This window comes from Nuphar pumila, chromosome 8 (genome assembly GCF_984573655.1).
Source record: "Nuphar pumila chromosome 8, dmNupPumi1.hap1.1, whole genome shotgun sequence".
In the NCBI taxonomy this organism is placed as follows: domain Eukaryota; kingdom Viridiplantae; phylum Streptophyta; class Magnoliopsida; order Nymphaeales; family Nymphaeaceae; genus Nuphar; species Nuphar pumila.
Genome location: NC_143256.1, coordinates 117,521,273 through 117,665,451, shown reverse-complemented (window position 1 = coordinate 117,665,451; position 144,179 = coordinate 117,521,273). Strand labels below are relative to the sequence as shown.

The window sequence follows — 144,179 nt, the reverse complement described above, 5'->3', positions numbered from 1 at the left end:
TTACTCAATACAATACATCAAAACACAACAAAATATTTTTATTTGGCATTTGGTTACCAATCTTGGGCGGTTAGAGTTATTTTATCACATTGTGGGACTGGATCCTAATCTCTTGAACTTGGGTCCACATCCACTTTTGTAATTTGGATCTAATAAAAGAATCTGAATTCGAAACATATTATACGATCCATAATATTAATTCCAAACCATTCGTTTAATCAAACATATTGTCTAACTTCAAATTAAAATGACATAATCCTATTACATCAAATTAAAATAGATAGTGTTAAGGACTTAATTAAAAATTAAGTCGAGTTCTCAAGCTCCTAAAAGAAGGTATGGTTTTTGGCACTGCCATCGCATCCCGCCATTGATCGTACAACAACTATTAATCACCTGAATGATTTATAGGGTTTGACTAATTGACACAGATAAGTTCAATAATGTTGCATATTGCACATAACTAACCATATATAAAATCCTCATTCATACATGACATATACAATTTATCATGCCAAACATAATACATCAACTTGCATAACCATGATATACAAATATCAATTATATGCTTTCAACTTTTAAATTCAAACATAAGCATAATACAATAGTTTTAACTAAAACTAATCCATAATCCTACCAATGACATTCTTATCATTTTATATTGCCATTCCATATCCTGCAACCTTATGCAAAATTTTAATATTGAATGTTTGCATAACTTGGGCATATCTTCAGTTTAAAATGTGATTAAATATAAGGTATTTGTTTCTTTTGCTTAACAACCCCATCAAGTACAATGAGACACCCTAAGACAAAAGAGACCACAATGGATATTTCTTATGATGTATTTTTATTTTTCGCTCGATAAACCAAGCAAGCAATCTGTGACCAGGAGGAATCTCGCAATACATTCAACAATTAGGATGCACCCTGAGGTATAAATCTACAACTTAGGACACATTGTTAGCCTGGTCACCTATATCTCAAAGGACTGGAGACCAGGTGAGATGCCTTGCTCTCACAAAAATATCAAAAAGTTGTCACACTAGGGGTTGTACCACCCACCTTCACTAAGATAAGCTTGAAAATGAATGGGTCCTTGGGTTTTGTTCATTACTAGGGGTTAAATTTATTTTATTATATATGCTTTATCTTATTAGGCAATTCAGATAGCCCAAGTACCCCTATATAATAATGTTTAGTCACATATTTTCTTAGGTTTAATTTGACCTACGTATTCAACCCAAGTGGGCATTGGCTTTTGAAGGCGATAACCAAATTATGTGTGCATGTATATCTATTTTTCATCGCTTGATATATTTATCATACCCTTTGGGTCCACATCAACCCCTTATTCATTCTAGGGCAAAACAACTTACATGCATGCTTTTCCCATGTCTTACAGTACGATATAATCATATGCCACGCACATATGTGCAAATCTGTACCACATTGGTTTCTTAGAATCCAAGTTCATTCGCGAGCATAGTAAATGTATGCTTTTCTATGTCTGACAATACAATAAAGTTATATGTCATAAATACATATGTGTAATACTGTATCACATTGGTTCCTTTGAACTCTAGCTTATTTATGAGCACACTGGGAGGAGGAATCAAGGGATGTAGAAGAGGCCTTAAATCTAAAAATTGAAATACAAAACCTTGTTAACCGTATTGGAGAGTGGAGGGTGAATGAATGTATATGGTGGAAGCAAAGAGCTAAGGTCCATTGGCTCAAATCAAAATATATGAATACTCATTTTTTTTTCACATATGTGCCTCTATTAGGCAAAGGGTGAATAGCATCTCATCTTTGATGATTGATGGGATTAGAAGAGAGGGTCATCATATCTTGTCTAATGCCACTGAGTTCTTCAAATCACGTTTTTTCAAGGTAGTGGTCATGGAATATGACATCTCTAACATGGCCTTTAAATCCATAAGCAGAGATGGAAGTAGAGGCCTCACTTGCACGTACACCATAGAGGAGATAAAAAATGTTATATGGTCTCTTTCTAATGGTAAGACCTTGGGTATTGACGAGTTTTCAATTGAATTCTTCAAGCATACTTGGGACTTTGTTAAGGCCGACCTCCTATAAATGTTGATAGACTTTCACTTCAATGCCAAAATCTTTGGGTGTCTCTTCCCTCTTGGCTTTCGAGAAAAGCATTGTTGGGGGGAGGGGGTGGTTCCTGCTTTGGGGCTCTCTTGTAGGATGGTTGATTCTCTATGATGTGACAACACCGAATCTAAGCTCAAGCATTAGGGTTTTCATCTTGCTAGCTGATGCTCACTTTGCTTTTGTGAGGAGGAGTCAACATCTCACCTATTTTGGACTTGGATATTCTTTCGCACCTTGATACACCGAGCACGGAGTGACGTTTTCATGGATTGGGACAACATCTCCTTCCCAAGAGAGGTGTTGATTGCATTGCACATGAACTCAAAGGGTTACCGGTAAAATTTGTGTGGTATGTTTGGATCTTGACAGCTTGGCGGCTTATTTGGCTTGAAAGAAGTCAAAGTATCTTCGAGGGTAAGGCCGGTGATTTGGAAGGATTTCTATTCCAATTGAGGTGGGAGGTAAATGACCGAGTCCGCCGCAAATGGCCAAACTCTAGCATTGATTGGCTAGGGAACAAGAGGGCGGTGACATGAACTATGTCACGGAACTTGTTGGACCAGCACCTTGTAGGGCTTGGTTGCTATCGAGGGTCGACATGTTCTCTTTATGTAATCTAATTCACACAGATTTGGAATTTCTGTTTCTAACGGGGGCGTTATATCTCATCACACCCCATCTACCTGATATGAGCTGTACTCCTAACTTATTATGCTAATAATATTGTTTCTCTTCTCTCAAAATAAGTCAGGATGAAGAAAGTTGTCCAATATTTCTTTAGCTTCATGTAAGGCCAAAGAAAGTTCCCATCCTCTCACATCATATGTTAGAGGATCTACGTTGATCCTAACCATCCAACTGATGCACTTGATCAGTCAGGATTACTCTACATCCAGGTGAGAATGAGGACTAATTGTATGCAATGGTTGGATGTCTAGGATTGAATGTTGGATGTATCCGATTATATGTGAGATGATGGGATCTGTTCGCTGTGTAAAGGCAGTGGTAATTTTATAGAAGCTGCTAAACATTTCACTACTGGATTTCACCAACCCCTTGCACTCTACTCAAAAGATGATATTTGGTGAGCCTTGTGGACCTCATTGTGACAAGTCACCTACAAAGCTCTCTTGACCCCAATGACAGCAGGTTTGGGGAGAAGGTTCTCAGCGCTTCGTCTCAGGTTCGACTCTTACTGGATGTGCAGGTGCCTTTAACTGGTGGGCTCCATAAGATATTGGGTGAGGCAAGGGGCAGGCCCATTAAGTGACCCGGTTGTCCGCAAGGGTTCCTCATCATCAAAGCTCAATTGAAAATTTCCTATATATATGATGCTTTGTATGTGCCTTGCATTCACATTCTCTTCGTGTTTCCATTAATCCACTTTAGAGTGAGAGGGTGCTCTATCTCTCTCTCTCTCTCTAACAGTTTCAAGTCATAGTGGTGATCACTTTCGTGGAGAAGGTGAATTATAATCATCTCTCTCTCGCACGCGCGCACAGTCGCATGTCAAAATGACATATTTCATGTTTTTAAGTTGCAGAAATGTTGAAGAAGCGCCAACTCCAAGCCATCCACCAAGCACCTCTGCTGTTGACTGCCACCATATCTGTGCAACTGAGTGTGGAGGGGCTTCTCCCCAATCTTTACAGCTGTGGGCTTGATGTCACAGGAGATTTGCTTGGCAAGTCCATCCAAATTGAGCTTGTTAGCACCCAACTGGACCCTGGTGAGTGCTTAGCTCAACATACGCAGAGAGAGGGAGTTTTTCTTTCTTTCCTTTCTTGACCTTTAATAACAGGCTATCAGCAATTACAGCACCATCACCATTATGATAATACTGTGAAGGTACTAGATGAGATCAGATCAGGTGATATGTCAAAACACAGTTATTATTATTTTTTTTGTGTTTTGAAATCACCCCGGTCCAGTCACTGTGTAAACCGTGAGGCCCACTGAAATATGCTGATTTCATCGTTATACCAGGCTGCTCATAAGGGCTCCGCTCATCTGGTAGGGGTGACTTGTGAATATCACAGAGTTAACCGAACGTCACAAGTTCGAAACCCATGGGTGGCATCCTTTGCCGCACGATCGAAGCTGGGTGAAATCCCCAATGGAAAAGGGGGACCTCAAGGGTTTCACCAAGCGGTCGTGAAGAGGGGGGTTGGGGGGAGGAGGTTTCCCTTGGATTATCCATAAAAGAAAGGTGGATCGCTATGGACCGTGTTGATTCCAAAACAGGTTCCTACCAAAAAATTTATTAATATACAAGATTAGAAGCACTGTTGATAAAAATTACTCATAACTAAAAATTTAAGCAGCTCCGCAAGGAACTTGTACATCAAGGTGATTGGGATCCAGTCATCTCTAAACGCATACCTTATATCCTCGCACCAACCTTAAGATCTCGTTGTTGCAAGTTGTGTTGATCAAATCTGACCTGACAAATTCAATATGGTTTGTTTGATGAAAGCCGGCCGGCCCATGAATCATGCTCTTTGATAAGACAACATGAGCTTTTCAATCATAAATTTTAGTGTTTTTACAACCATATATTTATGAAATCTCTGTAGATTCGAGTGCACATAGATTGGTCCAGTCAATTTGCACACCAATCTTTCCTAAATAAATGGACCATGCAGATCACATCCAAGAGGTCAGATTTGATCAAAACAAACGATATCTAAAGGTGATGTGATGATAAGATGCGAGTTTAGGCAAGAATGAATCCCAATGGCAAGGGACCACACATCATCAGGAGCAGAGATCACCATTGCCACGGCCTTTTGGTTCTTGTCGTCATCGCCATTGTCATCGTTATCAAAGATTTACTGTTTGCGTGCTAATTGGCTAAATTATTTTTGTGATTACTTGGTGTTTATTGGAAGGAAATTGTACAAATGATTACTTGATGTTTTGGTGATAAAGGTGACGTTTCTTTAATGTACATATCAGGCACTGGGAAGGAGAAAGAAACCATAAAGGCATGGGCTCACCTAGGCCACAAAGAAGAAAACATACAAAAATATGAAGCAAAGTTGAAGGTGGATCCAGGTTTTGGTGAGGTGGGTGCAGTTTTGGTCACAAATGCCCACCAAAAGGAGATGTATTTCAAGGACATAGTGCTCAGTGGGTTCCCCAATGGAGACATACTTATAACGTGCAACGCCTGGGTTCATGCCCCAAAGGATAACCCTGAAAAGCGGGCCTTCTTCACCGACAAGGTAAAGAATATGTTTCCTCCAGCACATATATACTACCACCAACAAGCTGATATACTGCGTTTATCTTCTTTATTAATTGTCCTGCTTGCACATGCACTTTCATTATTGCAGTAAGTTTTGCAAAAATAACTATGTCAGGTTGTAGTTTATTTCACAGTCATACGCCATTTTGAGGGTGTGACATTAGGTAACAAAAAATTTGGCACACACTGATACTCTGACATGTATGATTTTTTTTTTTTTGAATTTTAAATATTATTTTGATCTTTTAATAATATTTTAATAAAAAGTCACTTTTTATTTATTAAAATATCAAAAATAGTTTTTATTAGTTAAAATAAAAAAATACCTTTTTACTGTGTCCTCTTAATTAAGCCCGAGTCATTAAAAACCATGAAAATTTAAAGATTTGAGAAATTTTCTTCCTCGATATTTCTTTTCAATCAACAAATGGCTTTTCTTTTGACAATTCTACCGCATAGTACATTTAGATTCCGTACACACCATCGCTATAGACACTAAAACTTATAAAATGATATTTTAATAGTTTTAATGTTTTATTTTAATAAAAAAATATTCTTTAACATTAAAGTATCAAAATTTTAATTTTTTATTAATTAAAAAAAAATCGTGCTCTCGTGTCCTATTCTCGAAAACAAAATTCGAACTTGCCAGTCGAACCCCCATGTCTTTGTGACATAGCATCCCTAATCACAAATCTTGCGGTTATTTTGAATTTCTCGCAACACGCACACAAGAAAATCATTAAAACGAGATATTAACGATAAAAACACGAGATATTCAATCTATTGCTTAGACTGAATATCATGCAATTTTTATTGCGTACTTAAGAGAAAAAAAAGCGCGAGAAATAACGCTTATCAATGACCATCGACTTTTGTGTGTACCGTTCCTTTTCTTTCCAAAAAAAAGTAAAAGATGCTGACTGAGTAAGAGCATGTGATTTGGCATCTCATAGCTTGGGACCTTCCAAAACATATATGAATGGGATACACATTACTTGCATGGGTCCCACTTTTTTCCCCATGATCCGGATGGATGATAATGAGTGGCTCATAATAAACCTCTCCACTCTCTTTGATAGATGCCGTTCATTTTTAAGATGAACGACATCCAAGGCGATTATGACGGTAATATCGTCTGAGCTGGCCTCAGACTTTATCCCTTCTCCTTATGTATGCTGAATCGACAACATTTAATGCAGCCGGTCAAGCCCACAGGCTTTTTAACGTTTTGCGAAGGGAGAGAACAGCCTTTCTTTTATAACATGCTGTCCAGTCTACCAGATATTGGACTATTTTTGCCAAAACGGGTCCATCATGCTTGGACAAGTCAGGAGAGTGGATAATCTTTATCATAAATAACACTGGACCAAGCCATCAGCAACTTTTGGGTGTATAGCAGAAGAAGAATTATCATGGACAAGGACAACCCAGTTGGGTGGTTGCATTGCCAAGTTTGACACAGTCAAACAGTTGGTAACCCGCCAAGGACTCATAAATGAAAGTTGTTGGCCCATGCCAACTTCAGCTTGTTAGTGTACAGTTGGAGCATTAATTTCTCAAGCTTTTAGACCAAAAGGGTTTGGCCTGGTGGCAGGGGCGGAGTTACATGCTGGTGCCCACCCTCACCTGAAAATCTCCAGTAAAGGGGTTTGGGTCTGGGTGGGTATAGTGACCACCCTACCTGGATATTGTGTCCTTCCCTCTCTCTCTCTCTCTCTCTCTCTCTCTCTCTCTCTCTCTCTCTCTCTATATATATATATATATATATATATATATATATATATATATATATATATATATATATATATATATATATATATATATATATATATATATATATATATATATATATATAACTGAACATATTCTTTTCTTGTTCTGCCCTATTAGACCTCATAGTTTGAAGTGTTTTATTATAGATTTGAACTGTTAAATGTGTTTAGCATGTTCGATTTAGTGAGAATAGACTCTTTGATCACATTTTTTTCAATGAAAAAATGTATTTTTGAGCTAAAAAACTTTGATGCTTTCGTAGCCATTGATTTTGGATCACCAGCTATACAGGTGTTTCACTAAACAAAACCTATAGATCACAACTATGGTCTTAGATGTGAGAAAAAATACCAAAAACTATGATTTTTGAAAGGGCCTAATGATGCAAACCGAGAAAATGGGGCAAAACGAGCACACGTAGAGGGATGGTACCTAAACCGTGACGGGCACTCTAGGTTCAAATCCCATGAGCGCCACCCCCTGAGTAAGCCTAAGCTTTTGTAGAATATAATATTTTTAACACATTTTCTTTACACCTTGTGTGTAGTCAATTGAATATATACCACTTGTAGCGATCAAGAAGGAAATTGTTCAAACAATTGTGCATCTTGTTTATCCATCCATCTACTGTTGTCCTTTGTCTGAAAATTATTTCAACCTTGCTTTTTGAGTTATCAACCACCTTTTTTCTTTGGATTAACTTTTGAAAATTAGTTTTTGAAAACTTTCATAGGGTTTATATTGTGTAGGGGCACCTTAGAGGGCAACACTCTTCAACTTTGAAATTTTGATTTGTATTTGAATTTGGATTTTACTTTGGCTTTGACTTCCGTTGGTTTCGATCTGACGGTTTGGCTCATTGTGTTGGGATGTTGCAAGCTCGATTCCCGTTGGTATCATTGTATAACTGGTAGGGTCTGCCTAACCCAGCTTGCCTTTCAAACAAATAAAAAACATCGGTTTGACCCTTCACATTCCAACATCCTTTTGCACATTGAGCTGGCGGATTAGCTGCTAACCATTTGATCGAGGTCTGTGTACCCCAAAGTGACAAAACAGGTTTCAAACAGTAAACATTGGTTGACAAAATATCATGCAATATTGAACATTTTTATATTTATCAGGTTTCAAACAGTAAACATTGGTTTTTTTTCTCTTGGATCAGGTTTGACCCGGGTCTGCTTTTGGATCAGGTTCGATCCAGACCCATTAAGGAACGGGTCGAACCCGGGTCTATCCCGTGTCCATGAAGGACCGGGTCGAACCCGGGTCCATGAAGGACCGGGTCGTACTCGGGTCCGGTTTGGACCAGGTCAAACCTGGGTCCATGAAGGACCGGGTCGTACCCGGGTCCGGTTTGGATCGGGTCATACCCGAGTCTGTTTTGGACCGGGTCCGACCCAGGTCTGTTTTGGACCGGGTCCGACCCGGGCCTGTTTCGGACCGGGTCTAACCCGGGTTTTGTTCGGGTCGGGTCAAACCCGGGTCCCATTTAAACCGGATCGGATCCATGTAATGCAGGATCCAAACACTATTAAGACTGAATCGGATCAGGAACCTAATCTGACCCCTTCCGGAACCGGTTTAGAGCCGTTTTTGACCGGTTCTTTTCAGTTTCTCACCGGTTCCGATATGCTGAGACCCTGTTTTCATAAATATAAAGAAATATAGGGATTTTGGCATACGATTATAGGGTTTTATAAACTTTTATTCATATTAAGTATGAGCTTATAAGGTTAAGAACCAGTTCGAACCCTTAGTTGACCGATTCGGGGCGGTTTCAGACCAGTTCAGAGTGTTTTTAGACCAGTTCCTACTTGTGGACCCTGGGTTTCACCCAAATGAGCATGCTTTTGTTATGTTTCTTGCTTTATAAAGTATTTATTTTGAATAATGCATGACTTATGCATGTTAATTCATGTATTTATTGTTGGTTAAGTTGTGCATGATAATTTTAAGTATGAATTTTAACTGAATTCATGAAAATTAGTTTATGCATATTTGTTGAAGTATGAACTGATATTATGTCATGAATATACATGCATTAAAATGTGTGCATGGACGTGCTCCATAATACAAATAGTTTTTTCGGTAAAAGATTTTGATTAACCGATTCATGTAATCACCAAAGTGATCTGAGTCGTGTTAATTAAGGATTCTTTGGACCGTATTAAGATTCGTAATTATGATTATGTGTGAATTTATGAAACATCGATTCTACCCAAAGGTAGGTCGTTGTGTTGCAAATTTACACAAGGTGTGATAGTAGATGTGCATTCCAGCCCATGAAGCATGTTCGTACCCAAAGGTACAATGCTGAATTGCCTCTGGATTCATGATCTACTAGTTTCACTAACTGAAGTCAATTCCTTGAGAATTGAAGAGACGGAGCAATTATGAGTATTGTCGTTTTCATCAAAGTGAAACGATAATGGCTCAACTATGCTTGTCTCAGAAAATGTGAAAATAAAGGGTCTCACTTTTATCTTTTCAACACGAGTATCGTCTGAGCAATAATAGTAATATCTTTCCGTTTTCGTTCCTTGATTTATCAGGTTCCTTCCATATCGACGGTTCAAGTAGTATCCCCATCTTAGACGAATCAATTTTTTCTGATTGGAAAGAAATCATGTTATTCACTTTGGGCTATATGGATTTAGATATGGCCCTTAGAATTGACTAACCTCCCGCTCTTACAGAACAAAGCACAACCGATCAGAAGGCTGCCTCTAAGAAGTGGGAGCGCTCAAACAGACTTAGCCTGTTGCTTTTGCAATCTCGGGTGGCTAAGAATATTCGAGGCATCATTCCTCATTGTAGGACTGTTAATGAATTTCTGGGAGCCATTGAGGCTCAATTCGTCACTTCTAATAAGGCAAGGACCAGTACCCTCATGTCCAAATTAGTATCTATGAAATATGCTGGTGACAGTCACATCCGACAGCACATTTTGGAAATGAGGAATATTGCGACTCAACTGAATGACATGAAGTTCGCCATCTCTGACTCCTTTTTAGTTTATCTGATCTTAACCTCGTTACCTACTGAGTATGAACCCTTTAAAATCTCGTACAACACACATAATGATGAGTGGTCTTTTAATGACCTCTTGAGTAAGTGTGTTGAGGAAGATGAGAGATTGAAGGGTGAGAGGGTGCCAAGTGCACATATGGCCTCTCATAAGGATAAACAGAGGTCGAGGCCAAAAAAAAGCTCCTTAAAAAAGAAGAATCAGAAGAGATCCACTGGGGAGAGTTCAAACTCTCAAGAGAAAGCCAAATCCCAGTTAGGTGGCCCTTCTATAAAGTGTTTCTTCTGCAAAAAGAAGGGGCATAAGAAGGTGGACTGTTTGAAGTTCAAGAAATGGCTCGAAAATAAAGGTAATAAGTCATTCGTTTCTCATGAGTGCAATCTAATTCATGTTCCATTGCATAGATGGTGGATTGATTCTGGTGTCACGGTGCACATTGCCAACTCTTTGCAGGCATTTCTGAACAAAAGGGAACCAATGAAGCATGAAAGAAGCATCTTCTCAAGAAATAAGATGCGTTCGCATGTCAAGAGCGTTGAGACCTGCAAAATTGTGTTGGAGTCGGGATTTATATTGGATTTGGTCGATACTTTTTATGTTCCATCTTATAGTCGGAACCTAATTTCAATTTCAAAACTTGATAAGTTTGACTTTGCTTTTAAATTTGAAAAATCTGAACTTATTGTTATGAAAAATTCAATGAATGTAGGTTCTGCATATATGTGTGATGGTTTGTATCGATTAAGAACCAAATTCCAAATTCAGGAATCTCACTCCATTGAGAGCACAATGATTGGCAATAAACGTGGCCTAAAGGATGATCAATCCTATTTGCTTTGGCATCGAAGGTTAGGACATATCTCGAAAGAGAGAGTCTAAAGACTCGTGAAAGAGGGAATCCTTGGATCCTTTGATTTTACGAATATAGAGTCATGTGTTGACTGCATAAAGGCTAAGCAGTCTAACACATATAAGAAAGATGCCAAACGCAGCAATGAAAAGTTAGAAATAGTGCATACGGATGTCTGCGACCCTTTTTCACCGTGTTATACGGGTGAAAAGTATTTTGTCACCTTTATAGACGATTACTCACGGTATATGTATCTCTACTTATTATCTGAAAAATCTGAAGTCTTTGAGGTTTTTAAGGACTTCAAGAAAGAAGTGAAGAAACAAACCAGTGAAGTTATTAAGGTTGTCAGGTCTGATAAAGGTGGCGAATATTATGATCGTTTCACTGAGATGTGACAAAAGGAAGGTCCATTAGCGCGATTTCTAAAAGAGAAAGGCAGTGTACCTTAGTATACCATGCTTGGTAGTGCTTACCAGAATGGTGTAGCTGAAAGGAGAAACCGTACGCTTAAAGAAATAGTTTGAGCAATGTTGAATCACTCAAACCTCCCTTTGACCTTGTGGGGTGAAGCTCTTAGGAAAACAGTGCATATTTTGAATAAGGTTCCTACGAAGGCTGTTCAAAAGACTCCTTACGAGTTATGGACAAGTAGAAAACCTTCTTTGTCATATATGCACATATGGGGATGTCCAGCAGAAGCTAAATTGTATAACCCACATATAAAAGCTTTTGATCCTAAAATAACTAGTGGTTTCTTTATTGGTTATCCAGAAAGATCGAAATGCTTTAGGTTTTATTGTCTATCTCATACACCACAGATAGTGAAAATAGATAAAGCAAGATTTATTGAAAATGGTTCTGTTGGGATAGATGCATCTCAAAATATTGATTTTGAGAAAATGCAAGATTCAGGTTCTACACCTGCTGAGGATAATGACCCGATTTTCTCTATCATTGTTCATTCGAGTAATATAAGAGAAAGTCCAGTCAATGAACATCAATCCCAACTAGATCCGGTTGTTGATGAGGATATACAACAACAACAGGATACATAGGCTCATTTTGAACCACCTGTAGCACATGTATGGAGGTCCACTAGAATTAGGAAATCTGCTATTCATCCGGACTATGTGGTGTATTTACAAGAGTCAAATGATTTCATAGACATTGATGGAGATCCCTTCACATTTGCAGAAGCCATTGAAAGTGAAAGATCAACACATTGGATCAATGCCATGAAAGAAGAGCTTGACTCTATGGCAAAGAACCAAGTATGGGATCTTGTACCTAGACCTGATTGAGTTAGACCTGTTGGTTGTAAATGAGTTTACAAAACCAAAACAGACTCTAAAGGTCATGTGGAGAGGTACAAGGCTAGGCTTGTTGCAAAAGGTTTCACACAGATAGATGGCATTGATTATAATGAAACTTTTTCTCCTGTCTCAACTAAAGAATCATTGAGAATAATCATAGCCCTTGTAGCTCATTTTGATTTAGAGTTGCATCATATGGATGTGAAAACTATCTTCCTGAATGGGGATCTGGATGAGGAGGTATACATGCGACAACCTCCTGGTTTCAGTATAGATGACTCGAATAACTTAGTTTGCAAATTGAATAAGTCAATTTATGGACTTAAACAGGCCTCCCGCCAGTGGTATAAGAAGTTCAATCAGGTAATAATGAACTTTGGATTCACCGAAAACATTATTGATCAGTGTATTTACATTAAGACTAGTGGGAGTAAGTTCATAATTTTGGTTTTATATGTTGACGATATTCTTCTTGCAACTAATGATTTGAGTCTTTTACATGAAACAAAAGACTTTCTTTCCTCTCTTTTCGATATGAAAAACATGGGTGAGGCCACTTATGTCCTTGGAATCGAGATCCGTCGTAACAGAACTAAGGGTGTCCTTGGCCTATCTCAGAAATCCTATATCCTTAAGGTTCTTAAAAGATATGGGATGGAGAATTGTTCTCCTAGTTCGGCACCTATAGTGAAAGGGGATAAATTGAGCTTAAAGGACTGTCCTAAGGATCATATTGCGAAGGCTCAGATGGATGATGGCCCATATGCCTCGGCAGTTGAGAGTTTACAGTACGCGCAGACTTGCACTCGACCTGATATAGCATTTGTTGTAGGAATGCTTGGTAGATATCAGTCAAATCTAGGCATTGCGCACTGGAAGGCAGCAAAGAAGGTCATGCGCTATTTACAAGGAACGAAAGACTATATGTTGACCTACAAGAAAGTGAACCACTTAGAGGTCGTTGAATACTCTTATGCGGACTTTGGAGGGTGTGTTGACAGTAGAAAATCCACTACTAGATACATTTTCCTTCTAGCGGGTGGTGGTGTCTCATGGAGAAGTGAAAAACAGTCTACCACTGCTGCTCATACCATAGAGGCAGAATTTATTGCTCTATACGAGACTACGTCACAGGCCATTTAGATAAGAAACTTCATTATGGGTCTTGGTATAGTGGACTCTATTGAGAGACCACTAAAGATCTTTTGTGATAATGAAGCAGCCGTATCCTTTTCAAATAACAACAAGAGCTCAACATCGTGTCGACACATGGAGTTAAAATATTTTGTTGTTAGAGAAAGGACTGAGAATCATCTGGTGCGTATTGATACAATTGGGACGAAGGAAATGACTGCGGATCCCCTTACTAAAGGGCTAGCACCGGGATTGTATTCCCAACATGTAAAGGGGATGAGTCTTCTTTATTCCTTCTGATGTATGACAATACATTATGTAATCACATTTGTGTTTATGTTTTGATTCTCTAAGGTTTTGAGTTATTGTTGATTTTGCATAAAGAATCTCTCATATGGGTTAGAGAGAATAGCATAATAACAATATTAAAGGACCAATAGAATAGATGTGAGACCAACCTATTCATAAAGGTAATTTCTTTACATGCCTAAGCACTAAAGGTGAATTGTAATGTAGTACAAGGAAATATGACATTTCATAAAGGGGTGTTCATATCCTTGACTCATACGATTCATCCTTGTGATAAAGGGTGGCATGTGAACCCATATGAAGAATTAAATCGAGATAACGATATATACCTCGATGAAGTACACTTTTGGTGTCAATGGGTCAAGTGGAAGAATGTTGGACATTTTGGGTTACGGGTCCAACCCACAGTCTGACCTGGTTTGACACCTAATAGTGAGTCACGTAAGTGGCCAAGTAAGTGGGGTTAGTGGGTGGGAGTTATGTGAATGTGGAAAGACCACATTCACGTAACTGCCTTATTTCCCCATTATATAAGGGGTTAGGGGCTACGAAAATGATGAGTATTCGTAACATTTCATTGCCAAAATATTGTTCTGCATTCAGACTCTGCGGAAAGGGTCCTGCTCACCATCGACATAAGGCCTGGGCTCATTGTGGGCGTCGACCGACTAAGGAGAACGCCGAACTACCTACATGGACAATGGTGAATCCATGTACGCTCCCTGTCATATTGTTTTTACAGGGTTTCGCCCAACATTCTGTACCATGGTGAACAGTTTTCGGCCCATAGGATGAGTTTTGCTACCATGCCAATTAAATTAGATAATAGCTTCTCAATTCTAGCATCACATAGTGAAGAATGAACATAAGAATTTGTTTCACTTATTATTTGTTGGCTATCCCAACATAAGAAATACTATTGCGAACATCATCATAGTTGTAACTGCTTAGTTTTAAGCATTTCACAGTTATTAAAGTAAGTCTCGACTTTTCGAATTCAAGCATTGCATCTTGTTTGTTGATCATCATTATTTGATTGTTCATAAGCTTGCCAATCAATTATGTTTGTTATTTTATCAAATAACATAACTCTCACGGCTGACAGTTGTGTACTAACTTTCAGAGGTGGGCATGGTGGTTGTGGGGTCTCACCGGGGGTTTTCTTCGCTTTGGCAGGGGTTCTTAGTCATAAAAACTCTCTCTCTAGATTACGTCTTTGGAGGAGTCGCTAAGAGCAGGCATTGGAAAAAACCACTGTACAGAACAACATTTTCAAACACTTAACATTTTTTTATTCGGATGTCCAATTAGGACACTTTCCTATATTTTTTGAAGGCTTGAAAATCAATGGTCTACAATTTTCATCAATATTCAAACCTCAAAAGTTATATTTATTCATCAAAAAATATGATTCAAATGTCAATTCCTAGCATACCAACCATGCCAAACACATTTGAATGGTTGGATTTGTGAAGAAACCTACACGAAATGCTTAATTAGTGACAAAGTTCGTACCGAGGTGGCCTGTACCAATTCTCCTACTCAATAGAAGTACTTTAATACCAAGAAGTACCACCTGAATTCTCTATAATCTGTTTTCTTTTCTTTTTCTGAATTTCTCAAAAAAGTTATAAATTGTATAGTGTAATGCCTAAAATGAAAATGCTACATGCAAAAACAGAGTTACTTGCCATCAATGACACCTGAAGGCCTTCGGAATATAAGGGCGAAGGAATTGGAAACACTTCGTGGAAATGGTGAAGGTGACAGAAAGACCTTTGAGAGGATCTATGACTATGACACATACAATGACTTGGGCAATCCAGATGAGAGTGATGACTTTAAGAGGCCAGTTCTAGGTGGCAAAGAACACCCGTACCCCAGGCGCTGTAGGACTGGCCGACCTCCATCAAAGAAAGGTACTTATATATACAAGGAGTTTTATTTTTTCAAGAAATTCATTGTTTTGGAATCTGACCTTATAGATGTGATCTACATGGTTTGATCAGTAAGAATCAGATATTCGACCATTCAATTACAGCATCTGAGCAAGTTTTTATAACACTTAAAAAATCAATGGCTCAAAATTTTTGTAATTTTCTTTTTTCTTTTTAAAGAAAGGCAATCACATGCATTATTACTAAGTAGAAAAAATTAGCACAATACAATCAGTGAAATTGTAAGTGGTGAGATGTCACCGAAAATCAGCAAGAAGCCAACCAAGTCAATAAGACCATCCCCATGTAAGTTGCTGATATCTAGATCAGACAACCAGCTGCATCCAAAGTAACTGCGGTACAAAATGTCGTCTCTCTCTCTCTCTCTCTATATATATATATATATATATATATATAGAGAGAGAGAGAGAGAGAGAGAGACTACTCACTAAAAAACATGCCAAACCTATCCACCACAGGTTTTATTGGATTTTTGGTATTTTTTCAGAATTTTGACCATACAAATGTGATCTATATGCTTGTTTTTATAGGAATCAGTTCTTGGAGCATTTGATTTCGATGCATGGATAGGTTATTATAAGTTTTAAAAATCAACCACATACAATTTTTATAAATTTTTGAGGCTCCAACTATCATTTTTTCTATCCAAAATTCATGATCCAAGTGTCGATTTCTAGTAAATCAATCATGCTGTTTAAAAAAAACACCTAAAATTTCCATTAGGTAGGTGTGACATATTTTTTAGTGGGTAGGTTTTCATTCCTCTCTCTCTCTATATATAAAGAGAGATAAATAGAGAGAAAGAGGAATGTGTTCATTAGAACCCATTTCCAGTGTGACCTTGCAACAGTTATACTTTGAAAAATTTTCCTTTTAGTACTCTGTAGAAAACTTGTATGAGATTAATAATTTTTCATACTCATGTGTGTTTCTTAAGGAGATAAAAAGATCTATGGCTTGTATGGCATTAAACTTGATAATAAAATATTCAACTCTTTTAGTTAAATCAATTCTATCCAAAGCATATTCCTTAGTAAATATACAATAATATACTGATTAAGTAGAGAACACCTGCACCTATGATTCTTTTTTCAGGGTTCTAGCTAGTGGAGGGTCATAATGAACGCATTCCTAAGATATATATACGTATGGAGCATAACGATGTAAAAACATATTATTGTTTTTTTTAAAGTCAATATCATAATAAAAAACATGAAACTTTGTAGAAAGAAAATATTTTAAAAGTATTGTGTTTATTGAGAATGTTTCGAACTATCACTGATATTTGTTGAAGTAGGTAATAACCCAAATGTTAGGCAGCTTCGTGTAAATAGCTGACAAGTTAGGTAGCCTTTTGCAAATTACTCTTTATTTGATATAGGGAAACAATTGTGGTGCTATTTTGTATATCAATCACAATTTTTTTTTTTTTTTGAAAGGCAAGCTGGGGTTAGGCAGACCCTTACCAGATATCTCTTAAGCCCCATGTGGCGGAGGGATTCGAACCTTAGGGATTCGAACCTGGGCCTTCAGCTTGGCACAGGACCCCGCTTACCATATGGGATACCACCTCGGTATATATCAATCACAATTTACAAGAAGTAATGTTTCAACTTTAATGCTAATCCTATTCTCATGATCCAGACCCACTGTCAGAGAGCAGACTTGGTGGTCTAGAGTCACCATATGTCCCAAGAGATGAGGCTTTCTCAGAAATCAAAGGGACGAGCTTCTCAGTGAAGACTCTCAAGTCTGTCCTCCACGGTTTGGTGCCAAATTTGTGCTCTCTTCTGCAGGAGGATGCATCAAGGTTCCCTTTCTTCACTGCCATTGATACCCTCTTCAACGAAGGGCTCAAGTTGAAGGAACCATGTGACCCAAATACCATGTTGCCAAGGCTAGTGAAGCCGGGTGATAAGAAGGGGGAAGAGCTGTTGCTCTTTGAAACACCAGAATTGCTAGAGAGTAAAGCTTCTTTTTTAATTTGTAGTTTGGTTTTTTACTTTCTTGCATCTCTTGCATAATCTCCATTTATGTTGGGACTTATCATGTTTGTTTCAGGGGACAAATTTTCTTGGTTTAGAGATGAAGAGTTTGCTCGCCAGACACTGGCAGGGCTCAACCCACTTAACATTGAATTGCTCAAGGTGCTGTTTGTTTTGAAATATTGGTCCTTAATTATATTGGCAGTATAAGTACTCTCTTTAGTTTTCTTTATTTTTTGAATTGTTTTCTTTTTGAGATTGCTAATTGATAAGGCTATTTTGCTCCTCATTTCTCTAAGCAAAACTAACAAGAACGTTGCCTTGAGGTGAGGGGAGCTAATCTTGTACCATAAGTTCACCTTGGACCCAGATTCTAATCATGTTAAGCAATGTTGTCAGTATCGGTATCGGCCCTGAATCGATTTTCAAAATGATTCTGGGAGTCGGCCGATTCTGATTCTGAACTGAATCGGCCGGTTCTCAACCAAGGGATGACACATGTCAGTAAAATATTAAAAGATAATTTTAATGATTTTTAAGCATTTTTGAAGAATCAGCCCTGTTTTGTAGGCCGATACGATACGAATCAGCCGTCGAATCGCAAGAGGCCACTCAATCTTTAAGATATGATTGTCTTTACAAGCTAAGCTGGCCATATCTCCCAATTCATCCTGGTCATTGCATATAATCTGCTTATTTAGAAGTGTCTAATCTAAACTGATGCATTTTGCAATGAGAAAAGAGACCATTGCAAAATGCCAAAAGCTAGTTCTTTTCATTATCTTCATCCAACATATTTTTTTCTTTGGTTCTTAATATTTCCTTGGTCCTTTTATATTCACGTTCTTACAAAATTTTATTTGGACTAACAAAATTTTCTTTGGTTAAGCAAGTCTAGTCACTTCACCCCACTTTTAAAAGATTAATTCTAACAATTAGGGGGGCGTCAACCGGTCGGGTTTGGTTCAGACCCAGGTTGAACCAGACCTGTCACTGATTTTCGGGTATGATATCGAGTCCGGACCCGAGTCTAATTGGGCCCACCATGAAAACCATACTCGGACCCGACAAGAACTTCACAAATCAGAACCAGATCATACCTGGTAAAACAAATTTTTTTTTTTTTATCATTTTTACATTGAAAATTTGTGGGTCTTAATCAGAACTCTGGTTGGGCCTGGGTCTGGTATAAAATTTCACAAACTATACCCGTGTCCATGTATTAATCAGACCTTCTAGTCCAGACTCAGGTCTTAATGGGGTCTTCTTATTTATCACCATACCAGGACCCTATAGGGTTTGGTTCCGGCTGAGTCCAGTGCGGTCAGGGTAAACCCGACCGGTTGACACTAACAATCATCACCTACAAAATTTTGAAAATTTTCCAAAAGAAAAAGCAACTTTTGTAAAAATCATCCAAGGTGTTCCAGAATCCCGAAGCCCTGCAAACACACCTTAATAGCATACTTTTACGTTTGTTCTTTGGGTGCATGAGGTTAGCCCTTTAGGATCATTCATGTAATATGGTTTTCAATCCCTAAGATGGCTAATTCTCAACTTGATATCTGCAGGAGTTTCCTATTGTCAGCAAACTTGATCCCAAGATCTATGGCCCTCCTGAATCAGCCATCACCAAAGAACACATTGATCAAGAAATCGGAGCTTTCATGACTGTTGAAGAGGTCCTCTCTCTCTCTCTCTCTCTCTCTCTCTCTAACGACCAATCTTGCTTTACTGTACCATGTATGCTAGGGCATCCCATCCAGAATCAACCATGTTGAAGACTCAACCAGGAGTGTCTGGGCTCTACCTACTTCACTAATTCAACCATACCTAAGGCTCCAATATAGATCAAGTCTCCAGTCCTTGACCCAACTCCCAATACATAATTAATATGATTTTTCAGTCTTAGATCTGATCTATGTTTCTATCTGTTTAATTTAATGGTCCATGTGCAAGACTTTTAAAGACACTTGACCAAAGTAGGTTGATAGTCATGAGTTAGTCTAGGCAAAATAAATTCGTCGCCATGAGTCGAGTCTAGGCAAAATAAGTTCATAGTCATGAGTCAAGTCTAGGCAAAATAAGTTCGTATAGTCACGAGTCTTCTTCTTTCTTGCTCTGATGAAATATGTGTGTGCTTGCATGCATGGTTGGCATCTGAGAGAAGGCTGTAGAGAAGAAGAGGCTGTTCATACTTGACTACCATGACTTGTTGCTTCCCTACGTGAACAAGGTGAGAGAGCTCCCCAACACAACATTGTATGGGTCCCGGACCCTGTTCTTCCTCACAGATGTGGGAACATTGTTCCCTGTTGCTATCGAGCTCACGCGCCCGCCTTCGTCGACCAAACCGCAATGGAAGCAAGTGTTCTCGCCCAGTTGCTATGACGCCACTGATGTATGGCTATGGAGGCTTGCCAAGGCACATGTGCTAGCCCATGACTCAGGCATTCACCAGCTAGTAAGCCACTGGTAAGAAACTAAACATGGGTTTGGGGAATAACTAGGTGGGAGAATGGCTCATGCAAATGTGCATCCAAGCATGCCACTCTTGATCAAGGATTCAACTATTCTGGGTTTAGGTTGAACTAAGCTCTTCTTGGTCCAACTGGATGACCACCATGGCCCTGTTACTGGATCCATGTCCTGACAGGCCTAGACTGATGTATCAATCAGATCCAATCGAGGCGGAACATTTTAGCATCTATAGGTTGGATCCATCTAACCTCCTAACTTGTGCCACAGTTGTAATGAAAAGATGAGTCAGATAGGGGTTCAGAAGTGGATCAAACTCGTGCTTCACTGAATTCAAAATGGACTCAATTGACCAGGTCCAGATCCAATGGTTTCTTTAATCAGGTCTATGATATTATCTCATATCCTTGGATATGGCTCTGGTCACTGTGGGTTAAGTCAGGTCGAAGTCTATATTTATGAGAGCAGATCAGGTCATATTGTATATAACCCATTCTTCAGTTATATTCTATCTCCACCAGACACGTCATTTGATGGAGATGTGTGGGCTCCAGTCTAGCAGTTCCCAAGAGAGAGATGCAATGGGGATTGAATATAACAATTGGTCCTGATCTCCTCTCCATACTTACAGTCTCACCAGATGGCACAGTCCAGTGTGGGTAATTCTTCATATATACAGGAGACTTTAGTGCTTTGCCTTGTATTTAGGGTGGTTTTAGCAAGCAAGACAAGCTTGATTAGGCCTTTTTTCTGGCCCAAACATGACTCACTTGCACCTTATATCTGAATGCCCAACTGGATGAGGACACAGATCAATATCATAGGAACAATTATCAAATCTTCACAAAAGATTCTGCACAAACTTAGTGCACAAAAATGCTAAACAAAAATGGATTGGATACGGATGCCTCTAGAAGGATCCAAGGACTATTCTATTATTGGTCTTAATTATACATGGATCCGTATCCATATCCGTGCATACCAAACTGAAGAGATCCATGTCCCACATCTTTTAAGCCTTTATGTTGATTGATTAATTTTACATCATTAGTCATGAACATTTCAGCTTTTGGTCCGTGCCATATATGCAGGCTAAGAACACACTGCTGCGCTGAGCCTTACATAATAGCTGCCAACAGGCAGCTGAGTGCCATGCACCCAATCTACAGGCTGCTGCACCCACACTTCCGCTACACAATGGAGATCAACGCGCTCGCGAGACAGTCCTTGATCAATGCTGATGGCATCATTGAGAAATGCTTCGCTCCCATGAAGTACTCGATCGAGATCAGCTCGGTCGCCTATACCCAGTTGTGGAGATTCGACCATGAGGCGCTGCCTGCAGATCTCATCCATAGGTAAGCCCAGCTTGGCCATATTCATTGAGTTCAATGCAGCTAACAACTATCATATTTGAAGAAGAAACATTTAAACAAGTAGGTATCAACCATTTGGGTTCCGACTCAACATAAGCTTGGCCTAGCAGCCAAGCAAGCCTCCGGATACTCTTGTAAAAACCGAACCAAGTTTTAGGAGCCTGATCTTTGACCAAATTGCTGAACCAGGTAAGGCTTGCGGTAGTCGATCAATGTTTTCATCTAAATGCCATAGTAGACATTGATAGACCTCTCAAAAAAACACACTTAATAGTTCTTTGGAGTTTCACAAAGTGGCACCTAAAAAACAAGCCTGATTTTAAGGTCATGCCACTTGTGAATTAGATAGACATCTCAATAGTTACTAGGGGTGTCAATGGGTCGGGTTTGGTTCAAACCTATTTAGAACCAAACCCAGACCTGATTTGAGATGATGGTACCAGGTTCAGACTCGGGTTCAATCAGACCCATCATAAGAGAAACCATACCTGGATTCTATAAGGATTACATGAACCAGACTCGCACCATACCCGATAAAATAATAAATTTTTTTTATCTTTTTTACATTGAAAAATTAGGGATCTTAGTCGGAAATTGGGTCGGGCTCAGGTCTTGTATCAAGCTAACTACATTTTTTGAAGAAACATTCACCTTGTCACTGCCGGGCATTTTCATTAACTGTGATAACTAAGTATGAATTATGTAAAACATCATCAAGAGTTTCATTGGTAATCTTTGTAACTTCATGATTTCCGATCTTGTAGGGGGATGGCCATAGAGGATCCAACGGCGGAGCATGGCCTAAGGCTTGCGATCAATGACTACCCTTTCGCAAATGATGGCCTCCTCATCTGGTCAGCGACCAAGCAGTGGGTCGACGACTATGTCGCACACTTTTATGCTGACTCTGAAACCGTGGTTTCGGACCCTGAGCTGCAGTCATGGTGGTCCGAGGTCCGAAACAAGGGCCATGCAGATAAGAAGGATGAACCATGGTGGCCAGTCTTGGATTCAAGGGAAAGCCTAGCACATGTGCTAACCACAATCATCTGGGTAGTTTCAGGCCACCATGCAGCTGTCAACTTTGGCCAGTACCCGTATGCTGGGTACTTTCCGAACCGGCCAACAATAGCCCGATCCAACCTTCCAACAGAGGATGAGTCCGAGGACAACTTCAATGACTTCCTCAAGAAGCCAGAAGCTTCATTGTTAGCCTGTTTCCCATCTCAACTGCAAGCAACACTGGTGATGTCAATACTTGATGTGTTGTCGACGCATTCGGTGGATGAGGAGTATCTGGGTTCGGAGCCTGAGCCAGCATGGAGTTCCGACCCGGCGATCAATGCAGCATTTGGGAGGTTCAGTGGCAGGTTGAAGCAGATTGAGGGCATCATAGATGCGAGGAACGCTAACCTTGAGCTTAGGAACAGGACAGGTGCAGGGGTAGTCCCATATCAGCTACTCAAGCCCTTCTCTCAACCTGGTGTGACAGGGCACGGAATCCCAAATAGTATTTCCATTTGAAATGGGAGCAAAAATGAAGGGATAGCACAAGGAAATCTTCATGTAGTTGCTACATCATGACATGCACAAGCTTTGCTGTGGGAGTGGTTATCAAGTTCCTGCCCTTTGGGATTAGGATTCAGTTTTAGCTTTTTCCATCCAAATCCAAACTTATGCAAAATCTGATTTTGCTTGGTTCAATAATTCATGGTTTTCAATCTAATCATTTGCATCACTACATAAAATATCATGGTTATATATATATATATAGCTATAGCTATGGTGGTACACTTGATTTACATAGATCTAAGCTCCGAATGTGGAATCTAACCTTTGAATAATGTTTAGCATATCCTATTTACTATTTTCATGTGTTAAAGTTGACTCAAATAGGAAGTTTTATATCACTTTTAAGCCGCCCCTATTTTCATGAATTGTGAGCCATTGATTTTTCACCATCTTAAAAATGAATCTGATGGTGTAGTAGGCACGATAAAACCATATTAAACACATTTGTACTGCTAGATTTATCATTTCCATACAATCAAGATTGTGTACCACCATAAGATATCGTGCTACACAACCACTATATATATATATACTCCCACCAAATGGTCCACCCCTTCGTTTTAACCTTCAAAAATTATATTTGAAAGTGTTTTACAACAAATTTGATTGTACAGTTATGACCTTCTGGTCAAAAACCTACAGACTAACTCATTGATCAAACTTTTTTGATACACAGGTAGGATTATATAATATAAGATAATTTCAGAAATTTCAGGATACATTATTTTTTAGATCCTTACAAAATTCTATACATACATCAAAAGGATTTGATTCAAGAGTTGATTTATGGGTTTTCAACCATGGAGATTGTTAATTGTTGCTGGATTCATTCCACTTATCATGGATGTTATCCCACTTATCGTGCAAATGTGATTCATCGTGGAGCAAATGTGATTCATTCTACTTATCGTGGATGGTTATCCCTATTATCATGCTGATGGCTCACTACAACAAAGCAGTGGATTAGCGACGACCTCATTCCGTTGCTATTCTGTCGCTAACCGGCTTAGCGACGGATAGCTTATGTCACAAAATTTTCGACGCTAACTGAAGACAGAATAAATCCGTCGCCAGTTCCGTCGTTAATTGCGATGGAATAACGAACGACAGATTCCGTCGCAAATTCGCCGTTACTAAACGGCGACCTAGGCTTGGCGACGGATTTACAACCATCACTAAATTATATGTATAGCGACGGATATATCCGTCGCTAATCTGTCGCAAACAAGAAAAAAAAATTATTTGAAAATTAAATATCGAGAACGCTACAATTTATATTTCTTGTACAATTTATATTTCTTGTAAACAAAAAACAAAGTACACATAAAATTTCATATAAAAGAAAACTAAAACAATTAATCATTCCACTTTAAAATTAACAAGTTTAATTATTTACAATTCAACAATTACATTTTCGAAAAAAAAAATAGAACAAATTCAACACATTAATCTAATCATCGCCAAGATTTTGTGCGTCTTTTTGTTCATTCCCTTGATCTGTCCCTTCAGCTCCGCTACGCTGATTATCGCTAGCAACCTACACAAGAAAAGAACAGTCAGTATTGATAAACAAAATATATTGAAATAAATTATACATTATATGTGATTCTAGCATGTGCTCATATGTGCTCTAAGGCAGGCAGAAAACTTTATATGTGATTCTATCATGCTCGTGTGCTCTAAGGCAGGCAAAAAACTCTACATGTGATTCTATCATGAATGATATGTGTTCTAAGGCAGTAAAAAAACTCTATATGTGATTATATCATGCTCATATGTGTTCTAAGGCAGCCAGAAAAACTATATATGTGATTCTACTATGCTCATATGTGCTCTAAGGCAAGCAAAAAACAATATATGTGATTCGATCATGCTCATATGTGCTCTAAGGCAGGCAAAAAGCTATATATGTGATTCAATCATGCTCATATGTGTTCTAAGGCAGTCAAAAAATTGAATATGTGATTATAGCATGCTCATATGTGTTCTAAGGCAGTCAGAAAAACTTTATATGTGATTCTATCATGTTCATATGTGCTCTAAGGCAGGCAAAGCAAAAAACTTTATATGTGATTCTATCATGAATGATATGTGCTCTAAGGCAGTAAAAAACTCTATATGTGATTCTAGCATGCTCATATATGTTTTAAGGCAGTCAAAAAACTGAATATGTGATTATAGCATGCTCATATGTGTTCTAAGGCAGTCAAAAAACTGAATATGTGATTATAGCATGCTTATATATGTTCTAAGGCAGTCAAAAAAACTTTATATGTGATTCTATCATGCTCATATGTGCTCTAAGGCAGGCAAAAAACTTTATATGTGATTATAGCATGCTCATATGTGTTCTAAGGCAGGCAAAAAACTCTATATGTGATTCTACTATGCTCATATGTGCTCTAAGGCAGACAAAAAGCTATACATGTGATTCGATCATGCTCATATGTGTTTTAAGGCAGTCAAAAAACTGAATATGTGATTATAGCATGCTCATATGTGTTCTAAGGCAGCTAGAAAAACTCTATATGTGATTCTACCATGCTCATATGTGCTCTAAGGTAGGCAAAAAGTTGTATATGTGATTCTAGCATGCTCATATGTGTTCTAAGAAAGTCAGAAAAACTCTATATGTGATTCTACCATGCTCATATGTGCTCTAAGGCCGTAAAAAAAACTGAATATGTTAAGGCAATCAAAGTTACATGAAATCTAACGACATGTAATATATTGCATGAAACTTTCATACCTGAGAGGGACCTGCAATCGAAGTTCCCCTGTTCATCAAAAAACTGTTGAACTCAGCTCGGAGAACGTCGGCGACAGTTTCATGGAAGTAGTCACGCATTGTGTCCTTAACGATCTGGCGTACATCATCACCGGAAAGAATAGGATGCTGCTTGGAGCTTATGTCGACGGAAGAAGTCTGTGAACCATAACTGGAAGAAGCAACAACAGGTGAAGTGTTCATATTACTCCCAAACCCGAACACACGACCCTTTTTGGGTTCACCTGTTGCAGTCACCCATGCTGCATGATCAAATGATGGATGCTGAGTAGCGTCATCGCCATATCGCTCTACCATTTGTTGCTCATATGCCTCCTACAAAATAATGTTTAAAGTATGCATTAATAATTAATGATAACATTATGATAACTTGCATATTGCAATGATTATTAATAGAATAAATACATATCGTTGTCATTCTCGCCCTCTTTGATACGAAGTCTCCCGTGGTCTTCCGTTTATGTGTTTCAACAAACACATCCTTATATGGTACAATGCCTCCTTTTTCTGCTTCCTGCGAAGTTAAATGATAAAAGATTTAGTAAACAAGTTTGCAACAATAATTATAAAATTAATATTATATATTGATGAGTTACCATTTTCTTCAGGTGGCTCACAAAAGTCTTAGATCCTTCTGTGTGTAGATGGGCTTCAGGCATTTTCGCTCGATTTTGTGCAGCCTTCGCAGGGCGATTTCGAAATGCATGCCCCGCTCACTTGTCGCACATTCCATCCTAATAATCTCTCTTGATAGTAATAGGGTCATGGTTGTTCCACTGTAGTGGATCATTTATTCCGTCAGATGCTTTTTTTGCTGCAGTCTTCATATTGTGCAACATGTCTGCAAATCGATTGACAGCCACCCTCTACCACACCTTCCTTGCATCATGTTCCTCCACCGTAGTCGCGAAGCGACGGCCTATATATATTTTCAAAAAGTTAGTAGACATGATTATAAAAAAAAATTAAATATGAAACAAATTAACTAAGACAAACAACTGTATATCGTGAATGAGGACCACAATCTGTCTATCACCTCTTTTGGATACTCTTTCCATTGAGCGACTGGTCCTGGTAGATATTGAAGAAGTGAATTCCTAATCTTGCGTACTACTTCTTGAGGCTCAAACCTCGTGTTGTATATGATTTGGTACACAGTAAATATCAATATAAAATATTTATAAGATATGCAATAATTGAAAATGAAATACTTACGGTTGATTATTGATATACACTATTCGAATTAGTATTTTTGTGCCAGACTGAGAAGACCCTGCATCCTGTGTTGGCTCCTGACTTGTGTGATCAACTGGTGAAGGTGGGTCGTGTACAAGCGAAACATCATCTGTAAAAAAATACGTTAGAAATTCTCAGAATGCGCATTTCAACTAATCAAGCATCCAATTAGTTAAATGACATACCTATCACAGGAGCCCATGAAGATGAAGGCTGGGCCTGGCTACTACTGGATGAACAACCACTGTAACCTCCGTGAACCATATTCTAACAAATAACAAATGTCATACAATACATTCAAATAATTCGCATTAAGTATTACAATGCATTCAAATCATTCACATCAAGTACAATACAACTCATTCATTCGCATCAAGTATTATAATACATTCAAGTCATTCACATCAAGTATTACAATACATTCAAGTCATTCATATCAAGTATTACAAAACATTCAAGTCATTCACATCAAGTATTGCAATGCATTCAAATCATTCGCATCAAGTATTACAATATATTCAAATAATTCAAATCATTCACATCAAGTATTACAATACATTCAAGTCATTCACATCAAGTATTACAATACATTCAAGTCATTCACATCAAGTATTGCAATGCATTAAAATCATTCGTATCAAGTATTACAATACATTCAAATAATTAAAATCATTCACATCAAGTATTGCAATACAATTCATTCATTTGCATCAAGTATTACAATACATTCAAATAATTCAAATCATTCACATCAAGTATTATAATACATTCAAGTCATTCACATCAAGTATTACAATACATTCAAGTCATTCACATCAAGTATTGCAATGCATTCAAATCATTCGTATCAAGTATTACAATATATTCAAATAATTCAAATCATTCACATCAAGTATTGCAATACAACTAATTCATTCACATCAAGTATTACAATACATTCAAATCATTCACATCAAGTATTGCAATGCATTCAAATAGAGGTTTGTATTACAAGATTTTGCTCACTAGCTTGAGAATTCTTCCTTGTCAATTGTTTGACTTTTATATTCTTCTTCTTCTTCTTCTTTTTCTTCTTCTTTTTCTTCTTTTTCTTCTTCATTGTTTACCCATCTACTTGGTATATCATTTGGATCACATTTTTCCATGCATGTGTCATCAGAAAATTGAGATATGACATGCATATCATGCGCAACATCGTGACCATAAGAGAAGTCATAGATATCATCTGATTGATAGTAATCACTGTCTTCAGCTAACTTGTCTTCCTGTAACTGATCATACTCAGGGTATAGTTTGGACTTCACCCTCCAAACTGCCCACCATTCATTTCTATCTGACTTTTTTATACTCGGATATGAAGTATAATAAACCTGTTGAGCTTGCGAGGCTAATATGAATGGTTCATATGTTCCAAACATTGATTTATGATTCATCTCCACAATGCCTGAAGCTTTGTCGAGTCTTGTTGCAGTTGGATCAAACCAATGACACTTGAATAAAGTTACTCTATTATTTATGCCTAAGTAAGTCAACTCCATTATTTCTTCTATAACACCGTAGTAATCATGTTCATTTTCACCGTAGCTGCTACCCTTGACACACACGCCACTATTCATCATTGATTTGTTTATACCGTAATCTTTTGTATGGAATCGATAACCATTTACGATGTACCCATTGTAGCATTGCACAACTTTGGTCGGACCATTTTCTAAATCACATATTCCTTGATCTTTAACATCACCATGGCGGACCTACGCACAGACATAAATAATGATTGTGATCACGACCAATTAAGTAACTAAGTGTTGTTTACAAGTACAAAATTTATGTTAGCATCCTTACCAACTGTTTCAACCACTTCACAAACTTAGTTTCACGTTCTTTTTGTACTTCTGCATCAGTGAGATGTGAAACTTCTCTTCGCAACTCCAGATCAAATCGTCTGCAAACCACAAATACTTATATTACCGAACCATGTATGCACGTATAGAACATAAAAGGATTTATAATTGTGTTGCGTCTACATATACTTACTCGATGTATGGGTCGATCGCTGAGCTATTAAAAAGAATATAGATGTGTGCTGCGTCTTGCTCTCGATCTGTCAAGAGCCTTGATCGGCAACTACCAAATGCATGGCCAAGTGGTTGAAATATCGACAGCTTGTCAGCTACAGTTACTTGTTCTCCATCATCGTTACGAGGCGGGCATGTGTAACGTGTTGGAATGTGAGGTTCAAAGTACATAGATGAAAAATTTGAAATCTCTTCTAAAGTGTACGCCTCACAAATAGAGCCTTCTACTCTTACTTTATTACGAACCTTTTTTTTGAGGTCAAACATGCATCTAGCAAAAATATACATTTCAAATTTAAAATATCTGTCATTAAAGAGACAAATATAAAAAATATATACCTTTCAAATGGGTACATCCATCGATATTGCACAGGGCCACCAACCCTTAGTTCATATGGCAAATGTATAATCAAATGTTCCATAACATCGAAAAATGATGGCGGAAAAATCTTTTCTAGCAGACAAACAGTGGTGATGACAGAGTCCTCGAGATTATTTACATCAGATACTACGACTTCCGATGCACACATTGTTCTAAAAAATCCACTCAACTCAGACAATGCCCCTCATATAGGTTTGTCTAACATATCATAGAATGCTAGGGGTATCAATCGTTGCATAATGACATGACAATCATGGCTCTTCAACCCATATAACTGTCCATCGTCAATCTTCACAGCCCGAGCAATGTTAGATACATATCCATCTGGAAATCTCAATTGTCTCAACCATTGACATACATGCTTTATTTGATCAGGTTCAGGCACATGCTTTGCCTTAGGTTTCAGTACTTTGCCATTATACTCTTTGAGTTCTAATTCTGGTCTTTTACATATTACTTTTAAATCCATACGGGCCTTCGGATTATCCTTCGTTTTCCCTTTAACATTCATTACTGTATTGAACACATTATCAAACACATTTTTCTCCATATGCATCACATCCAAATTATGTCGTATCAATAGAGTCGGCCAATATGCTAGTTCCCAAAAAATAGATTTCTTTGTCCAATTGTGATCCTTTCCAAATTCACGGAAGGGTGTTGGACTGCGGGCATCTGTTAATACATCTGAAAAGTATCGCAATCTCCTTAGAATATCTACGCCAGACAATCTTGTGGATGGACCTTCCATTTTAGTTGTGCATGCTCTAAACGCATTCTTTTGTTGTTGGAATGGATGGTCGCTGGGTAGAAATCGACGATGGCACTCAAACCAGCAAGGCTTCCTTCCATGCATCAATCTAAAAGCTTTGGAATCCTCCATGCAGTACGGACATGCCAACCTCCCATGTGTGCTCTAACCAGATAGCACACCATATGCAGGGAAGTCACTGATTGTCCATAGAACAACGACCTTCATATTGAAATTTTGTTTTTTGTAGGCATCATACGTGGTAACACCGTCATCCCACAATACTTTTAGTTCATCAATCAATGACCTTAAATATACATCAAGATTTTGACCAGGTGAGGTCGGACCAGGGATCAACAGAGACAAGAAAAGATTTGGACGTTTCATAAACAAGCTTGGTGGAAGGTTGTATGGAGTTACAAATACTGGCCAGCATGAGTATGAAGTTGATCTACCCCCAAATAGATTAAATCCATCTGTACATAGATCGAGTCTAACATTTCACACTTCCATTACGAAGTTCTGATGAGTACGATCAAAGTGCTTCCAAGCTTCAGCGTCAATAGAATGTGTGATCTTGTTTTAATCGTTTCGAACTTTATTTGCATGTCATCTCATATGTTTAACTGTCCTTGAAGACATATACAATCGTTGCAATCTAGGAGTGATAGGAAAGTAGCAGAGTGACTTATATGAAACTTCCTTTGATCTCGTGCTACCATTGCCTCTTGTTTTTTGCTTGAACCGAGGATGCCCACATGACGGGCATGATATGTTATTTTCCTGATCCTTGAAATACAACATGCAGTGATTTGGATAAGCATCAATCTTTTTTATACCCCATACCTAGAGCGTTGACCATAACTTTCGCACGATAGAAATTTTGTGGCAATTTTTCATCTTTGGGCAACATACTCTTCACAATCATGCACAAACGGTCAAAACATGATTGAATCAAATTATACTCGGACTTCAAATTCATTAGTTGAAGAATTGCAGACAAGATAGTGTGACTCTCGCAACTGTTCCAAAGTGGCTCATCAGCATCTCTAAGTAAATCATAAAATCTACTAGCTGCATCATTTGGTGATTCTTCATCTACGACAGTTCTTACATCAATAGGACTCATAGAAGAACCCAGTTTTGTTCCTGTGACATCAAATATCAAATCCATATATGGATTATCGTGCACCACATTCACCCGTGCATCAAAATTGTTTCTAAATTCTTCTTCATGAAACATCCAATTCTGATAATCACTCACAAAACCCTTTCTGTATAGGTGATGTCTAACGCCATGAAGTTGTACAAATCGATTATTCTTACAAATCTTGCAGGGACACCTAATCCGACCTGTGGGATCCACTATACTGACACTTGCCGTTGCAAATTCAATAAAACTTTCAACACCATCCATATATTCATGCGATAACTCATTGTCCACTATCCTACGGTACATTCATTCACGGTTTGCAGTCATTTTCGTATGATGTTACGAATAATAACCTAACCAGTTAAAAGAGAACCATCAGAATGCTATGATGAAGAAAATATCAAATTTATCATGCAATATATGATGTCATATAATAACAAGAATAATGATGCATGCATTGATAACTTAATATTTTCATGTGCAAACTATTAATGACATGATACATTCATTTGAAGCATACTTTCATTATACAATTTCACATGGAAGCCACAATCAAATTGAAAGTAACTACATGCAAGCATGGATACAATTACATCAAACATTGTAATACATCGTAATCATTAATATCAAACAAATGTCAAACATGTACCTGCAGCAAACACACTTCAATATTCCACTAACTACTACCATGCCTAACATGAAATCCGTACTGATGATGCATGAAATGCACATCATGTTAACGAGTTATTCATGCATTTTGTAGTGAGATTAAGGTTTAAAACCCATGTTTAGTTGTATTTTGATATCAAGGGGTTGTGGTTCGAATTTCAGAAAAATCGAAGTTAAAATGAGAGAGTTATGGCTATTTTAGTGTTCGGGCACGAATTTCGAGGTGGATTGGATCCATATCCGACCCAACTAGGCTGTTTTGGACCTTGGACCAATCATTAGAGAGCCCAAATCCAACCCACATGCATATCCATACCCAATTACAAAAGATTTTCAGAAAACCCCCTCAGAAAGTGGCGCAGGGTAAAAAATTTTATTATAACATTGTTTTTGAAAATACCAAAAAGTATAAATACACTTTTTGGCTGAACCCTAGGCATCTTTGGCATTGGAATTGACGCCCTCTATTGTGATTCTAGCTCCAGCCCCTTCCAACCCCTCATCCCACCTCATTTGGCATTGAAGATTGAGTTTTGCTTGAAACTCAAGCATCATTCTATCTCCCTTTTCAATTTTATTCGTTTCTTCTTCCTCCTTGCTGTGATTAATCCTTGTTTGTTGTGTTTATGCAGGTGTAGCAGAAGTGGAGACCATTTATCTTGTGTGGAAGTGCGAAACACCCCAACAAGATGAGCCGGCCCTACCTCCATCCGGTTTTCTGAGCCCTCCGATCGCGATTCAGAACCCTTTCCATCTTCGGTGGATCTCCAACGTGTTGCAGCTGCAAGATCCCTGCTCGTGGTGATATTCCAGCATTCTCAAACAATTTGGGACGTCAAGCTAAAGCCATTGTCCGCTCTCTTCTCCCCCCACAATCGTCGGATCGCCCTGGAGGTAGGTCTTCTTCTCTCTTTTCTTCTAGTTAAAACCCAAATCGTGTGTGCTCATTTTCTTGTGTTATTTTCTGTGTGTTTGCTGTGTTTTTAGTGTTTCAACCTTAGTATAGAACTCGTGCACAGACCAGCACGGTAGATCTAGGTTTGGTTTCATTGTTTTTGTGTTCGAGTCTTGATTTTCCATCGCTTTCAATCAAAACATGAATATCGACTAGATCCCTTTCTAGCCAATTTTCGCTTTCTGTCCAGCATGGGTTATTGTATTGATTTTATAGAAAAAAGTGTTTTAAAAATTTCTTTTTGGTATATTTTGGTCGTTCAGTCTCATTTAGATCGAGTTTTCAAGTAAAAACTCAAAATCGACCAGAATATTTCTAGTCTATATTGACGTTTTAGTAAGTGTAATTTCTGTAGTTCCATTGCGTGATCTGAGTTGTTGCGTCTGTGTTCTGTGTGCTCTAGATTCGTTTTAGGTGAGGGTAGGTTTAAATGTGTGTCGTGTGATTTGTTTTGAAATAATCGTTGGATTATAAGTCATCTAGGTAAGTGCGTGTGATTTACTGTTTGAGTTAATTTCTGTGCTTTGTTTGTTTGTTTGCCATTTCCAGAATAGTGTGTTTGTTAAATTCCCAGTTTCATAGAGAGAGTGTGGTCGAGTTCATCAGATTAAGATCTTTCTAAAGATCATTTTGTTTTCTTTTGGTGTTTAAGTTTTATTGAGAAAAGAAAATAAAAATTCGAGTATTGTTTTCCAATTTGTAGGGTCGTCCAGCCGGCTGTAGGGTCTTTCTTAGATTGTTGGATAGGAAATTCATGTCATTCCAGTTCTTCATATTATGTTAGGTTAGATATTGTTTTTGAAATAGATTTAGTAGTTTTGATTTTCCATGCTTTGTGCATTAGGCAAGTCGTTTAGATAATTTGTTGTTTTATGTTATTTGGATTTCCAGCATATTAGATAGATTGTTTAGGTTTTCGTTAGTTTAGATTGTTAGTATAGCTGTATGTTAATTTCGGTTTATGATTTTCATGGTAGTGTTAGCTTAATTTTTATATTTTGATTTTGGGTGTCTTAGGTAGTCATCTTCCCCAAGGAGGGGCATCAGCCATTAGAGCTCTAGTCAAGCTCTAGGTTGCTTTTGGAAAGAATCTTGGCATTTAGAAAGTCAATTAGGGTGTCTAAGTTCAATGAATTAGGACTTGAGTGTTTTAGGCGTTTTTGACTTTCTTGTGGTAAGTTTGAGTGATTCCAATTCGTTAAGGCAAGTCTTGACATTCTTAACCTAATCAAAGGAAATTTTAGAAATTTTATTATCCAGCCAAGTGAGCAAGGATCGAATTTTTCAAAGTTGGAAACAAGTGTGGATTTCAAATGTAATTTGCCACACTTGTTTCACACGATTTTTGGAAGGGATTTATGTGCTAGATAAAAATCATGCTTTAAAATCATACTTTAAAATTGTTTCAAAAAATAAGGGATTTGCCATAATTGTTTCCAAAAATAAGAACACTTCTATATTCATACTTTAAAATCATGCTCAACATGATCTCCGAACTCCAACAAAGCAACCTTAGATATCAACAACTAAGTGAGTGTGTGAATAATAAAGTGTTACATCTAATAAATTAAATAACATGTGATGCGCTTGCATCACTTACTCACCACAGGTATTTACCCTATTTGCATTGTTTTTGTCACTTACTTAGCACGGGTAGCTGAGCACAAGCGAGTTTCGTTGAGAAATCTGCAAAAAACACTATTTTAAAATAAAGTCACCAAAAAAAAAACCGAGGCAAATGAAAACATCTTGCATAGGCCTTGAGAAGCCCAGTACCCAATGACCTACCGAAACGCAGGGGGTCGACCCCCTACCGGAACCGCAGGGGGTCGACCCCCTCCCGAAAACCGCAGAGGGTCGACCCCCTACTGAAAACCGCAGGGGGTCGACCCCCTGTCAGAACGTAGGGGGTTGACCCTTTGCGTTTCAGCAGGGGGGTCGACCCCCTGCGGTTTCTGGTAGGGGGTCGACCCCCTGCCGAAACAACAGGGGGTCGACCCTCTGCCGGAAACCGCAGGGGGTCGACCCCCTGCCGAAAAACGCAGAATATACCTGTCTCCAGGCGGCGACGGAAGGTTGACGAGGATCGGCAGCCGACGAACGGTGGACAGTGGGGGCCGAAGAGAGGCCGACAGGACGGATAGGGCGACGAGAGGGAGAGGACGGCGGGAGGGAGAGGGCGGCGGGCGGGAGCAGCGAAAGAAGAAAAGAAAAAGAGGTCTGGGATTAGGGTTATGCGACAATTAGTGACGAATTAATTCCATCGCTAAGCTGCCGTAAATCAAAACACATAAATGGTGACAGAGTATATTCCGTCACTAATTCCATCGCTAATTAGTGACTGAAGATTTTCTGTCGCAAACGACGTCGCTAAATGGTGCGTCCGTGACGACAAAATATTCCCTCGCAAAATCCGTCGCTAATTAGCGACAAATTTTGCGATGGTATATATTTCGTCGCTATTTTCATAAATTTCATTGATTATAGCGATGGATTTGTTTCGCTCGTTAATCCGTCGCTAACTTGCAACAGAATAATTTCGTCGCTAAATTTCGTCGCTAATAACCTATTTTATTGTAGTGGCTGTTGCTACATTTACTCTCGCCTTTATCATGCAGTTGCTACATTTGTGCAGGCTAATAGTCAATCCCTATTATTGTGCAAATGGGCAGTTGCTGTTGTAATTTTGTTTCCTTTTTGTAACTTTTTTTCTTCTATATAAGGGTCAGTTTAGCATTGTATTATATAAGGAACACGCCTACTTGAAATGAAGTATCAATTGAATTCCTCTCTTGTCATTGTGTCATTTGTCATCACGTCTCTTTTAATATGGTATACGAGCCAATGAGATAACAACTTTTTTCAGTGACCTTTTCATCATGGCGAATGGAGGTGCTCGATCAATTCAGAGTAGTGGATCTGACGGGCATGAACCAAAATCAATTATCGGTGAGTTGAATGATAATCCACATTTTTTACATCATTCGGATAACCTGGGACAGATATTAGTCGTCAACCCTCTCACAGGTGATAACTATGCTTCATGGAGTCGAGACATGACCGTAGCTCTATCAGCCAAAAATAAAATGGGTTTCGTTGATGGCTTAGTTGTGAAACCGGACATGTCTTTACCTATATTTACCCAATGGACCAGATGCAACAACACAGTTCTCTTATGGGTATTGAATTCATTATCAAGGGATTTGACAGAGAGTGTGATTTATGAAGAAACAGTTGCCGAGGTATGGAAAGAACTTTATGAACGTTTCTCTCAAACCAATGGACCATGAATTTTTTAGATTCGTCGCTCCATTGTGACTCTTCATCAAGAAAATCTATCTATCTCTAATTATTATACAACGATGACAATTCTATGAGATGAGTTGTCAACACAACTGGCTATCCCAACATGTGTTTGTGGAGCTTCCAAATCTCTCTCAAATTTACTTCAACAAGAGAGACTTGTAGATTTTTTAATGGGTCTCAATGAATCTTATGCTCCCATAAGGAGTCAAATTTTAATCATGGATCCATTGCCAAATGTTAATAAAGCCTACAACTTGTTGTTGCAAGAAGAAAGATAGAAAGAACTTAGAATAATGCCAATAGTCAAAAATAATGTGGCTCCTGTTGTTGATCATGGTGGGTGGCAAAATCGATTCCCACCAAACAAGCTCCACTTCAAGAGTAAAGGACAAAGAGAATGACCGAAATGTGATCATTGTGGAAAGTTGGGGCACACTAAGAATCGCTGCTATCACATTCACAGATTTCCAACAAAACCCTCCAACTTTAATAATCAATGTGTTGGGACCTAAAATGCAGAAATTCATCACTCTCAAACCTTAGCAGCGCAAATTTAATCTGAACCAGTATATTCGACCAATAGCCTTGCCCCTCAACTCACCATGGATCAATACAGCAAATTCTTTTCTCTCATATTAGAAGGTAAAGAACCAATGATGGACATGACAGGTAATCACTTTGCCAACTTAAATCATTCCCTTTCTAGTGTGTGGATTCGTGACTCTGGAGCTAGCAATCATATGTGTTGCTCACTAAACACACTGTCTTTAGCCCAACCCCATTGTTCACAACCTGTTAGACTTTCAAATGGTACATTTTTTTATGTGACTTATATTGGAAAAACCATTATTTTTTCAGACATTGCACTAGATCATGTTTTCTACGTACCATCCTTTAAATTCAATTTAATATCCGTTAGTAAACTTACTAAATCTTTAAATTGTGAGGTTCATTTCTTTCCTGCTCATTCTGAAATCCAAGACCATCGATCAAAGAGAATGATTGATATGGGTAAAGTGCGTGCAGGACTATACTACCTAGAGATGAAGCCGCGTCATACTGCAACCTCCATCGACCAAATGGAATCCTTCGACCTATGGCATTGGCGATTAGGTCATCCATCATCTCAGCGTTAGAGGCATTTATCTCAACACAATGAGATGATTCCCTCTAACAATTGACAATGCAATATATGCTCGTTTGCAAAACAAACTTGTTTACCTTTGTCTAATAGTGACTCACGTTCTTCTTCTGTGTGTGATTTAATTTATGTTGATATTTGGGGAGGATATCTTATTCCTTCCATTACTGGTGCACATTATTTTCTCACTATTGCGAATAATTTTTCATGCTCCACTTGGCTATTTTTTATGTGTTTCAAATCTCAAATTAAGGAATTACTTCAGACATTCATCAATATGATTAGAGTATAGTTTAACTTATAAGTCAAATGCATTAGGTCTAATAATGGTTCTGAGTTTTTTTGTCATGATATGCAAATTTTTTTTTCCACCAATGGCATTTTGCAACAACATTCTTGTGTTTCAACACCCCAAAAAAATGGAGTAATTGAACACAAACATATACACCTACTAGATGTTGCAAGAGCCTTAAGATTTCAAGCAAACTTACCTATCAAATTTTGGGGTGAATGTATTCTCACTGCACCTTATTTAATAAACAGATTACCCACTACAGGATTGGATAAAGAATTTTGTAAAACGCAGTATGAGATGTAATACAAATCTAAACCAAAATATCAACATTTAAAAGTTTTTGGTTGTTTATGTTTTGCACATAATACAAATTATAAACACAAATTTGATGCCCGTGCGCACAAGTGTATTTTCGTTGGATATCCTCATGGGTAAAAGGGATACAAAGTTTTTGATCTTGATAAACAAAAAATCTTTGTGAGTCATGATGTCATCTTTTATGAGAAGGTATTTCCCTTTCATTCACACATTGAGAAAACCCTTAGTGATCATGTCTTACCCCTTCTTATTTTAGATGATCAATACCAAGATCCAAAAACCACTTCGTTCAATCCAATTGATTCTGCACACTTACCTAAAACCACCCCCTCCCAGTTTCTATGGACCCATCGGATCGATGCAGGAGATCTACTAGAACCAAAACCAGACTCGTGTACCTAAATGACTATCGATGTTCACATGTCGCACTTTACATATACACATCTGACTCTAAGGTAAATAAGTTTTTTTTTTCACTTTCACACTGCCTGTCTTTTTCTCAATTATCTAAAGAACATGTAGCTTTCTTGATTTTTATATCTTCTCATGATGAACCAACGAATTACCACACTGTCATGAAAGTTAAGAAATGGTGTGCGGCCATGAGAGCTGAGGTCAAGGTGTTGGAAGAAAATAATACTTGGACCCTTACCACCTTGTCCCCAGAAAAGAAGGCGATTGAAAATAAGTAGGTTTTCAAGATCAAGTATAATTCTGATGGCTCCATTGAAATATATAAGACACGTTTGGTGGTAAATGGGTACACACAACAAGAAGGTCTAGACTACCATGATACCTTCGCCCCAGTTGCCAAACTTGTCACAATGAGATGCTTACTATTAGTCACAGTAATTTTTAATTGGTCTTTATACCAATTAGACGCCAACAATGCCTTCTTACATGGGGACCTGGAGGAAGAAATATACATGAAGCTACCATGCAGATATACCACAAAGGGGGAGAAACTGGTTTGTCATCTCAACAAGTCTCTTTATGGACTTAAACATGCAGGTTTCAAGCAATCTTTGACTGACTATTCCTTATTTTCCTTGATAATGAAAACCAAAAGGATATTTGTTTTTTTCTATATGGATGATGTTATAATTACTGGGAATGTTGATTTTCTCATATCCAAAGTAAAAGCCCTACTTCATGATTAATTTCATATTAAAGGCCTAAGAAAATTAAAATATTTTATCGGTATTGAGGTTGCTCGCTTCTGACACGGGATATTCTTGAACCAAAGAAAATATGTTTTGGATCTATCGAAAGATGTCGGGTATCTTGAATTCAAACCCAATGACATTCCAATGGAGCAACACTCAAAGTTGGCTTCCATTGATCGAAATGGGGAAAATCAAGGAAATAGGAAGAAGAAGAAAGAGGGTCGGAGGGAGAAAAGGAAGAAAGTATGAAGAAGAAGATGGTGGGGTGGAAGACGGTGACGAAATGGAGCTTCCTGCGGGCTCCTTTTAAAGAGAAAAAGGGGAAGGTTCGGGAGGGATTCGGTTAGAGATCGACGGGAGGAAAGGGGGGGCGATCGGTGGAAATGGAAGGTGGAGATGGAGAGAAGGAGGAGGGTCCAATGGTCAAGATGGAGAGAGATGAGGGCTGTAGATGGAGGTCGCACATGGGGGGGGGGGGGGGGGGGGGGGGGGAGGTCGGCCATGGAGGAAAACCCTCTTCCCTCAAAGAGGCGCTGCCCTCTCCTCTTCTACGAAGGAAAGCCCTAAGCCCTTATTTTACGAAAAGGGGGCCCTTTCAAAAAGATTTTCAAAAAAAGTGTTTCTCTTAAATGAGGTTTTTAGTAAAAGATGATTTTAAAAGCTAAACTCATTCGTTTTTCTCGTAAATTTTCCAATTTTCTTTATTTATATATTTTTTGTGTTATTTTTCTATTTTTTTGTGTTTTTAGAATGAAATACTAAAGTTTGTGAGGAAACAAAGATAAAAGGTAATTTTTTTGTGTTTTTGCAAAAATATTTACAAAAAGGACATTTTCTGAGAATTTAAAAACTATTTTGAGAAAATTTCTTCAGAAATGGGTTTTGATTCGGATTTTGAGGAAATAGGGATTAAAGTGCTGGATTCGGACCCGGAGTTGATTTTGAATATATCAATATGAATTTTAATTTGAAAAAATGACTTGATTTTCTCAGGAAACGGGGTTAGGGGCAAAAAGGGTTATTTTTACAAAACTTTGAAAAATTTGGGGTGTTCACAGATGCCCCTCTTTGCTACTAAGCCGGTTGAAAGCCGAGCTTAGTGGCAAAGATAACACTCCAAATTTTGAAAATGCCCCAGTTAGCAGATCTGAACTGGGCGTGAAAGAATTGTTTTTAGAAACATGGCTTCTCAGGCTTAAAACCTTATCCTGAATGGTTTTGGGGGGACGAAATCCTCGAAATGATATGATTGAGTAAGAGATGAAGAAATCGTGATGGGACTCCGAAATGGTGGGAAATGAGAATTTTGATCAGGTCTCATGAATGAGACAAGATACTCTTTTTGGAATGATTCAGGTTTAGCCCTTAACCTGGATGGGACGAAGATATATCAAAAATGTATTGAACGAGGAAAGGAATTCATGAGAACCTTGATGGGACATTTTGAGAAATGCCTCATGAATTGAAACTCAAGTGGGATTCTATCCTCGATGGGTATATGAAGCATGAATTTCTTGATGGGAAGAATTATGATGGGACTGGAAGAAAACAATCTCGTCAAAACGAGGAATCTCGTTGGAACGAGTCTCAGGTTTAACCCAAACCTGAAAGGAAAATACCTCGCGACGTGAGGTTCCGGGTTAATTCTTAATCTGAATAGGAAATCTACCATACGGGTTTCTCAAACGGAGAAACCATAATGGGACCTTCGAAATTTGGACGAACAAATCTGAAAGAGGTTTTTACGAGAGGAGAAAAATATAGGGTCACTAAAGCTTTTGAAAAGGGGAAGAAATTGGGCGTCTCATTGCTGAGACTGAAATAGCTTTTGAAATCAAATGGCCTCTCGCAGAAGGTTCAGGCTTGACCCTTATCCTGAGTGGGGAAAATCTACCATACAGGTTTTCTCAAAATGGAGAAAGCACGATGGGACCTTCGGAATTTGGACGAACAAATCCGAGAGGGGTTTTCGCGAAAGGAGGAAATATAGGGTCCCTAAAGCTTTTGAAAAGGGAGAAGAAATTGGGCGTCTCATTGCTGAGACTGAAATAGCTTTTGAAATCAAAGAATCTTTCGCAAAAGGTTCAGGTTTGACCCTTATCCTGAGTGGGGGAAATCTACCATACAGGTTTCTCAAAAATGGAGAAAGCACGATGGGACCTTCAGAATTTGGACGAACAAATCCGAGAGCGGCTTTTATGAAAGAAGGAAATATAGGGTCCCTAAAGCTTTTGAAAAGGGAGAAGAAATTGGGCGTCTCATTGCTGAGACTAAAATAGCTTTTGAAATTAAATGATCTTTCGCAAATGGTTCAGGTTTGACCCTTATCCTGAGTGGGGGAAATCTACCATACAGGTTTCTCAAAAATGGAGAAAGCACGATGGGACCTTCGGAATTTGGATGAACAAATCCGAGAGGGGTTTTTGCGAAAGGAGGAAATATAGGGTCCCTAAAGCTTTTGAAAAGGGAGAAGAAATTGGGCGTCTCATTGCTGAGACTGAAATAGCTTTTGAAATTAAATGATCTTTCGCAAATGGTTCAGGTTTGACTCTTATCTTGAGTGGGTCACCTATACGGAATTCGTTAATGAGAAGACCGTGATGGGACAGGAAGAGATACTTCTTCTGAGGCAACTCTTTTTGAGAAATACAAACAATGTTAGGTTGCATCAAAATGAATATTGAATGTTTATTTAATTCTTGGAATAGCTAGAAAATTTTGCCAATAAGATAAAATCATAGCAGATTCAGATGCTTCTAAATGTGCATGTATGTGCAAAGATATTCCCTCTTTTACCTAGAGTATTTCCTCCAATGAGGTTAACTCCTCAGCTTTAAGAGTCAAATTCAAAATTTTAGCACTGATGATTTTCTTCAAGGAAGCTATCCATTTCCCTGATATGAGAATAGAAGAAATATTCTTAATTTCATAAAAGCAAGTAACGAAAAAAATAAAAGAATTTTGCATGAGAAAAGATGACTTTTGGCAACTTTGGCAGTTTGATATCTGGGTGTTTTCCCATGATGATCTTTTTGCACTCTTTTTGAGTCATTGGGCTTTCTCGGGCTTTTACATCATCCTTCATTTGGATGAGTCCTGACTTTTCTCTCTTTTTCAGGGAAGGGTACGTCACAAACTCCTTCATCTTGTAGATGTTCTGATCCTTCTTTTTCTCAGGGGTTATATATGATATTGGCTCAAAAGGTCTTTAAACGATAGCAGAAATCAAATATCTTTTAGGGTTTGTTGGTAGGTTCATCGCATTTGCCTTCATCTCGGCAGTGATCCGAACTTTCCCTGGAAGGATCCGTCACAAGCTCCGTCATCTTGGAGATGTTTCAAACCTTCTTTGGCCCTGGGGGTCTACTCGCTTAATTCGCCTTCATCTTGACGACAATTGAGAGATCCCTTTTGTGGATATTTGATTGCAACTTTTAAACGAAAATGAGAAGAGATGGGTTGAGTGGATTCTTTTTATAGCTCAAGATATTTCCACTGCTTGATTGCCAAAAAGTCATTTTTAATCATGCGCCATAGCTAAGATCAACATCAATTCGCTTCTGGCTTTTCAACATCATTGAATATTTGTCATTAATCATATCAAGGATATTTCTTTCATCCTTTTGGTTGATCAACAGGAAAAAGATTTGAATTTTATCCCTTTTTCGCAAAAAGTTTCACCTTTTTGGAAAGAAATACTAGAGGTAGTCTGAGGAAATTCTTTTGTGTAGTCAGACTTTTAGAATCAACAAATGTTTTTAGCAAATTGGCAAAGTTTTCACGAATTCTTTATGAAATAATCACTCAATATAGATTTTGATGAGAACTTGAGTTGCAATCTTTGATTTTGAAAATACATGACCAGCAAAAGTTGGAACCTTTGAAATACATGACCAGCAAGAGCTGGAACGTTTGAAATACATGACCAGCGAAAGCTGGAACGTTTGAAATACCTGACCAGTGAAGGCTGGAACGTTTGAAATACATGACCAGCAAAAGCTGGAACATTTCAAATACATGACCAGAAAAGCTGGATCTTTTGGGAATACATGACCAACGAAAGTTGGATCTTTTGGAAATACATGACCAGCGAGATGCTGGATCTTTTTGAAATACACCAGATTTAAGTCAGATCTTGAATTTTAAAAGAGGAAAGAATTTGATCAGAACACTGAATTTAGAAGGTTACCGATGCGAGGACCGGATCTTCAAAATGAGCTCAACATATGATTGACAATTTTGAGAAATAAGATGAGCTAGGAAAGTAAAAAATTGATGAGAGATTCTGAATTCAATGGACCGTCACATCCTAACTGTGTGTGGTCTGTTTTCAGGATTTATCCACGTATCTTGAATTGGAAAAGAAGGAAAGAAATACCTCGTTAGTAGGAGGCATCAGGTTTATCCCTTAACTTGAAGGGGTAGAAGAAATGATGGATTTTCAATGCGAGGATTAGATTCAAAAGGAAGTCCTAGTCGGAACTCAGAACTTTGACTGGAAATAATAGAAGAAAAACCCGAGCTGGAACTCGAATTTTCCAAAGAAATGAAGGATTTTCAATGCGAGGATTGGATTCAAAAGGAAGTCCTGGTCGGAACTCAGAACTTCGACTGAAAATAATGGAAGAAAAACCCGAGCTGGAACTCAAATTTCCAAAGAAATGAAGGATTTCCAATGCGAGGATTGGATTCAAAAGGAAGTCCTGGTCGGAACTCAGAACTTTGACTGAAAATAATAGAAGAAAAACCCGAGCTGGAACTCGGATTTTCCAAAGAAATGAAGGATTTCCAATGCGAGGATTGGATTCAAAAGGAAGTCCTGGTCGGAACTCAGAACTTCGACTGAAAATAATGGAAGAAAAACCCGAGCTGGAACTCGGATTTCCAAAGAAATGAAGGATTTTCAATGCGAGGATTGGATTCAAAAGGAAGTCCTGGTCGGAACTCAGAACTTCGACTGAAAATAACAGAAGAAAAACCCGAGCTGGAACTCGGAGTTCCAAATAAATGAAGGATTTCCAATGCGAGGATTGGATTCAAAAGGAAGTCTTGGTCAGAACTCAGAACTTCGACTGGAAATAATAGAAGAAAAACCCGAGCTGGAACTCAGATTTTCCAAAGAAACGAAGGATTTCCAATGCGAAGATTGGATTCAGAAGGAAGTCCGAGTCGGAACTCGGAACTTCAAATGAAAGAATAGAGGGAAAAAGCCCAAGTGAGAACTCGGGTTTTTGACAGAAAGTTTTTAATCAAAAGATTTGAGTTTTGAAAATTTGCCAGCGCGAGGACCGGACCTGGGATTGAGAATGACCATTTAGAGGACTAAATTTATTTGCATGTGATCTGATTGCCCCCTTATCTCGACTGGGGAGAAAATAAAATTTAAAAAGAATTGATGTGAAGAGATAGAAATTGATGAAAGATTTGACAAAAGAGAAGAATCAAGGAAATTTTATGGAAAAGAATCTTTGTAAAAGAATTCTCACAGGTAGCATTGTTTGCTCCTATGAGGGGTTTTAGGATTATCCCTTATCCTGAATGGGAAATGAATAAATTTTGGCCAAAAATTAATAAAAGGCTCGATAAAGAAAAGACAAAATTTGATAAAGAAATAAAATTGGTAAAAAATAGATAAAGAAAAAGATTTAGCAGAGATTAATGAAGCTTTAAAAGAGAAAGACATTCAGGACTATCCCTTATCCTGAAGAAAGAAGGACCTCGTAAGATGAGGTTTCAGGTTTTTCCCTTAACCTGAAGGGGGGGAGAAAGAAAGAAAGAAGGAAAAAGAAATACCTCATGGGAAAGAGGCATCAGGTTTATCCCTTAACCTGAAAGGGTATTCTTTGAAAATAAGAATCAAGAAGAATTAATAAAATGGATGAATAATAATAAAAAATGAATAAAAATTGATAAAACTGATAAAGATGGATAAACAAAAGGTTGATAAAAGTTGAGAAAAAGAGTTTGATCCTGCCTGCATGTGGGATCTTTAAAAGAAGATGAGAAAAATTATTTTTGGAAAGAAGGATTATCCACGAGAGCTAATCTTTGAAAGGGAATCATTCATGAGAGATCATCATGAGGGTTAATTTTTTTGAAGCAATGATTTGAAAATCAATTTGTAGAAAATATGATCAACACAAGGGTTGATTTTTGAATGAAATCAAATTTTTGGAAAATGAGATCAACACAAGGGATTGATCCTTGAATGAAATGAAATCAAATTTTTGGAAAATGAGATCAACACAAGGGATTGATCTTTGAATGAAATCAAATTTTTGGAAAATGAGATCAACACAAGGGATTGATCTTTGAATGAAATCAAATTTTTGGAAAATGAGATCAACACAAGGGATTGATCTTTGAATGAAATAAATTTTTGGAAAATGAGATCAACACAAGGGATTGATCTTTAAATGAAATCAAATTTTTGGAAAATGAGATCAACACAAGGGATTGATCTTTGAATGTAATGATTTGAAGTCAATTTTTGGAAAATATGATCAACGCCAGAGATTGATCTTTGAATGTAATGATTTGAAAACCAAATTTTTAGAAAATATGATCAACACAAGGGTTGATCTTTTGAAATGTAATGTTTTGAAAATAAATTTTTTTAGAAAATATGATCAACACAAAGGTCGATCTTTGAAATGCAATAATTCGAAATCAATATGATCAACACAAGGGTTGATCTTTGAAATGCAATGATTCAAAATCAATTTGTAGAAAAATATGATCAACACAAGGGTTGATCTTTGAAAAAGGTTGTAATAAAATAATTGAACTGAAATTTTCATGGTTTTTGAAAGACCCTCATAGGTAATATCATTTCTCTCATGAATGATGTCAGGATTGTCCCATATTTTTGAAAAAGAAAAAGGAATTTAATGTCCCAATATAGCAAAAAGAAGGAAGTATTGAATATCAAAGATATAACGAAAAACGACATTTCATTGATAAGCGAAAGTTTGATAACAGAACTGAATATTTACAAGTATTTTAACTAAAAAGAAGTCACAAAGACTGGGCTGACTTGCCCCTACAAAGCGACTAACAGAAAGGGATGAAAGCGAAAAACTCTTGGCATTCTCAATTCTCTGATTGGTCTGAAAAAGGTCCGGCTGAAACTGCAGGTTGCTCTTCTCCTTCCTCTGGTACCAGAAGCTCTTTATCAATGTAGTCCTGCACAATGTTTTTGAGGACGAAGCAACGCTCCGTGTCATGCCGCCTCGCTCGATGAAACTTGCAAAAGCGATTCTTTCATTTCCCTTTGGTGACAGAGGGATCATCCTGCTTTGGGAGTTTGATCATTTCTTTCTCGAGCAGGTATTGGAGAACTTCTTCGATCGGCTGACCTAGAGGGGTAAGCTGACGATCATAACCCCAACCCTCATGCTTTGCTTTCTTCGGCTTGTTTGGCTTCCGCTGAGCACTGACCCCCGTCTGGCAACTAGACTGAGTTTGCATGTTTAGGAGATCCGGATGCTTTTCTTCTTCGTTTTTTACAAAGAGATTCCTATCAAGGCAGTCTTGAACTATATTCTTGAAGATGAAGCAATGCTCAGTGTCATGCCCTGTTACTTGATGGTATCTGCAGAACTGGTCTATATATTTTCCCATGACTGTGGAAGGGCTGGCGGCTTTTGGGAGCCTGAGTAATCCATTAGACATCATGTATTCGAGGATTTTGTCGAGCGGTTCATCCAAAGGAGTGAAATCTCGATCCCTGCTCCAATCCTTGCGCTTTGGCTCTTCTTGCTTCTTGCCTTTTTGCTGAGGACTGTATTGAAGAGGTCCATCATGGTTTTCACAATATTTCCTAATCTGGCTTTTATATTCTCCCAAGTTGCTGCCCTGGTTGCCTTGACTGCTGCACCTGCTGACTTTGGAATTTCCCACACTGATATTGCTGAGCTTATTCATGGGGAAAGTGACAGGTGCCTTTCCTTCTGTGGGAGCTTTCCCGCAACTACCTTCAGCTTGCTCAGATATTATCTCCACCATCATCTTTTTGAATAATTGATATATCGTAGGATCGATCTCACTTTTGCTGTCCTGAACTCCCTTTCTGACAGATTTTTGAGAATCTATTCCTTACTCTCTCTGCTTGTAATTTGGGACGTTAGAGCAGTGTAATCTTTAAGCTTTGCCTGACTCAACTGATAGCGCTGATACTCTCTGTAGAGCATAAAATGGGCTTTTTAGAAAAAAGATCTAGGAAGAAATTTTAATAAAGGAGGAAATCATAATCTGAAAATGAAAACATCCCATTACGAGGGATCGGGTTGTCACCAAAAATTCGTGACAACTGCACTGTTTTTCTGAAAAAGGATAGACAAGTAAAATGTGAATAAAGATAAATTTTGAAAAGGACATATCCTGACAAAAAGATGTTTTATTGTAAATGAGGGTAAGAAATATAAAAAGAAGAAAATTTTTGAAGAATTGCAGGCAGGATAAAAAAGAAATAGAAGAAAATAAGAGAAGAAAAAGGAAAATACACCTGGGTTTTAAAATAAAGAGGAAATTTTAAATAATATATACCTAGGGTTTTGAAAAATATCATACAATCATAGATATACAAACAAGGATGCACAAACAACACTCCCTAGAGGCTAACTCTAAATGCAATATTTTGAAATGGCTTGTAGGACCTTAATCCTAACTCTAGGGTTCAGATCATCTGATTCCAATCAAGGTATGCTGATATACTCAAGCCGAAGCTTGAAGTACGTGGCATATAAGATATCTCTTCGGTTCTAAGGTAATGGCTTCCCAACATCCTTGAGCACCTACCGATATACCTTGGACTATGGCCCTTAGGTACGTGGTAGGGGGCGCGAACCCAAATAAGTGGTCCAGTTGTGAGGCTCTCTCCCGAACTATGGTTCAGTGAGACAGCCCAGCAACGTGAAGACCGGGACAATATAGGTAAGGGATGTTTTTGAAAACATGTTCAACATGCAAAAATAAATCAGATGGCTCTAATGTAAGTCCTAAAGGGATAGATTAAAATGAAGAGAAGCATACACTTGCATACATTGTTTTGCATTCAATCCCTAAAATTGAGGAGAGTTGTATTTCAGACCTAAGTCTAATATGAGCATGGAATAATCTCCTCAATATGGTCCTACCAAACCATACTTAAATCCTATATGCAATGATGTCAGCGTAGGACAAAATCTGGGCTTCCTAAGGTTTGCATGGAAATGAAGCTGACATATGTTTAAAATAAAGACTTAGATAATATCAAAGCAAAAGAAAAGGCATTAAATTCGACCAGACGGAGACGAGTCCCATCACGGTCGCCAAAACTGTGATCATCGCAAAAATTTTCCTCTCTTAATATTCTCTCTCTTCCTTCTCTTTTCCTTTCCAACCTCTTATTTTCCTCCTTTTTGAAGGGAGAAAGATAAAGACAGAAAGAAAGAGAGAAGAGAAAAGAAAGAAGAGAAGAGAAGAGGAATTCTTTTGCGGGTTTCACTTGACCTTAATTTTGAAAATATTTGAAATAACTTGCCTCCATTTTTGAAATATTTGCGGGAAAATTGGGAGACGGGATCCGCTCGTCGGTACGAGGTTCGACCGTTCCTGGCGCCTTTACCAGGGATAATCGAACCAAGGGTCGAATTCATGCCTTTTGCTTTGCTAAGAAATTATCTAAGAATCTATTCTAAGTCTAAATGCACAAAGAATCACGCTTGTGCAAATGTATGCTCCTTTTAAAGATATTTTGAAGAATTTCCAAGTGTTTCTGAGATGAATCTGATAAAGTGAAGAAATGATTTCTAACTTAGAACTTAGGATTAAAGTTCTAAGTTTTAGAATAATCAAGAGCTTGGGAAAATGAATCTGGATTTTGGGAAAAAATGATTTTGAAGTTTTTGAAATAAAAGGAATTTTCAAAGTCATAAAATGGACTTTGAATCAGGATAGAAATGAAAATAGAATTGAATCAGAAGGAAAGATGAAATTGGGAGATCTGAATAGAATTGAAAAATGGAATTTGAAAAAGTTGGAATTTCAAGATGAAATCCGAATCCAAGTTCTGGATTCTGAATGGAGTTCAAAGTTGAATTTTGAATTTAGGATCTGAAATGGGAATTTGATTTGAAATCTGGAGATGAAATTGGTTCTAAGAATTGGAATCAAGATGAAATTTGGATCTGAAGTCTGAGATCCAAGATAGGGTTGGTCTCTGGATCCTAAGATGGAATCGGATCTGAAGTCTGAGATCCATAGTAGAATGGGATTCTGGATCCTAAATGGAATTTGGATCTGTAATCCGAGATCCAAAGTAGAATTGGTTTTTGGATCCTAAGGTGGATTTGGATCTGAAGTCTGAGATCCAAAGTAGAATTGGGTTCTGGATCCTAAAATAGATTTGGATCTGAAGTCTGAGATCCAAAGTAGAATTGGGTTCTGGATCCTAGAATGGAATTGGATCTGAAGTCTGAGATCCAAAGTAGAATTGGGTTCTGGATCCTAGAATGGATTTGGATCTAAATCTGAGATCCAAAATAGAATATGGATCTAAGGTCTAAGATCCAAAGGGGAAGTTGGATTCATACTTGGAAATCTGGATCCAAGTTGAGATTTAATTTTGGATTTGGGTTTTGAAAGTCCAAACGGGACTTTTGAATATGGATTTGGGTTTTTGAAAACCCAGATTGAATTTAAAATTTAGGAAAGGTCAAGCTTTTGAGATTCAGCATCAATCTCAAACTATGGTTTTTGAATTTTGAAGATAAGAAGATAAACTTGATTTTGAGAATGAATCAAGAATTTCAAAGTTTGAATAAAACTTTGAAATTGAATTTTTGAATTGAATTGGAATTTTGGAGTTTGAAAAATAGTTTTGAAATTCCAAAGTCAAATTAGACTTTGAATTTGAGATAGAATTGGAATAGAAATAGAAGCTTGAAGAAAGATGTTCAAAATCACTTGGGTTTTTGAAAGGAAATTTTGAAAATATTGATGCAATGATGAATGAATTTGAATAAGTTGAAATTGGATTTGAAAATCATATTTCATTCTTCAAATGAATTTAAATAAGATTAATAATATAATACACTCCTGACTATGGTCATTGAATGTATTATATAATAGTCATATCTAAATTCAAATGAGGAATAAAAATACCTTTTTGGTCCTTTTATAGAATTTAAAATGAAATTAACCCTCAATATACCCTGACTATGGCCATTGGTATATATTTTGAGTTAATTTTAAGTTAAATTCTAATAAAAGGAGAAAACATTTAAGGAAAATATAATGAATTTTGAAAATGGATCCAGTGTTATTTTGTAAAAGATAAAAATGCTAAGTTTTGTCCACACCCTGACTATGGCCATTGATGTGAATCATCAACTTAGTATCAATTACCTCTTACGAAATGGGGCATGTGTCATTCGTGTTGCCATTTGTGAGAATTTGAAAAATAAAGGCGAAAAATGCATGAAAACAAGTAATTCATGATGTTTACAATGCTCATTCATTTTATCTAAGACCGGAAATGTAAAGAATTCTCATTATATCTATCTATTACAATGATTTGAACTGAATTTTGAAATCCTAATCTAAGAAAAACATCAATACTTCTGGAGATTCCTGCAAGAAAGAAGAATTAGTACCAAGCCAAGATAAAAGAAGATTATAGGAATTAGGCTGTGAATGTGAATATAGATGGTTTATGCTAATTCTAGCTTAAAATGTCACATCAGGCTAAAAGAGGCACCTTGCACATTCTTTATTTATGAGAAAATGTATATATGTATATATATATATATATGTATACATACATATATGTATATATATACATTTATATATTCATATATACATATATGTATATACATATAAATGCATATATATATATAAGCAGATACTATAAGCAAATGAAGATCCATATATGAGAAAGTATATACAAGACTTTGAAAGACAAAAGGATGATAAACTGTGTATTGGAATGACAGCATACATAATGAAGAGCATATAAAAAAAAATGCTACGAAATCACAGTATGATGGATGTGCAAGAGATTACAGTGGCTGTGGTGAGAGGTGATGAAAATACTGTCGATGGAACCTGAAGCGGTATATAGATGGTAAGTAAAGAAGGTGGTGATGAATGGAAGACTGGTTATGAACATGAGTGGATTGTTGTTAAGTACAACTGGATGTGAGGCTCTATGCACCTGAGATGTGTAGGTGACTAAGTGTGCTTACTGAAATGAAATGGTTGGCTGGACAGTGGAAAATGTATGGATACTATATACAGATGCAGCGAGGTGATTAGGCACACTGAAGATAGGGTTTTGATGGTGAAATGTACAGCAAGTAGGCATGCTGTGAGGTACTTGTGAAGGAAATGCAAGGCATGATATAGGTGAGTAGCTGCATTAGGCTAGAGGGTGTCCTGGATATAGTTGACAGGTTGCAGGGATGTTATAAAATGAAGTGCAAGGAAGTGACATGTGTAACAGCTGAAGGTACCGTAACATGGAGATAGTGAATAGGAATGGAATGCTAAGGTGGTAAGGGATGCACACAGGTACTATACATTGGTGAAGTATATGTAACTGTGAGGATGTCTTACATCAAAACATTGTTGTAAATCCAAAAACAGGGTAGATTGTTTTTGCAGCAACTGTGGAGAGGTAGTGGCAATGTGCTTATAGTGGAGATACAATGATGCAGGGAAGAGGGCAGTGCACAAAGGTGGGTTGTGGGCCAATGCAACAGATTTATAACATGCCGGCAACTACTGCACAGGAAAGGACAAGGAAATGTAAGATGAGAAAAGGCAACTAATGTTGATATGCAGTAAGGTGGGGACAATAAGGGTAATGTAAGATGGTGTTATACACAGGGGGACGAACACAGTCTCTCCACCAGGGACAATTCCCTCTTCAATTGCAGCGAGAATTATATTCTTTTTATATCCTCAATCCTGAGCTTCTGATCTTTTAGCTCTATTTTGATGGCAGTGCCTACCTGGATCATGACAACAACACCTAAAGCTTAGCATTTCTTTTGACCAATTTCTCACTGCCCTGGACAAAATCAGTTTCTGCCAACTCTTTTTTTTTTTTTGGTATGATCCTGGCCTGGACCCCATTTTTACTAGCGGCATCAACGGTCATGGTGATAGAGTCTTTGGTGATAGTCGCATTTCCTGCTAACACCCAGCTATTCAACCGTGCACTTCTCTATAAGTGAACCCAAGCCACTAGCTTGGTACTCTGCACCTGTAACAATGACAATATCTTGGGGAAAGAGACTCTTTTCTCTCACCAAAACCAAGTGTTTTGATTACAGCAACATTTAGCATATCATACAATTTATTACAAACAATGTTGCCAAAACATCTTCAGTAATGGTAATCGAGAGGCCCCTCAACTGAGTGGTTTTCTCCAACAAGGAAATGATTTCCTTTTTGGCTGAGGTCCTCTGATCAGTTACCAGCACCCTAAGATTTTTCAAATTCTACCATTTAGCTTCTCAGGACTTGCAACCAACTGGGGATAGACGTAACCTTCATTAATCTACGTTCCTCCTCCCACATCAACAGTTATCTCAAATGATGATGAAGATTTTATGGATAGAACATCATCAACCCTATTAATGACATTCAGCCGTCATGGCCCCTACAAATTTATTGTTTCCTAGCAGAGATGGTTGCAATTGCTTTCACATCTTCACTTTCCCTGATTGGTCTAAATTTCTTTCTTAGCTCCCCAACCAATCCTTGCACAACTTTATCGATACTTTTCTTTATAGAGACTGGATTTACTCTAGAGGTCACAAGATTAATGCAAAGATGTATATAGCAGAAATAATGTAGATGAAAGGGGATGACAAGAAAAAAAAAATGAAAACTGATGGCAAAAGATAGGATTGATATTTTGTGTGGATTGGAATAAAAACTCTAGAACAAACGTTAATAGCATGAAGAGCATAACACGCAGATTCCAACCATCACAAATGTCATCACTCTTGAAAACTGCAAGGTGGTTCTTAAATTTACGATGGCAAATATCAACAGTCTGAATACCACCAGTTTGCTTTTTGTGACAAAAGGAGTCAAGACCTGATCCCTTCAGGCCTTGATCATTTAATTGGGGGGGGGGGGGGGGGGGGGAAACAATACAAGAATGGGTTTACTAACCACTACCAAATGTTATCTACGGGCGAGGAGTTTGATCACATGGATTCCAAAATATGCAGGGGATCTCAAATAAAACAGGGCACAGTTAGGGTATACCAACGATGAAACAAAACTTGTAGAAATAGCAACATATTATTAACAGAATGCTGAAAATAAAGCAACTAAAAAAAAAATGTTGAGGATGTAGGAAGATAAAGCATGCAGCAGATGGAATAGCAACTCACAACAAGTACTTACAGCTAAATAAAAAAAAATCCACAGCGAATGAGAGGAACTTATAACGAAACAGATGTAGATGTGGGTCCTATAAAATTAACGCAATGAACTATTTATCAAACCCATTCCAGATATGAGATTCTCGAGATTAAAAGTAGTGAACTCACAAAAGATTAATGGAATTCAATCTTGTTTCCTCATACCTTGACAAACAAGACAGACCTCATTTTCTGAATGATGAATACTTACCACTTCTTAAATTCCTAGTGAATAAATTATGTACCAATCCCAGTCGAACTCCCAGGTAAGTAAGATCCACCCTCGAGTTTCTCCACCCCAGAAATGCCTCTGGCCGACCACTGATCTACCTTGTTTTGAATATTCCCACAATCGGAATCCGACCCGAGGCCTCCATAAGATAACTAAAGTATGCAGATGGATGCATGATGGATAATCAAAACACATAATGAGAAAAAAAAAATGAAGTCTACTGGACCAGAGTATTTGATCGTTGTAATGTCTAACTTAAATTAGAAGGGAGGATCAAGTTGATGATTGCAGCTGATGTGAATCTGGTGTGCTGCAAACTCTAGCAATACTAAAACACCTCAGAGATGGTAAATCCAACAACAGAGGTTCGAAAATCAACGAAAAATAGAATTAACTGCAAACTGGAAATTATGACAAGGGCCAGAAAATTGGATAACATTAAGAGCAAATTGAAAATTAGCATAAAGGCAAGACACAAATTGCAAAACAGCCAAATGTAAAGAAACGCAGGGAAACATAAAAAATGAGGGATTAAATGTCAATCAAACATCGAGATAAACACGGGGAATCAAGATACATAGAAAAAATTAGAATATGAACAAACAATCACGATCAAAAGACAATAAAAACAAAAAAATCAAAATCAAAACATGACAAAAAGAAAATAAAGAAGAAAAAAGAAAAAAATAAAAAAAAAATAAAAAAATTGTTGGGAATGCAAGCACTCCATTGATATCGCATGAGGGGTAGGCTGACGTTGCACAAGCAACTCAGTGCCACCAGTGATGCTCTAGTAGGACGAAAACAGGAGAAACTGAAAGAAAATCAAAGAAAAAATGATATGTAAAATAGATGCAGAGGTGGAATAACCACCAGTGATAATGATGATGATACAAACTAAAGTTCGAAGAAAACAAATGAACCGGTGATGCCATTGCGAGGCATCGTCGTCCCTCAGTAAGTAAAAAAAAAATAGGAACTCTACCGCAAACTTGAAACAGAGGTGGGTATCGGAAACCAGAAGGTAGAGGAAGAAGTATGTGCAATCAGATAACGAGGATAAGAATAAAAGAAATCAGATTCTAAAGAAGCGTAAAAGAAAATTGTTCTGAGAAACCAAAGGAAAAACACTCGGAGATACAGGGGGAGAATCTCACTTTGTTTTGCAGAAGTCCTGAAGGAAGGAAACGACGCCCTTTCAATGGAACCAGAGGGGAAGTGTACTAACTCCCTTTTGCTAGCAGGATTCTTGGATGAGGGGGATCAGAGGATGTCGATAAGAGATCCTTGAGACCGATTATTGTATGAGTCATTCAGGAAAAGAGGGATCCAATAGAGAACTCGATGCCTCTGACTGCTGTCGTTAAGGCTGAAACTCCTTTGGCCTTGACTCTGTTATCTAGAGGATTTTTGGGCTTTAACTTGAGAATGAAGGGATGCTTCCTTTGAGATGCCGATTATTGCAGAGATTGGTTGGCTTCCATTGATCAAAATGGGGAAAATCAAGGAAATAGGAAGAAGAAGAAAGAGGGTCGGAGGGAGAAAAGGAAGAAAGTATGAAGAAGAAGATGGTGGGGTGGAAGACGATGACGAAATGGAGCTTCCTGCGGGCTCCTTTTAAAGAGAAAAAGGGGAAGGTTCGGGAGGGATTCGGTTAGAGATCGACGGGAGGAAAGGGGGGGCGATCGGTGGAAATGGAAGGTGGAGATGGAGAGAAGGAGGAGGGTCCAATGGTCAAGATGGAGAGAGATGAGGGTTGTAGATGGAGGTCGCACATGGGGGGGGGGGGGGGGGGGGGGGGGGAGGTCGGCCATGGAGGAAAACCCTCTTCCCTCAAAGAGGCGCTGCCCTCTCCTCTTCTACGAAGGAAAGCCCTAAGCCCTTATTTTACGAAAAGGGGGCCCTTTCAAAAAGATTTTCAAAAAAAGTGTTTCTCTTAAATGAGGTTTTTAGTAAAAGATGATTTTAAAAGCTAAACTCATTCGTTTTTCTCGTAAATTTTCCAATTTTCTTTATTTATATATTTTTTTGTGTTATTTTTCTATTTTTTTGTGTTTTTAAAATGAAATCCTAAAGTTTGTGAGGAAACAAAGATAAAAGCTAATTTTTTTGTGTATTTGCAAAAATATTTACAAAAAGGACATTTTCTGAGAATTTAAAAACTATTTTGAGAAAATTTCTTCAGAAATGGGTTTTGATCCGGATTTTGAGGAAATAGGGATTTAAAGTGCTGGATTCGGATCCGGAGTTGATTTTGAATATATCAATATGAATTTTAATTTGAAAAAATGACTTGATTTTCTCAGGAAACGGGGTTAGGGGCAAAAAGGGTTATTTTTACAAAACTTTAAAAAATTTGGGGTGTTCACAGAAAGCTCATATATTTAACTATTACATGACCTGACATCACATATTTTGTTCATATTCTTAGCCAGTTTATGCAGAAACCTCGCCAACCTCATTGGGATGCAACCATGAAATTGTTCAAATATTTGAAGAAAAACTCCAGAAAATGAATTCTATTGCATGCTAACAACCCTATGCACCTTTCTTGCTATACCGATTCAGATTGGGCTGATTATCCTATTACAAGGCGCTCCACCACAGGATATTGTACTTTCTTTGGAGACAATCTTATCTCTTGGAAAACCAAGAAACAAAACACTGTGTCCCGTTCATCTGTTGAGGCTGAATACAGATTCATGGTCATGGCCCCCAGTGAAATCATTTGGTTAAGATATTTACTACGTGAACTTGGTTTTCCCTTTGATGCACCTGCCACTTTATATTGTGACAATCAGTCTGCTTTACACATTATGGCAAATCCAGTCTTTCATGAGCGTACCAAGCACATCGAGCTCAATTGTCATTTTATCAGAGAAAAACTTTAGCAATGCATCATTACTACTCAGTTCATCTCTAACAAAGATTAACGTGCTGACATCTTCACCAAAGCACTTGGCCGAGATCAACTTCACTATTTACTTGACAAGTTGAGCTTGATTGAACCTCATGAGCCAACTTGAGAGGGAGTGTTAATTGTTGTTGGATTCATTCCACTTATCGTGGATGTTATCTCACTTATCGTGTAAATGTGATTCATCATGGAGCAAATGTGATTCATTCCACTTATCGTGGATGGTTATCCCTATTATCATGCTAATGGCCCTATTATCATGCTAATGGGTGTTGCTACAATTGTACTCTCACCTTTATTGTGCAGTTGCTACATTTGTGCACCCTAATAGTCGATCCTTATTATCGTGCAAATGGGCAGTTGCTACATTGGTGTTGTAGCAATTGCCATTCATTATCAGATAGCCTTATCACATCCCTTTTTACTGTTGTAATTTTTTCCCCTTTTTGTAACTTTTTCTCTTCTTTATAGGAGTCAATTTAGCATTGTATTATATAAGAAATACACCTACTTGAAATGAAGTATCAATCGAATTCCTCCCTTGTCATCCTATCATTTATCATCATGTCTCTTTTAATAGAGATCACATTTGTACAATTATATTTGCCGAAAAGAACTACTAGATATGATGTTTTAATGTGAGAATTAAGATGCAAATCATTTAGCTTGAAGACCATCCTCTCTCTCTCTCTCTCTCTCTCTCTATATATATATATATATATATATATATATATATATATATATATATATATATATAATTAAGACATGTATCTCCCCTTTTAACTTAGTCCATGTGTTATATTCAAGATGGAATTTGCATTTGTTTTTTCCAATTTTAGGATAAAAAGAGTAATCGACATATCTCAACCTTGTTGCATGAACTAGGGCCTTTTTTGTCAAGCCCGACCTTTCACTATTGAACCACTAGTTAGTTTAGTTAGTTGTAGAGCTCACCCCCACTTGCCTGTGTGAAATCTCTCTCTCTCTCTCTCTCTCTCTCTCTCTCTCTTTGTCTTTTTTGTTTAGTGTTTTTCTAGTGGGTTAACTGCAGAAAACAAGGGTGCTTCTAAAGTTTCTAGCTCAATGAAGTGAGGAATCTTGTAATTCATTCGAGTCTTTTTTTGGACTAACTAATAATTAATGAGCAATAAACTTTACTTTGCAAAATTGTATATTTGGAAAGTTGGATTCACAAAAACAAACTCTTTTTCTTAAGAATTTTAGCGCCCATTTGCAAACCTGCTTGTTTCAAAAAAGAGCATAAATAGACTACGTTGTAACCGAATATCTTATTGTGACATGATTTATCCTTCAAACCGTGGGTACATCATTGTGCAACTCGCATGAAATGAGATCACCACGGATCTCTCATATGTTTATCGCAGTATCCGTATGCTGTGTATGTCTCGTGATACTGGTTTCGATAAATGGGATAAGGGTTTTTCAACAGAACTACACCCAAACACATGCTTGTGCCCTTAATCGGGGTTATCCGAGTCGTATCGGATACACAAACCGAAGTAGTAAAAACACTTCTCCTAAATACGTCAATTTAGGAGACTTGGTTGCGATCTCGCAACATGAAGGACTTTCAAATTCTGCTTTGCAAAACTACATATTTAAAAAACAGGTTCGCACTAGGAATCTCCTTTTTAGAGAATTGAAGTGCATAAGTGCGACTCACATCTTTTAAAACAACGAGCGAAACGGGATATGCTCAAGGTTGCTCTTATGTAAGTGCAAGTCAACAAAAAATGCTAGCCCGAGCACAATGCAGTGTGACTGCAAGACACAAGCAATCTTCATTGTGCGAAACTATGCATTGAGCACAAAAAATGTGTAAGCAACGCCTTAGCCTTTTACATAATATTAACATGCTTCTGTTGTTTATATTATGTTCTATGCATATGTTTGTTCATTTGCATGTGTCTGGATTTTGGTATGATGCGAAAACTGACATGTTTGCTCCATGTTCATGTTTCGATCAACTGTTAATCATGATTTCCATGTTGCTTTATATTCTGTTTTATATCATGATGTTGATTGTGAAACTGTGTGATCTGAAATATGATCCAACATGCTTGTCTCATAAAACACATTTTATCCAGCTTTCCTCTCTACTGGACATTAGCCTCCAAGCTTTCAAGTTCAACGATAACTGTTGTTGAACATCGTCTTTGTGCTTTTCTGTGGAATGAGAGTGATAATAAGTCTCACAAGTCACATGCATATCATTCAATGGGATGTTGTCTGCATACCTTTGACAAAGTGGGCATTGCCCTTAGACGTGATGCTGATATTAATAAGGCAAACTTGGCCTACTTAGCTAGGTCCATTCTTTGAAGACCGTCCTTGTGGACTTCTTTTATCAAGTATTTGCCTAGACTGAGTTTATGAACATTTTAAGAGTAAATAAATATGAAAATCAAAGTGAGAGAAAACCACACAAAAAGGAACAATGCTTAACGTGGTTCAAATCATAAAGATCCTACATCCACGGAAAACCTCACACTCACTCATTTTATTTCATGTGAGATGTGATACATATATGTTCAGCAGGAGCTAAAACGTTACACTTTTTGTTAGGCATAGAAATTGCCTTTCTTAATTCATCTTTATCTCCTTTGCTTGAATTGTCCTTATCCTTCTTATCATGCTAACGTGATCATCAAGACTAAGTTGACTAGGAGCTGAGTCATTGTCATATTGTTAACATTTTCTCTCAAACTAAGTCGGTTGCAAAGGCTTAGTTTGGATCTTAGACCCAAAAAACTATTGTTTAGCCAGAGATTTAGTGAATATATGACATTTGCATAGAGGAAGGCACATACTTGGTGGTAAGATTGTCATAATCAACCATCTCTCAAACATAATGAAAATCAATCGGTATATGCTTCGAGCGATTGTCAAAAATCGGATTAATAGTCATATGAAGAGCACTGATATTGTCGCAATGAAGGATGGGAGCAGATTCTATCTTAATGCCAATATCTCAGAGAATAGAAAGAATCCATGTGATCTCTGCTATAGTTGATTCAATGGACCGATATTCTGCTTTCACACTAGAGAAAGCTACTGTGTTTTGTTTCTTAATACTCTAAGAAATACAATTGGCTCCAAGATATATACAAAACCCAATAATAGATTTTCTGGTGATTTGACAGTCTGCCTAATCCGCATATGAAAGAGCATATAGGCCTAAGGTACTTTATGTCAGAATTCGAAAGTCATAATCAATAGTCCCTTTGACATATCGAAGGATACATTTCACTGCCTAGAAATAATTGTCCATCAGCGCATGCATGAATTAACTAACAAGGTTTACATTAAAAGATAAATCAGGGCGAGTACGTCGACAAAATTGTGGTATAAAGTAGGATTTTCAAAAACTTTATCCCTTGACGATTTTGTATTAATCTTGGTCGCCATAGGCATGCTGATGGGTTTACAATCTAGCATAGTAGCATGTTCTAGAATATCCCAAGCAAATTTTGTTTGACATAAAAACATCTCTTCATTTGCATGAACAACTTCAATTCCAAGAAAGAAATGCAATCTTCCCAAATCTTTCACACAAAACTCTTTTTGTAAATCCCTCAAAAAGTGTTCAGGAGACTAGACTTGTTTCAAATGAGGACCATGTTATCAACATATATAAGAAGAATAAGGCAATTTTCTTGATCATGATATGTAAACATAGAGGGATTATAAACACTGCTTTTAAAACCATATTGAAAAAGAAAATCATTGAGTCTCTCAAACCAGGGTCGAGAATTTTTTTATAACCCATATAATGCTTTCTTAAGACGGCACACATGATTCAAAAATAGTGGATCTTCATACCCAGGTGGTTGTTGCATAAAAATGATTTCATCATTAAGTTGTCGTATTTCCCAATGCTTAACTGTAGCAACAGTGAGAATGGTTCTAATACTTGCCGATCGAATGACTAGTGAAAAAGTTTTTTAAAAATCAACTCCTTCAATTTGAGTAAACCCTCTAGCAACAAGTGTATCCTTTAGATGATCTAATATTCCATCAGACTTGAGTTTCGTCTTAAAAACCTATTTTGATCTCACTATATTCATATTAGATTTCAATGAAACTAATTCTCAAGTTTGATTTTCAGTTGAGGCTGTCATTTCTTCATCCATGGTTGCCTTTCATCCAAGGTGCAAAACATCACCCCTAATATTCTTTGGTTCTTTTGGAACCGTCTCATAAAGAATATGAAGATTAGCATACTTGAGATTTGGTTTATAGACTCTTAACATCCTGCGGGTAGTCATAGTTTTTTCGATGTTCATTGATATTTTCTTCGGGTGAAGGATCAGTCTCAACAGAGTCTTGATGAAGAACATCTCCAGATAAAGGACCAATAGGTTGATTGTTTAACAAATGACATGTATCAAGCAAGTTGTCCTGCTATAGTCTTCATAAGAGTGATTTCAAGGATCACTTTGAATATAAGGATCAGTCTCATGGTTAACAACTTGATCGTCATCCTCAAACTCTACATCAATAAAACTGAAAAAAAAATCATTTCCAACATTTTCATTTTTGAAAAGAGCAACAAGATTTCTAAAAGAAAAATTGTCTTCATCAAACACTACATGTCTTGACATATAGGACTGCCTTGTCAGAGGATGATAACACTTATACCCGTTATAGTTTGAACTGTACCCAAGAAAAATAGAGGGCAACGATTTTGGGTCAAATTTATCCTTAGCATATCCTCTGCTAGCTTGGATTTAATTTTTGCTTCCCTAATATGAGTAACGGCAATTTTTTATACATTTCTACCATGACCAGATCATTTCCATGACACGGTACAAGATTCTTAAGTTTGTGAACATTACTTGACATGTATTTTGAGGCACCTGTATCGATGAACCATTCCTCATCTTAACTTTTCTTTATTTTTATAGTTGCTAAAGCCTTGAAAAGCATGATTGAATCTGTTGTAGCACTTTAAGGTTGAATGATTTCTCTTTCCACAAATTTGAAAAATCACAGTTTTATCCTTATCTTTCTTAGAGGGACCTCCTTGGCCTTATTTTTCTGAACGAGAGGCCTCACCTTGATCTCGACCACTTTGAGCAAAACCTCATCCTCTAGAATTAAAACAATATTGAATACCTCCTCTTTTCTTGAATTGATTATGTTGAGCATAATAAGCAACATGCTGTTCACTGGGCTCATTAAGTTTATTTCAAACCTCAGGATCTTGAAGTAACAAAACAACTTTTTCATATGGAAGAACAAACGACTTTAACATAGCTAACACAAAAGACTTGTATTAAGAACAAAGTCCTCGGAAAAGCTAGAAGGATTTTTCTCCATCTTCAACAGGTTTTCCTATGACAACTAGATCATCACAAACAACTTTAAATTTTCTAACATATTCATCAAGAGAATCAGATCATTTCTTGAGAGATATCATCCGATAAAGGAGATGAAAAGCTCGCTCTTTAGATTCCTGAGCCAAAGCATTAACAAGAGTCTTCCAAATCTCTCTTGACGAGTGTGCCAGTGATCCAACCTCTTAGAAGCCGATCAGATCAACGCCAAACAACAAACGATAAATTTTGAATAACCATAGTCACGTCGGATGGATAAACAATGGTGGGTGGTGGCATAGGTCTTTCATCACTTAGAAACCCTTGCATATCTTGGTTGTCAATGATTGCTATTACTTGAGTTTTTTACAACAAAAAAATTGTTTAACTCGGCTTGAGTGAAATGAAATTGACAACATTCAACTGAAGTGGGTATGGGTAAGGAGATGAGCCGACCGTACCTAAAAGAGATGTAAGCAAACTTCGATTATAATGCTCACTTCAAGCTCGCTCTGATACCATAAAAAATATGAAAATCAGAGAGAGCAAACCACACAAAAAAGGATCAATGCTTAACGTGGTTCAGATCATTCAGATCTTACATCCTCGGGAAAACCTCACACTCTCTCACTTTATTTCATTTGAGATGTGATACATATATGCTCAACATGTGCTAAAATGTTACACTTTCCGTTAGTCTTAGAAACTGCCTTTCTTAATTCATCTTTATCTTCTCCGTTTGAATTGTCCTTATCCTTTTCACTTGGTTGGTTTTAGCAAACCAACTTGCTTTCTTATCATGGTCCAACATTTGCTGCTGTGTCATCATGTTAACCTATCCATTAGGACTGAGTTGACTACAGGAGCTGACTCATAGTCATATTGTTAACAAAGAGGTTTCTCATAGCTCTTGGTCATGGAAGGGTCTCTTGTGGGTTTGGTCCCTTATTAAGAACCATATTAGTTAGAAACTTGATGATGGTTTTACTTGCAGATTTTGGACATTCATGGGGACCTAGTATTCTGTGCAGTAGTATTAATGGGCAGCATACGATACCATCCCTTAGAATGCTCACTTGGTCTGTTTGTGTTGCAGTCATTCACTATAAAGCTAATGTACCTTTTTTTTTAATTTATGCCTCTCTCTTGGATTAAATCTCCTTATGTCATGATCTTGATTGTCTATTATGGGACAATGTTTCTTTCACAGCCATCTGTCGAAGCCATATTTGGGAAGCAATCATATTTAAATACCTTGTTGAAATGTGGCATAGGAATCTTTGGTATAAGGGGTTTCTTCCCCGAGTTGGACTCTTTAATATTGCAGCATTTTTTCTACAAACGATCGACTTTAATATTGCAGCATTTTTCTTGCTAGTAAATTTTTACTTTTGCGGTAATGCAGAAGGATCAGGTCATCATATCTCTGTGTCCTGTAGTGTCACTAATAAGATATGGTATTTTCTTGCTACGAAATTTAGTTGCAGACACCTTCATTTCCAATGTGTGATTGAAGGAACTGAATGGTGTTCGTTAAATCTTTTAAATGGCCATGGCTTAGTAAGTGCTGGAAGTTAATGTTTCATATTATTATCTGAAAGTTGTGGGGCTTTCGTAATAAAATTGTTCATGAGGATTGGTCCCCTTCGGTGACCTCTACGTGTGCTGAGGTGTGGGCAGCTTGCCAAGATTTTTTTTTTAAAAAATTGCACTGAAATTCAAATGTGTTACAGTTGGTAAAGGTCTAGTTACAGTTTCTATCTCATGTAACTATCGACCATGCATGGATCTTATTGATGCAAGAGATTATTAGAGGTCGATGTCAGATTAGTGGGGCCCTGTGCACATACCTATTTTCTGCTTAGTCTTGTTAGTCGCACAGGGGAGAGTTGATTATGGTGGAGTGAATTTTCACATCCTGCTAATATGTAAATGAATTTAAATATTAATTCAGGAAAGAGGGGGGTGGAGGGGGTGGTGGCTGATCCCCCAAGTTTTTTTCTTTTCGAAAAAAAGGAAAAAAAAAATCACGTTTTCCAAGATGATAGATATTGACAGGAGGTTTTTATTAGACAATCTTTAGAAAAATGTTTGGCCTATATCTGAAATTTCCAAAAAGTATGGCTCATTTTTGAAATTATAGCAAAAGTTGACCCTAAATGTAATTTTCTAAAAAAGTAACTCAGGTGGTCATTCTTGAACAGATAAGCATTTACCTTAGGTATTTGAAAACTAAGTCGGCTAGATGGAAAATTTGTTACATATTCTAAGATGAAATAGGTTAACATTACAATATTAAAGGCCATGATGATCCACATGATTTCTCATGCATCTATACTTCTTAGAATAGAAACCATCTATAACATGTCCATGCCACAAAAAAGAAAAGATTTACTCCTCTCGGGTTTGTAGTATTATCTTCACGTCAAGTGATATAGAGATTAACAATTATAATTCTAAAATTCATCCATCAATTGGATACTTGCCAACTGTCCGGAGCTAATAAAAAGCGGGCTACTTTGCGGAAATGCACTATGATGTCTTCTAAGTGTGGTAACACACCATTGGAAGCTTGATTTTAACATGTAAGTAAATGTGATTATGGTCCTTTCCTTGGGTGGGGTTGAGGGGTATAACCAAATAAACCAGGTTTTGAAACAAAAAAAAAACTCGTTTTGAACTCCTGAAATAGGCTCAGTAGACTGAACCCAAAGAAAGGGTGTTCGCCTGAGCTCCGCTCATAAGGATTCGTACATTAATAAACATATGGGAAAATTTTATTTAGGGGCTAACCTTTTCTCCTTAATTTTAAATATGGGACTCACATTTTTGAAATTTCAAATATGGGGCAAACTTTTTATGAAAACAGTCAAATAAGGAACAGTAACACTTAATGATGAAGGTCACTGTTGTAATTTGATTTATGAACCTGAGTTAAGAAAGACAACATTAAATGTAGGCCCTTATTTGGTAGTTTCTAAAAAATGTAGTCATATTTAAAATTTCAGAAATGTATGATCATATTTGAAATTAGAGGTAAAAGTTTGGCCTTAAGTGAAATTTTCTCTAAATATATTTTAGTATCATAGAGAGCATTGCACTGAAATTCAAATGTGTTACAGTTGGTGAGATTTAGAGTTCAATTCAAAACTTTTTTGTTTTTTACTCGAAGAAACCGCTTCAGGCCTAACCACGCTTGCTCAGCCTGCTGTACTTAACGTCTCTTTCCATCTTTATGTCAACATAAAACTCCATGGGTTTACCCCTCGACCCCAGTGACTCGCCAAGCTTCGGCTTATGCAAGGGGGTAACACCTATAGGATTCGAACTTAGACTGCCCGTCAAATGGTCTAAGGCCCCATTCCACTAAGCCAAACCCCTTGGGTCTTAGAGTTCAAATACTATTGATTACATCTTTACAATAATGTATTTTATTTCATAAATGAGCCGTAGCAGGTTGAGTCAAAATTTTATTATTCTTGATCTGTTATAAACAAACCAGCTCGAGCTTGGTTCGTTTTAGCTTGGGCTTGCTATGAACTGAAACTTGGCTGGGCTTTTTACAAAAATGAGCTAAGTTTGAACACTTTTAGTTTGTTTGGCTCATTTACCATAACGATGTATAGGCTCTCTCACCCCCACCCCCCCACCCCGGGTCATAGTGACAAACGTTTTTATGGCAATTTCTCGTTTTGCAATTTCTCGCAAGAAATTGAAAAAAATCCATAAATCTTGCATTTTTATCGGCAAAATCTTGGCAATAAAAAAAGTAATTAAAAATATTTTATATAAGAAAATATTAATAAAATTATTTAAAAATCAAAAACCATGTTTTTTTGCAATAAATAGCCGCTTAAAACGTAAATATCGTGTTTAAATCACGGTATTTGTGATTTTTTCATAAATCTTGCGATATTTTGAAAATCTCGTGAGAAATTGCCATTTTAAACTTTCAGGCAATTTCTCGCTATACTATCGCGAGATTTTCATTAATCTCGCGATATTTGTCACTATGGGTGTGGTTTATATTGGATCCGGTAAGCTAGCCGGTTGTATCTTAGGGGCTGCCGAACCTGATCCTGCCTAAGCCAGGCTCGGTCTGACCTGAACCCATTATCAGCATACCAAAGTCCATTGCGATACAGACCCATGGGTCTGGCTCAAGTCTGACCAATTGACAGCCCCAGAAGTGGACCTGGCCACAGGTCAGCTACAAACCGATTTGACCAGGGTCGGATCCAGTAAAACCTGAGTTTCTGCATAATGAAATAGGTTCGATGGATATTCATGTTGGACCCACATAGCACAAGTAGTACATGGATCCCAGTGTGGTTTATAAAAATTTCCATGGACCTGGATCAGGACAGAGTTCACTTGAAATCCTTTTTTTCAATGTAGAAAAAATAAGAAATTAAGAATTCACCTGGTCTGTTTATGCTATATATATATATATATATATATATATATATATTTATGGACCGGATTCAGATTCTGCCTGTTCTAGCTCCGGTAGGGTGCGCACCCGGTAACAGCAGCTCAAAGTCTGATGCGGGTCTGGTTCTATTCGGGTCCATTGTAGGTCCGAACCGTTCTCTCTCTCTAAAATCTCGCTATTTCTTCTTTTGGGGCGTGATATTTTCGAGTTTTTCTCAGAGCGGGAAGTTTCTCGAGCAATTCTCATGGACTCCGACGGAAGTAAGAGCAAAAGTCCGGCGGAACGCAAGAGTTCTAAGAGAGGAAGGCCCAAAGAAACCGCACTCAAACAGAGTCTGCACTCGAAATCTGTCTACAATTGACCCAAATATATGTATTAATTTAGAAATGAATATCTGGGTCTTCGTTTATTGATCTTCTTCTCGTTTTCCCGTTTAGAATCGCCGGCGGAATTCTTCGCAGAGAACAAGAATATCGCGGGGTTCGATAATGTAAGCGCGTTATTTTGAAATATGAGAGTTCTGTTTTAGTAGGAATTCTTTTCGTTGCATTTGATTTTGTGGTTGATTTTTGTTGTAAGTTGATCGATAGTGATAGTTTTGAGTTTTTGGTGGTCTTAGTCTGTTTCCGTTTCTAGAATTTGTTTTTTTATCGAGGAACTAGGCTTTCATTTTTATTGGTTTTGTTAATTATTGTGTGTTTGTGTTTATGCTTTCATTTTTATTGATTGTTTTACTTTTCGATTTACCCACTTATCCATATAAACAAGATAATGTGAGATATTTTATTATGGAGCAAGATGCAATTTCCCCGCTGATCCTGCTTATCAGGATAAGTGGGTGCGTCCAAATACTCCATATGTTTGGATAACCCAAGTTATCCAGAAAATGTGGGATAAGTTGGGATATTGTGTTGTGGTGCATAATACAATAAACCAACTTCCCAGTTTTCCGGATAATTGGGTGAGTGCCACCACCCTTTTAATGGAAAAGGGGGAAATATGTTTAACGTGGGTTGTTGAATGATGCAATGCAGCCTGGGAAGTCTCTTTACACAACGGTCCGTGAGCTTGTTGAGAACGCACTTGATTCAGCAGAGTCTATCTCCGAGATTCCAGAAATCGAAATAACCATGTAAGTGTGTTTTAGCTATCACTTCCACGGTATATGGAAAGATGAAGGGTTCTTATTTACATGTTAAATTTATGCACTGATGTGCTTTTAATGCTGTTTGGAGAATTGTTTAAAAGAAAATGTGGGAGAATCATATGAACTTCCTGAGGTTTGAGTTCCAGAGAAAACTGGTAGATGTCTAACTTGGGATCAATTAAAGGGTAAGTGCAGGAATGCCTATAATTTCTCAAAGGAAGTGGAAATTTCTGACCTTAATGAAGCAAGGAAGTTAGTCAGATGGATATGAGGAATGCAAAATCCGATTCCATTGACTATGATTTCAAAGCGACAAGGAACTATCTCTTGTAACTGTACTTCTGAATTGAGTTCGCTCCTAGCATTTGAAGTGGTGATTTTGTGGGTCACCTGAGTGTGTTGTTTTTCTTTTCCTTGTGAAGATAACATGTTGAATGTTTTTTTTTCACCTGAGTGTTGTAGTTCCTTTTACCTCTGAAGAGCTTGTGTTTGCATGGATAATATGTTTGGTTTGATGTGCCTTTAGCACAAGGAAGGAAGTCGATAGCGATCCTTTTCATAATTTCCAGTAATTGGTAGTGGAAATTTCCTTTTATGCTGCTTTCCTCTGTGCATTTATCATTTGCTTTCTTCTGTAAGAAATTTTTTTATTGTTTTTGTTACTTTTTTGCTCTGGGTTTCCATGGATGGTAGGACATGGAGGTAAAAAACCACAAATATATCTTACCTGACATTGTCTTAGCTGTTAAAGAATCTAAATTAAGATGGTTGTAAACGGGTCAAATTTTGCACTTTCCATGGCTTGAAAATTGGAACTTGTCAGTGTGTCCATGTGCCGTGAGTTGGATGTTTCAACCCAACAGTTAACGTCATTAGGAAGAATGAATTACTAAAAAAAAAGGAAAAATAAGCATAGCTTGCCCACCGCAAGGTTTTTCGATGATTGTAAATGAGTTTACCGTAGCCCCACCTGACTGATGATGTAGTGAATCATTGGGTTGTACGGGATATACAATCAAAGTTGACATTAGGCCTCAACAAGGCAAGAGATCTGAGATGCGATGCCTCTCCTTGCTCCCTGACATAAAGCTTATCATCTAGTTAGGCTTAAATATATATTAGTGTCACCTCTCTGAGAAAGCCAAAACACCAAGGTCTCTGTCTTGCTGCCTGATTAAGCTTAGACATGGATGTGCCACCAAAGTCGAAATGAGCTCCCTGTCAATACAACAAGATCTTCAATCTAAGTCCCAATAATAATCTTTCTTGTGTATAGTAATTTGATGGGTGCTCAATACATCTTTTGTTCATTGCTTTCCCACTATGATATAATGATAGCTATATTGCTCAAAATATTGAAAATGATGTCCTTATTTTGCTTGAGTACAGTGAAGAGATTAACAAAAGGAAGTTTAATACTATGATTGGGCTTGTTGATCGTGAGCGGATTGACGAGGAACTATATGATGACTTTGAATCTGCTAAGGCGCGTGAGGTATGTTCAATGTTAATGTCTGCTGCTTATGTGATCATATGTTTGAAAATTTTGCCTGACTTGATGGGAATAGTGAATATTGAACAGTCTGCATATCTCTGGATAAAGATCTGTTATTTGTAAGAGAGGATTTGAGTAAAATATAAGGCAAACCTGACAACTGATACTTCTAGATGTAGCCCTTCCATTCTAGTTCATATGAAAGTTGCTCCTTGCCTTTTCATATACTTCTTTTTCCTTCTTCACTTTGGTATACAAAGCGCAACTTGTTCGTGAGATTCAGAAGCCAGTTATAAGAGCAATGCTTTTTCTTTTGTTGGGAAAAATATTTTCATCTTTGCTTGGTTTCATGAAATTGTTTGAGTGGCTGATGCCTTTGAGCCACAAGAAATGAACATCACTTCACAGTACAAAAATGAGGGTTCTCATTTACTGGCAAAAACTTCATCTTTGCTCAGTTTCGTGGAACTTTCATGGAATCATTCCAGTAGACAAACTCTCAGGGCACAAAAAATGAGAACTTAACTTCAGAATGATGCCAGTTTTGGGATTCATGTTCATTCTTAGCTTCACATCTATGTCACACGGACTCGGCTAGGGAGGCACCGCACCTGAGTCGACACGCCCCGACACGGGTGCGGCTTCGGACACTGCCCGGACTCGGTCAACACCGAGTCGGACTCGGTCAACACCGAGTCGGACTCGGTCAACACCGAGTCAGACTCGGTCAACACTGAGTCGGACTCGGTCAACACCGAGTCAGACTCGGTCAACGAGTCGAGGCTGAGTCCGTCCTTGTTTTGGACTTAGTCAACGTTGACCGAGTCCAAAAATATCCATTTGTAGGGTGAAAAAACTAAAAAAAATGATTTTTTTATATTTTTTATTTAAAAAAATATATAAAAAAGGTTGCATCACAGTGCATAGTGCACAGTCACAGACTGTGACTGTGCTGTGTCTTTGCAATTTTTTTTAAAATATATATATATATATATATATATATATATATATATATAGCCGAGTCCCCGTGTCCAAAAATTTTAAAATCGCGCCGCACCCGCACCCGCACCCATGTGACATAGCTTCACATACATACATTCATTATATATATATAAACTCCCTAGTGAAAAATTCTAGATTTTGTTTTCTTTTGCACATTGGACTCTCCATATGTGATCTACATCTTTTGTTTAGTAGAAAATGGCCCCTGGATCATTTTTTTGGTGTGTAAGTCAGATTTTTGGGGGTTGAGAAATCAACAGCCTACAATGTACCAAATTTTCAACGCTCAAAAAATTATATTTTCACGTTGAGAAATATGATCAGGGGTAGATTCCTACCACTTTGACCCAGAGTTGCTAGTCGGGGAAGCGGGAACGGGAAGTGATTCAGGAAGCGGGAAGCTAGGCACTTCCAAAATTTTAAGAAGCGGAAAGCGCGGGATGACTTAGAAGCGAACCGGGAATAATCTCAGAAGCGAACTGAAAGCGACCTAGGAAGTGAGGGGGAAGCACGCTTCCCAATCCTTTTTGGCGCTTCCCAGCACATTTTGGAAGCGCCATGTTTTGCGCTTCCGAAACGGGCTTCGGGGAAGCATGCTTCCCCATGTACTATGGTGCTTCTGATAACCCTGTTGAACACATCCATGGGTCAGATTTGGTAAAAACAACCTTCCGTTATGAATTTCAGCTAGGGGTTTGGAACTGATGCAGAGCAGGCGGTACCCGTACCAGTACCATGTGACCCTGGCACGGCCAGGAAACCCAACCCACCAGTTGGAATGGACGATCGGACCCAGCAGCAGGATCCGACCCCAGGTGAGTTGACTCGATGCAGGAAGATAACACGCACCTACTCCAGAAAAGGGAAGACCCGACTCAGCCCCGATCCAGTCCCGAATTGAAGCCTTCTCGGGTCCGGGTCCGGGTCCGGACCCGGATCCAGTGACCATCTTTAAAAGCACGACCTAGGGCTGCGTGAGGCAGTTTTTGAAGAATAGCTACAGCGTCTTCTTTTTTTTTTCTTTTCTGCGCAGCATTACTTCCTTTTCCCTGCCATTTTTTTCTTTCTCTCATTACTGTTCGCTGTTTCCCATTTTCTTTCAATTTATTTATCAGCAGCTTGTCATTGATATTGGTATCTAATAAAATAAGCCCAGCATCACCATCTGGGTGAGTTCTTCATTGTTTAAAGCCTGTGCTACATATGACTGTACCCAGTCGTGCCCTTCCAGCCTCCATCAAGCCCACACAAGGGTTGGGCATCGCCTCCCAGCAGCTGCATCTTCGCTGCCTTTGTAGCAGCCTGTTGAGGGCTGCATCAACTTGGTATCAGAGCAAGGCATCCTCCGTCAGCAGCCGCATGGCTCAAGAGACGAGGGACGACCTGGCACGCGGCAAGGAACGGGAAGAAGTCATTACCGAGGACCCAATGATGCACATGATGGAGATGATGACAAAGATGCAGGAGAATATGCTATGCCTGAATCGAGAGATGGCTGGAATCACAAAGAGGATGGATGGGATTGACTGTCGACTCGTTGCCATCGAATCGACCCCAGGATCGAACCCAGCGACAACCCATCCAGTGGATACCACCGTGGGCGACGCTGGTATCCTCACTGCTGCCATGAACGACCCAGCCCAAGTGGGTCCTCAACCTGCTGTAACTCAGGAGGGTTTTGGAGAAGGCCTGCACCGGACTGTCTGCCGAGAGGTGCGTCAGCAAGGTACGCCCCCCCTGAACTCTGCTGCGACTCCGATGCAGCCGACCCTGGGGCCTTTTGGAGATCCTCCCCTCACTGGCGCAAATCCGCAGGCCTGGCATCGACCCACGCACCTGGGAATGCAGGCTGGACCTGGCCTGCAGGACCCGGGTTTAACGCCAACTCAAGCAGTGGGTGTGCCAGCGTCAGCCCGTGCAGGGAGGGGTCTGTCAACCCTCCCGGCATCCGCGCGCGGGGTTGTGGTTGCTGGCAGCTCGAAGGCTAAAGGGACCGATCCCCTGTGGTCCGGACCTGAACCCTCAGGAATCGGTCAGGAGATTATGTTATTCGGGTCCGGACCCGATTACCGAGGACCACCCTTTGGGTTCTCAGGAGCGGGTCCGGGTCTGGCAGCCCCATACCCGGCCTACCCAGTTGGGTTTGGTTCGCAGTTCGCTCCGAATCCGACCCAACTCGTGATGTTTGAACCCCAACATGGATCCCATACCGACCCGAACTTGTATCGGACCCGGACGGAACTCCAGCTTGATCTTGAGCCGGGTCAAAACCAGACCCATACTCATATGGACCATGGATCGAGTTCGAACAAAACCTTTTATCCCCACAACTCGATCCCCGATCCGACCTACCCGAATCTGGGTCCGACGAGTAGTTTAGGATTAGGCCCGATCCATATCCAGTCGGGCGAACCATCCCAGTCCTACCCCAACCCAACTAGATACCCGAACTCTAAACAACCCAATAACCCCTTCCCGATCCAAAACCCAATACCTCGCCCGACCTTACACCCTTATACTAACCCAAACCCTTACTACCCTTTTCCTACCCACCTAGAGCCAGAGGCCCAACCCAACCCCCCACCTTTAGTAGGACACCCTTACATACCAGTACCACAGCGACAGCCACAGGCGGCGCCCGCTCGCGGGCAAACCCGGCCGCGACAATTTCAGCAGGGAGCGGCGCGACCTGAGCGTCGACCACCCCTCGGTGGAGTCCGTCAGCACCAGCATCCAGGCGAGCAGTACCACATCGAGGACGATGAAGCAGCATGGGACGACGACGCGTTCTGGAGCGAGTATCCCGCAGGAATGGTGGAGGCTCGACAACAGAGAGCAACAGAGCATCCCTCCACTTATGGGGTGAAACTGGACCTTCCGGAGTTTGCAGGACGGTTCGATGCAGAGCAGTTCTTCGATTGGTCTTATGCCGTGCAGTTTTTCTTTGACTACCACACCGTAGCAGAGCACCGTCGTGTCTCTTTAGCGTTCACTCGGTTGAGAGGATTAGCACAGACATGGTGGGTGGAGCTGCAACGATTAAGGGAGCGACAGGGGCTAGGACGCGTACAGTCGTGGGAGGAGATGCAAAGACTGATGCAATCAAAATTCGTGCCTTCGGATCACGTTGAGCGAGCCTACAAGGAGTATCTAACCCTGCGTCAGGGCACTCGTACTGTGGCGGAGTACACTGCCGAGTTCCATCGTCTTTCTCTACGGGTGCAGATCGAGGAAACTGCCCGCCAACAGGTCACGAGGTACATCTCTGGTCTCCGTCCTGTTATTTCTGACGACTTTAGTTGTATCACGGTTGAGACATTAGATCAGGCCAACAGTTATGCCATGAACGTCGAGGAAAAGTTGAAACGGAGGCAGGAATATAGGACCTCCCGTAGTGAACAGTCCAGTCGACCCAAGTCGAGTTTTCCAACCAGGGGAGCGAGCTCCCCTAGGAAGGCGGACTCAAAGTCTACCCCTAGAGCAGAATTTAGCAAACCTAATCCGTCCGGACCCGCATTCAATACCCGGTCTAAAACCAAACCTAGTGAGTCTACCATCCGTTGTTTTAGGTGTCAGGAGCTAGGGCATGTCGCGTCTAGGTGCCCCACTGTGGGCAAAAACACCCATCTCGTCGAAGGTATTGTGGAGTCAGCATCCGAGAGTGAGAGTGAGTCCTTGGTCGAGGATGAGGATGAAAGGGAAGTCGTAGAGTTCGACGGCAATGTCGACAATCTATTATCCATCCGTCATGTCTTGACCGCACCCTGTGAGTCGACCCCCGCCGAATGGCTACGGAACAACATCTTTAGAACCCGATGCAACTGTGAGGGTCACGCATGTGATGTTATTATCGACACTGGCGCTTGTGAAAACATGGTGTCCGAGAGTGTTGTGTCTTCCTTGAATCTGAGAACCGAGAAACTGTCTCACCCCTACAAGATGTCATGGTTCAAAAAGGGAAACGAGGTTCTCATCACCCAGCGTTGTTTAGTCCGATTCTCCATGGGGGAGCACTACCACGACGAGGTGTGGTGTGATGTAGCCCCTATGAGTGCGTGTCACATCTTGGGACGTCCTTGGCAGTTTGATCGCAAAACCATTCATGATGGCCGTAGGAACACGTACTCATTCATCTTTAAGGGTCATAAGATAATCCTTCTCCCCATCAAGGAGACGGGGTTTCCCACGGTAAATAAGCCTGAGCGAGTTCCCCGACTGGCCGGACTATCCTACCGGTCTTTCTTAAACCAATGTCAGGAGGATGGTTATTGTTATGCTGGGGTGGCTAAACCCTTAGTGAATACGTCGTTACCAGTTCCTACGGACATCAAACCCCTTATTGAAGAGTTTAGCGACATTATGCCGGATGACCTTCCAGATGGTCTTCCTTCCATGCGTATCGTGCAACATGCTATTGATTTTGTGCCAGGGTCGAGTCTTCCCAATCTCCCCGTGTATCGTATGAACCCCTCCGAGCATGCCGAGTTGTTAAGGCAGGTCCAGGAGTTACTGCAAAAGGGCTTTATTCGTGAAAGTGTGAGCCCTTGCGCGGTACCCGCCTTGCTCACCCCTAAGAAAGATGGGTCCATGCGCATGTGTGTGGATAGTCGAGCCATAAACCGCATAACTGTCAAATACCGTTTTCCCATCCCTCGTTTGGATGATATGTTGGCTGGTGCTTCCATTTTCTCCAAAATCGATTTAAAAAGTGGGTACCACCAGATTCGTATCCGAGAGGGGGATGAGTGGAAGACGATATTCAAGACACGTGATGGGTTGTATGAGTGGTTAGTCATGCCGTTTGGGCTATCCAATGCCCCAAGTACTTTCATGAATATGATGACCCAAGTGCTATGCCCTTGTATAGGGAAGTTTGTCGTGGTATATTTCGATGATATTTTGATTTATAGTTCATCTTTGTCTGACCATTTGAGTCACCTGCGTCAGGTCTTAGAAATTTTAAGGAGAGAAAAATTGTATGTCAATGCGAAGAAGTGTGAGTTCATGACGTCCAGTGTCGTTTTCCTAGGCTTTATTGTGTCATCTGATGGAGTTAAGGCAGACCCCGCGAAGGTTCGTGCGATTGTCGATTGGCCTGTCCCAAAGACTATTGGAGAGATCCGTAGTTTTCACGGATTGGCCACTTTTTACCGACGTTTCGTGAGAAATTTCAGCACCCTCATGGCCCCCATCACGGAGTGCCTCAAGGGTACTAGTATTCAGTGGACGCCTGCTGCGGAAAAAGCCTTTTCTATCATCAAAGAGAAAATGACCAGTGCCCCTGTCTTAGCCCTTCCTGATTTTAGTGCAGTCTTTGAGGTTGAGTGCGACGCCTCCAAGGTGGGAATTGGCGCAGTCTTGAGTCAGAATCGCAGACCTGTTGCTTTCTTTAGTGAGAAGCTGAAGCATGCCAGGTGTCAGTATTCCACGTATGATGTTGAGTTTTATGCCGTTGTACAAGCCCTTCGTTATTGGAGACATTATCTCATTTATAAGGAATTTGTCTTGTACACGGACCATGAGGCATTGAAGTATCTGAATAGTCAAAAGAAGTTGAGTGCTCGTCATGCTAAGTGGGTCAGCTTCTTGCAAGAGTACACCTTTTTAATTCGCCATTAATCTGGTACCCTCAACAAGGTGACTGACGCTCTTAGCAGGAAGAACAGCCTCCTGATGACTATGTCAGTGCAGGTCGTTGGGTTCGAACAGTGCAAAGAATTATATCCCACGGACCCAGATTTTCAACAAGTCTGGGAGGGGTGCATCTCTTCAGATCGCACCCTCGACCCCCGTTTTAGTATTCATAATGGTTACCTCTTCCGTGGGAACAAATTATGTATGCCTGATTTCTCCCTTAGGCTTCAGTTGATTTCTGAATTACATGAAGGAGGGTTAGCAGGGCATTTCGGGTATGATAAGATGTTCGCTCTGTTAGATGAACGATACTTTTGGCCTAAGATGCGCAAAGATGTTGTCAAGTTCATCCAAGGGTGTCATGTGTGTGAAGTGTCCAAGGGTCATCGTCAGAACAATGGTCTGTATACTCCGTTACCCATTCCTGAACGGCCGTGGGAGCACGTATCCATGGATTTTATCGTGGGCCTCCCAAGAACGCCACGTCGTTTTGATTCAATTTTAGTCGTTGTTGATCGGTTCTCCAAAATGGCTATTTTTGTCCTGTGTAAGCGAACCACCGATGCATCTTTAGTAGCGTCCTATTATTTCAAGGATGTCGCTCGCTTCCATGGTCTACCCCACACAATCACTTCTGATCGTGACACGCGTTTTATGAGCCATTTTTGGAAATCGTTATGGGCTTTATTGAAGACCAAGCTTCAGTTCAGTAGTGCGTACCACCCGCAAACCGATGGCCAAACCGAAGTCGTGAACCGCACCTTAGGAAACTTGTTAAGGAGCCTAGTAGGGGAAAATGTTAAAACCTGGGATCTAGTCTTGCCTCAAGCCGAGTTTGCGTATAATAGTTCCATCAATCGGTCCACAGGCAAGTCTCCTTTTCAAGTGGTTTATGGTCGGTCGCCCACTCATGTCGTCGATCTAGCTCCAGTGTCCAGTCTCCCTGACCCCGCCCCAGACGCCTTTGATGCCGTTGAATACATGCGTGATATACATAGGCAAGTCCGGGCCAAACTCATCGAGAGTTACGAAGCGTACAAAGCCTTCGTTGACCAAGGTCGTCGCGACATTCAGTTTCAAGTCGGTCAGCTTGTTTGGGTCTACCTGCGTCCTGAGCGTTTTCCCGTGGGCACTTATAATAAACTGAGTCCTAAGAAATATGGTCCCTTTCAGGTCCTACGACGTTTATGTTCGAATGCCTACCTCATAGAACTGCCTCCCGATTGGAACATTTCCCCGATTTTCAATGTGTCTAATCTATATGCTTACTGTGGAGACAACAAGTCGTCGGAGCCGACTTCTTCTCAACCAGGGGAGAATGATGCAGAGCAGGCGGTACCCGTACCAGTACCATGTGACCCTGGCATGGCCAGGGAACCCGACCCACCAGTTGGAATGGACGATCGGACCCAGCAGCAGGATCCGACCCCAGGTGAGTTGACTCAATGCAGGAAGATAACACGCACCTACTCCAGAAAAGGGAAGACCCGATCCAGTCCCGAATTGAAGCCTTCTCGGGTCCGGGTCCGGGTCCGGACCCGGATCCAGTGACCATCTTTAAAAGCACGACCTAGGGCTGCGTGAGGCAGTTTTTGAAGAATAGCTACAGCATCTTTTTTTTTTTTTTTTTCTGAGCAGCATTACTTCCTTTTCCCTGCCATTTTTTTCTTTCTCTCATTACTGTTCGCTGTTTCCCATTTTCTTTCAATTTATTTATCAGCAGCTTGTCATTGATATTGGTATCTAATAAAATAAGCCCAGCATCACCATCTGGGTGAGTTCTTCATTGTTTAAAGCCTGTGCTACATACGACTGTACCCAGTCGTGTCCTTCCAGCCTCCATCAAGCCCACGCAAGGGTTGGGCATCGCCTCCAGCAGCTGCATCTTCGCTGCCTTTGTAGCAGCCTGTTGAGGGCTGCATCAGGAACCCACATGGATAGCAAATATTTTCCATCCATATATATATATATACATACATACATATATATGGTAGAAAATCCATGCAAATGCAAGAGAGAGAGAGAGAAGCCAATAAATAAATAAATAAATAAATAAATACAACACAGATAAACATTTGTTGCTAGGTTATACCAATGAATAATTAATGGAAAGAAGATAGAAAGATATGAAAAAAGTAAGTTCTAAGAAGGTGAGAGTTAACTTTTATTGGGATGCGGACGGTTTGGCTCGTATTCTCATATTCTTTTGACTTTTTTTATCGGTGAGTGCGGGTGGTTTCACTCCCTAGATCGAATTGCTTCGCTTTGCTCCGTTGTTCATTATAAGAAATAAGAAAGTTCTATAAGAATATGTAGCTTGGAAGCAACCAATTTCAATAACGCCCTAGCACAAAGCTTTGCTAGTGCTTTGTACCTCGACATAACACATGTCATAGTTAGGGGTACTCCTTTTTTTATCCTACATCACTTCCTTGCTTCGAAGAATCCAGTTGTAGGCCTCCTAGCAGAAGTTGTAGGCTACATAGAAAAAGCGAAAATACTCGTCCTAGGCTAAATCTACTCCAAGGTCTAATATTGAAATCATTTCAGAGGTTTTCCTTGACTTTGTCTGTGTAAAAAAAACTCGAAATAGCTCAACTTTTTTAGAACAAGTCCAAGTCAAATAGCGAGATTTGAGAGAAGTAGGAGAGGGTAGGGGTGCATATTCAACTATTCTCTTATTTGGCTTGGGCTATTTCTTATCGAAAAGCAAAGGGATGCGTGCCCCATTGATAGAGGCGATTTGAGTCATCAATGAAATCCCAGGAAAGGATCCGACCTAACCTCTTTGACCGGAAACTAGGACCCTTTTTCCCCTTTTATACATGTTGACCATAGTCAACGAAAAAAAAAACTAAAACCGACCTAGGCTTATGCCTAGGCGGTCCCCATCTAGGTGGTGCCTAGGTGAGGTAGGCAGTGCCTAGGCATAAATATAGGGCACCACAACCCAAACCTTATCGCCCAAGCGGTGGGGCTGCGCCTAGGCACCGCCTTTGACAACTAAGATCTAAATCTTCTTCTAAATTCTTTTTGTAATTTTGTCCAAGAAAAGTATATTAAAACTTGGCATAAAAGATTTAGACATCCAAGCTTCTCAAAGATGTATCTTCTTCCTTTTGGGGAAAAATTTTATAATGAAAAAGATTTAATTTGCAAAGTTGTATATTTAGAAAGATAAAATACATCTCTTTTCTTAATAGAACTTTTGTCTCCAAGATACCTTTTAAATTCGTGCATTCAGATGTTTGGAGACCTTCTGTCATATCAAAAGGCGGATACTCATATTATATTATTTTTATCGATGATTTCACTAGATATATGTGGATCTATTTCCTTAACTTCAAATACGATGTGTTCTCTTTCTTTAAAAAAAATCATATGATTGTCAAAAATCAATTTCATAGCAACATTTCTATTTTTAGATCCGATTCGGGTGGTGAATACCTATCAAATGAGTTTCAAAATTGTTTAGAAAAAAATGGGATTTGTCACAAAAAATCATATCCTAGAACTCTTCAAAAAAATGGATTAGCCGAAAAAAACATAAGCATATTATAGAAACCATTAGGACACTACTTAATTCTAAAGATATTCCAAAAAGTTTTTGGGCTGAGGTCACTTTAACATCAACATATTTGATAAATAGAATGACCTCATCATCCTTAAAAAATGTATCTCCTTATAAAAAATTATTTGAAAGAACACCTGATTTCAGTGATCGCAAATTTTTTATTGCAAGTGTTTTGTACTCTTACATAAAAGAGATAAATTGTCCCCAAAATCCATTGAAGGCATACTTATGGGTTATGAAGAAAACCAAAAAGGATATAAATGTTTTGACCTTAAGAGTAACAAACTATATGTGATGCAGTGGGGATGTCGACTTCCTCATGCCTTGACGATCCTTGCTGGTGGCGATGAAGGCCCGGCTCTTAGATGCAGCCTTCACGGGTTTGATGGCTGTTGTGAAAGGCACGACTCACACAGTCGTGCACAAAACCAATGGAATAGCAAGGCCCACGAAGCTCTGCGTTTGACGTTGGCTGATGAAGGCACAATCTTCACGATAGTGTGTTATGCAGGAGGAAAAAATAACACCCACCGTAAAGGATGGGTCTGTATTTTATTTCAATCAAAAAAATCTCAATAAGCAATGCAACACTGTAGATCAAAGTAACTAACAATGAAAACAAGGAATAATGAAAAGGAAAGGACACGACTGAAAAGAACTACTCAGAAAATGAAGAGCGGTTATGTTTTTTTTTTCAATAATCCTCTTTCGTAAAACCCTAGGAGAGGGTTTTAAATAGTCAGCTGGCGGATCCGGGTCTCGGGTCCAGTCATGGACCCGAGACAAGATCCAGGTCTTCTTCTTGATGGATCTGGATCCGGGTCACGGGTCTTGGGGTATGGTCTGGGTCCATCCTGCCCTGCATCAATATGTTTCTACAGATGTAACCTTTTTTGAAAAATGAAAATGGTTTTAAGAAAACCAAGGAAAACAACAAAGTAGATTATGCTTTTCTGTTTGACCTCTTGCCACAAGAAGAGTTGTTTTCTTGTGATGATTCTTTGAATGATAACGATGATAATACCTTGAATGATAATGAAAATAGTGATAATAATGTGCATTCAAATGATGAGAATATAGAATCACTTATAAAAAATGATGATATTGTTGATAAACCCATACAAATATATACCCGATGTGAGCAAAGAAATCCTCTAAATCCTTTTTAAAAATATTCACAAAATTCGTCTTTAGAAGAAACCTCACTTACAAGATCCAATTGTATCTCAAACCCACCAAGTAGGTTTGTATCTTATGACACATTTACACCAAATTATAGATCATGTCTAATAGCTTTACATTCGTGTCATGAACCATCACATTATAATGAAGCCAAAAATCTTTCACAATGAGTTGAAGCATTAAATATAGAACTTAAAGCCCTTGAAAAGGCTAAAACATGAGAAATAACTTCATTACCTATAAAAAAGAAATCTATAGGATGTAAATGGGTTTTTAAAGTTAAAAACAAGAGTGATTATACTTTAGAAAAATATAAAGCTAGGTTAGTAGCCAAAGGGTACTCTCAAGGATATGAAATTGACTATGAAGAAACTTTTGCCCTACTAGCTAGAATGACTAATGTTAGGACACTCATAGTTGTTTTATCTATTAAAAAATGGCTCATATACCAACTAGATGTTAAAAATGTTTTTCTAAATGGTGAATTAAATGAGGAAGTTTATATGGATCCTCCGTCGGGGTTTTGTATTGAAAAGGTAAAATCATTAAACTTAAAATTTTTTGTATGGTCTTAAACAAACTTTTAAAGCTTGGCATAATAAATTTAGTAATGTAATAACTCATCTCGGTTTTCATTCTTGCTATACTGACTCTGCTCTTTTTATCAAAAGTACAGGTTCTAAAGTTGTAATTCTTCTACTTTATGTAGATATGATAATCACCGGAAGTGATAATTAGTGAGTTAGTGATATTAAGAATATTTTAAAAGAAAATTTTGGTATGTCTGACTTAGGCTTTTTAAGATATTTCTTAGGCTTAGAAGTTGCACTCTCCTAGATGGTACATTATTTCTCAAATAAAACTTGTTGATATTTGCACTAAGTTTGGCATTTTAGATGACCAGAAGATAGAAACTCTTGAAGTGATTAATGCTAAATTAAGGCGGGAAGATGATACTCTGCTCAAAGATCATACACCTTACCGCCAACTTGTTGGGCCTCTCAATTGTTTATCACTTGGTCAGATATAACTCATGCAGTTCACTCTGTTAGTCAGTTTCAACATGCTTCGACCACTATGCACATGAGTGTTGTATTAAGAATTGTCAGATATGTCAAGTATATTATAACTAAAGGAGTTTTTTTATCCTCATCTTCGTCATTAGATTTACATGCATATACTGATGCTGATTTAGGAGAAAATCCCAATGATAGAATCTCAACTACTGGTTTTTGTGCATTTTTAGATGATTCTTTGATTTCGTGAAAATGCAAGAAGCAACAAAAAGTATCTCTATCTTCAACAAAAGTTGAATATCGTGTAATGACTACGATAACTATGAAGCTTGTATGGCTAAGAGGTCCTCTTAGAGATATGAGAATAATAATCTTAAAACCTTTGAAGATGTGCTGTGATAATAAGTATACAATTTATATTGCAAGCAACTACACCTTTCATGAGTAAACCGAACACATTGAGATGTGTTGTCATTATGTTCGTGATGAATATCTGAGAGGAACAATTGAGTTACTGATCATGCATAAATTCTGCATTTTATACATATATTTCTATGCATGATCCATCGAAAAAATGAATTAAAAACCCATTCTTGTCAACGTTTTTGAGAAACTACTTTAAAATTTAAAATAAGGGAAAAACACACATGTCAAACCCTCTTCTTCGTGTTTTCAATATTTCAGTAGTTTTAGGAATTTTTCTAATTAGTGTCCTGATTAGTTTAGAAGTAATTAATTCTGAAATACATTTTTAGGAGTGTGTTTTTATAATTTTTGAAAATTAATTGGGTTTTTTAGAAAAATCAAATTTTAACCTAGAGTTTTAGTATAAATACAATTTTTGAGAAAGAGGGGGGCGTCCTCCCTTTGGAAAAAACGCAAGTGCTCTTCTCTTCCTCTCCTCTTCGTTTCTTCCCTCTTTGTTTCGTTCGATCATCGATTTTCCCTCTTCTCTTCCCTTCTTCAATTTCGATTTCATCTTTCTTCGAACCCTTGCTTTCGCCGGTGTCTTCTTGCCCTATCATCAGAGTACACGTCCAACCACGAGAGTGACCGTTTCTTCTTCTCAACCCTTCCATCGGAAGCGAGCCGCAAAGTTTGTTTCTTCTCCCCTATTTCTTTACTTGTTTTTGCACGTAGTTAGATTTAAATATTTTTAGCATAGATTAAACGCGATTTTTTATTGCATATAGCCTAAATCTGATTGTCGTTTTTAGCATAGGATAAAATAAATTAGATTTATTTTTTTAGCATACGCTGCTTCCGTTAATCTGCGCGTTTTATCTTGGACCAGCGTCAATCATGCATTCTAGCGTGATTGCCATTGGCTGTTCACGGCTTGCATATTTAGCGTAGTGGCTGCGTAGCATAGTTAATATTAATTAGTGTTTAAAATTTTACATTATGTTCAATAGTTATTTAATCTGCTTGCTTTAGATTTTTTTTTTGTCGTGATATTTAGTTAGATTAATTTCCGTTGAACTTTTGATTTGGAAGTTGAAATAATGACTTAGCATCCAACGTCAATCATGCAACACGCTGATTGATGCTGATTTGCATGCTTGAGTCGAGTTTTTTTTATTGTTTTACTTAATCTGTTTTAGAAATAGATTTTTAGTTGGGTTCACGTTTTTCGTTACTTAGTATAAATGTTTTCAGAATTAGATTAAGTAGAGTGTTAGCGCTTCATGCCGATTGACGCAAATCATGCACCAGCGTGATTGATGTCAATACATGAATTACTTCTTTGGTTCAACAATATTTTATTTTTGTCTACTTAAAATTTGTCCTAGTTCATTAGTTCAATACGTGTTGCTGAACTAACCTCTTTCTTGTAATTCGTGCGGTTCAAAACTTTTTTTTACACTGCAATTACAATAGCTCATAAATTAGTTTATGTTTTCCATTAGTTAATTTTCTATCTCAGCATTAGGCTCTTTAGTTAAAATTAGTTTCATTTATTTCATAATAGTTAGACTTAATTCGATTGTTAATGTTAAATTAGTTTTAGATTTAACATCTCTCTTGTCTTAGTTGTTTTTTTCTTTAATTAATTCGGTCATAGCCTAATTCACCTTTTCCTTCATTAGCTGTGTTTCTTTTTTTAACATTAGTTTCTTTGTTAAAAATAGTTTAATTAATTAATTAGTTAGACTAGATTTCCTTATATTTCATGTTTTTAATCATTTAATTAAAAAATCTATCTAGCTTATCTAACGTGTTTCTTGAATTAAGTTAGTTAGTTTGTTTCATAGTTGTTACTTAGTTTGTTACATGTTAGTTTAGTTTTTACACTTTAAGTTGTTACACGTTTGTTAGAATTTGTTAGATTCTTGTTTCTTGTTTTGGATTTGACTAACATTAGTTTTAGGGATAGTTTTTCTTTTGTTATTTTGTTTTTGTGCTTTTTGTGTTGCAGGGAAGCAATGCATATCAAGGGACTAGAGCTCAAGCAACAGAAGACCCTTTTTATTTATTCTTTTTCTTTTCTTTTAGTTTTAGGGTTATTTAATTCAAGTCATTTGGTAATAAGGCCTCTAATTATTCATTCCATTACTTAATTTTATTTAATTTTTAAGGCAATAAAGATTGCATTTCTGTGGAATACAAAGCTTTTCGCTCCGTTCCCTGAATTCTACCTGGATCTCACCATAGTGTGAGCCAGTTTTTATTATTTGGTGTATGGTTTTCACAAAATGTTTTATCATTTTCACAAAATGTTTTATAAAAAATACATATTTAAAAATCTATTTCATAAAACTTACACCGGTTACCGTATGTTACATCAGAATATTAGCTGGCTGATTTTTTTACCAAGGCTTTTCCTGTTCCTAGGTTTATTTTTCTCCTTAACAAACTTTCGGTTACTTCGCCGTAAGTTTGAGAGAGAGTGTTAAAATATATGTATGCGTGTATATATATACGTATGTATATATACATATATTCATATATATTTATTTTTGCCTTGTAATAGTTAAGTGCCCTATAGGGACATTTCTTTCTTTTCACATGTATATAAATATTGTTTATTAAAACAATACTTTTTCTTTTCTTATTTTTTCCTTTTTTTATTTTTTCATGTAATTAAGGGAGACCAATGGGGGCTCTATGGTCTTTTCAGACCATAGAGTTGTTGGGACTCCCAACAACTCTTTGGGAACTCCCAAGGGTCTCCCTTTTTTTTTCTTGTTTTTGTTGTGTATAAATAGGGGTGTTCACCTCCTATTATTCTTATGCTTTTCCAAGCATATATTCAATAAAGAATATATTTTTTAGTTGTTACCCTTTGTTGGCTCTTTGTATTGTCCCATAGTGGACTTGTGTTATTTTGTGCTTATTGTGCATTTGTGCCCTTGTCCACTATTGGACTTGTATGTGCTTTTGCACTTTGTTCCAACAATTCCGCATACTTTGTTATAAATACGTACAAAAGTACCTTACTTGAATTTGAACGAGTTGCACAAACATTTCTGAAATAAAAGCAAATATTAGATAATATTGTGCATCATTTATCAACTTGTGATCTTCTCTTTCCAGCATCTGATTTCTAAATGCATATGGAGGTATCATTATGTTCTTTAGATTCAAATCTTGTTATGTGATCTTATCTGAGTTGATTCAGAATATTATGAATGGGGAATGCTGTTTTTTGGATTAAACTAGGACTAAACCTGCTCCTTTTTTGGGTCCAACCTGGTTACAGCCATAAACTTGGTTTATGGTTTACTTGCATATAAATGCCTCTTAGATCACTTGTGAGTCTGTGACATTGGCCTTCTTTTCTGCTTCTCATTTGTGCTTGCATTTTCTTGTAGAAACGTCTTGCCAAGGAAGCTCATGATCAAGAAGTTCGAGCGAGGAATATTTCCCTTGGGAAAAAGTTGAAAGAGGCACCAGCTTTAAAGAATATTAAGGGAAGGGGTGAGGCTTCATTCTTTAGGGTGGCTTGCAAGGTATAGGTTTCTTAACCTTGTCAAATTTTTTGATTAAAACATAAAAAGGAAAAGCTGTATTTATAATTTGCCCTAATTATGGTTTGATTCTTTCTATTGGTCTTTTGTAAAGGAAGTCACCTGCTACAAAGTACAAAGAGATAGTTAATAAAATGTGTGTGTGTGGGTGCATGTGTGTGTGCATGCAACATAACAGAGGTTTTCAATTTGGTGATCCTTTGTGCAACCTCTATGAAGCTTAAACTGCCTGTTTCTTCCAGCATCATGACTACCTATGCTTATAAACTGAAGGTGATGTTTTCCCAGTGAACTTCTTGGCCAATTATGTTTTTTATTAGCATGAGATTCCTTATAAAGCATGTGGAATGATTTGCTATCTGCATCATATTATCCTCTTTCGATCAGCTAATTTCCAACAACTTGTTTGGTTCTTTTTTTTTTCTCTTTTTTGTGGGTGAGCAATTACCAAAGAAGGGAGTAAGCCACATGTCATTCTTGTATGTTCTCTGTTTTGTATTGTTTGGTTATACATGAATATTTTTAACCAAAAAATGTAAGGTTTTTACTTCTGAGATTGATGTAGAGCATTGAAGCACCTCAAAAATATCGGGCTCTTCTATCAATAGTCAATAATGGATGTAAAAATTATCATATCAGGAATACATGTCAGATGATTTATCTATCAGTCGTTCTTCACATGTTTGTCGTTTAATATAACATCCCTTGATTATGTGGTCCTGCTATGTAATGTTTTCCCTTTGTTTTGCGGTCCTGGCCTTCCTGTTGTATTCTACTTGACATTTCTTGTTATTTGATTTTGTTCTAAAACATTTTGAATTATGCTTTTAGAAGCAGAAAGATGTTTACTACTACCATTAATTATTATGTAAGTGCTATCATTCATATTGTTTCTGGGGATTAGAATGGGACAGTTACTAACAAAAAGAAAATTTGGAGAAATTTCTATAGCTTATGTCTTGTATGCTTTGTGCAGGATAATGGAAAAGGAATGCCTCATGAGGATATCCCAAATATGTTTGGACGAGGTTTGTTGCAATAGAAATATCATTGAAATCTCTCACAGTAAACTGAAGATTTAACTTATGAGTCTCATGACTAACAATGATAGAAGAAGTAAAGACGTAGATGAAGATTGAAAAATTAAAACCTGGAGCAAATGAACCCACTAATGGTATCAACACGTAATATACAGTATAACCACATGTTTCATTTAAGTTATATAAGTCTGCAAATTTAAATATACCAATTGGATTACTGGCTCTTGTAAAAACTTCAATTAGCAGTTATAACTATTAACTTATAAGTTTCTTTATCTTGTATTTTTTGGTACACAAGCCGAAAGATGGATTCTGTTGAGATTCCGACCCAAAATTTGTTGACTCATTAGTATGCCTCTTTCTAACCTGCTATTACGTCTGCTCAAGCAACAAAATCATGTGGTAAATAATTTTGAAACAAGTACAATTTTATGAGATCAAGTTTTTGGTAGACAGTGCTAAATCTTAAGTCAGCTTCGTGGGGAGAGTTTGAGTTCTTGTATCAAGTATGGTTCCACGACTCTCCTAAGAATAAAAGGAAATTGAACAGCCAACAGTAAGGGTAAATCTAAGAAAAGAAAGTGGAGAAACTTTGAAATCTTGGCTTGAAAAATTATGTATTTGGATAAAAGGAAATTGAACAGCCAACAGTAAGGGTAAATCTAAGAAAATAAAGTGGAGAAACTCTGAAGTCTTTGCTTGAAAAGTTATGTATTTGGATAATCATTTGAAATGGATAAATGAACTCCAGAACATTAATATGAATACCTAGGAAGCTTCATAATTAAAGTTTGATGGATGTGAACACACAATATATCTCACATACATCCAGAAAATGGTTTGGCTATTTCAGTCTTTACTTATTTCTTTAATTTTTTTGGGTGCAAAACCCTTCTGGATTGTGAATAGGACTCTTGAAATTTGTGAGTGGTTGGATTATAGACAAAAGCAAAAGAACAATAACGGTTACAAATAATAGATATTTTCCATCTCTAGAGGTCCTCTGAGGGACAAGACATGCACCTACTTGAGGGTCAAGTATGCACCTCAACATGATAATTTAGCTGAGAATTCCCTGGGGATGTGTACCTCATGCCCTGTGGCATTGCCTGATGAGACTGGGTTTTAGTTTAGTTGGCATGAGATTGTTGCTTGAAGAAGAGCTGTTTTATTGCTATGTTTTGATACATGTAGTCTGTAACTGCTGCACATTTTCCCATGCAGTTCTATCTGGGACAAAATATGGCCTGAAACAAACTAGAGGAAAGTTCGGACTTGGGGCAAAGATGGTAAGTCTTCGTTTGTTCTTTCATTTTGTGTTTAAGTTTCTGAGAACTGCTTGTTAATGGTTGTACTCCAAGACAAGCATGGTCTAGAACCTTGGTGATGCATTGATTTAGACTTGCTCGATTCTGTCACAGTAAGAATAAGCTTTCTTTATTATTTTCTTTGATCCTACATTGTTTATCATTCAAGCAAGTGCCAAATGGCTGATAGATTTATTTTCATATTTTGTGCTTCTTTGGTTCTTCATCAGATGTGCAATGAAAGTCATTTAATTTATGAACCTTGAATCATGTTGATTGCAATACAATTAAAAACCCCTTGTCTCCATTATTTTTTATTATTATAATGAAAACCATTCAATTTATGAACCTCGAATCATGTTGATTGCAATATAATTACAAAACTTCCAATTTTCTTTCCAACATTAATGAACTTTTTTGTCCCTCATTATTGTTCGAGTTCAGGACCTTTGGCATCTGCTTTAATTTTCCTTCTATAAATATGTCAGTTGGAATATTAAGGCTTATGGTCCATCGCATTGAGCTTGTTTCTTGTGGGGTCTAATATAATACTCATTTCTATTGATCATTTTCATGCTTGTGTTGTGATCTGGCTTCATCTTTGACACATTCTATTCCTCAGCTCTTCTTCACTTAATCTTAATATCACCTTTATAGGTTTAACTCTTTCTGTTCTTCTTTACCTTCGTCCTTAATAATATCATGTCTGTACCTTTCTGCGCTTTCCAGTCCTTGTGTTCTATTTTGCTAAAGTATGTACTTTAACAATATATTAGTGGTACTGATTATACTTTGTAATATTTACCGTCTTTATGCTAAGATATGCACCACAACATTCTACTGATCTGATAGGTATCTTTTTCTACTCATGGAATTTGGTTTTTCTATTCCTTTCCCTAGAAATATTCTTCTCTTATATTGTATTTAGATAATATATATCTTAAGTAACTGACCTAGATATGAGTGAATGACAATGTCTTTGGTTTGAAATTTTGTTGCTGGATGATGGCATTTCTGTTCCATACAAATTGGGTATTTGGGTGTCGGAGATCTTTTTGCACCTCGAGATATCGGGGATGAAAGACCCTCTTTGAATTTTCTTTTTAAATTCAGCACTCCTTTGTCATGTTTCCCATTGTGGCATCTTCATGTTCACTTATCTGGTATGTAAAACACGACCATCACTTTCTTACCTGCAGCTTGTTGTTGAACCTTTTGGTTTGGTCTGGTCTTGGTTGAGTAGGCATTAATGATTTTTTTTTCCTGTACAATCCTGGTGCTGATAGTGGATGATGATGTGTTAGAGTCAAACTGGTAAAACGGTTATTCACACAAAAGTATGTTCAAGCATTTGAGTACTTCCAATTTATTCTGTCCCACCCTGATAAGCTCTGCTGAACATTGGGAATTATTGGTCTACTCGGGGAATATCTCCCATTAGCCAGTTGTGATGGGATAAAGCAGAGAAGGGTGGCAAGAGGATTAATATTGACAGTTTTTAAATTTGTGTTCATCATTCATGTTTAATTATATTGTACAAATTCTTGCACAAGTATGTCAGTGGGAATACAAGTAGTTGGGTAGCTATGCAGAGCCCCAGTTTGCTATATAACTAGCTCTTCCAACTTTTTTGCATGCATAGTTTAGAGAGACTGCAAGTTTCATGTGCTTGAAAAATGCAAGCTACGTTTTTTTGGATTAGTTATGTAACTTGATTACTTACACAGGCATTAATTTGGTCGAAAATGAGTACGGGGCTCCCAATTGAGATTCAGTCATCATTGAGGGGTCAGAACTATGTCTCATTCTGCAGGCTGGATATTGATATTCATAGGTATGATATTGGCTTTTTTGAGCTAGTGCCTTCTTATGCTTCCAGAAATGGCTTGTACGTTCATTAAAATGTAGATGTTCCTTCCATCTCCTGACCCAAAGTCATTCTCCAGATTTTGACAAATATTCTGTATCTTGTCACTTTACCTGTAAAGAAATCAAATCACTGACAGATCATACTTTTATTAAATTTTTAGGAATATTCCTCATGTCCATGTACATGAAAAGCGGGATAACAAGGAAAAATGGCATGGTGCAGAAATTCAAGTTATCATTGAAGGGAACTGGACAACATATCGTGTATGTATTGCTTATTTCAAGGAGTTTACATTTGTTTTTGCAATCATTTCCCATACTTAACTTCATTATGTTGTATCTTATGTCCCTCCTGGTCCATGGTTCTATTGCTCTGAATTGGTTAAGTTAAATAATCTATTGATTTTGCTTAGATTTCCATGGTGAATTAATAAATTTATCTGTATATTGATTTTGCTACGAATACTTAAATTAGCTAGGAATTGCGATCTGGTTTAGTCTGTCCATATCTCACCACTTTTATTTTGTGCTGAACTTAACTTTGTGTGAACTTCTACAGTCAAAGATACTTCACTATATGCGTCAGATGGCTGTGATTACCCCTTATGCTCAGTTCCTCTTCAGATTTATTTCAGATACAGCAGAGTAAGTTCATTTAGATTCCATGTCCACTAGACTGTTGAAATTTTCCATTTTCTGAGATTTTCATTTGCATCTGCATTGCAGCAAAAATATCACAGTACGTTTTGCAAGAAGAACTGTTGTAATGCCTCCGGTACCTAGTGAAACAAAGCACCACCCTTCTGCTGTAGATTTACTGCTTATCAAGCGGCTCATAGGAGAGACTTCAAAGCAGAACCTTCTGCAGTTTCTTCAGCATGAATTTGTAAATATTAGGAAGTCTTATGCTGAGCGTTTAATTGGTAAATGATTTTCTTTTAAATGAGTTCCTTTTTTTAATCATTTTATAATCATACTAGAAGCTTCTTGTTTTTGTGACTATGTATTTGTAAAAATATCTTCAAGGATGTGCACTACAAGCACAAACTCCACAAAGGGATACGTGTACAAAGATACACCAAGAACACTTGAACAAAAAATACACAAAGGTACAAAGAGAACACTTGAAATGCCAAATATTGAATCAATTGAGCAAAGGTGAGCACAAAGGCTCTCACAAGAATGAATACAATAGTGGGGATACACCCCTATTTATAATACAAGAGGAGACCAAAAGGAGGGGCTCCTACTAGACGTTGGAGCCCCTCCAACGGTTAGAAATCTAACCGTTGGAGGGGGGTCCAATGTCTCCCCCTCATTTGACTTTTAGTTAAAAAGGTAAAAGGAAAAAAGAAGGAAAAAGGAAGAAAGAAAAGAAAGAAAGGAAAATGAAAAAGAAAAGGAAAAAGAGAAAAGAAGAAAAAGGAAAAAAGTTACATGCACATTCACAAGTGTGAATATGCGTAAAATGGAAAATGGCATAAATACCCTTGGTCTACATCAAGAATATATATATATATATATATATATATATATATATATATATATATATATATATGTATACAATTTAACACCCCCCTTAAACTTAGGGCGTGATGACCGAAAGTTTGCTAAGAAGAAAATTAAATCTGGGGGTACATAGCGCCTTTGTGAAAAAGTCAGCCAACTGGTATTCTGAAGTCACATAAGGAAGGTCTATGATTTTCTGTAAGTAGGCTTCTCTGACATAGTGGCAGTCCATCTCAATGTACTTGGTACACTCATGAAAAGTGTGATTTTTAGCAATATAGATTGCACTTTTATTATCACAACACAATCTTGTAGGTCCTTGGATCAGTACTCCCATATCTTGCAACAATTGATGAATCCACACAATCTCCATAGTCGTGGAGGCTATGACTCGATATTCTGCTTTTGTTGATGAAAGAGACACCTTCTGTTGTTTCTTGTATCTCCATGAGATCAGTGATTCACCTGGATCAATACTCCCATATTTTGCTTTTTCAATGCCTTCTTCGATTTTTGTGAGTTTCAATGATGGTTTAAGAGAAGTTTCCATCATAAAGCCTCAAAGCTTCTTTCCTCTAAAGTGATTCTCCATAGCCGATGCCCACATCAAGTAGTTTGATCCATTAAGCTTGAAGGAGAGCTCCACCCTTGATTCACACTCTATGACGAACAAGAGATAGATTGAGACAAGGAGAATGATAGTATCTTGTCATGATCTTTAAATATCACAAGAGAGGCTTCCAAGATCAAGATAACCCAAATGGCTCTGATACCATTTATTGAAGTACGCAAAAATACAAATATTGAGTGTAGAACACTTACAAGTCCAACAATGGACAAAATCCAAGGAGTACACAAGCACTTTAAGTGCACACATAAATCTACAAAGGGATAATGCCAGAAGGTGAAAAGAATAATATTATCGAGAGAAAGAGTGGGAGAACATTCGTAAAATACAAGGGGAGAGGTCCCCTATTTATACACAAAAGAGGAGGGAGTGAGAGGCTATTGGGGGCTCCCACATAGTGTCGTTGGGAGCCCCAATGTGATTCAAAAAAAGGAAAAGAAAAAATAAAAAATAAAAAATAAAAAATTACATTTAAGAAAAGTCTATCCTAATAAAAGAGTTGTTTCTAGAAACAACTATATGAAAAGTCTAAAATAACCCTATCGGTTATTCTAGACAAGACATATATATATATATATATATATATATATATATATATATATATATTAACGCCGCCAACACTTCATCTCTTTAATCATATCAAGATGAGTTTCTTCTTGGTATATTTCGACGACCACATCTTTTAAGGGAAGAGGTGTAGATCTATGAAGAAGAAAATATCTAACTTGTTCAAATTCAGGATAAAGTCAATACAAGAATTAGAAAAATTGTTATCTTTCCATTTATTGATGCATAAGCTCTACATCTTCAATGACAACCCACTTAGGGTCTAAAAATCTCAGACACTTAATTCCCCTTGCTTGGTAGTCCTAATTTTTTTTTTTGCAAAAAATATTACCTTGCAAGATCTTTTTCGGGTATACATACCCTTCATAAAGAGCCATGCCTCATTAGCTTTACAATTTTTTTTAATGTTGTCACATATTTTAAGCTCAACATTATTTATAAACCATGCAAGAAATTTTGCATGGTTATTCTCCCAATCTTACCTTAGATTGGTGATCTTCGATGGCCTTAATTTTAGCATCTCCTTCTAGAGCCTTCTCTTGACGTCTTTTTAGTTTGGTGAGCTTGAATTAATTCTCGAAGATAGTGCCTATTACATATCCTCAAAGCTTTTTTCCTTTGGGGTTATTCTCCATAGCGGCACATCATGTAGTTGGAACAATTAAGCTTGAAAAAGAGATCAATTTTGTGATCATGCTTTATTTTGAATGAGAGAAGAAAGAGAAGAGTGTGGAAGAACACATCCACTTGAGTTACCGCAAGCACATCGAAGACACTTTTGGATGCTTTCCCATAACCACGAACACTTGATGGCTGCTTTCCACAATACCAAGAACACACTGACTCTGATAATATATAATGAAATGTGTGGAAATACAAAGCAGGAGCCTCTAAGAGCTTACAAGATCACAAACACGAAGTGCATATGCACTAGTCCACTATGGGACAATACAAGAGCCAACAACGGCTACAGCAAAAAAATAAAAAATATATCTTTTATTGAATAAATGCTTGAGCAAAAAAGCATTGAAAAAATAAGGGACAAGTTGTCCCTTTATATACACATCAAGGATGAAGATGGAGCTCCCAAAGGAGTTGTTGGGAGCTCTCAAATATGACCGTTGGGCTTCCAACGACTCTATGGTCTAAAAAGACTATAGAGCCCCTGCCCCTTTTTCATAAAGACAAACAGAAAAAAAGTAAAAATAAAAAAAATATAAAACTGTCCCTAGTGGACTTATTACAAATGATGAAAATGCCCCTAATGGGCAATACAATTTACATAAACAGATATATACATATAAATATATATGTATATGACTACATATATACATATTTTATCAGTATCATGAGATTCCAACTAGATTGTAGGTACAATCAACTGTATTAAATATAGACCCATATATGTATACACTGTTAAATTGTAATATCAAATCAATGTAATTATATATATATTTTATATATATAGGAAGATACATGCACATATATATTTCATATATATGTACATGTACCTACCTACATATATATAAAGTATATATTATTTCATATATATGTACATGTACCTACCTACATATATATAAAGTCATAGGGGTAGTTTAGTCATTTTGCACATATTCATTTTTTGAATATGTTATAATTATTTTTCTTTTAATTATTTTTTTTATTCTTTTATTCTTTTTATTTTGTAAAAGGTAGCATACACCTTGGAGGGGCCCACCATCTAGTCGTTGGGCCCCTTCCAACGATCATATTTGTGATCGTTGGAGGGGCTCCAACGACTAGAAGTGGAGCCCCTCCAAGGCTTCCACCTCCTCTATAAAAAGGGGTGTTCCCCCTATTGTATTTTAAGGCTTTGGGTCAAAGCCCAAGTGATTTATAAAGTTTGTTATTCATTTTTATGCGTTTGTGCATTTGTGCACAAGTGCTCTAAGTGTTCTTATTGTGCACGTGTTTGTTATCAAGAATATTGAGGTCTTGATCATAGTATCTTATTGAAGATACTTTCACATGGTATCAGAACAAGATTGGAGAAAGAAAGATCGTGTGGATTCTCCCTTTTTTCAATGCCTCAAAAAGCGTGCTCTCAATTTTGGAGATTGGAGTGGATCTTCTTGTTCATCCAATATTTTAGAAGACTCTTCTGTCAAGAAAGATCTAAAAATCCTTTGTGGTACGTATTCTTTTTCATCATCTCTCCTCTCTAATGGGTGAAAAAGACTCTCATTTCTCTCTCGACTTCAAACTCAATGGGTCCAACTATCACATTTGGGCCGGAAACATAGAGGCTCATATTAAAGGAAAAAGGCTTTGAGGCTGTCCAAGGCTCGATTCCCGAACCGGAGCCAAAGATAACCTTGATGGAGAAAAGAGAAATAAAAATCCTTGAAGGCGAAGAAAGAGCCAAGGCTCTAGAAGACTACACCAAAAAGCATGAAGAATGGGAGATGAGGAATTTTAAAATCCTCTCATGGATTTTCTCATCCGTAGAAACAAGGATTAACACCAATATTATCAAGTTTAAGAAGACTTCTCAAGCGTGGGAGTACCTTGAGAAGATGTACACCTCTAGGGACTTGCCCTATAAATATTATCTCCAAAAGAGGGCGCTAACTCTTCATCAAGAGGAAATGACTATAAGGGAGTATTTTGCCGAACTCTCTTCTATTTGGAACGAGTCTGCTATGCTTGAACCCAAGTGGAGTGGAGAAGCCATAGAGCTTCGTCATAAACAATTGAAAGAAGATAGATTTTTCAATTTTTTGAATGGGCTTAGGCCCGAATTCGAACAAATCCAGTCTTCTTTTTTATTCGCCTTCACTTCTCCCTCTCTTGAAGATGTAATTACTAAACTAAGTGGAGAAGAGACTCGTATGAATATAAGCAAGAACAACCCAACTGTTCTAGCTACTCTTTCCAATAATGAAGAAAATGAAGGTGTTAATGCCATCTCAAGACCGGGGAGTAACTTAAGGACCTACAAGCCTCCTCACTTCAATAATCAAAACTCAAGTGGTCAAGGAGGGAAGAGAGATTATAGCAAGCTTTTATGCCACTTTTGTAAGGAACCGGAGCACATTAAGCCTATTTGCCCAAAATGGAAAAAGTTACTAGCCATGGCTACTACATTCCAACCTCAAAAGGAAGAGTGCTCATCATCTTCAAATGGAGCTCTCTCATTGCAACAAATCGTGGATGCACTTCAACCTCTTCTAAAAGGGGTTATTTTCGGAGCCGTCATGTCAACTTCTTCTCCTCTCAGTAAGACCTCTTGACTTTTAGATTCGGGTGCTTCTTTTCATATGACCCCAAGCTTTAGTTCTTTTTCCGAATATTCAAAAAATCTCTCTCATTCCTTTGTTTCAATCGCGGATGGAGCATCTCTTGAAGTAAAATGAATAAAAATTTTTAAAAAGCAAGGGTTCTTTATTCCAAAAATTAGATTTATACCCAAATTAAACTTAAATTTGCTTTCCGTTTCTCAACTCTCGAATCATGAGTGTGATATAAAGTTTTCATCTAACAAATGTTGGATACAGGATCGCCTGTCCGGGAGATTGACTAAGGAATGCTCTAGGAAGGGCGATCTATACTATGTCGATTCCCTTCAAATTTCAAAGAACCCGTTTTGTAATGTTGTCCAACAAAAGGATATTAATGTGTGGCACAAGAGACTTGGACACCCAAATATTGTAAAAAATTCCCATTTACCTTTTGTTAAAAGTCTATGTAAAAGTGATTTCACTTGTAGCGACTATATACTTGGGAAAATGAAAAAATTGCTTTTTTGTCAAAGATCTATATTTCAACAAGACCTTTTGAAATTATCCATTCAGATGTATGGGGACCGACACCTGTTTTATCAAAATGAGGCTTTGCATATTATGTCATTTTTGTTGACGACTACACGAGATATTGTTGGATTTATTTTCTTAAACACAAATATGAAGTTTTCTCGATTTTTAAAACCTATCATATGATGATTAAAAATCAATTTAATGGGAATCTAAAATTTTTTAGAACCGACTCTGGTGGAGAATACCTTTCAGGTGAATTAAAAAATTATCTTGAAAGTCATGGTATTCTTCACTAAAGATCTTGTCCGAAAATCCCTCAACGAAAGGAAGCATAAACATATAATAGAGACAACTCGAACATTACTTGTTTATCAAAATATCCCAAAAGGTTTTTGGGCTAAAGCGGCTTTAGCATCTGTCTATCTGATAAATCGGCTACCTTTTAAAAACTTGAACAATATCTCACCTTTTGAAAAATTGTATATCAAAGAACCCGACTATAGTCGGTTGAGAATTTTCGGTTGTAAATGCTTCGTTCTTACTGACAAGAACAACAAGCTTTCATAAAAAAGCCATTGCCTACGCCTTTCTTGGATATTAAGAATGATATGCTATATGTTTCCAGAAATGTGAGTTTTCTGAAAAATGTTAATGGTTTTGAAAGGAGTGAACCCTTTGAAGATAACATGGATTACTCTTTTTTATTTGAAATGTTAGCACATGGTGATGATAATGATGACGATTTTATTCATAATGACGTCAATGATAAAGAAGATGGTTCTTCTCATCCTCCTATCTCCCTACATAGTAATGAAGGAGCATTGAGAGATCCTATAACATATACCCATAGAGATAGAAACAATTTTAGGAGTGCAATTGAAAAATACAGTGAACCTAGTGGTTCCAACTCAGCAAATGATGAAAACCTACGAAGGACTGAGAGAAGTAGAAATATGCCTTCTAGGTTTATTTCATATAATTCCTTTACTCCTAAACATAGAGCCTGCCTCAGCGCCATTCATTCCTATATAGAACCCAAAAACTTCGAAGAAGCCAAAAAGAATGATGAATGGCTGAAAGCAATGGAATGTGAGATTTCAGCTCTCAACAGGGCAAAGACTTGGGAGTTCCAAGATCTCTCTAAGGGTAAGAAAACAATAGGATGTAGATGGGTATTTAAGGTAAAAACCAAAGTTACCGGAAGCGCCCATATAGAAGGGGAAGCACGTTTCCCCGATATGCATTTCGGAAGCACAAAACGTCGCACTTTCGAAACACATGGGGGAAGCGTCCCCTTTTTTTGGGAAGCACGCTTCCCATAAATGGAAAGTGCACTTTCCCCCTTGCTTCCCTCTTTTTTCTATTTTATTTTTTATTTTTATTTTTTCTTTTCTTTTTTCGCTTCCCCCTTGCTTCCTAGGTCACTTTCGGTTCGCTTCTTAGGTCGCTTCCGGTTCGCTTCCTAGGTCGCTTCCAAGACGGTTCGTGATTCGCTTCTAAGTAGTCCCACACTTCCTAAATTTTTGAAAGTGTCTCGCTTTCCACTCCCGCTTTCTCGACTGACAACCATGGTAAAAACTAAGAGCGATGGATCTCTTGAGAGATATAAGGCTCGATTAGTTGCAAAGGGATATAGTCAAGAATACAAGATTGACTATGGAGAAACTTTTGCCCCTGTGACCCAAATGGTCACGGTCTGATGTCTCATCATCGTCGCCTCAATCAATAAATGAAACATCTATCAAATGGATGTTAAAAACGCCTTCCTAAATGACGATCTGAATGAAGATGTATATATGGATGCTCCACTTGGAATGGAGACTCCCAAAGGGAAAATGTTTCGCCTTCGAAAAACACTTTATGGTTTAAAACAAACCCCCAAGGCTTGGTATGATAGGTTTAACTCCGTAATGTTAGAAAATGGATTGTCATTCTGTTTCACTGACATTGCCTTATTTGTTAGAAAAACCAATGCAGGGATTGTCATTCTGCTTTTATATGTGGATGATATGCTTATAACCGGAAGCAGTGTTGTGAAAAGCGTTGAGGCGTAGCGAGGCGTTCCACCAAAATCTGAGGCGAGGTGTAAAGCGTAAGCCTCAAAGTTTTTTTTTAAAAAAACTTAAAAAAACTATAAAAATATCTAAAATTATATATAAATAAAAAAATCTTTATTGATGAAGCAATAACAAACAAGAAATAAAAAATCTCAAATAAATACTGAAAAATATGAGATTAACATGTAAAAGTAATATTAATGCAACAACTTGATCTATGTAAGTATCTAAAAAATAAAACATGGGCATTCATTAAATTAAAAATTAACATTAACATTGAAATGCATATTAGCATTAACAATACAATGTTATAATTAGAAAATGCATGTTAGCATTAACAACCAAATGTTAATATATTTGTCCAAAACTCTTCAGAAGATGGAATCTTTACAATGAATTGTACAAAAACCACCTTAACCCATTGAACTTGAGCAACTGCTATATACACAAGCAACTCTAACCTCTTTCTTTCAAATGTAAACTCTCTACAAAGCACGATCAAGGATATGAGGAAAACAAAAACTTTGAAAATATCACGAGAAATTAGCAGTTGAATGATTGTTGCTCTAAACTTTCGTCACTAAGATAACTGTGATCAGCGAACACCATCTCCAAAGCAGAATTCTTGTCAATTTTTAAATAGAATGTAGATGGGGCATGCTCATTTAAGGACTGTACGGTCTAAAATATTTTGGGAGCAAAATAATACAAGGACTTATAGGCAGTAACAACAGCTGAAATCTGCAACTAGAAATGCACCCACAGAAATCGAGAAATGTGTTAATGAAAAATTATTCTCATTTACAAGCCAAAGCCTTCTCTTATCGTACATTATATATCACAGTCATATAACACTTACTGAAAGCATCGCCAAGAAAATTGAAAGTAGAATAGTCAAGGCTAATGTAGCACAAAAAAGAAACCAGTTATGACAAATTGACGGTTAGAATGGAGACTGCAACCTAAGCACCAGGTGAGACACCTGAAGGATCCTTCGATGAATCGACAAGAGCCGGTGGCAAAAATTGCCACATGGGTACCCCAGGGTAACCCATAAACAACATAGGTTTCAGGGTAACCCATCCTTCAAGAGAATGTTGTATCACGCGAGAGACGAGAGACGAGAGACGAGAGAAGAGATAAGAAGAAGAAGAAGAAGAAGAAGAAGAAGAAGAAGAGGAGAACGAGAGAGCAAAACAAATCCATACCTGTTTCGGGGCTCCACCACGCGAGAGAGAATGCTGTGAGCCTGCGAGAGCTGTGCGGGAGAGAAGGCTGCCGTGAAGGAGAGAAGGCTATGAGAAAAAAACAGAGATAGGAGGTGAGAAAAAAAATAAAAGCACATAAAGGGGTCAGTAGGGCTTTGTTTAAGCCCTAATCTTTTGGCCTCAGTCCGAGGCGCGCCTCGCCTCAAGGCACGTCTCGCCTAGGCGTGCACCTCAAGGCCTATGAGGCGCACACCTCAAGGGTATTGCGCTTTATAACTGCGCCTCAAGGCACAAAGGCCCTCGCCTTGAGGTGGGGCGCGCTTTTTGCGCCTTGAGGCGCGTTTTTAATAACACTAACCAGAAGTGATTCTAAGGAGGTTAAAAGCATAAAAACAATTTTGAAGAATAGATTTGAAATGTCTGATTTGAGATTTCTAACTTGTTTTTTGGGTATTGAAGTAGCATACTCTGATAGAGGGTATTTTTTATCTCAAATCAAGCTTGCCTCTGAGATTATTGACAGGTCATATATTACGGATGATAAGGTTTGTGAAACTCCTACTATAGTAGGAGCCAAAATGAATATTGATGATGGTATTCCTCTCTCCGATCCCACCCCCTACAAACAACTTGTGGGATCATTAATGTATCTGAGTATTACTAGACCATATATCTCTCATGCAATTCATACTGCAAGTCAGTTCCAACATGCATCAACATCAGTCCACATGAGTGTCATCTTGTTGGTCGTAAGATACATAAAGGGCACACTAAATAAGTGAGTATTCTTGTCCTCTTCTTCGGAATTAAAGTTAATTGCTTATACTGACTCTGACTGGGGAGGTGACACAAATAACCGTCACTCCACCACTGGTTTTTGCGTGTTTTTAGAAGTCTCGCTGATCTCATGGAGATGCAAGAAGCAGCAAAAAAATGTCTCTATCCTCAACTGAAGCTGAATATCATGCCATGACAACTACTACCATGGAAATTGTATAGATTCATCAGCTGTTAGAAGACGTGAGGATCACAATATAAGGGCCCACCAAGCTATGCTGTGATAATAAGAGTGCAATATATATTGTCAAAAATCACACGTTTCATGAGTGGACTAAACACATTGAGATGGACTGACACTATGTTCAGGAGGCCTATCTGAAAGGAATCATAGAACTTCTGTATGTCACTTCAGAATATCGATTGATATATTTCTTCACCAAAGCACTGTGTTCTCCGCGGTTCAACTTCCTCCTTGGCAAACTTTCGGTCATCATGCCCTAAGTTTGAGGGGGGGTGTTAAATTGTAATATCAAATCAATATAATTATATATATATTTTATATATAGGAAGATGCATACACATATATATTTCATATATATGTACATGTACCTACCTACCTACATATATATATATAATATATATATATATATATATATATATATATATATTTCTTGTAATAGTCGTAGGGGTAGTTTAGTTATTTTGCACATATTCATTTTTCAAATATTTTGTAATTATTTTTCTTTTAATTAGTGTACACCTTGGAGGGCCCCACCATCTAGTCGTTGGGCCCCTTCCAACGGTCACATTTGTGACCGTTGGAGGGGCTCCAACGACTAGAAGTGGAGCCCCTCCAAGGCTTCCACCTCCTCTATTAAAGGGGTGTTCCCCCTATTGTATTTTAAGGGTTTGGGTCAAAGCCCAAGTGATTTATAAAGTTTGTTATTCATTTTTGTGCCTTTGTGATATTTTGTGAGTTGTGCTTTTGTGCACAAGTGCTCTAAGTGTTCTTATTGTGCATGTGTGCACGTGTTTATCATCAAGAATATTGAGGTCTTGAATCTTGATCATAGTATCTTATTGAAGATACTTTCACATACACGCGTGTGTGTGTGTGTGCGCGCGCTGTTTGCATGAAAATGACAACTGTAAGACAATATGATTATTTCTCTCACACCATAGTGTCCAGTGCTTGTTTCAAGTGCTGGAGTGCTGGGTCTTCTTGCTTTGTTGCAAGAACCTTTTTCTTAAGGCCTGCTAGTTTTCTGCTTTTTGTGTTAGCTTTCTTTGTGTACATGCATTTCTTTGCAAGCTCTTTCTATTTAAGTACCATTGTGTTCTATTGATACTTTGTAGGGGAAATGGGTCCAGATTTCAGTCAAAAGATGTCTGTGAAGTCTTTGACATCTCAGCAAATTGTTCGTATGCATCAGCTGTTCCGTCAGGCTAAATTTGATGATCCTAGTGGTGATGTGAGTATCCATGTTGAATCATCTGCAGTCCCACTCATTATTTATGTTACTGTTTTTTTTATTTATTTAAGAACTACACACTGTTGCTTGAAACTATCTAATTGCTTTAGTTTTTAATATATTATCTGTGGTGCTGTTGAATAATTGTGTCCCTATGCTTCCAAGGAAAAAAATGTTCATGGGACTCTTTGGTTTGATAAATATTCTTCTTGCTGGTTGATATGCCTAGATGTGAAGTTAATCTAGACCAAAGTTGTCAGAGTAGGAAGCAAAAGCGGGGTATTTTAAAATCATAAGTAGAAGCACGGAATCAATTTAAAAACAAAGTATGAATAAAAAAGGAAATGATATGGGATCGAATGGGAAGAGAATACTAATTGAACCGAACAAGAATAAAAACTAAAATAAAAATGACTATTTTTAAATTTCATGATTTTATAGTGTACGAATTAAATTCTTTTCAAAATCTAAAAATAATGGTTACCAATTTACATAAAGAACATGGAAAGTGAGTGGGAAGCGTGAAAGGAAGCACATGGAAAACATGAAAAGAAGCGTGACAGAATTGCATAGGAAGCATGTACAAAAACACAGAAGAAACGTGTGAGAAGCATATAAGAAGCGTGGGAGAATCAATATTCCTATCAAGTTTTAGAAACGAGGAGTATCGCACTTCCAAAACGAGTTTCTAAGAAGCGCACTTCCCACCTATCTATGAAGTTTTCGATAACTCTGATCTAGACATAATTGTGATAGGGCCTGCGCTGCATCTAAATGAAGGGAGAGTTTGACATTCACAGAAGTGTAATGGAATAAAAAAGCATACAAAAGCCACTATGGGCAAAACACAAGTAGCACAATATCAAAAGAGCCTCTAAGGGCAAGAGAACATAGGCCACTAAAGGGCACACACAAGCGCACAAAACAATATGAAAAACATTAATTTTATTAATAGAAAATACATAAAAAAAAGCATAGCTAAAAGAGGGGTGAAGGCCCCATATATATACACGATATGGAAGGGAAGAGAGAGAGATCAACTAGCCGTTGGGCTAGTCTAATGGCTAGCCATTGGACTGGCCCAATGGCTAGCCATTGGACTGGCCCAATGGCTAGCCATTGGACTAGCCTAACGGCTAGAATACAAAAGATGAAAATACTCTTTGAAGGCTTTTTTGCCCTATAAAATAAAAAACATTGAAAATAAAAAAAAAGAAAATTACATTTTCATGCTAAAATACAATCCAAAAATATATATACATGTAAATGTGTGTATATATACAATACATGTCTTATATATATAACACCCTCTCAAATTGATGGGGAAATCATCGACAATTTGCTATGGAGAAAAAAATGAGGGGATGACAATGCTTTGGTGAAGAAGTCTATAAGTTGATATTCGAATGTCACATAAGGTAGCTCAATAGTTCCTTTGAGAATTTTTTTATGAACATAGTGACAATCCATCTCTGTATACTTTGTACGCTCATGGAAGGTGTGATTGCTCACAATATGCTTTTGTTATCGCAACACATCTTCGATGGAGTAGAGACGTCGATGCCCATATCTTTTAAAAAGGTTCTTAACCATATGATCTCCGTGATCGTGGTCACCGTTGCTCGATATTCAACTTCGGTGAAAGAAAGCAACACCTTTTGTTGCTTCTTGCACCTCAAAGAAATAAGAAAATCTCTAGAAAATACACAATAACCTGTAGTGAAAACACAATCATTAAGAGTGCCCCCCAATTGGAATAAGTATAAACAATGAAGTTTAAGGATGATGAAGATGATAGAAAAAACCCTTTAGTTATAGTGCTCTTTAAATATCTGACGATTCTCATCATGACACTCATGTGGACCGTTGTGGATGCATGTTGGAACTGTCTCGCATTGTGAACTGCATGGGCTATGTTAGGTCAAGTGATAAATAAGTATATAAGAGATCCAATCAGTTGCTAATAAGTAGTAAGGTCTTCTAAAGGAGTGCCATCATTGGCCCTCGTCTTGGCATTGATAACTTCAGGGGTACCTGCAACCTATTCATCTGAGAGACCCTACTTGGCAACAATTTCAAATGCCAACTTCATTTGAGGTGACTATAATCTCTTGGGGGAATAGACAACCTCAATTCTTAAAAAATATCTTAGAAAACAAAGGTCAGGCATGTCAAAAGTTTTTTAAGAATATTCTTAATTTTATCAATACCCTTCTTATCAGTTCTAGTGATAATCATATAATCCACACACAATAATAAAATAATTGTACCAGTCCCTATATTCTTAACGAATAGAGCAATGTTAGTATAGCAAAAGACAAATCCAATATTAATCATTACCTTGCTAAAGCAATCATTCCAGGCCTTGAGAGCTTGTTTAAGATTATATAAAGCCTTCTTAAATTTTAAAACCTTACCTTTCTTAATATCAAACTCGAGAGGAGGATTCATATATACTTCTTCACTAAGGTCATATTTAAAAAATGCATTCTTAACATCTAATTGGCAAATGAGCCATTGCTTAATAGAGGCAATGGCTATAAGGGTCCTAACACTAGTCATCCTTGCTATTGGGGCAAAGGTCTCTTCATAGTTAGTCTTATGTTAGCTTTATACCTTTCTAGGGAGCCATCACTCTTAGTTTTAACTTTAAATACCCACGTGCAACCTATGACTTTTTCTTCTAATAGCAAAGCTACAATCTCTCTAGTGTTAGCTCTACGAAGGGCATCTAGCTCTAATTTCATTGCATCTATCTAACAAGGATTGTTCTTGGCTTCGCTATAGTTTGATAGTTCATGGTAAGCAAGAATGACCATTAAACAAGCTCTATAGTTAGGATAAAAAGATTCATAGGATACAAACGTAATATGTGGTTTAGGGATGTGTTGCGATTTTTTAAGGTTACACCCTTCTATACGAGTAGGTTCTTTTATAGGAGAAGGTTCTTCTAATGATTGTTCTTGTATTTTTTAAGTGCACATTGGTTGATCCTTACTCTCATGCCGAGTATAAACTATAAACACGACGCTCATGAGATGTCTCTGTAACACCCGTGTTTTCCTAAAAAAAAAGGGAACGTTTGGATCCAACCCTGATCCGGGTCCAATCCCCCCCCCCTTCTTATTTAAGCCCCTGGGAGGGGGGTCCTTTTACAAAAAAAATGAAACCCCCTCCCCCTCTCCTCGACGCTGTCTTTCCTGCCTCTCTCTCCCTCGACTCGTCAGCGGGAGCCGACCCCCTCCCTCGGCGGCGACCTCCTATCTCCCTCTTCTCCCGTTCTTCTCTCTCCCCCCTCCCCCCGGAGGTACACGCCCCCTCTTCGTCTCTCTCTCTCTCTCTCTCTCTCTCTCTCTCTCTCTCTCTCTCTCTCTCTCTCTCTCTCTCTCTCTCGTCAGCAGGAGGGCATACCCTCCTGCCGCCACCTGGGCTCTCTGGCCAATGGGTAGGGGACGATGCCCCCTGCCTTCTTTTTGTTCGACCAGAGGGCAGGGGCATCGTTCCTGGCCTCCCTGTTTCTTTTCGGCCGGCGAGCATGGGCGACGCCCTTGCCCCCCATGTCTTTTCGGTCGGTGGGCAAGGGCGACGCCCCTACGCTCTTGCAGTTGGGCTTGGTCTGGATTGAGCCCAACCCACACCAGTCGAAACCGGACCAAGCCCAGCCTGGTCCATTGTCTCCAAGGGGCCGAGCCCAGGCTCGACCCTGTCCGAGGATAGGGCCAGGCTCAGCCAGGCAGCCGAGCCCACCCCTGTTTATATTTTATCAGCACCAAGCTCGGCTCGGTTGGGGCTGAACCAGCTTGACCCTTCCCCTCTCGCGGCTAGTCGGGCTTAGCCGAGCTGGGCTAACCCCAGGCCCCGAATCAGCTCACCCCGATTTAGAAGCCGGTTCCGCCAGGTGGACCGAACCAGGGTTCGACTCCTTGCGATCCAAACACAATATCAACACATGATTTTAAAAGATGAACTTCCTTGTGCTATTTACATAGTACACAAACCATTTAACACATCCCATCAGCGTAACAGACCTTACACGCGCATCGAAACACAAACCACTTATCACCTATACCTGGAACTGTCAGCAAGGCTGACATTTTCTGAGGTAGGGAAAAGTTGCACGAAAGACAATGAAAGGACAAATCCTAAAATATGTATAAATATATATATATATATATATATATATATATATATATATATATACGCTTTTAACTTAAGGACACAATTTTGCGATCCTTGTCATTTTTCTTTATGTCATTTATTTTTCCGCCGTGCTTTTACGTGCACAAGCTACTACTTACGCATTTATTCAGCCGAGGTGCGGTTTCGTACCTCGTACACTACTTATGCAATTTATTTAACTCGATGTGTGGTTTTCTACATCGAGTCTTGCTTTATGTCATGTACTTCGCCACTGCGCTGCTACATGCACATGCTACTGCTTACGCATTTATTTAGCCGAAGTATGGTTTTGTACCTCGTGCACTATGTAATGACCTCAATTTTGATAATTATTCATTCAAATTTATTTGAAAATAACAGGTGTTTTTCTAACTTTGGGCCTCGGATCCGTTATCGGATCCATAAAAGAATCCATAAATAACCCACAAAAGGGCGTCAAATGATACTTATAATAGTAAATTTTAATTAAACAAATAATTAATAGCATTTATAAGAAGAAAAAATAAATTAATTTTAGTATATAGGGGTCGGATCCATAGTTGGATCCACCCGGATCCGCTGTGCAGGGGCGAACCAGAACCATTTTTGAAATGGATCCTGTATCGCGGGTCCCGGGCTCGGACCCGGACCCGAGTTCAGTTTTAAAAGAGGGGAGGGGCGTTAAAATAGGAATCGTGCCTAGGGCACGATTCTTGTTTTCAAGAATCTGAAACAGAAGGTTACGCAGGGCGTAACCAACCCTGCAACTTACGAAAATGGTTCGGTGGGCCGATAAAAGGAGGAGTGGAGAGGGGTTTTTCCCTCTTCACTCAGTCGATCTCTCTCCCCCATCTATCTCGCCTCTCCCTCTCATTTTCGTGCGCTCCGGAAAAGGGGTGGTCGCCGGCAAACTTCGGCCACCAACAACCACGACAGTAGCCGTGAGTGGAGCTTTGGCCACCAGCCACCACCGAAGGCCACGGCAACAGTGAGGAGCGTCAGCCGCATCCCTGCTTTCGCGATTGCCGCCGTTGATCGCCGGAGAAATCTTCAATAAGGTACGGGACTTCTTGGAATCGGGGTGAGGAATCGAACATGGGTTCGATTCCATGGGTGGATTGAGGGGAGGATTTGGGGATTAGGTTGTTCCCCATTTCGAAAACCCAAACGATTTGGGGATTTTCAGTTTTTCTGATAAAAGGGGGGGGGGGTTGATGTATGTTAAAGGGCTTAAGACATCGGTTAATGTATTTGTTTTGGATTTTTACTAAGAAGGCTTACAGATTTTTGATGGGGGCAAATACCCTGAAATCGTGAAACAGGGGTTTTCCCTGTTTCGGCCACCCTGAACGATTGGTTTGGGAATGAAGGTTTCTCTTTGTTTTGATTGACAGTCCTTATGATAATCGATCTGCATTGTTGGTTTTTGTCATTTTATGCATGATATTAGTGAGGTCAGTGTATTTAAGTTAAAGTCTTGTGCTGTGAAATATAATTTTTGTAATCTATTTTCTGTGAGATGAAGAAGAATAGAGGAAATTACAGGTTTCTGGAAATATTTGTGCTAGCCCAGTACGTTGATACGTTAGGCTGTTTCCCTTATGGAAAGATTTATTTTCTTACTTATGGGATGCTGCTGAAGTTCAGGAGAAATGTTCATGTTAGGGTAAATTAAAGTTTTAGGGTGTTTAGTAGACTCTTGAATTGGGAAATTCCTGAATAGTTTGGGTTTCGGTTATTGTGATTGAATAACCAGATTGGGGTTCCTTCACCGTGAATATGCATAGGATGAGGGGATATATTTGATTCTGAAGTTTTTAATTTTTACATAACCTATTAATGGCAGATTGTAGCATATACCATGAGTTTTCCTTTGTTTTCTCTGCCAAGTGTTTTATGCTTGGATAAACTAGAGTAACAATACTTTAAAGTCATGCAAACAGTTGATCTTGTGTATGGAGCTAAGTCTTGATATCATTACTTACCTGAAATGCACTGTAATTGAATTTGCATACTTGAAATCTTGGAAACCAAGTTCATAAAGAATGTTTGGAAATTGTAGTTTCTGTTGATAATGGAGTAAGTTGGTCTCATAAATTTACTGCAAAAATCTTAATGTGTTGTTTCCATAATGTAGCATTGTATGCTGGACTGAGAGGTTGGATTTCCAGAAATTGAAGTTATAAGTTCGATTTGATATTGGTTATTTTGATATCAAAAGGGGACTCTGTGATATGCATATAGGCAATTTCTTGTTAATTAATTTTTGAAACTTGCTATCCTAAAAAACAGAACACTGTTATGTATACTAAAACAGGGAATAGATGGGTTTGATGATGCAACACCATTCGATGTTTTAAATTATTAAAAGTCAGCATGTGTTCCAGCTGACTGCGTGTTTATGTATACATATATATATAGTTAGATATATATATATATATATATATATACACACGTCCTGATTTCTAGTGGCAGGGCTGATTTCCATATGTTTTCATAGTTAGCCGAATGATGTTAATCGGACTTCCTATTTTCATAAATGAATATACAAAGTTCTAAACCATTATAACATGAATGCACTTCTTCTAGGTTCATGAACTGTTAAAGTCCGACAGAATCTTGCATGCATTACCTAATGTAATGTTGTAGGCTGTCTATTGGCATAAGATGGTGCTTGAGTGTAGTAAGCTCAAAGTTTGTAAGATGCAGCGTGGGATCATTGAAACATAACCTGAAAATTTCCAGTTGTGTATAATAGTGCTCATGTTACACTGTTTAGGGAGGATGGATACATAAAACTGAAATTTTATATATGTAATGTGTCTTGCTTGGATGTCTCTAGCTGAACATTATATTTTTGGCTAGAATCCATGTGTTAATTAAAAGCTTGTGTATTGGATTGTATGAAAACACTTGCCGTGGAGGTTTATGTTTTCACTTGACTGTTATGATTATGGTACGCATGAGTGGGAGCATGATTCAATTATTAGTAATGCTTCTTGAACATGTACGCTTGATTTATATGTGAAATGGTACATGTACACTCATACCCTGAAAGAAACCATGGATTGGTTAATACCCGTATGTGATGTAGGTAACACACACATATTGAAAATGCGTATGAATGAATTATGACATGCATATGTTTGGGTGTATGATTGCATAAGTGCACATTTTTGTGGCACTATTGGCCTAGTGTTATAAATAAAACACTAATTTGGTTTTATTATGTGGTGCATTGATGGCCTGAATGGACATCATCGGCCTGGAGAGCCGTGAGTTTGGTTTGCTTTCACATATGTTTTTAAATGCATCACTTAAACCACATGAGATGGTTTGACACTTTACTACACTGTTCTAATGGTTTATACGGGCTGGAGTCCCGAATGGGTCCCTACAAGGGAGGATGCGGGGTTTTCACTTTACTTTTGCATATGTGTGGCAAACTTAAAGAATGAACTTTAAATAAAAATAATGAATAAGAATAATGTCATATACATTCTGGGATATCTCATCTGGAGTATGAGAATCTTGGATATCCGGTCTTGGGGAGACTGTGAGGATACAAAAACTCTGTGTGCGTTGTTGCCCCTGAACCCGATATTGAGGTTCTTCTCCTGGCCACGGTTTTAGGGAGAACCCGCCACTTTACCCGAGAGTGGTGTGTTAGTTACAGCTGTGAGTTTATGATACCAAGGAAGTGACACTTGTGGGCGTGGGGTGTCCCTTGTGTCCCCGACATTAGATGTGAAGGTCTAATGTTCCGATGGATGGTGCTGTTTCCTGATATCGGTCGAGGGCTAAGTTGGAACCCAGTAATAAAATACAAATTGTTTGTTAAGCTACCCTGGGAACCTACTTGACCTCGGGGTTTGTACCCGTTTGGTGTATCCGCGGGCCACGGTAATTAAAAAGAGGAACTTAAGGATGTGTGCATCTAATAGGGCATGCATATGGAAAGATGAAACTTAAATGAAAGATAACAGAAGAAATCATGCATTGCACATAATCATGCATTTTTCTGTTATGCATTAGATCATGCATGTTCGAATCATTCTTGATATCATGACATCATTTGGTGGTAGCATATGATTTACTTTGTGAAATCATGCTGAAAGGTTTGATTATTTAGTTATTGATATATGACACTGCTTTAATGTTCTTGACGGGTGAGTATATGCAATTATTGATAGTTATGAATATTTAAATGTTGCAAATTTTATATTTGCACTCACTCAAATCACTGCATGAAATCTTATCCATGTTCTTTCTCTCACCTGGTTTCTTTAGAAGTAGCTGTGCTCAAAATTTCGGTTCTGACACCCTACTTTGTTGGTTTTTCACAGGAAATGGTGAACAGTGAAGTTGGATATGCGTCTGGGGATGGATGAGTTATACTTGGGCTTGTCAGCTTCAGTAGAGGACATAATGGCTCTTTCTTTTGTCTTTCAGTTCTTTTAATTTCTGCAAGTGTTACTTTACTTTCAGTTGAAGAAAACCTTGTCTTTGAAATTTACTTACTCATTAATAAAAGAGTTTTAGTTGGTTGATTTGGATGATAATTGCAACTTCGTTTGTGGTGGATGGACTATCCAATGGAAAGTGAAACTGTGAGGACCCCAGATCTCTGGGAAGGTTTCCGCAACTCTTAGAAAAAAAAATATTCCGCATTTTTAAAAGGGTCTGGATTGGGGTCGTTACACACTGCTTACGCAATTTATTTAACTCGATGTATAGTTTCACACATCGACTCTTGCTTTATATCATTTACTTTGTCGTCGCACTGTTAAGTGTAACTTATGCATTTATTTAACTGAGGTACGGTTTCGTACCTCATGCACTGCTTACACATTTATTTAGTTGAGGTACGATTTTGTATATTGTGCACTATTTACGTATTTATTTAGCTCGATGTGCGGTTTCGCACATTGAGTCTTGCTTTGTACGTTGTCGCCGCGCTGTAATGTGCACATGCCTGCATTATATAATATATGTATTATACGTACATATATACAACCTCGTAAGGTACACAATTTGCGTACTCTTCCCTATCCTGTATCATGCATGCTCTTTTTAAAAGATGTGGATTCGCGCATGTTCGCCAAAGCCTTAAAAAAAAAAATGGGATTTTGGTGTAAGTTTTATAAAAGATATTTTTTTAAAAGACTATTTTCAGTAAAACGGTTGTGCGAACCGAACACCAAATAATAAAACCGGTTCGCACTAATGGTGAGATCCGGGTCGAACTCAGGGAACATGAACAAAATCTAAATATTCCAAATAGAAGCACACCTTTATTGCCTTAAAAATAAAAATTAAAGTGCAGCAAACAAGCACGTAAACCCTATTACAAAATGTCGAGCAGAAGGGAAATTAATACAACCCAATTAAATGTGGCCAAGGCCCTACTTTAACTAAAAAAAAGAAAAGAAATAGAAAAAGAAGACGCTTCTCCTCGCAAACCACGATCCTTGCATGCGGGTGTCGGAATCTGGGTGCGTCCACCTCAACACCAACCTTCTAGCCCACGTCAGCCACTTGCACAAATACAAACAAGCAAACACAACAACAACTACCACACGACTAGGTTAGTTCAAAACGATTAAATAAGAGCAGTACACATAGAATAAAAGAACTAAAAAAAATTAGACACAACTCCCCAACGTGATTCTGTTCCAGGACACGACACCACAAAAACAAAAATCACAAAACAAAGCTTAAAAACTGCAAAAAATAATGATTTTGTCCTACATGATTTATAGAATCGCCTGTCTGGACAAATTCTCGTAAATCAGACGAACGAATAAGCAAACAACGTCAGATCCTAATGAAAATTTGCAGATATGTTCCTGACACGCTCAGGAATCCAACGCAATTTATGGAATAAAAAAATTCCACAGAAAGTTACATAAAATGACGATGACAATAAAAAAAACATAAAACCGACGCACACGAAATTTCTGGACAGAATTCGGGAAAACAGTGCGACAGTTCGTCAAATGGATTCAGATCTTGACGAAATTTTTCAAAAATATTCTAGACTCGTCCAGAGACCTAACCCAATTTACGGATTTGAAAAATACGTCCGAAATCTCCAGATACGCACAAAACAATATCAGGAAAAAATAAAAAACAGAAATTCTACACTACCGATTTTACATAAACTCGACAACTATTCTAATTATTTAAAAAAAAAAAAATAAATCCTAACCAATCAGATCAACAGAAAATGAAAACAAAGTGATCTCCTAAATAACAGAAATAAAAATTAAAAATAAAAATTTAGAAAAAACAACAACTATTATATACTTGGCGGCTTGGGTTGCGCAATAGCTGACTCTAGCCGTCAGTTATTCTCTTTTTCTTTTCTTTTTTATTTATCTAAAAAAAATCACATAGAAAAAATCCAAAATATCTACTAAACAAACTAAGATTAAACCTAATCTAATCAAGAAAAAAATCAGAAAATAATAGAAATTAAAACCTAGATCTAACAATAGAGAGAAGAAGGCAATGAGGTACCGAACCGGCGTCTCTCGACGGATTGGATTGAGAAGAGAGCGAGCTATGGCCTCGTGGAACGTGCAGTCACCTCCCGGAGTTGTCCTCACGAACCTGCAGAAAACAAAAAGAGAAGAAGAGGAATATAAATAAGAAGAAAAAAGAAAAACGTTGAGAAGAAGAGGAGAAGAGAGGATTTCACGTGAGATGGAAAGTGGGGAAAAAGAAGAGGGGGGCTGTTGAAGAGAGAGGGCCAAAACTGATTTTACGCCCCTCTCCTTCTATTTATATTAGTTTTTTAGGTTAAAACAAAAATTACAAAAGTTATTTATAATTTAAAAACTATTTCAAAAGACTACCTACATCTAGCCTAAATTACAAAACAAGGTGGCGCCAAGGAGGGGTATTTTTGAAATTTATGAGTTAACTACAGTGGATTTGGATCAAGTGGGCAGTTGATCACGTGTGGATCGAATCCAAGATCCATCAGACATCATTTGGATTGGATCTCGAACTGATTCTCGTTAAAATTCCCTCCAAAACCATAAAACGGCTATAATTTCATCATTTTAGCTCCGAATTGGACGAAATTCGAACCATGGCTCCTTGACACCTGAAACATCATGAATATGAGCATCAAAACAATAAAAGACGCATAAATGCATGAATTTAATAATAATAATGAATGCATTTTCTTGTATTATCAGATTTCTTGCGAGAATCCAATATTCAAATATGTGCGGTTTTGAAAAGCAAATTCCAGCACTTAAGGTTGCCTAAATTGCAACTAAGTTTTTCGCAAACCGGTGCAATAGAAAAAAATGTTTACAAACTTTTGTATGATATCTGATATGACCCAGATATCCCCGGTTGGGAGCATGGGAAGGTGAAAATTGCTAAGGTCGGTGTAATATCGTGTGTTTTAGTACTTAGTTAAATTAGAAATTTCTGAAAATTTGTCTAAGTGTGGAAGAAAAATCAATAAACCTTCGATATTAAGGATATGATATTTGAGTCTGGGTCTGGCTTTGGTCTCATTAACAATACTTAAACGAGCCAATTAAAGGGTGATAAAAATTTGTATTCTTAACCTTTAAATGTAAGCGAAATTCGGGCGAATTTCAAAGGCAAAATTCAAAATATATATTGTTAGATGCGTCTTAGAATACTGAGTACAACAGTAATTTACTTTTCCGAATTCGGGCTACGGTTGACCCAAAAATCGTAATTTTTCAAAAAAGGCCTGCCTCGATGGCCCGGGTCCAAATTTGGATAAGACTGGATCCAATCCATTTGATCCAAATTAATATGAACCTGGACTCAGTCCAAGACCCATATTAAGTAGAATCTGATCCAACTTGAAATCCAAATGGATTTTGGATATGGATTTAGATCTTGATCCAAAATCTAGATCCAATGAAATTAAAGTTCTAAGATCAGAATAAATGTTTAAATTGAAGATATTTAATGTTAAAAAGACTCTCAGAGGGATAAGATACTTTCTGATTTTTTTGGGTAATTATTAATTAATAAATAAATAATTATTTTATTATAGAAATGAAGAAATTCCGAAAATTATTGGATAAGGGTAGCTAGGGTTTCTAGAGGAACCCATAGCTATTATGAAATTAAAAAAGAGTAAGTAATGTAAACAAAAAAGTAAGAACTCTATGGAATTAGGAAAGAGTTAAAAAAGTCAAATTAGAATTTTCTTAGAAAGGGTAAAGTGTGTTGGAGATGGACTCCCACATGGGAAGTCCTATCTCCAGCACACATTAGAAGGGCCTAGAAAGGAAGTGTAAGATTGCGTATTTTTGGTCCTTAGTCTATGTATGAGTTCTTCAAAATTTGGCTAAGTTTAGTAGAAAAATCATTTGAGGCTCGATTTTTTGACCCATGTCTTAGAGTCTGGGCTTGACCTAGGTCTCATCGACAGGGTCGAGGCGAGCCAATCGAAACATAGTAAAGAGTTTTAAATTCAACCTTTAAATACAAGCGAAATTCGAGCGAAATTCGTGATAATATTGAATGAAAATCGGATGTTTATATGTGTGTTATATACCGTTGGATGCGTCTCAAAATTTTGAGCGCAACGGTATTTTATCTTCCTCATTTCGGGCCACGGTTGGCCTGAAAATTGCGTTTTTCCAAATAGGGAGCAGTTTGGATCTTGGATCCGAATTTGGATCGGATCCGGATCCAATTCCATGCCTAACATAATTAACAACTTTAAATTCAGTTAGGAGGTTTTAATTTGAGGTTATTTTCATATAAAAAGTCTCTATGGTCAATATGACCAATTTTGGAAGCTTTTAAATATTCAAGAATAAATAAATTCAAAAAAAAAATAATTTATTAAATTTTATTAATTTCAAGATTTATGATTAAGGAGGGTTTGAGGTTAAGCCTTTTGCTTAACCAATTAGGAGGCTAGAGTTTCCAAAAGAAGGAGAAAGTCAACTTGAGGGAATTTTTAGAAATATGGAAACTCCTATAGAGAGAGAGAGAGTCCCACATATGGGAACTCTCTCTAGGGTTTTCTGGAAAAGAGGGGGGGGGGGGCAGCCCTTCTCCCTCATATTATTTAAAGAACAAAAAAATAAAACACAAGAAAAGAAAGGGAGAGAGAAAGAGAGAAGGAGAAGGAAGGAGGTGATTGAAGAACAAGGTTGGAGACCATTGTTTCTCAGCCAAGCACCCTTCCACAGCCCCTCTTTTCGTATTCTTCTCAAAAGGTACGGGTACTTTTCTTGAAACGGATGAGCAATCGGGTGAAGGTTGGATTTCCATGCATCTTTTGATGGAAATCCATGGAGGAGCAGTGGATCCACGATTTCCACCGTTACCTATATGTATTTTTTGTATTTTTATTGTTTTTCAACAAAAAAATTGTTTATGGCCTTCAAGGGTTGCATGGGTGACGACTGACAGACCAACCGAACCCAGTTCGGTTGGCCGATCAGGTTATCCCCATGGTAGTAGGTCCAGCCGATCGATCGGCTGGGCTTGTGGCTTTTAAATATATATATAATATATATATAATATATATATATAATACATATATATATAATATATATATATATATATAAAGAAAAACCTGTTTCTGTACAGGTGGGTGAGATCGGCTGACTGCCAGTATGCTGGTCGTGTGCGACAGGCCCAGCCGACCCAGTCGGCTGGGTGCTGTGCTCATTTGGGCAGGGCCATAGCAGGCCCAGTCGGTTGGGTGCTGGCCTGTGACACGGGTAATACAAAAAAAAAAGTTATAATAATAAAGATAAATAGTCTTTTTGGTTTAATACTTATGCTGTTGTTCTTGACAGCATACACAGGCCCAAACTGGGCCTGTGTACATGCTGGTAGACCCAGCCGACAGGGTCGGCTGGGCTGGGCTGTTTAATAAAGAAAAAAAAATCTGTATGCTGTGTATGGGTTGGGCTGTTTAATAAAGAAAAAAAAAATTGTATGTTGTGTATGGGCTGGGGCTGTTTAATAAAGAAAAAAAAAATCTGTTTGCTGTGTATGGGCTGGGTTGTTTACTAGAAAAGAAACATGGAAATAAGTAACTATACCAAACCACATGGTATGCATATTTTTTTATCCAAGTTTCGTTCACAGGTTTTCTGATTTTATACATGAAAAAAATTCTCCTATGTATGTGTATTGATTCTTAATTGTGAGTGTTTGGTTGCATACTTGCTCAAGAAATCGTGCATCCTGTCATTGTGTATTGTTTCTTTAAAAGCGCATTGTTTCTTTAAAAGCGCACGTGTACATGTACAGTAGTTGTTGGGTGTGAACCTATTGATGAAGAGAGAGACCCTGATTCTTCAAATACATATAAATATATGTGTTAAGAATTGGTATTTACAGGTTGTCTGTACCTGACCAATTTATGTTAAAGTTAGGCATGTACTCAACAAAAGTTTGCATTGACGGTTAGAATTTTGTGTTGATGTGCATGTGATATTCCAAACAGAAGCAGTGCATTGATAATTACACATACTTGAAAACAAATATGCATTTGATGTTTCTTTTAATGAAAAACATGCATTTACAAGTAGGTGTGCACATGTAGTGATATGCATATGCAATGTTTGTTGAGATTATGCAAGTTTGGGAATATGTATGCACATAAGTAAGCTCACTTAAAAGAAAACATGCATCGACTTGAGTATGCATATGGTGAAACTCTGAAATTTGCTATGGTTATGCATAATGAATAAGAGTTTGCAATTGACTTGAAAATGTGCAATTTGAAAGTACGTGATTTACTTCACATATGACATGTTATGGTTTATGCATATGGTGCATCGATGATCAAAATGAATCATCGTGGGCTTGGTAGGCCTGAGTTGTGGGTTGCTTTTTCTTATTCATCTCAAATGCATCACAAAAATCATATTTTATTATTATTTCATTTTATTGCACTGTTCTATACGTTTCCACGGGCTGAAGTCTTGTGAGGGTTCTCGCAGGGGTGGATACGAGCTTTTACCTTTACTTTTGCATATGGTGTTGCAAAACTTAAAAAATTGACTTTTAATAAAATATAATAATAAAGAACAATATAATATACGTTCTGGGATCTTTCATCTGGAGAATGGGGATCTTAGAGATCCGGTCTTGGGGAGACTGTAAGGATACAAAAACTTCGTGGGCTTTATTTTGTCTCCTGAACCCGATATTGAGGTTCTTTCTCCTTGACACAGTTTTAGGAAGAGTCTGTCATTTGACCTGGGGTGTGTATGTTTGACACAACTGTTGTTTTGGTATACCAAGAAAGTGACAGTGGGCGTGTGGTGTCCTCGACATTAGATGAGCGATCTAATGTTCCGAAGTCTGTTTCAGTCGAGGGCTAAGTTTGGAACCCAGTAATAAAATACAAATTGTGTGTTAAGCTACCCTGGGAATCTAACTTAACCTCGATGATTTTACTCGTTTGGTGTATCTGCGGGCAATGGTAATTAAAAATAAGAATTTAAATTATATGCATTTAATAGGGCATGCATATGAAAAAATGAAACTTTAATGAAAGATAATGATGTGTTCAAGCATTGCACGTAAATCATGTATATTCCTGTCATGCATTAGAACATGCATATGTTATCTATTCCCTTAATTATTACATGTTAGTGGGTGCATGATGTTTAATCTCTAATGTTTGTTAAATGCTTTGCTTACTTAAATTGCGATCCTTTCTATTGCTTAATAAATGCTCCTTGTTGCATAAATGCCTAATTGAATTATGAAATTATCATAATTGTGTTGTAAATTTTTGCATGAAATCTTGTCTATATTCTTTAGCTCACTTGTTTCATTAGAGGTACATGTGCTCAGGATTTCAGTTCTGACACTCTACTTCTATGGTTTTTCACTGCCGCAGGCGATCAGTGAAGCGATTGGCTCCTGGGAGAGTTACGAGTGTCACATTCTTGCTAGACGGTTCACAGAGGGACAACGTCACTCAGTTTTTTTTTTGTTATTTACTTTATGTCGTTTAAATAACTCTGATATGTTTCTTACAATTATTGCTTAAACATTCTTTCTTTCAAATAAATGAATAATGATTTGGTTTGGTATGGATGATAAGTGTAAGCTCTATTGTGGTGTGTGGTTATCCAATTGTGAATGGAATTATAAAGGCCCCAGATCTCTGGGAATATTTTCGCAACTTATCTAAAAAAAAATCGCATTTTCAAGGGGTATGAGTTAGGGTCGTTACAGGAAGAGGGGCGTCACCCCCTATGCAACCCATTATTTAAGCCCCCCCCCAAAAAAAATAAAGAAAGAAGGAAGAGAGAGAGAGAGAGAGAGAGAGAGAAGAAGAAGAAGAAGAAGAAGAAGAAGAGGAATGATCCTTCCTCTTCTTAGATCATCCGGCGTTTCTTCCATTTTTTTCCGAACTCCATACAAGGTACGTGTTCTTCTATTCTTTCAAATGAGGAAAAAGAGCATAGATCGATTTCTATGCGATGTTTTAGTGAAAACACAAAAGAAGAGAGTAAATCTGAATATTTACTCTGTTCCATGAAGATGCATGCTTGGGTTAACGGTTTCACTTTTGTATAAACTTAAAATTTATCCAAAACCTTCCTTTAATGTATATGGTTTTAAATGTTGTTACTAATATGCAAATCCGTTGTGAAACGGAAGGTTCGCAGTAATGCACCCAAGGTATGTCGACTTGTCATTTCAAAAATCATTTTCCGTTGATCTGCTAAATCAAAAACTCTAAAAACTAAAGATTTTCAGTCTCTTTCAAGTTTTTTCTAAAATTTTAGGGCGTTAGAGTCTCATTATTCGAATTATCAAGAGAATCATTGTTAATCATATCATTAGAAATATCATACATCTATCATCACAATCATTTGAATTAGATACTTCACTATCTTTCTTAGGCAAAAGATCAAATAGAAAAGAGTAATTTACTTCCTCCTTAGGTTTATCTTTATCAAATCCATTTTTTTTTAAACATATAATTTATCATTTTTCAACTCGTAACATCTATATCCTTTTTTATTTTTTCTATAACATATAAACACACATTCAATCACTTTTGGTGAGAGTTTGTTATTCCCTTGAAAATGGACAAAGTACTTACACTAAAAAACTTTTAGTCTTTTGAAATTGGGGTTTATGTTGAATAATTTTCCGTAGTTAAAATGTTCTTGAGTGAAGAAGAAGGCATCCTATTTATTAAATAGATGGTAGTAGGCTTAGCTTTGACCTAATATTTTTTTGGAACATTTTCTAAAATAAGTAGGGTTCTAGTCTGATGTAGTGCATCTAGACCAATCCGGACACATGCAAGGAGCGGGAGGACGATCCACTCTAAGAAAGCATACCCAAATTGAAAACAACTTATTCTGGCCAAAATAGGGTATAGGGGTATTTTTGTCTTTTCATATTTGATGTAATTTTGAATTTTTTTGTCTCTAATATCTCAGAAACCTCGTTAACTAGCGTAATTCTTATTTTGATAATTTTTGGAACTGCAAAAATATTTTTTACCCGTTATGGATCTGGATAGTTCTAGTACCCGTTATAATGCATTTTGGGTACTAGAGGGTGTAAGGGTAAATTGGGTAGATTTAAAAAAAATTCAACAATAGATCTGGACCTTGATCCATTTTTATTTTGGGTTTAGATGATCCAATCCGCTCCATAAGTGGATTTTTCTCATTGACCCAAATGAAGGTGACATCTTGGAGTGTCCAATCCAAGAGTGATCGCAGCTAAAAAGAAGTTGTCATTCATGACTGGATCCAAACCCAACTCGAGTTTATTTAGTCACATGTTCATTAATGGCCCATTGTAATTTAGCTTGTTGTGTAATGGGTATTTTCGTACCCTAATATTTGTACCAGCCTATACTTAATGATAAGCCATATACCACAGACCCTAATTGAGGTTTTTTGCAACCACCACGTTCTCTCTCTCTATTCTTTATTTGTTCTTGTGATTGAATGACAGAACCCATGATTTCTAACATGGTATCAGAGCAAAAGATTCAATCTTGAAGATCGTGCTCTCTATCGGATCTCATCTATTTTCCATTTTATTCCTTTGTTCTTAAACCCAATCTTGAATCTATTCAAGTTAACGATTTTTCTTTCTTCTAAATTTCGAGTTTTGGATTTGTTCACGTCGACTTCTCTTTTCATCTATTTTCTTTTCTTTGCTTTTATGTTCTTTTCTCATTGTTGAACGTGATCTCATCCGACAACAGTTTCAATAATCACTCAAGATCAAATTTGATCTTTGCGTGATTTCAAGAGTTGAAATCACGTCAATCTAGTTTTCTCATCGTTTTCAAATTAAAGTCAGATTAGATTCTGATCTGTACGTGACCTCAGATCTGTTTTTAATTGATTGATATCATCTTTGAATCTTTTCAGATAAGATTCATCCTTTGAACTTCTCTTTTCTTTGCCATTCCAAAAACGAAAACACGTTATTTTCAATAATATGCCTCTTGGTTAACTTCATTCAGAACAGATTTTACTGCATAGCTTGGTTTTCTGCCTCGGATCTGCAGATCATTATTTAAAAAAAAAGTAGGCAGCCGAGTTCTCTGAAATTAAAATATCTATTCTGGATTTTATTTGCTAAATCTAAAGTGAACCTTCTAGTCTTTTAATCTTTCTTGTTTTTAGTTTTCTCTTGTTTCTTATTCTATTTTGTTTTCGCCTTCAATCGATTATGGATTCATTTTTCTCTTCTCAATCTGGTCTTTCTTCCAACTTTCTTAGTCAACTTGTATATGAGAAACTGAACAATTCTAATTTCCTAACTTGGAAGAGACAAATCATCCTATTCATAAGAAGTCATGATCTTTCTGGACATATGGATGACTCTGTTTTTGTTTCTCCAGAGTTCATATCACAAGAAGGAAAGAATGGGGAGGGTGAGACTTCTATTACTTTTATTAGAAATCTAGAGTGCATATCCTGGATGAAGCGAGATCAGGCTTTGGTTGCCTATATCACTTCCACTCTGTCACAGGAGGTGCTTGTGGCAATCCTAGATGACTGCTCAACCATGCAGTTATGACACCGACTTGTTCAGACGTATTCTCAAGTTTCTCAGGCCAGAGTTCTATTTTTAAAGAAAGAGTTTCAAATACTGAGAAAGGATTCCATGACTATCATGGAGTACTTAAACAAAATAAAGACTATCACAGATCAGTTGGTCATCGTAGGTTGTACGGTCAGTGACAAAGATATGGTGCAACAAACTTTAAGTGGGCTGAGACCCAATTATCATATGATGGTTACTTTGTTATTGTGTTTGCCAGATTTACCTTCATTTGAAGATCTTCGTGCTAAACTCTTACAATATGAGATTACTTTGAAGGGATTCTCTGAAGATACTCACTCACATTGGAGCACAAGACGTTCTTGCCACAGGAGTTACTTATGGTCGAGGACGTGGCAGGTATGAATCTCGGGAAATGGGAGGTCAAGAGATGAACGGACAAGGAGCTCGTGGAATATTGCCTACACCCAATATTCCTCCTAATTTGCAGAGACAAAAGACAATACCCACTTGCTTTCTATGCAACAAAAAGGGGCACATCAAAGCTAATTGTTGGTTTAATCCTCAAAATAGAGGAAAGCAATCAGAGACAAGAAAGAGAACATATAAATTGAAGAATAGTGAAGTCAAAGAGTTGTTACTATCTGCCTTGACTGAATTTAACCTGAAACAGAATGATCAAGGTACTTGGTATGTTGATTCTAGAGTAAGCTTTTAAATCTTGTTCCTTATGTTGGTAGAAATAGTATAGTCACTGGAGATGGGTAACATTGGAAACTCTGTCATCCCTATATCCAACTCTTATCTTGCTCTTTCAAATGTCATTCATGCTCCTAATATCAAGAAAAATATTGTTTTTGTCTCTAAGGTTATAGATGGCATTAATGCTTCAGTTGAGTTTACTCATTTTTCTGTTCATGTCAAGGACCTTCACACGAGGAAAACATTCGTTGAAGGAAAACGACAAGAGAATATGTACGTGTTCCAAGAGAATCCTTTCACTCGTGTTCAGCCTGTTGAATCCACCTTGAAACTCACATCATCATCTTCTTCGGTTCCTCCTGAGAGTGTTTTTAGTCTTTCTGAATGTATTGAGCTGAATCTTTGGCATGGTCGTCTGGGTCATTGTTATTGAAAAACTTGTTTCAAGCAGTCTTATTCCCAAGTGAAGTCTAAGTTTAACTGTCAATGATAAAAAAATGTTCTAGTTGTCTTCAGTGTAAGTCATGTTCTTCCTTTTCATTCTATTAATAAAAGAGCTTCAAGACTTTTTGAAATTTAGTTCAACATTGTTCATGAACCACGTCAAGATTTTAGCATGTTAACTTTCCCAATTCTTCATTTTTTATTGATATTCTTGAATCACCTTCTCTTTCTTCACCATTGATAGCCTTGACTTGATTACCTTCTATCTTTGTGAGCTTGAGTTGAGGTTCGAGAGTAGTTCCACTTACATATCCCCATAATAATTTCTTGCCCTTGAGATGATTCTCCGTAGCCACAACCCACATCAAGTAGTTTGAGCGATTCAACTTGAAAGAAAGCTTGATCTTTGATTCTCCTTCAGCCATGGTGATGACGATGATGTGGGACACAAGAAGCTTTCACATGGGCCGTCAAGGAGAAGACAAGAGCACACACCAAGAGGAGACTCTCCTCAAAATACAAGACAAATAGGATCAAAGAATCTTATAAGTTCTAATACCATGTAATGAAATCAAAGAGCACAAAAATACAAAAGCCACTATGGAAAAAATACAAGAAGTAACAATATCACAAGAGCCTCTAAGGGAAAGAGGACATAGGCCACTAAAGGGCACACACAAGAGCCACAAAACAATATAAAAAATATTAATTTTATTAATAGCAAATGCTTAAAAAAAAACATAGCTAAAAGAGGGGTGAAGGTGTTAAAATGTACACTCAAAATCAATATTGTAAGTATAAATATATATACTTATATACATAGAGATACGTATACATATATTATATGTATACATATCTCTATATATAAGTATATATATTTATACATTTTTCTCCTTTTTTACCCGAAAGGGTATTTTTGTCATTTTATATTTTGCGCATATTCCATTTGGAATATGCTGTAATTTTTCCCATTATTTTTGTAATTCTTTTATGGTTTTATTTTTCTTTTTTGCACTCTCAAAAAGTGCATTGGGGGTCTCCCCAATAGAGTCGTTGGGGAGCCCCCAACGGTCACAATTGTGACCGTTGGGAGCTCCCCAACGACTCCTTTGGGGAGCCCCCTCTTGCACTCCTTCTTTCTTGTATAAATAGGGGTGTTCCCCCTTTGTATTCCCTAAGCTTGAGAGACTCAAGCATTTGCTTTTTATGAAATACATGCATTATTGCATGTTTATTATTTATACGCTTTTTGCGTATTTTGTTCAAGTGTTGTGAGAGTGCTTTTGTGCACTTCTTTTTCTAAAGTATTTGTGCGTATATGCGTATTGTCTCTTCGTAGACACTTTCACATGGTATCAAAGCTCGATTGGTGATCAAGGATCGTGGGATTCTTCTTTTTTCAAGTGCCTAGAAAACCGTGCCTTCGGATTCTTAGAAGTAGAAGTGGTGGATCTCGCTTCTCAAATATTTTAGAAGGATCTTGTGCAAGCTAGAAGTTGAACCATTGTGTTGGTACGCCTCCCTCTCCTTTTCTTTACTCCATAATGGGTGAAAAAGAGTCTCACTTCGCGCTTGGCTTCAAGTTGAATGGGTCCAACTACCATATTTGGGCCGGGAACATGGAGGCTCACATAAAAGGTAAAGGATTATGGGGTTATGTGCAAGGTTCAATTCCGGAACCGGAACCCAAAATAACCATGATGGACGGAAATGAAATCAAGATTCTTGAGGGAGAAGAAAGGATCAAAGCTCTTGAAGAATACTCCAAGAAGCACGACGAATGGGAAATGAAGAACTTCAAGATTCTTTCTTGGTTCTTCGCATCCGTCGAAACAAAGATTAATGCCAACATTATCAAGTTCAAGAAAGCATCGGAAGCTTGGCATTATCTCGAGAAAATGTATGCATCAAGAGATCTTTCCCATAAGTATTACCTTCAAAAGAAGGCTCTCTCCCTTACTCAAGGTGAAATGTCCATTAGGGAATATTATGCTGACCTCTCCTCCATTTGGGATGAGCTTTCCATGCTTGAACCAAAATGGAGTGGAGAGGCAATTGAACTCCGCCACAAGCAACTTGAAGAAGATCGATTCTTCAACTTTTTGAATGGGTTAAGACCGGAATTTGAGCAAATAAGGTCATCACTTCTATCCTCATTTACCCCTCCATCTCTTGAAGATGTTCTCACCAAATTAAGTGGTGAGGAAACTCGTATGACTTTATGTAAACAAGGACCAAATGTTCTTGTGGTTCCTTGTAATCATGAAGAAAACAATGAGGTTAATGCCGTATCAAGACCCGGAAATAATGTAAAGACCTATCGTCCTCCTCATTTTAAATTCCAAAATCAAGGAGGAGATGGTGGACAAAGAGGAAAGAGGGACTATAGCAAGACTATTTGTCACTTTTGTAAGGAACCGGGGCATATCAAGCCCGTATGTCCCAAATGGAAGAGACTTCTAGCTATGGCCACCACCGGTGTGCCACAAAAGGAAGAGGCCTCATCAAGTGGGTCACTCTCATTGAATCAAATAGTGGAGGCCCTTCAACCTCTTCTCAAGGGAGCTACATCCGCCGCCGCCGTATCTACCTCTTCCATTCCAGGTAAAGTCTCTTGGCTTTTGGACTCAGGTGCATCTTTTCATATGTCCCCAAACATGTTTTCACTTTCCGATTTTTCAAAACATGCTTCTCCATCCTTTTTTTCCACTGCGGATGGAACCGCTCTTGAAATTAAAGGAATAGGTAATTTTGAAACTCAAGATTTTTTCATTCCAAAAATTAGATTTATACCTAAACTTAACTTAAACCTTCTCTCTGTTTCTCAACTCTCGGACCATGGCTGCGATATTAAATTTTCATATGACAAATGTTTAATACAGGATCGCCGGTCCGGGAAATTGATTGGGGAAGGCTTTAGAAAAGGAGACTTATACTATATGGAATCTCTCCAAGTTCCAAAATCTTTTTGTAATGTTGCCCGGAACAAAGATATAAACATATGGCACAAAAGACTTGGTCATCCTAATGTCACCAAGTTATCTTATCTACATTTTGCAAAGGATCTATGTAAAAGTTCTTTTTCCTGTAATGATTGTATTCTCGGAAAAATGCAAAGTTTACCTTTTGAGCAAAGAACTATGTTCTCATCTAAAACCTTCGAAATTGTTCATTCCGATGTTTGGGGACCCGCACCTGTTGCTTCAAAAGGAGGCTTCTCTTACTATGTTATTTTTGTGGATGATTTCTCCAGATATTCATGGATATATTTCCTAAAGTACAAACATGAAGTTTTTACATGTTTTAAAACCTTCCACTCAATGATCAAGAATCAATTCAATAGTAATATAAAGATTTTTAGAAGTGATTCTGGAGGAGAATATCTATCCAACCAATTTAAAACTTATCTTGAGGATCACGGAATTATTCACCAAAGATCTTGTCCTAAAACCCCTCAACAGAATGGATTGGCCGAAAGAAAACATAGGCACATCATTGAGACCACTAGGACCCTGCTTATTTCTCAAAACATTCCTAAGAACTTTTGGGCTGAAGCAGCCCTCGCTTCTGTTTATCTGATAAATCGCTTACCATCTAGGATATTAGGAAAAATATCCCCTTTTGAGATCTTATATAAACTTGAACCTAATTATAATAGGTTACGTGTTTTTGGGTGTAAATGTTTTATACTTACAGATAAAAACGACAAGCTCTCTCCCAAAGCTATCCCCTGCGCCTTTCTTGGGTATTCCGAAACTCAAAAAGGGTTTCGTTGCTATGATCTTCGAGATGATAAGTTATATGTTTCTAGAAATGTAACGTTTTTAGAAAATGAGAGTGGATTTGAAAAAAATGTTTCTCAACAAGAAAATTTTGATTACTCATTCCTTTTTGATTTATTGGCTAGTAACGATGATATATCTAGTGATGATGATGTATCATCAAACCATGATGAGGATGGTGATGTTGAAGAACATAACCCTCTCAATGATCAAGAAAACAGGATTTCAAGTGATCCGATAACCTACTCCCGTAGAAACCAAGGCACCTTTATAAGTGCCATTGACCAATATAGTGAGCTTGTACCTACTCTCGATCACCGAAGATCTGAGAGAAATAGGAGACCGCCAACTCGGTTTGTCTCTTTTGATTCTTTTTCACCCCGGTATAGGGCTTGTCTTAGTGCCATTCATTCTTATTTTGAGCCAAGGAATTTTGAAGAAGCTAAAAAATGTATAGAATGGCAAGAAGCCATTTCTTAGGAAGCAGTGCTAGAGCATCTCGGTTCGAGTCCGAGTGGCGGCATCCTCTAAAACTAAAAAGGACACAACGGATCCTTTAATTCGATCCCATATTTACATTCGGTAATTAAGGGCCCCATTTTTTTATAACAACAAAAAATGATTGGTTTTTTATGATATTTGCAACTTTAGAACATATATTAACTCACATATCTTTTTCGATCATTTCAATTGTGATTCCTACTCATCTGATGACCTTGGTCTATGAAATTGGACTATGTGATTTGTCAGAAAAAGGCATGATAGCTACTTTTTTCTGTATAACAGGATTATTAGTTACTCGTTGGATTTATTCGGGACATGTACCATTAAGTGATTTATATGAATCATTAATGTTCCTTTCATGGAGTTTCTCTTTTATTCATATAGTTCCATATTTTATAAACTATAAGAATTATTTCAGTACAATAACCGCCCCAAGCGCTATTTTAACCCAGGGCTTTGCCACTTCGGGTCTTTTAACTAAAATGCATCAATCTGCAATATTAGTGCTTAGTGCTCTAAAAAGGGCTGAAACTTGGGATTTCCAAACTCTACCCATGGAAAAGAAAACTATAGGTTGTCGATGGGTTTTTAAAGTTAAAACTAAAAGCGACGGATCCCTGGAAAGGTATAAAGCTCACTTAGTTGCTAAAGGGTATGGGCAAGAGTATGGAATTGATTATGAAGAAACGTTTGCTCCTGTAGCCCAAATGGTCACAGTTAGATGTCTCATTACTATTGCATCTATTAAAAATTGGAACATTTTTCAAATGGATGTGAAAAATGCCTTTTTAAATGGTGATCTTAACGAAGAAGTATATATGGATGCCCCACCAGGCATGAAGATTCCTGAAAATAAAGTTCTTCGTCTTCGAAAGGCTCTCTATGGATTGAAACAGGCTCCCAAAGCCTGGTATGATAGATTTACCAGTGTAATGTTGGAAAATGGTTTCTCCTCATGCTATACTGACACTGCTCTATTTACTAAGAAATCTAAAGCAGGGATTGTCATATTATTGCTCTATGTTGATGATATGTTAATTACAGGTGATGATGTTCAAGGAGTCAAGGGTATTAAGTCCGTCTTGACTTCAAAATTTGAGATGTCAGACTTGGGTTTTCTGACATATTTTCTTGGAATTGAGGTTGCTTATTCGCAACGTGGTTATTTTTTATCTCAGTCTAAACTTGCTTGTGAGATTATTGACAGATCCGGGATTTCTGATGACAAAGTATGCGAAACTCCTGAAGTTGTGGGAGCAAAAATGAAAATTGATGATGGTGTTCCCTTAACCGATCCTACCCCTTACAGGCAGCTGGTAGGTTCGTTAATGTATCTTAGTATTACTCGACCTGACTTATCACATGCTATACACATCGCCAGTCAGTTTCAGCACACTCCCACAACCGTTCATATGAGTGCTGTTCTTCGCATCGTCAGATACTTGAAGGGCACAGTAAATAAGGGAGTATTTCTATCTTCTTCTTCTGATTTAAAATTACTTGCTTATACTGACTCAGATTGGGGAGGTGACCCTAGTAACTGTCACTCCACCACTGGTTTTTGTGTTTTCCTAGGTGAATCTTTGATTTCATGGCGGTGTAAAAAGCAACAGAAAATCTCTTTGTCATCCACTGAAGCCGAATACAGAGCCATGGCATCCACTACCATGGAAATTGTATGGATTCGACAACTTTTGGAAGATATGGGAGTACCTATCCGAGAACCAACAAAGCTGTGTTGTGACAATAAAAGTGCAATCTATATTGCCAAAGACCACACCTTTTCACGAGCGAACAAAGCATATAGAGATGGACTGCCATTATGTCAAAGAAGAATACTTGAAGAAGGTCATTGATCTACCATACGTGACGTCTGAGTATCAACTTGCGGACTTCTTCACAAAAGCTCTTTGTTCGCCTAGATTTCATTTCCTTCTGGACAAACTTGCGGTTATCACACCGTAAGTTTGAGGGGGGGTGTTAAAATGTACACTCAAAATCAATATTGTAAGTATAAATATATATACTTATATACATAGAGTATGTATACGTATCTCTATATATAAGTATATATATTTATACATTTTTCTCCTTTTTTACCCGAAAGGGTATTTTTGTCATTTTACATTTTGCGCATATTCCATTTGGAATATGCTGTAATTTTTCCCATTATTTTTGTAATTCTTTTATGGTTTTATTTTTCTTTTTTGCACTCTCAAAAAGTGCATTGGGGGTCTCCCCAATAGAGTCGTTGGGGAGCCCCCAACGGTCCCCTTTGTATTCCCTAAGCTTGAGAGACTCAAGCATTTGCTTTTTATGAAATACATGCATTATTGCATGTTTATTATTTATACGCTTTTTGCGTATTTTGTTCAAGTGTTGTGAGAGTGCTTTTGTGCACTTCTTTTTCTAAAGTATTTGTGCGTATATGCGTATTGTCTCTTCGTAGACAATTTCACAGAAGGCCCCATATATATATACACAATATGGAAGGGAAGAGAGAGGTCAAGCTAGCCATTGTACTAGCCCAACGGCTAGTTGGGCCTAACTCCACGGCTAGAATACAAAGGACAAAAATGTCCTTTGAATGCATTTTTGTCCTATAAAATAAAAAAAAGAAAAAAAGAAAATTACATTTTCACTCTAAAATACAATCTGAAAAAATATGTGTACATGTAAATGTGTATATATATAATATAAAGTAGTCTGGACCCTTCGGATTCATATATAATTAGATACTAGCTATTTCTAGGTAAGTGATGAGTGGGCCTTCCTACAACAAGTGTTCTACATGCTTGATTTTGTAGGAATCGACTCTTGGATGTTGGATCATCCAATTATGACATGCGTGCAGGTTTTATAGGGTTTGAAAATTAAGGACTCAGAATTTTTTACAAATATTCAAGACTCCAAAAATCCTATTTATTTATTGAGAAAACATTATCCAAATGTCGATTCCTAGCAAATGGACCATGCCAAACACATCTGCAGGGTCAAATTTGTGAAAAAGTGTTGAAAGTACCCAGTTTGTATAGTTTGTAGTTTGTATATTCTCATTTCCCTATATATATATATATATATATATATATATATAGAGAGAGAGAGAGAGAGAGCTGTTTACCACTTTTCTAGCTAACCGCCCAGCTAACCTCCTGGGCTTTTGAAGGTTTTTTCCATGATTTCCTTAAATATGACCGTACAGCTGTGTTCTACATGTTTGATTTTATAAGAATCGACTCTTGGATCATCCAATTCCGATACTCAGGTAGGTTTTTATAAGATTTAAAAAATTGACGGTCTAAGATTTTCCTAAATATTCATGGCTTAAAAAATCTTGTTTTTTATCGAAAAAACATGATCCAAGTGCCGTTTCCTAGTAAATCGACTGTGCCGAACACATCTGTATGGTCAGATTTATTTAAAACATGGAAAAAACACTTTGAAAGCCTAGTTAGCCCCAGGTTAGCTAGAAAAGTGGTTAGCAGCTACCACCTTCTCTCTCTCTATATATATATATATTATTCACACACACACATTGTATCACTTGCCAAGAAGTCGAAGGATTTCCTCTTTTCTCTGTGAAGTTGAATCTCCTCAATTTTTGCAAAAGATAATCACTGGAGAGATCTCTCTCTGAATCTTTTTACTATGTTCATGAAATTAAAATAATGAGTTATATATTTGTCAATTTCCATTTTTAACTCACCAGTTTTTTCCAGAAACAATAACTTTTTTTTAAAAATATCCCTGGATATTCCATTGACGAGAATATCCTGAGAAAGATATTTGTGACTTTGATTACACCAGTTATTTAAAACTGAGCATACTTGGGCACTTTTTCCAGTGCAGTGAGTATTATTTTTTACTTCCTTTCTCCTTTTTTTCCCCTTTTCTGCACTATATGAGAAGCTTTATTAACAACTTCATCAGTGTCTTAGCCCTGCAGGGGAGTACAATCTTCGTTTGGGGATTATAAAGGAGTTGCATCCAGACATGGTTGCGACCTATGCAAGCAGGTTGTAATTTTGTAAGCATAAGACAGTCTAAATATTCTCTGATATCTTATTTCTTGGAGTATCTCATTTGGATACTAATTTATATGCTGTTGAGAGGAAAGGATTTTTCGCAATATATGACTGATGTCTTCTATTTGAAACATTCCAGAAAAGATTGTCAGCTTGCTATTCAGCCTAATTAACCTGGCCGTTTGATGGGTTAAGACCATCTCATCTATTCATTGATTACATTTAATCAAACACCATTCGTTGACTTGGCCAAACCATTGAATTTGTGATTCTCTATTTGTTTATTTTCTGTTTCTTTTTTCTTTAGAAAAGAACAATTCTCATTGTTTATGTGAACTTCATGGATGCAAAGTGTTAACTTGTGTATTGTTTAAATCTTCCCTTCAACTGTTAGAATAGATGGAAGAAAAATGTTGAAACAATGAGCCATACAAAGCATGAACAAATGATACGATTGACTATAAAATAAGTTGAATGGGAGAGTTTGAGGCTATAATGTGTACAATTTGGCTGTTTTTTGCCTTTTGTTCTCTCAAGTAACATCAGAGATGGGTTAACTTGGCTCTTACCTAGAAGCAACTCATTACAGAATGTGGGACTGTTAACAGGTTACTTGATGTCATAATGTAAAATAGCAATCATAATAATAATACAATAAGCAAATTTAAGTTCATTATTCATCAGACTCTCACATGGACCAGTATGAAAAAAGTTATTATGAGTGCCTATATGGCCATCAGTTGAATTCTTAAAGGTCCTATACAAATTTCATAAAATTATCCCCAGGCACCAGTATGAAAAGAACTTTGTACAGAAAACCATAAAACAGATGGTGTGATTCCAAAAATGTGTAAATTAGAATGGCAAACTAGAAAGTTTTAACTCTATTATGCTAATAAATGATTATTTATAAGAATGGAAATACATAAGTGATGGATAATTGAAAAAACTAGCATTTCATGTTACCTTTACTGTATCTGACCTAGTTTTAGGATCAAAAGATTTGACTGACTGCACATTGTTAGGTTCTCTATCATGGTTTGAATGTTCTGTGAAGTGTGGATATGTTGAAGTTTGTTCACATGGGGAAGTGCACTTAAGCATCCATTTAATGCAGCCCTCAGGTATTTGAAGGTCATCCATTTATTGTGGAAGCAGGAATCAGCTTGGGAGGAAAAAATGTGAAGCAGGTTGGACTTTTTTCTTTTCCCTTCTTTTTCTTTTGGGATGATGTTTCAACATAAGATTAGCTGCTGGATATTATATATTTCTTTTTTCTTATTGTATTCTGTAATGGTTGGTCTGAAATATGACTAGAAAAAATCGAAGTGGCCATTTGGTTGATAAAAAAGAATGCATTTCAAACATTTTTCAAAAAATCAATTTATGATAAAAAGAAGTAATTTACTGTGATTTTGGTTAAAAAATGGTTTTATTGAAAAATGGTTTATGAGGTAAAAAAACAATGTTTCGGATAAGTGACCTGATTTTCACAAATCTCTTTTTTCTAAACTTTGTTTATCAGGTCAACTCTCTCCCGTTTTCACCCTTCCTTCTACCATGTTCTCACTAGCCGTTGGTACCATTTTCCCCTTGCATATTTTGGCAATCATCTGACCATTGATTGGCCAGAAAATAAAGAGAGATGCTGCCCCATCATCTTCACCAATTTCTAGCTGTTTGGTATAGATAATGCTAGGTAGGTTTGGGATGGATAATGTTTTTAGTCTTTCGAGTGGCTGGAATCTTGGAAGATGCTAGGATCAATTAACAGGCTTAACCATGGCTTGTCATTGTGTATGAGCACACACATTTGTCACTTATCAAGGTGACTAGATTGGGTAAATTTGTTGTTTCATTAAGAACAGCTTCATCTCCAAGTTTGGAACACTCATTCCTCTTTTTGTGTCTCAGGGTTTGAATATATTCCGGTTTGCAAACCGCATTCCTCTTTTATTTGAACAAGGAGCTGATGTTGTCACAAGGACTGCTCTAAAAAGGATCAAGTCAGTTATTTGCTGTATAGTGTTTTTAGTAGCTGTACTATTGAACTAATATATATTTTCTCGCACAGTTGGAATAGTTACAAGATTAATCAGACGCAAGATAAAATTGGTGTATTTGTGAGCATTGTAAGTACCAAGATCCCATTCAAGGGAACTGGAAAGGAATACATTGGAGATGACATTAATGAAATAGCATCAGCTGTCAAAGTGAGTACTCTTTTCTGACACAAGTTGGAAGTGGAACTGTTTCAATGCAGCTTGTAGCTTATGCACTATGTTATGATTTGCAGGCTTCCATCAAGCAGTGTTGCCTTCAGCTGAAGTCCAAAATAGTGAAGAAAATCCAAGCTCGTGAGCGGCAAGAAAGGAAGAGAAATTTGTTCAGGCAAGCCTTCTCCCGTTGACATTTGGTTATGAATGATGTGATAATTGATGTGGTGGAATTGAAAGTATCTTCTGTAAATTCGACATTATATATATGGACCAAGCTCAATAACCATGATTAGGTGCAGAAACACAGCTACAATCAGAAGGGCAGAGTGGTAGTTCTTCCTGGGATGTGTGATGTGTGTGTGTAGTTAGTTTCTTTCTTTCCGTTGTTTTTTTTGGATCATAGTGTAGGTGTTGTGACCTTTTGGCATATTACTCCAAAAAGGAAAGAAAAAGTGCTCTGTCTCTTTAACTGTGCCGAGATCCATTCAAACTGCAGGTATATACCTGATGTTTCTAGGGCAATATATGAGGTCCTTGAGAGAATGGCAAGTGATAGAATTGGAGATCAGAAGGATGGTCAGATGGAAAAAACAAAACAACGAGGCAGAAAAAGGCAGAGAGAGGAAGAATCGTCGCAGAATATGGATGGGAAGCGGCAATGTTATGAGAACGGAGATGAGGAAATCCTCCAGAAGGTATCGGCAGGGGAGATCTCAGAAGCGACACTAAGGGAAAAGTTAAGGGAGCACATTGAGCAGGTAGCCATGCAAATGATTAGTTATTTCTTGTTCCATATAAGGTTTCATTGAGTTTGCATGCAGTTGTTGATCTATTGATACTTCATGGTTCAGGTGGACTATGAAATGGTGTTGGAATATGCTGCACAGAGTGGAGCTAGTGAGGAGGCACATGAAACGGTATACCTTCCAGCACTGGAACACGTCAACCGGTTTACTGACTTCCACAGTCCTTTGTTTGTTTTCAGGCTCTTGATATAGGAATTCCCTCTGCAGTTCATCATGTTTTGGGGCACTAGAAATGTTGCCACCTCCATGTATTCAAGCATAGCTTAAATATTTAATTAAAGACTGCATGCTTGCGCTGTAAACCATGTGAGCAACATGAAGTAGTTCCAACACATTTGCAACCATGAGCAGGGGCATAATCACTATAGGCGCTTCTGCAACAAGTTTTATGACAACCAAAATGTTGACACCATAACGTCCCACACAGATTGTTTCACAGAACTTGAGTAACTTGTATTTGTCGCTTTGGACAGCAATGTGATATAAATTCAAAACCTATGGCTCTATTTTGGATGTAAATTTAGGTCTTACAAAGGAATGATCCTACCTGATTTGTGTCCAAACCCAGGTCCAGTGATTGCCAGATTGTATTAGGTTGGATTTGATTGTACCTAGATCTGATGTTAATCCAAGTGAATTTGGTTTCAATCTATAGATCCATTATACTGGATTCAGGTGCAATGTATACCAAACCGTGCACCTTTGGATTTTGATCTATTTATAAAAACAGTGTTGTATCCGGATTCAGGCACACCTCAGATGCTCTTGTACCATGTCTCCTAGCCGTGTTGCCTCAATGAGAGGCTGTTGGTTACTCACCTTTGGAGCTAACAAGCCTCAGGGTCCCCAAACTGCAACTTAACTGTTTTTATTTGGGAAGTGGATGTTGAGAATTGACTGTGCAAAATAACTAGGGGTACAGATGAGGCATATAACAACAATGAACTGGGTCATGGTTTGTTGGTCCGTGACGGCAGATTCCCAGTGGTCCCATTCGAGTGGGTGTCCTGGATGTAGGATTGCAGGTGACAGTCCAAACATGAAAACCTAGGACTTGGGATTGTGATGCTGAACTATCTTGAAGAGTTTAAAGCATAATGTCTCAAACGTGGAGCTATTTTTAGTGCTAATCTCGGTTCGCAGCTGATCTTCAGGGCAGTAAGTTTTACACCCACCTTAAACTGTCCAATGAAATATTCATGTGGTCCAAAAGGCCTTACAAATGTGACCTACATGTTTTGTTTAATAGAAAACTGGTTTTGAACCATATCATCATTGCAATGTAAAAGAAGGATTTTCAAAGGGCATAAAAAATCAGTTGTCCACAATGCATCAAAAGTTAATGACTTAAGAATCGTGATTTATTTTGAAAAAATATGATCTAAGATATGATTTCTAACAAAGAAACTATGCTTAACGCATTCATATGGTTAGATTGAGTGAGATATATTTTTGACCTGGTTCACAATGGCGCATTACTATTGCATTATTTTAAAGAAAAGCAAAAAAAAAATTGTTGTATGTTCAGAACTCCATTGACTTGGTTTGATATAGGCTTGAGTCAATAGGTCCTGCATGGTCAATTGCATGTTTAATGATGCGGAGGTTGGCTGAGCCTAAGCTGAGTCAACCAAGTCAAATATGAGAAGCAATTTATCGAGTCAAAAAGCATGTCATGGGCCTATTTCTTCAATAAGCCAGTGTGGTGCGACGATGCTTCCTTATCGTCGCAAGCCTTCCAGTCGCTCACTTGCAACTAATTTATCAAATGCTTCGCAAACCCGCGACACACCAAACTACCAAATCTGGTCAGCCAAAGGCCTTGTACCAACATTTTTTCATGTGCTGAATCATTTTATTGGCCTTGCATACCACCTCATGCGTAGCTACCTAGCGGAAGATGATCAAGCGCATCTTCAAATGCATATTTTATATAGTCCATGCCACTTAGTGCATAGCCATTTCATACCAGTTATCACTTCAAAAAAGGGGTATAAACTTTGCCTTAACCTTGCGTGTTATGAAGAATATTGCGATTTTATGTGCACGCTACACCAAACCTCACCACTGAAGGAACAAGACCTTGTGGTTCCTAGTCAGAAGACCAATTGATGATTGAACACCATAGCGAAGAGCACCACCCATACTCATTCGTCGGCGCCTAAGCATTCTCTCACCTAGCCTCGAGTCACCATACTCGATTGGAACCACCTAAAGTAATTTCTGAGGGAATTAGCCCTAACCCACACGCACCCCCGTGCATCCAACTGCTATGTATGGGACCTCCTGCAAGCCGAAAGGTCTTTAACCAAATCTCCAAATGCAACATCCTATGATTTGTTGGCACTATTTAATCAAATAATGTTCCATGTCTGTGCCGCCAGACATCGATGCACTAACGATGATATTGTTGCCTATCGCGTGTCATGCTACCACCACACATCATCGATCAAGTCGATGCATATCGCACGTTCCTACACTCAATGCAATTTTCACTTAGTAGAACTCCACATGCCCCATTACGAAGGCTCAGCTTGGGACAAAGCAAGTCTCACTGAAAATTGAGCTATGATGGTTTTAAATTCAAAGTCAAATTTCAATGGTTTGAGATGGTTTTAAATTCAAAGTCAAATTTCAATGGTCTGAGCTTCACTTGACAAGCACAATACCTGATGTAAACCGAGATGACTCGATTTATGATAAAACTATCAAACTATGAATTATCTAAAAAAATGGAAAATAAATTTGAAAATTCAAGGAAACTACTGGGAATAATGGAAATTACAAGGAATTAACTAGGGATGGCAGTGGACTGGGGGAAACGAGGCCCTGCCTCATTTGGATCAGGGATCGACTTATGTGTTCTCCCGCCCCACCCCGTCCCCATTAGTAAATTAATTAAAATACCCTTCAACGATTCAACCTCCTTTACGAATGACAGTGGACAGGGGGGAAATGGGGCCCCGCCCCACCCTGCTTCATTTGGACCGAGGATGGAGGTTAAAATCAAAACTCGTGCAGAGATGAAAGCGGGGATAGAGGGTAGAATTTTGAGATGGGGTAGGGGTGAAGACCTTGTCTCTCTGCATCCACCTCGGTCCACGCTATCCCTAGAAAGTCAAAGCAAGAAATAAATCAAAATAACTGAAAATACTAAATTTAATCTCAATTTTGACAGTCTCTAATCCTAGATCTTCCCTATATTTATAGGGAAAGAATTTTAATCTTAATAGTGTAAAACCCACAAAAAAAACTTTTCAGACCTGGGCCAGTTTCGGACCAGACCCGGATCTGATAACCCACTAGGGTTATAACACCCAACGCAGGGGGCAACATTTTTTTTTTAAATCCTCTTCCTCCTCTGGGCCGCTCTCTCGTTCCCCCTCGACTGAAAAAGGAAACCTCTTTGGGGTTTCCCGAATCCCCCCCCCCCACCCCACAACCCCCAAGCTCTTTAAGAGCAACGCAGAGGGGAGGGAGGACACACTTCACCCGCGCCTCCTTCCGACGTCTCTCTCTCATTGCGGTTTCCAGCAAGCCCCGATGTTGCTGCCTCCTTCTTATTCTGATCACCGTCACCGACGACCTCGCAGGTACCCACTTCCTCCCTGTTTTATTCTTCCTCTGTCTCCCTCTCCCTCTCTAATGACCTATCATGGCTTTCGTCGGTGACTCCACAGGGGAGCCCGACATCGATGTTGCCTCCTCTCTCCCTCATTCCATACTCCCTGCGTGCGATGCCGGTTGACGACGGTGCCGCCTCTTCCAAGTATTTTTCTTTTCCCCCATCCTTCTTCATTTTCCCTCTATTGTTGGAGGGCCGGCAGGAGGCCGACGGCCCCCTGTCGTGCCCTCCCACTCTCTCTGACGTCTGTTCATGGCTTTAACAGGGGCAGTCGCCCCTGCTATCATTTGCTTCCCAGTAGACAGAGGCACACCCCTGCTGCCATGGCTCTTCCCGACATGCGGAGGTACGTCTCTGCTGCCGTGGCTCTTCCTGGTAAGCAGGGGCATGCTCCTGCTGCCATTTGTCTTTTTGGTAACACCTGTTGCCGCAGATCTTTCCATCAAGCAGGGGCATCTCCCTTGCTGCCTTTGGTCTCTCGACAGATAGGGGCACGCCTTTGCTGTCGTATGTTCCCAGTAAGCAGGGGTGAGGCCCCTGCTGGCGCTCAACGTTTGGAAGGTAGGGGTGCAGTCCCCTGCCTCTATCATGTTTTTGAAGGTAGGGGTGTGACTCCTGCCTCTGTTTGTCTTGTCGATAGGCAAGGGTGCACCCCTTGCCGCCTTCCCTTTGTTGTCTTTAGGCTGGCAGAGGCACGCTGCCCCTGCCTTTGTTGCGAGCAGAGGCAACGCCTCTACCTCCTTTCCTTTTTAATTGCCATCGGAGTGGAATGCAAGGGTTGTGCCCCTATCCCATTTCCGAACACTATTACGGCTATATCATGCTAAGTACTTTTACCTTTTTAGTTCACACGACAGATCCTTTTTGTGCTCCATGACCCGAGCTCTGCATCACCTACACTCATAGGCACAGACAACGACACAACCTCTCGAGGTAAGAAAAAGTTGCACGAGGACTTTGGATGAATTAAATAAAGTAGTTGAATGTTGGGATAAGAACAACTAATATATTTTCATGCATACGTAAATATGGATGAATATGACTTATGATGGCTTGCTCTTTACTTGACTTTATTTATCTGAAATTATGTGTTTCCTATAGCCGCCACATCTTGTATGCCTAGTATGAGTTCTATAGTTAGTGTTCTGCTAGTAATCTTCTTTACTTGCTTCTTGTTGTTGTCATACTAAATATGCTTAGATTTGCTAGTATTAGTTCTAGCTTGTGTTCTATCTATGTGTTGCTAGATGAAACTAATTGTACCCCGAATCGGTTACTCGAAAGGAAGGATTTGATCAATGATGATCCCAAGACTTGGTTGAGATTTTAATGTTTTATAGTGATTGTGCAGGCCAAGTTATATTATTGATTTTATGTCATACTAAACACAATGTTGTGGTTATCCTTCATGAAACCTATGATCTACTGTCATCATCTGACCTTTTTTTTACAGGTACAGTATGTTCACTGTAATGAGTAGTATGAGAGGTCGTTGAACACCTCGAGCCATGCAATAAACACTCTGTTGAAATAAATAAAGATAATGATGTTCACCTCTACGTGCCAAACGCTTAAAGAGCAATGCATGTCAAGTTTGAACTAAATAAGTTGCATCATATTAAATGTTACCCTTTCATCATAGTCGTACCTTTGGATAGGTACGACCGTACCTTTGAACATGTACATTTGGTTTATGCTACAATGATTGGATGATGAGATTGTGGCAACCTCAAAATGTGCAAATAGCACAAAGTTGAGATCACATAATTGGTGATGATTTACCTTCACAGGCAAGATGCTCGAGTTGGTTGAAAGACCAGAGCATGCAAAATGAGTCTTCAGTTAACTAACTCCTGACGTACCCATTCGAACTGTCGACTCTCATCAAAAAAGAGGATGAGAAGATACACAACTCTGATGGACAGACCATTAATGACAATTATGGGCAAAAGACTCGGCTTCTCCAGTCATCGGAGTTAGGAAAAGGTGCTACAAAAGTTAGCTCAATACTTCTATAGAAGTTGGATGCATTCTTTGAAACAAGTTAAACAAGTGACCTTTGAGAAATTCTCTCTCGGTCACCGACCATCTCTTTAAGAGCGGACTCAACTAGCTATTTGGGGTATTGAAAATACATGGCATAATAGACCCCCAAACTAGTCTCAATTGTTTCTACAATTCGTACATTTTGCATACCCACAAGGCCAACTAATATCAAAACATAAATTAACATGTTCTCATTGCTAGTTAAATTGTTCATGTTTGTTGTGGCATTACACTTGTTAGTTAAACTAATTATGTAGTTTTGTACTTGTAATAATTAGCTACCCATGCTAGTTAACTGCACATAATGTTGCTTACATCTTGTGTTGGCTCTTTTCTTCAGTTTAGATGTTCTTTGCATATGTTGCTCAGATTTAATTTCTCGCAATTACAAATGCTACTACTGCTTTCAATTAAATAAATTGCTCATATTGTGATGTCCTACTTTATTTATTCTACATTATCTATTTGTGTACCTACCTGTTTGTTATGAAACTGACCCATTTTATGGGCAGGTGGCTAATAGGATTTTACTGACGGCTGATGTCGCGATGCAACATGGTTTGAGATCACCATCTTTTTGTTGGCGTTCTAGCTATTCTTTGTGAATAAGGTTTGTTTGTAAGCTAACATGACCAGAATTGTCAACTTGTTTTCCTTTTTAAAAAGAAATTGCTTCCGTTGAAATCTTCAAAACCAAACTCTTAAATTTGAAAGTTTTTCTCTAAATGTTTTCAAAATTTACAAGTTGAAATTTTTGGGGCATTACAAATAGAATCACTAAACTGATAGAATCACTAAACTGATAACCCTTTGAAAGATAAAACTCATCATAATCTAATAAAACTTGAATATTGGATCTAACACATAATCTAATATCTATTATAAATGAACCAAATACTAAACTATCCAAAGAATCAAATGATAAAAATTTAGATGGAACTTTATATACCAAGGTCTTCGGCTCAACAAAGGATTATCGTCTCGATTCCATTTGAGGGAAGATCTTGTTGGTTTCTTAAATTTCGAAACATTCAATTCAAAAAGCAACAAATGATGAAAAAATAGTACAAAGTTGTTTAGGAAAGAACACAAGAAGCTACGAAGGAAGGCGACACAAATATCTCTAGAGGTGAAATAGTTGGTTGTCGAATTGATGCGATGCGATGTGCAGATGTTTAGAAGATCACACATGACAGTGGGGATGGCAAGAACCTGAATCAATCACAACCCCATTACCGTTGAATTCAGCAATACCATTGGTAACCCCTCCTCCACTCTCACCTACCCCTTTGTCTTCACCACCATCATCCGTTCCTTCTTCCCTTTTGCCTTCAACTCCATCACCACCAATGACCCCTCTTGCACCGTCAACCTACCCTTCTTCCATTTTTAGCGTTCAGCCACCGTCTATCCTGCCACCTCCATCGCTAACATATCCACTTCCACCTCCATCATCGACACTCCATGTGCACCCACCTGCTATTAGAGAATTGAGACAGAGGTTTGTTGCCTCTCTTCTCCCCTTTCTTTTGCTGACTCCAATGAACACCGGCAGAACCGCTGATGACCCATCGCCCAAGGGGAGGGGGCAGCGGCAACCTGACCTACTAGATGGCTCTGGGGAGGGAGGGAAGCTGCTACCCGACCCTCCTTTGTCCTCTTTTTTTTGGCAGGGCAAGGTCGACCCACCGAGGGGCTATCGTCCAGCGAGCTTGCGTCAAACGAGAGCAAACAGTGGGGGGGCCAACCCATCAGTGGTGATCTGCTGCTCACCACCCCCTTGTCTCCCTTCTCTTGTCATAGGCGAGCGAGGGAGGGTGCTCCCATCGGCTGGGCATCGTTCGATGACTTGGTGCCAGATGGGGCTGGCCGACTAAAATCCTCCCTATTAAAGTGAGCCCTACCCAAACCACCATTAAAAATGGTGGTGGGAGTGAGGTACTTTACCTCTCCCCATTTCATTCATTTTCTATGCCCTAACAGGGGTGGAGAACCTCCACCCGATGAGATGGTGAAGCCGATTTATTCGTGAGCCAGTTGATCATGCACAATTTTTTTATGCATAATTTCATACATGTTTGTTAGTGGTTTCATAGATTTTTATCAAATTATAATTCGAGCAAATTGAGTCTCTTTTGAGTATTTTGGGAAAACTAATTAAGTTTTTAGAAAATATTTTTAGAAAGAAAGGGCTTTTGAAATATTGAAAATTTTACGAACTCTTTTTGAAAGATTTTCTGAAAACCTAATTAGAGACTATAAATAGTTGTTTTTGAGAAGAGAGAGACATTTTTTCCTCTAGCCTTCTTTGCCCCCTCTTTCTCTTTTTCCTCTTCCTTTTCCCTTTTCTCTTCTCATGCCGGTTTTCTTCTCCGTTCTTTTTTCTCGTTCTTGATTCTAAACTCTGTCGTCGCTAGTTCTTCTTACCTCCATCATCGAAGAGATTGAAGGTTCGTGTGATTGCAATAGAAAAACCACTTCTTCTTAACCCGTCCGTCGGAGGTAAGCCATGTAGGTAAACTTCTTCTCCCCCTTCTCCGTAGTATTTAGGATCATTGCATGCATTATTTAATGTGTTGCATCGTAGAATAGGTCATATGCATCGTAGGAACTAGTTTTGTGTTTCTCCGTCATAATCGATTTGCAATGGTTATTTAGATAGCATAAAAAAATTTATAATCGGTTACCATAGTTAATCGATAGATCAGAGTGTTTCTTCTATTTCTGTTTGTCTTTTTTGTGTTTGTTCTAGTTTAGTTGTTAATTGAGGTCACGTGTAACGTGCGTATTGGCAAAATGATCGGATCAACACATGTGCTTCATGACCTGCTGAATACAGTTTTTAAGAAAATAATTTTTACAACAGGACAAGAGTTGCACACGACCACGAGCTGCAGCAATTCAAGCTCCAACCGAATAGTGCTTCACGTTGTTCTGGTTTCAAGTTCAAGCCAGCACAACGTGAAACGCTGTGACTATATCACGCACTTATCATCAAACACGCTCAGCGTGATTGACGCTAAGGCTGAATCCGATATATATTTTGTTTCCTATTTGTGGTGTGATCTATATTAATCTGGATAATTAATTGTTAGGTTAACTTAAAGTATTTTTTTTGTTTCAGTCAAGTTACGTTAATTTGTGTCAACACATTACACAGGCAGTCGATCCATATTGTACATACAAAACAACGTTTCACACTGTCTTCAATTGAGGAGTTAACGTCAAATACGATTCTGCGTGTTTAACACTAACTCTAGTCCAGTATCAGTGTGTTCGGTCTTTAGTTTTAGTTAGATTCAATTTAATTAGTTAGTTTAATTTTGTTAGTTTTGTTCTAGTGCAATTTAATTTTTGCTTTTATGAAGTAGTTTGTAGTTTTATGAAGTAGTTTGTAGTTCTCGATTTCTTGAGTTAGATTGTAATTTTTTTTTTTGCTTAATTAGTTAGATTAAAGTAATCTAGACTTACAAAATTTTTATTATTATTACTGTTTACTTGATTCACGTTTTCTTTAGGGTGTTAGTTTTACTAGTTAGTTTAATTGTCATAGTTGTTCTTTTTAGTAGTCTGTTTTATAATTGGTTACATAGTTGTTAGTTAGTTTTGCTATTTTGCATTTTAGTATAGTGGGTAGTTACATGTTATGAGTTGTTTCATGATAGTTTATTTCATGTTTTTGTGATTTTTGGTTGAAACTAACATTGAATTGTTGTGAGTTTTTGTGCTTTATTTTGTCTTTTTATTCTTGCAGAAGAGTGTACAGACGTGCGATGAGACCCAAAATGAGCCCCTGGAACGCTCTCTGAGGTCCAGAAAAGGTCTCTTCAAAAAGCCCTTCAGGCCCCTCAGAGCTTCTTCGAGAACTCCCAGAGATCAGCTAGCAGGTAGAAGAAGAAATCAAAGGACAAGAAGCTCAAGCACTGAATACTTTTCTTCTTTTCTTTTTAGATTAGAAGTTTTTTTTTTCAATTAATTGGGTCTGTAATAAAACCATTTATTTATTTTTTGTAAGTCCTTCGCAAAGGGCAACACTCATTCTTTTATTTAGTTAATTAGTTTTTCTTTTCAAGGCAACAAAAGTATTTCTGTGTGGGATACAAAAGTACTTATCCCCTCAAAAATACTCTATTGAAAAAGTTGTATCACCGGTTCTCCCATGTTTCATTGGGTTGGACTAATGCAGGAACTCAATGAACTGATTCTATTCTAAAATTGAGTCCCAAATAGGTTTGGGTCCGGTTTGGGCCACAACCATATCAGTTCTAGGCCAAAATCAATCAGTTTTGGGTCCAAACCGGCTTCAGTCCTACATATCATATGCTCTTCTATTTCGGACCCAAAACCATTCCTAACCCAGTTGGATCACAACCAAAACCAACCAAAACCCACCTCATTCTTAAAAAACCCTTGGAACCAATCTGCTTATTAGACCTAAACCTAATCTGAAACCTACCTAACCCGATCTAATTTGATCCAAGTTCTATCCAAAACTCATTTAAACCGATCCAAACAAATCCTAGTACCCTATTAAACCCTCCTGAATCCATTCAACCCAAACCATCTCTAAAACTAACCCACCTTCAAAGCTTATCCATTGACCATGGTTTGACCCATGTTCTATATGAAGACCGACTTGGTTATATGCTACGCCAGCCATTGAATGTTTGGTTGCACTTGTTTGAAAATTCTACATATCGGATCACACCAGTAATGATCAATTATTTCTTACAACTAGAGCACAACTGAAAGAAGTGTAAGCGGGATCAAGACTTGATCAGGGCAAGTCTTTCTCCAACTTAAGTAGAATGATGTAGGAGCGGAGTAG

The 144,179-nt window shown here is 37.9% G+C and overlaps 2 protein-coding genes and 1 pseudogene across 3 annotated transcripts; 2 read left to right on the top strand and 1 right to left on the bottom strand.

Moving 5' to 3' along the window:
* Positions 1-3,478: 3,478 nt before the first annotated feature.
* Positions 3,479-23,316, top strand: LOC149830372 (linoleate 13S-lipoxygenase 2-1, chloroplastic-like). Of its 2 annotated transcripts, none has more exons than XM_090016480.1 (10): positions 3,479-3,591; positions 3,671-3,856; positions 5,086-5,354; positions 15,475-15,712; positions 17,396-17,716; positions 17,813-17,898; positions 19,308-19,418; positions 19,907-20,211; positions 21,306-21,572; positions 22,355-23,316. In XM_090016480.1, exons 2-10 carry the CDS (start codon positions 3,673-3,675, stop codon positions 23,112-23,114), a joined length of 2,541 nt encoding a protein of 846 aa, XP_089872606.1. In that variant the 5' UTR covers positions 3,479-3,591; positions 3,671-3,672; the 3' UTR covers positions 23,115-23,316. The 2 variants fall into 2 exon arrangements, with proteins under 2 accessions (XP_089872606.1, XP_089872605.1); XM_090016479.1 differs by having other exon boundaries at positions 3,665-3,856.
* Positions 23,317-52,162: 28,846 nt separating this feature from the next.
* LOC149830371 (ruBisCO large subunit-binding protein subunit alpha pseudogene) lies at positions 52,163-54,012 on the bottom strand (annotated as a pseudogene).
* A 12,952-nt stretch (positions 54,013-66,964) lies between these two features.
* On the top strand, positions 66,965-134,199 carry TOP6B (topoisomerase 6 subunit B). Its single transcript, XM_090016478.1, has 19 exons — positions 66,965-67,078; positions 67,184-67,236; positions 67,781-67,878; positions 69,283-69,388; positions 85,612-85,749; positions 86,744-86,795; positions 88,032-88,096; positions 89,842-89,948; positions 90,145-90,247; positions 90,543-90,628; positions 90,710-90,906; positions 101,883-101,998; positions 130,561-130,646; positions 131,773-131,845; positions 132,570-132,661; positions 132,730-132,868; positions 132,952-133,046; positions 133,371-133,632; positions 133,726-134,199. Exons 1-19 carry the CDS (start codon positions 66,991-66,993, stop codon positions 133,870-133,872), a joined length of 2,103 nt encoding a protein of 700 aa, XP_089872604.1. The 5' UTR covers positions 66,965-66,990; the 3' UTR covers positions 133,873-134,199.
* Positions 134,200-144,179: the final 9,980 nt, after the last annotated feature.

What these genes read in the sequence shown, in the direction of transcription:
- LOC149830372 (XM_090016480.1), top strand. Translation starts at nt 3,673, where the DNA reads ATGTTGAAGAAGCGCCAACTCCAAGCCATCCACCAAGCACCTCTGCTG. An exon ending in AACACCAGAATTGCTAGAGA is followed by an intron (nt 17,717 to 17,812) that starts GTAAAGCTTCTT and finishes TGTTTGTTTCAG; the next exon opens with GGGACAAATTTTCTTGGTTT. An exon ending in CACCAGCTAGTAAGCCACTG is followed by an intron (nt 20,212 to 21,305) that starts GTAAGAAACTAA and finishes CCATATATGCAG; the next exon opens with GCTAAGAACACACTGCTGCG.
- TOP6B (XM_090016478.1), top strand. Translation starts at nt 66,991, where the DNA reads ATGGACTCCGACGGAAGTAAGAGCAAAAGTCCGGCGGAACGCAAGAGT. An exon ending in GGAACTGGACAACATATCGT is followed by an intron (nt 90,248 to 90,542) that starts GTATGTATTGCT and finishes GAACTTCTACAG; the next exon opens with TCAAAGATACTTCACTATAT. An exon ending in GAGGAAAAAATGTGAAGCAG is followed by an intron (nt 131,846 to 132,569) that starts GTTGGACTTTTT and finishes TTTGTGTCTCAG; the next exon opens with GGTTTGAATATATTCCGGTT.